The sequence below is a fragment of the Eptesicus fuscus genome, chromosome 12 (assembly GCF_027574615.1).
Source record: "Eptesicus fuscus isolate TK198812 chromosome 12, DD_ASM_mEF_20220401, whole genome shotgun sequence".
Lineage (NCBI taxonomy): Eukaryota > Metazoa > Chordata > Mammalia > Chiroptera > Vespertilionidae > Eptesicus > Eptesicus fuscus.
Window position 1 is genome coordinate 36,271,734 of NC_072484.1, and position 133,737 is coordinate 36,405,470.

At 48.5% G+C, this 133,737-nt stretch overlaps 2 protein-coding genes and 1 pseudogene across 6 annotated transcripts; all 3 read left to right on the forward strand.

Moving 5' to 3' along the window:
* Window positions 1-13,886: 13,886 nt before the first annotated feature.
* On the forward strand, window positions 13,887-89,935 carry DLGAP4 (DLG associated protein 4). Of its 5 annotated transcripts, none has more exons than XM_008149657.3 (11): window positions 13,887-14,885; window positions 17,587-17,828; window positions 20,380-20,494; window positions 23,394-23,444; window positions 26,907-27,147; window positions 70,513-70,874; window positions 73,185-73,264; window positions 74,129-74,547; window positions 86,260-86,351; window positions 87,221-87,376; window positions 88,150-89,935. In XM_008149657.3, the coding sequence occupies exons 1-11, from the start codon at window positions 13,887-13,889 to the stop codon at window positions 88,366-88,368; spliced, it is 2,976 nt and encodes a 991-aa protein (XP_008147879.1). In that variant the 3' UTR covers window positions 88,369-89,935. The 5 variants fall into 5 exon arrangements, with proteins under 5 accessions (XP_008147879.1, XP_008147878.1, XP_054580360.1 ...); XM_008149656.3 differs by lacking the exon at window positions 73,185-73,264 and adding an exon at window positions 73,507-73,595; XM_054724385.1 differs by lacking the exons at window positions 23,394-23,444; window positions 73,185-73,264 and adding an exon at window positions 73,507-73,595.
* Window positions 89,936-93,004: 3,069 nt separating this feature from the next.
* On the forward strand, window positions 93,005-94,835 carry LOC103293414 (28S ribosomal protein S25, mitochondrial-like; annotated as a pseudogene).
* A 7,765-nt stretch (window positions 94,836-102,600) lies between these two features.
* Window positions 102,601-110,228, forward strand: MYL9 (myosin light chain 9). Its single transcript, XM_054724342.1, has 4 exons — window positions 102,601-102,708; window positions 105,839-106,048; window positions 108,559-108,720; window positions 109,547-110,228. The coding sequence occupies exons 2-4, from the start codon at window positions 105,865-105,867 to the stop codon at window positions 109,717-109,719; spliced, it is 519 nt and encodes a 172-aa protein (XP_054580317.1). The 5' UTR covers window positions 102,601-102,708; window positions 105,839-105,864; the 3' UTR covers window positions 109,720-110,228.
* The last annotated feature ends 23,509 nt before the right edge of the window (window positions 110,229-133,737 follow it).

Below are 133,737 nucleotides of genomic sequence, written 5' to 3' on the forward strand. Positions count from 1 at the left end.
TCCAAAAGAGAAAACTGAGATGCGGGAGGTGACTTGCCTGGGGCCACACTCTGAGTCAGCTAGGACTTGGGGTCCCAGCCCCCATGAGCACAACAATGAATATTGCTTTGAAATGGCAGCTGGGGTGGTAACCGAGGTCCCTCCAGACCCTGCAGAAAGAGGACAGGGAGATGAACCCTGCCCCTGCCCCTTTCCCAGCCTTATAGTCATCCCAGTGGTGACCGGGGAGCCGTCCCTGGGGTTGATGGGAGCCCACTCTGCAGCTGTGGCCAGCTGTCCCCCGCCATCACTCCAGGGCAGTTTTTTTTGGCTTTTGTTCATCAGCAAAAAAAATCCTTTCTGTAGACCAGCACCTTCTCCAGGCATGCTGACTGCTGACTGTCCAGTCTGAGCAGCGGGGTGCTGGGGTGCAGCAAGTGCAGAGTCAGGAGACCTGAGCCCCTTGCAGCCTCCACCTGCTGTGTGACCTTGGGCGAGTCCCGGGCCCTGCCTGAGCCCAGTCAGCAAAGCGTAGCATGAGAGGGTTGGACAAGGTATGACAGGTTCAGTGCTGAACAACATTCCACAGTTCATAGGCTTTAGAGAGGTTTCTATGGGGCCTGCAGAGGGCGGAGACCCCTCCCTCTCCCCCTCCAGTCCCAGGCGAGCGTCATGAGCAGCAGCCGCGTGCAGTGATCCAGTTCCAGGCCAGCCCTGTCCCGCAGAGCTGTCTGCGGTGGACATGGTCTGGGCTGCACTGTGCAGCTGGTGGCCACTAGCCAAATGCGGCCACTGCGCCCCGGAAATCCAGCTGGTGCAACTGAGAAACGGAATTGTAATTTTTATATAATTCTGTTTACGTTTAATTAAATGTCTAGAGCAGGTCAAGACAGGTTTGGGGACATGAAGAGGGGAGGACCGCTCAGAAAGTGCCCACAGCCCAGAACACACTCAGCCCTTGTTGGCTGAAGATCTCCAGAGAGCACTGGCCTGGAAGTCTAAGGGCCTGGGTTCACATCTCAGCTGCCATCAACACGCTATGTGATCCAGGCCAAACCCCATTCCCTCACCTGAACTTCTGGGTGGCTAAACAGGGACTGTCTGCCCGTGGGTGGGTCCTGTCGGTGAGGACAGCAACAGCAAACACTTGTAGAACACTCGCTGTGTGCCAGGTGCTGGGCTAAGCCTTCTGTGTTACCTCGTCTAACTCTCCCAACAACCCTTTGAGGAACTGGGCTCAGGGAGGTCCATTAACTGGCTCAAGGTCACACAGCACCAGGATTCAAACTTGAGGAGGCAGGTTCCAGAGCCCACATTCTCAGCCTCCATACTGCACTACCTGCAGGGTCAGGGCTGTATCCACCCTCCCCGGGGCCACCGCAGGAGTGGCTGGAGCAGGCCAGGCCAGCCAGGCCTGGAGGGTAGAGTGGTAGCCCCAGGTGAGGCCTGAAGGTGCAGGGGTGTGAGGAAGTCACCGTCATAACCCTCTCATCCTCCCAACTCAGGCTTTTCCCAGGTGAGGACTGAGGGAGTCCTGGCTTGGGTGTCGGGAGAAGAAGCTCAGATCAGACCTCATTAACTCCATCTCAGCCACAGGCCCCTCTTCCTCTGCCCTGTGTCCCCATGTGCCTTCTAGCATGGGCTGAGCATCGAATTCATCATCTCAATCGTGTCACTTTTCGGCATGAAACAGGCAGTAGCCATCAGGGACAGTAGGTAGAACCTGGGCACACCAGGCCGTCTGTCACCCTCCTCACTCATGAACATGTACAAGTGCCATCTCCGTGCAGGATCCTTGCTTCTGGTTCAGAGGGACACTTGGGGTTGTCTGTGATTCCTGAGGCTGGTAGCTCCCATCACAGGGAACCCAGAGGAGGCCTTACCCCCATTTGCAAGGTCATGGAAGACTTCTTGGAGGAGGGGATATCTCTTCTGAACTTCAAGGATATTAAGCAAGGAAAGAGGCGTGGGACAGTGTTTTCAGGAAGGTTCTGGGGAACAGAAACTCCAGTCCAGCCCATCTGGGACCCAGGCATGGAGAGGAAACAAGAGAGGGGTCTGGGACAACCCAACAACCAACTCCCTTCCCTCCTGTCAGGCAGCTCCAGCCCTCTCCAGCTCCTCGCCCTCCGAGGCTCCGTCTGTCTAACTACCTCACTCATTTAACGACTGCTTATTGAGCACCTGCTATGTGATCACTCAGTGCTTAGTACTGGGGATACAGTGGGAAATGAAACAGGCATGGTCCCCCCCCCCAACTCTTACAGCCCACAGAGCATAGAGAGACAGGTATTGATCAAGTGCACTAGGAACCAAGCAGGTAATGAGAGACCCTGATAGGTGTTTTGAAGGAAATAAAAAAGAGGGTCAGTCCAGCTGGTGTGGCTCAGTTGGTTGAGTGTCAACCTATGAACCAGGAGGTCATGGTTCAATTCCTGGTCAGGGCATGTGCCCGGGATGTGGGCTCAATCCCCAGTAGAGGGTGTTCAGGTATGCAATGATTCTCTCTCACATTGATGTATCTCTCTCTCTCTCTCTCTCTCTCTCTCTCTCTCTCTCTCTCTCTCTCTCTCTCTCTTCTTCACTGAAATCAATAAAAATACTTTTTTTAAAAAAAAAAAAGGGAGAGAGAGAGAGCAGAGTGGGATGGAGGGACCGTCTTAGACATAGGGGTCAGGAAAGGCCTCTGAGGAGGCGATGTTTGAGTAGAGACTGGAATCGACAGAAGCAGCCGGATATGTGATGAGGTAAAAGGAAGAGCGTTCAGGTAGCGGGAACAGCATATGTAAAGACCCTGTGGCAGGAAAGAGCTGGGGTTGCTAGAGAAGTAACAAGCGAGGAGGCTGGCATTTTGCCTGAGGTCAAGGGAAGACCTTGAAGGGGTTTAAGGGATCGGGTGAAGAGATTGTCTTTGGGAATTTTAAGGGATTCCTCTGTAGTCCCTGTGTTCTGAGGTTCTAGGTCCGTGTTTTCTTCAGTCTTTTTGTGTCTGCCACACAAAGATGAGTGCAGGGAAGTGGGAGGTGACCTCTGATGCCTCAGGAGAGGCCAGGCAGGTTTAAATTCGGCATGGTCTCAGAGTCCTGTAAGCAAGCCTGACCCCACCGAGTCCCTCCGCCCCAAATCTGCACCCTTCACCCCAAAGGAACTGCAGCACCCACACCCTGGGCCCTGTGTTTAGAGTTCACAGTCAGGATGGGCGACACCGGAATTGGGCTCCATGTGGAGGAGGGGGCATGAGGTAGGGACAGTGCCGGTCACATGTCCCAAGCAGCCCAATCCAAGGTATCTTGTTGACAGAACAACCAGTTAATTGAATGTCATGCTTTTCAAACAGTTGCTATGGACACAGACTTAGGTTGGAAACAGTTTGGACCTTGATCCATCAGGATAATGGAGCTGTCATAAGTGAAAAGGATCCTAGAACCTCCGCCTGGAGGGCGAGGCTGTGGACTATGGGCTTAGGAGTCAGATTGATCCGCACCAGACTCCACCCACTGCCCGCTGTGGGGCCTGGAGCAGGTGACGTCAGCCATCTGAACTGCTTTTTGTCTTCTAACATGGGTGTATTCGTTACCTACTTCTGCATAAAAATGACACCCAAAGTTGGCAGCACCTTAAAACAATAAACATGTATTATCCCACACAGTTTCTGAGGGTCAGAACTCCAGGAGCAGCCTCTGTGGGGGGGGGGTGGCCCAGGTTGTCAGCCAGGGCTGCAGCCATCTGAGGTCCTCCTTGGGGCTGGAGGATCTGCTTCCAAGGTGGCTGACAGGTTAGTGCTGGCTGTCAGCAGGTGGCTTCCGTTTCCCGCACGTGGTCCTCTCCTTTGGGCTGCTTGAGTGTCCTCACAACATGGCAGCTGACTGTCCCCAGGGCCGGTGAGCCAAGAGAGGAAGGCAGAAGCTGCATGTCTGCTCTGACCTACCTCAGAAGTCACATCGGTCACCTCCACCATTAGTTACACAGTCAGCCCTGCTTGTGTTGGAGGCAGGGCTAGTCACAAGATCACGAATACCAGGAGCCAGGACGTGGGGATCCCCAGAAGGCAGGTTGGTGGCTGGCTACGAGGTGCACTCGCCGTCCCCACCAGGAAGAGCTGCAGTGAGGATTAAATGAGCTCACGTAAGGGAAGCACCTAGTACACAGTAAGTGCTCAATAAAGGATCACTATGATTAGCTTAAACCGAAAACGTACCACCCGGTAACTGCCTCACTTTCTGCATCATTGCCAGGCACCCTCAAGACCTTCTGCCACTCTCTCAGTTAGCAAGAGCCCTATGAGCCTCTACTGAGTCCTTGCCGGGTGCCAGTGACAGAGCAGTGACAAAGGCCCTGTCCCTGCTGTTCTACACGTAAACCCAGGTGACACAGCAGAGAGGGCTGGCAGGGGAGGGGCTGCTTTGGTCGGTCTCTCTGCAGGGGTGGCCTGTGCACCAAGACCTGTATGGAGTGAAGGAGAGTTTGTGTGGTGGGGGCAGAGCGGGGGACAGAGCATTTCAGGCAGATGTATCAGTAAGAGCAAAACCCCAAGATGGGAGTTAACGATCCCTGTTCAAGGAACAGAATGGAAGCCCAAGGGAGCAGGGGCAGGAAATGAGGTCTGGAAAGCAAGAAGTCAGAGGAATAAGAAGATTGACTTTTAGCCTGAGAGCCATGGGAGTCTTGTCATCTGCGTGAGAGACGATGGGGACCTGGCCCCAGCAGGGCTGTGGATGTGGTGAGAAGTGGTGAGGTTCTGGGAAACGTTGAAGGTAGGATTGTTTTTGAAGGATTTGTTGTTGAATAGGATGTGGAGTGAGAGAAGGAGGAGTCAGGGATGATTCCAAAGTTTCTGACCTGAGCAAGCAGGAGGATGACGTCGTCATGAGCTGAGCTGGGAAGTTGTAGGAGGAACAGGTCAGAGTGGGCAGGAGAATAGGTGTTTGATTTTGGACCTGCCAGACACCAGGGCTAGATGTCAAGGAGGCAGTTAGAGAGAGAGAGAGAGGAAGATGTAAATTTAGGAATTGTCAGGTATAGGTGGTGTTTAAGCCATGAGTTTGGATGAGATCAACTGGAAAGAGTGTAGAGAGAAGCCAAGCACACAGTTCATCTAGCGTTTAGAGGTCGGAGGAGAAGCCAGCAAGCAATGGAGCAGGTGTGGCAAGAGATGTGGGAGGAGAATGGGATGGGTACCCAGAGATGAAGTCACACCTGCCCCTCTCTACCTCTACCCCTCCCCCTACCCCAGGCAGCACCAAGGCCCTGGAGGCCCCAGCGAGCCCATCCTTTCCTTTCCACACTTCATTCCTCAGAGGCCTATGCAGTGGCTGTGTCCTCCAGGGACTGCTGTGAACATACTAGAATGTTTGACCATTCCACTCACATCATTTCCAGCCTTTCATCACTCAGCTCACTCTCCCACGCCCCACTCTAGTTGTCTGTCTTTCTCTTAACAACAGCACTCAGCATTGACAGGACTATCCTCTCCCTTCATTTAGACTCTTTATCTCTGTTAATGCAACCATAGATAAAACCAGCCTTTCTAGTAGCACCAACTACAAAAGATATGAGTAGGAAATCGTAAGACATCTGGGCTCATTAAAGGGAGGGGCTGTGCTGCCGAAACTGGTTTGGCTCAGTGGATAGAGCGTCAGCCTGCGGACTGAAAGGTCCCAGGTTCGATTCCGGTCAAGGGCACGTACCTTGGTTGCGGGCACATCCCCAGTAGGGGGTGTGCAGGAGGCAGCTGATCGATGTTTCTCTCTCATCGATGTTTCTAAATCTCTATCTCTCTCCCTTCCTCTCTGTAAGAAATCAATAAAAATATATATATAAAGGGAGGGGCTGTGAAGAAGACAAATGGGATTGGTAATGTCTGAAAAGGAGATTGTGTTCAGTTTGAGGGTCTTGACAGTCATACCAAGGAGTTTGGACTGAGGAGGGAAGAAAATGCACAGGAGATTCTAAATTAGGGAAAGAACACAATCAGACAGGTTTTGGTTCAGGAAGAGCCATGCTGGGTTCTGTCCCTGGCCTTGTCCCTGATTGGCTCTCCCATGCTCACAGGCCAACTCTGGCTCCAGGATGAGCTGGGATAGGGCAAGGAGGCCCCACTGTGCTGATGAGAGTGGCGGCTGCAGACACAGAGGCACCATGGAGCAGCAAGGGCTCCCAGGGAGGCAGCAGCTTCGCTGGTTTCTCCACTTTCCATGAGGGCAATGAGGCTTATATTAATGAGAGGTAATTATGGGCACCCGGATGGGCCTAAGTATAGCTCAGAGACAAAGGGAGCCGAGGCAGCCAGCTGCTTTCCCTGCAAGGCGAAGGCCTGCCTATTTTAAGACCTCCCCAAGGTAAGGTTCCCATCACCCCTGGGTGTTGGGTGGCTGAGGGATGACACCCAGGGTTTCATGAACCCCGACCAAGAAAGCTCAGAGGGAATCAGTGTGATGGGATGTCCAAACGACCTTCACTCAAACGCCTTACTGCTTAGAGATGGACTGTGAGGCCAGAGAGAGGGACCAGTCTGAGGTCACAGCAAGTAAAGAGCAGAGTCGGGATTTGAATCCAGATCCAACCGTGCACACTTTCCACCATGCTGTGCAGGATCCCTACCCTGGAAGCTTTGGCCTGTCCCCAAGAAGCACTGCGAGGTGATGAGGAGAGAGTGACTGATGCTCAGTTACCAAACACCTAAATGGCAGTGGCTTCTACAGGACACCACAGTTAGTCCTTGTCATAACCTCGCAAAGGAAAAGTCATCACCTCCTGTTATAGAAGAGGAAACTGAGGTTTAGAAGGAGTAATTACGTCGCCAAATGTCCCCAGGGCTGTGGTCGGCAAACTGCGGCTCGCGAGCCACATGCGGCTCTTTGGCCCCTTGAGTGTGGCTCTTCCACAAAATACCACGGCCTGGGCGAGTCTGTTTTGAAGAAGTGGCATTAGGAGAAGTTTAAGTTTAAAAAATTTGGCTCTCAAAAGAAATTTCAATCGTTGTACTGTTGATATTTGGCTCTGTTGACTAATGAGTTTGCCGACCACTGTCTCAGGGCAAGGAGGGAAAGAAGTAGAACTCAGTTATGCCCTATTTTCAGGCCAGGAAACACCCTGAGGTTTGCATGGGAAGTCTCTGGGAAACATCTGTGACAGGTGAGGGTTGCAGGATTGGGCAGAGGGAGGAGTTGAAGGGAGATGCACGTACAACAAGGGCCTCAGCTAATCCCATGGGGAGCTCTGGAGCTGGGACAGCCCCTTAGGGTTGTTCTGAATTGGCCAAGACAGCCAGGCCTTGGTGCCCACACATCAACCAGATACTGGACTCAGGCTACCCCTGGGGAAGGAGCAGGACCTTGGTGAGGCATCTGCCTTTGACTGAGAGCAAGTCTTGCTGGTACCCAACTATGCAATATCAGCAGCCAGAGCTCTTGGCAACTGGAGACGTGAGTGCCTCAGTCTGAAGGGGAGACCTGGGCAGCATCCACTGCCTGCCCATCTCCAGATCCTTTCTTATTCCTCTGCCCCTCAGATGAGAAGAACCAGCCCTTTCCCACAAGGAGGTTATGGAAACATGGACTCGTGTTTTTTGTGGAGCTGACAGGCCAGGGGATGCTGGGTGGCTGCATCAGTGCTAATGAGGCCATCAGTGCTAATGAGGAAGGAAAGAGTGAGTAAGCTGCTCTAGAAAAGTTGAAAAACATGACCTATTAAAAGCCTATAGGGACAGAATGGGAGAAAATACTTGCAAATCACGTATCTGATAAGGACTTTATAGAATGTATAAAGAAATCCTACAACATCACCGAAAATGACATACCACCCAATTAAAAATGAATAATGGGCCCTAGCTGGTTTGGCTCAGTGGATAGAGTATCAGCCTGCAGACAGAAGGGTCCCAGGTTCGAGTTCGGATGAGGGCACGGACCTCGGTTGCCTGAGCCCTGGTTGGGGCTCAGGCAGGAGGCAACCAATGGATGTGTTTCTCTCACATCGATATTTCTTTCTGTTTTCCCTCTCTCTTCCACTCTCTCTAAAAATCAATGGAAAAATATCCTCGGGTGAGGATTAAAAAATAAAAAATAATATAATTTTTTAATGACAAAGGACTTAATATACATTTCTCCAAAGGAGGTATACAAATGGCCAATAAGCCCATGAAAAGATGCTTAATATCATTAGTTATCAGGTAAATGCAACTCAAAACCACAGTGAGATACCAGTCCATGCCTACTAGAATGGATATATTTAAAAAAAAGAAGAAGAAAGAACAAGTGTTGGGCCCAGCCGGTGTTGCTCAGTGGTTGAGGGTTAACCATGAACCAAGAGGTCACAGTTTGATTCCCGGTCAGAGCACATGCCCAGTTGCAGGCTTGATCCCCTGTAGGGGACTTGCAGGAGGCAGTTGATTAATGATTCTCTCTCATCACTTATGTTTGTATCTCTCTCTCCCTCTCATTTCCTCTCTTTCTAAAATCAATAAGAACATATTCAAAAACAACAAGTATTGGTGAGTATGTGGAGAAATTGGAACCCCACACATTGTGGGTGGGATATAAAATGGCACAGCCACTGTGGAAAACAGTTTGGCAGTTCCTCAAAAAAATTAAACACAGAATTACCATATGATCCAGCAATTCTACCCCAAGGTATATCACCAAATGAATCAAAAGTAGGGACTCATACAGATACCTATATGCATTGTTCATTATAGCTTTATTCACCTTTATAACTGAAAGGTGGAAACAACCCAAATGCCCATCAGTAGATGAATGGACAAACAAAATGCGGCATATACATACTATGGAATATTATTCAACCATAAAAAGGAATGGATTTCTGATATATATGCTACAATATGGATGAATCTTGAACACAGTGTGCTTAGTGAAATAAGCCAGATACAAAAGGACAAGTGTTCCTGGCCGGGTAACTCAGTTGATTAGAGCATCATCCCTATACGCCAAGATTGCGGGTTCGATCCCCAATCAGGGCACATACAAGAAGAAACCAGTGGGAAAGAAACCAAGATGGTGGCATAGGTAAACACCTAAACTGCTGCCTCGCACAACAATTTCAAAACTACAACTAAAAGACAAAACAGACATCATCCAGAACCACAGGAAGGCTGGCTGAGTGGAAATTCTACAACTAGAAGGAAAGAGAAAAGCACAATGAGACTCAGAGGAACTGCAGAAGGCAGAGGTACCACACGCACACGCGCAGGGAGGGCTGGCAACTGAGTACGTGGCTGGCTTTCTCAATCGGGAGGGAGACAAAAGCTCCCGATGGCTCTGAACTCCAGTTCCAGGCGAGACTCTGAGGACCCAGACTCATTTGGGGAGAAACTGGACTGTATGGCAGTGGGTGAAACTCAAGGGAGGCTTTCTCTCAGAGGTGCTTGCAGCAATTACCGCAGGACACTGAGACCCAGGGTCCTCTTAGGGCAGGGCTGACGGGAAGCCATTGCTGTCTGCTCCGCCCTGAGACTCCACCCCATCCAAGCTGAGCACAGAGGCTTTTACAAGTCTTGTCCCATAAGGCTGTCTCCAGCACAGAAGTTCTCCCAGCGTAGACACAGCTGATCCTCACAGCCAATTGGCCTGGAGGACAATTCCTCCCAGTGATACCAACAACAATCAAGGCTTAACTACAACAAGACTGTGCACACAGCCCACAAAGGGGTGCACCAAGAGTGTCTACCTCAGGTAACTTGGGAGGCTGAGCCACTGGGCCCTATAGGACACCTAGCACACAAAGCCACTCTATCAACTCAGGGGAGCAGCCAAAATGTGGAGACAAAGAAACAGGTCACAAATGAAAGAAATGGAGGAAAGCAAAGGACTGGATATAGAGTTCAAAACCACAGTTATAAGGTTTTTCAAGAATTTTCTAGAAAAGGCCAATAAATTTAGCAAGACCCTCAAGGATATGAAAAAGGACCAACTAGAAATTAAGCATACACTGACTGAAATAAAAAATAATATACAGAGATCCAACAGCAGACTAGAGGATCACAAGAATCAAGTCAAAGATTTGAAACACAAAGTAAAAAACACCCAACCGGAAAAGAAAAAAAGAATCCAAAAATATGAAGCCAGTGTAAGGAGCCTCTGGGACAACTTCAAGTGTACCAATATCCGAATTATGGGGGTGCCAGAAGAAGAGAGACAGCAAGATACTGAAAACCTATTTGAAGAAATAATGACAGAAAACTTCACCCACCTGGTGAAAGAAATAGACTTACAAGTCCAGGAAGCGCACAGAACCCCAAACAAAAGGAATCCAAAGAGGACCACACCAAGACACATCATAATTAAAATGCCACGAGCAAAAGACAAAGAATATTAAAAGCAGCAAGAGAAAAGCAGTTAGTTACCTACAAGGGAGCACCCATACGATTGTCAGCTGATTTCTCAACAGAAACTATGCAGGCCATACAGGAGTGGCAAGAAATATTCAAAGTGATGAATAGCAAGAACCTACAACCAAGATTACTCTACCCAGCAAAATTATCATTCAGAATTGAAGGTCAGCCCTGGCCAATTTGGCTCAGTGGATAGAGCATTGGCCTGTGGACTGAAGGGTCCCAGGTTTGATTCTGGCCAAGGGTGCATGCCTAGGTTGCGGGCTTGATCCCCAGTAGGGGGCATGCAGAAGGCAGCCAATCAATGATTCTCTCTCATCATTGATGTTTCTATCTCTCTATCCCTCTCCCTTCCTCTTTGAAATCAATAAAAATATATATTTTTAAAAAAGAGTTGAAGGTCAGATAAAGAGCTTCACAGATAAGAAAAAGCTAAAGGAGTTCATCACCGCCAAACCAGTATTATATGAAATGCTGAAAGGTATTCTTTAAGAAGAGGAGGAAGAAGAAAAAGGTAAAGATAAAAATTATGAACAACAAATACATATCTATCAACAAGTGAATCTAAAAATCAAGTGAATAAAAAATCTGATGAACAGAATAAACTGGTGAATATAATAGAATCAGGGGCATAGAAAGGGAGTGGACTGATAATTCTCGAGGGGAAAGGAGTGTGGAGGGTGCAGGAAGAGACTGGACAAAAATTGTACACCTATGGATGAGGACAGTGGGGGGCGGGTAAGGGCAGAGAGTGGGGTGGGAACCGGGTGGAGGGGAGCTATGGGGGGAAAAAGGAGGAACAGTTGTAATAATCTGAACAATAAAGATTTATTTTAAAAAAAAGAAGAAGAAGAAGAAACCAGTGAATACATAAATAAGTGGAACAACAAATTCCTCACTCTCTAAATAAATTAATTAATTTTTTAAAAGAAAAATTATTTTTTAAACAAAAGGACAAGTGTTATATGATTCCACTTATGTGATATCTAGACTGGGCAAATTAATTGAGATAGAAAGTAGATTAGAAATCACCAGGGACTCAGGGAGGGCAGAGAATAAGGAGTTGTTGCTTAATGGCTATAAAGTTTCTCTTTGGGCTGATGAACAAAGTTTGGACATTGGTAATAGTGGTAGTTGCACAACATTGTGAATATAATTGATGCCACTGAACTGTACACTTACAGATGGTTAAAGTGGCAACTTTTGTGTTCTGTATTTTATCACAATAAAAATAAGACCCATGGGAAATAGGTAAATCCATAGAAACAGAAAGCAGATTGGTGGTTGCCAGGGGCTGGAAGGAGTAGGAGACAGGGAGTAATTGTTTCCTTGGCATAGCGTTTTCTTTTGGGGTTCAGAACATGTTTTAGAACTAGACACACATCACTGTGGATGTACTAAATGTCACTGAAGTGTACACTTTAATATGCTATGTGAATTTCACCTTAATTCTTTTTTAAGGGAGGGGAAAATGAACTCTGTGGGGAAATGAACTCTATGAGATGCAGCCAAATGGGTACTTGCCTTTCCAATGACACATTTTTTAGGTATAAGAAAGTCAGAAAATAAATTAAGTTTCTAACTCAAAAGATGAACAAGGTATTGGAGAAAAGAAAGGATCCTGGACCCCAGTGTGGGAGTGACAGAAGCAGAGCGAACAGGGAGGGGATGTCATCAGGAAACATAACCAAGGCAGAACCACTGTGACTCAGGGACTGTCATAGTGGGGGTTCTCCAGACGCATGCCCAAGACCAGGATTCAAGTGCAAGTACTTCATTTAGGAGTAGACAGCTCAGCGTGGGAGGGGAACGTAAGGCAGGGAAGGAGAGGCAGCCAATGAAAGGAGCGTTACCGGCCTCGGCCGGGTGGCTCAGGGCACATGCCTGAGTTGCAGACTCGGTTCCCAGTTGGTTGGAGCATCATCCCATACACCAAAAGGTAGCAGGTTCGATTCCTGGTCAGGGCACATATCTAGGTTTCAGGTTTGATCCCCGGTCGGGGTGCACACAGGAGGCAACCGATTGATTTTTCTCTCACATTGATGTTTCCCCTCTCTCTCTCCCTTCCTCTCTCTCTAAAAATCAATTTTTAAAAATCCTCAGGTGAGGATTAAAAAAAAGAGAAGGGAGCATTATCAAGCAAGTGACCACTGTGGGCAGCTGGAGCTCAGCCCCACTGGGAAGCTCCCGGAGACAGTGTTGAGCCCGTCCCTCAGTTGTCCCACCTGAGCGGTGGGGGGGCTTGGGTATTTGTACACCAGCTCCCCCAGAGTCACTGGTTGAGAGCTATAGTCAGGTGGGGGACTGTTATTCTCTGCAGGCCATGGCCACCTGTGAGCGGAGCAGGCTCCAGCTGCCAGAGGAAGCCCCCAATCCCCTCAGGGATGCAGATGCTGGCCGTTGGAAATCAGCCTGTTGGGCACCACAGTGATGAGACCACAGGAGACATGGGTGGGCCACCCACAGCCACTGCTGTAGTGACCAACTGGACATGAGGCCAGTATCAGTTGGGTTCTTGTTGAAAGACACAGAAATCCAATTCAGGCTCAAGCAGAACATCTCTTGACTCTCACATCTGAAACATCAGGCACGATCTTGACAAAGGACTCCAGGCTGACACTCTACCAAGCACAGCAGCCCTCACAGAAAGGAGGGCACCTCTTTTCCAAAAGTTCATCAAGTAATCCCAGGGCCAATTCCCATTGGCTAGTGAGGACCCCGTTTCCATCTCTGAGCCAATCAGTACACAGGGACACAGGGCTCTGATTGGTCAGGGCTAATCATGTGTCTAACCCCTGGGGTTTGGCTCCACCTAAACCACAGGAACTGCGACTGAGGAAGAATTATTTTCCAGGTATAATGTGGGCTGTTACTAGGGGAAGGACATAGAAGGTCAGGAGAGGGAAGATTCAAGGAGATGCCCAGGTGTCTGGCTTGAGTCCCCAGTGAGTAACTGAAGGATTTTACTGATGTGGGGACACCATGGGGTAGCCCAAAGCCCTTGGATGCACCGGCATTTAAGGTGGGATAGAAGGATAGAGATGCAGGGCTGCAGAAGCCAGAGGAAGAGACTCCTTTAACAACAAGGGCCCAGTCAGGGGAGGAAAGCAGTTGGGATGTCACTTGTGGTTATTAGAGTACCTAGTTGGTCTCTGGAGGTCTCCCTCTCCTATAATCCTCCAAGGCAGGTACCTGTGTAACTCCTTCCCCCACAAGCCAGGCAAGGGGCTCACCAGTCAAGACCACCAGGACCAGGGCAGGGTTTGTCTCCCAGGGAACAGCTCCTGCAAGCACTTCCCAGTTCACCAAGCACTTCCCCACACCTTCCATCACTTCCTCCTCCTGGCCCCGATTTGGCAGACTCACAGTCTGAGGCTGGGGGAGGTGGCCAGGGGCCCAGGCTCACACTCACGTGGTCCTCCTAGAGCAACCTTCCCAACACCCTATCCCCTCCAAATCCAGCTGACCCCTTTCTGTCTTCTCTCCCCAGGACAGCTGCTGCCCGGGAGAGGCGACCCGGGCACCCCGCTAGGGTGACGGCCCTGCCCCACGGGCCGAGATCATGAAAGGCCTCGGTGACAGCCGCCCCCGCCACCTCTCCGACAGCCTGGACCCACCGCACGAGCCCCTGTTCGCAGGGCCTGACCGCAACCCCTACCTGCTGTCGCCCACGGAGGCCTTTGCCCGAGAGGCTCGCTTCCCTGGGCAGAATGCTTTGCCAGGGGACAGTCTCTTCCCACTCAACAACCAGCTGCCACCACCCAGCAGTACCTTCCCCCGCATCCACTATAACTCCCACTTCGAGGTGCCAGAAGAGAGCCCTTTCCCCAGCCATGCCCAGGCCACCAAGATCAACCGGCTGCCCGCCAACCTCCTGGACCAGTTTGAGAAGCAGCTGCCCATCCACCGAGATGGCTTCAGCACACTCCAGTTCCCCCGCGGTGAGGCCAAGGCCCGGGGCGAGAGTCCCGGTCGCATCCGCCACCTGGTCCACTCGGTCCAGAGGCTCTTCTTCACCAAGGCACCCTCACTGGAGGGCACGGCAGGCAAGATCGGTGCCAATGGCAGCAAGAAAGGTGGCTTGGAGGACGGCAAGGGCCGGAGGGCCAAGAGCAAGGAGCGGGCCAAGGCTGGGGAGCCCAAACGGCGCAGCCGCTCCAACATCTCGGGCTGGTGGAGCTCCGACGACAACTTGGACGGTGAGGGTGGCGCCTTCCGCAGCAGCGGGCCAGCCTCCGGGCTGATGACGCTAGGCCGCCAGGCAGAGCGCAGCCAGCCTCGTTACTTTATGCACGCCTACAACACCATCAGTGGGCACATGCTCAAAGCCGCCAAGAACAATACCACGGAGCTGACCGCCCCACCACCCCCGTCCGCACCCCCGGCCTCCTGCCCCAGCCTTGGCGTGGGCACCGACACCAACTATGTCAAGCGGGGCTCCTGGTCCACTCTGACCCTCAGCCACGCCCACGAGGTGTGCCAGAAGACCTCAGCCACCTTGGACAAGAGCCTGCTAAAGTCCAAATCCTGCCACCAGGGTCTAGCCTACCACTACCTGCAGGTGAGTCCCTTCAAGGGTCAGAGTGGGGGAGGGATGTGAGGAAGGCACAGTTGTGAGGCCCAACTGGGTCACAGTTTCACTTGGAAAGTTGTTTTAGTCAGGCCTCTGTACTCCCCTAGGAAATGGGCGACCCGTGACACCTGCTCATAAGGGGATTCCTTCCACTGGCCATGATCTCAGCGGACACTGATTAGGTCCCTTCTGAGATCAGCCCTGAGTAGAGACTAGAAATGTCCCTGCCCTGTAGAAGACAGATCTGGAAGCTGTGCCATCTACCCACCTCATAGGAGCAATTGCATGGCGTTCTAATTACCAGCCTCCTGCTTGCTACTCCCACCAGACTGGGGGCTCCTGGAGGACAAGGACCAGATGTGGTGCAGCTGTATGTCCCCAAGGCCCAGGACAGGGTTTGGCGTAGAGGAAGTACTGGGGAAATGTGTAGGAGAGAGGGGTAGATGAACAGAGCTAGAAATAAATAAGACATAGCCCCGATGGTCAGGATGCTTGGAGAGAGACACATGAACAGTCATGTCAATGTGAGCAGGATGTTCTGGGGAGAAGCATGGAGGGCTACAGGGGTGCAGAGGCCCTAACCCAGTTTGGGGGACTAGCTTTATTCTTTCAAACTCGAATGTTTATTGAGGCACTTGTGCACCAACACCACACTCAAGGAGAGTGGCAGAAAGCTCAGACATCTCCGCGGCCACACATCCTCCAGGTTTCTCAAGGGCAGGGAGATGGCAGAGCCCAAGATGTGGGTGGAAGTCAGAGGAAGCAGATTTTAAGTACATGTCAAGATGGAAGGGGCTGCTTCTGTAGGTAATGAGCTGGCATACCTGGAAGGAGGGGAGGGGGGGAAGGGGGCGGTATGCCAGTGCAGGCCTGGCCAGGCTTTGGGAATACATTAGATGCATTTTGAACCAATGAACATCAAAGTCTGACAAAGCCCCGAGTTCTTGTCATTCCATATAAAATTCCAAAGACAGTGAGACTAAGGGGGAGAAAGGCTATTTTTTTAATAGGGAGAAAATGAAATCTAGGTAGTTCTTTATATATTTAAGGCTTTTATGGCTCTCAATCCACTTGCTAGTTTAGAAATATAAGGAAGAGTTTTGGGTGACCTGGCTCCCTCTCAAAATGGTATGGTGGGTCTGATCATGTGAAAATGCTTCCAAAACACCATGAAAGGGTGACCCTGCTGGCCCTGAGGCTGTGCTGCCTGCTTGCCTAAAGGGAGGGAGATGGGTGGGGGCTATGGTTGCAGCACATTTTGAGCAGAAATATACAAGGCCATGTTCCCAGGGGCAGACAGAGGTAGGGAGGCTGGACTGGCAAATGGTGTGGGGGTAAAATGTACAGGCTCTCTTGACTGTCTGGGTAGTCAGCTGGGGAAAGGGGTTTGAGAAGGCTGAAGGGAGCCCCTAGGGTGGGAGTCCCAGACAGGGGCCGTCCCTCCCTCAGCTGGGAATTGGCCACTGGCAATGTGGTATTTATGGTGTCTGTGCAGCCATGCTGATTTGGGGAGGGTGCATTTGTGTACCTCGTGAAGAATGGATATGTTGTGTACACTGGGAAATATGCGTACCTGGGCATCCATGGTGAAGTATAGACCTAGTGAGGGTGTGTCCTATATATGTGTTGAGGAAAAGACATGGTGATCTGGGCACATGTTGAGATGTGTCCATGATGCAATGGTGGCAAGCATGTATGTGAGGTGTGTGAGTATGCTCCGGGTTCACATTATATACATGTTGAGGGGTGTACACATGATGTAGGGGCTACTGGGGTGCATCCCTGGTGAGATGGGTGTGTATGGGAAAGTATGCTTGCTCTCCGATATGTACCCAGGACAAGGCCTAGTTACTCTGTGCTGGCACTGAGGTGCATGTAAGTGTTGAGATATGCATCCTCATTCATCACGAGGTGAACATCCACTGCGTGTACATGTGTGTATTAGGTGAATGAGGGGTGTAGGCTGCGGGTGCGGCCCTGGAGCAGAGCCTGGCCTTAGGAGGGCAGCGGGGTCCCCTCTGTTGGTTTCTGCCCCTGTAACCACTGTGGACTAAGGCTGCCTCACAGCTGTGATCTCACGTGCCCTTATCACAACCCCTTTCCACAGGTGGGATCCCCGAGGTTCAGCAGGTAAAACGGAGCCCCTTTTCCAGCTTACCGAGCGAGCGGCTGCTCCAGCCTGGAAGCCAGCTCTCCAGTACCTCAGTTTACTGGCCTGTGGGATGAGGGATTGTGATTGGCTTGGAGGACGCAACCCCCATACTGATATGCCATCCTTCTCTCCCATCCTGGGGCCAGGCTCTTGGTGTCGGGCCTGGGGACCTCCCTCAGGCCTTGCTGTTCTCATCTGTGCAGTGGGATCCAACGCCATCCTCTGAGACAGCAGGGGAGGTGATGGGAACACTGGCTGCTCAGAAAGGTAGCTGCGGCGGCGGAGGCCTTTGTGTTTTGCTGGGGCACCCGGCCTGGATCCCTGGAGAAATCTGAGGCCGCAGATGGGCAGGGACTTGCTTAGTCCATCGAGAAGCTGTGGCAGAGCCGCCTCCGGAACCCAGCTGTCCTCCCCAGCCCGGGGCTGCTTCAGGGGCAGCGCCCAGCACCAAAGGCCGAACTCTCTGAGGCGGGGGGCCCGGGCTGAGCGGCCGGCGCTCCTCGGGACGTGTGCTGAGGCCTTTCCTCCCATCCCCAGGTGCCCGGCGGTGGCGGCGAGTGGAGCACCGCACTGCTGTCCCCACACGATGCGGACACCGCCGCGGAGGGCCACATCCCCTGCCGACGCATGCGCAGCGGCAGCTACATCAAGGCCATGGGCGACGAGGACAGCGACGACTCCGGCGGCAGCCCCAAGCCCTCACCCAAGACTGCGGCGCGGCGCCAGAGCTACCTGAGGGCCACGCAGCAGTCGCTGGGAGAGCAGAGTAACCCACGCAGGTGAACCCCCTAGAGCCCCGCCCCCCGGCCAGCCCCGCCCCGAGGCCCCGCCCCTGGGAATCCTCTGGTCCGGAACGCCCAGTCGGGCCCCAGGAGATCTCAGCTCTCCCCCGAGCCCCGGCCCGCGGAAGCCCCACCCACAGGGTAACCCGGCTTCCTTGGAGCTCCGCCCCTTCAGGTGAGCCCTGCCTGCAAAGGAATTCTCCCCCTGGGGAAGCCTCATCAGCTTCCTACCAGCCCCGCGCACAGGCCAGCCTTACCACCTAGGTGAGCCCCTCACAGTTATGCCCCATCCCTGGGGACCTCTCCTTCCTCCCTTTCGGCTGCCCCCAGAGAGCCCAGCCCCACAGATGAATCTTGCCTCAGATCCAGGTGAACCCGAGCCCACAGTGATCCAAGCCCCCTAGGGCAGTGGTCGGAAAACTCATTAGTCAACAGAGCCAAATATCAACAGTACAACGATCGAAATTTCTTTTGAGAGCCGAAAACCGACTTCTGCGCATGGGCCACGAAGTTTCAATCGCACTGTACGTGCGCGCCCGCACGTGGTATTTTGTGGAAGAGCCACACTCAAGGGGCCAAAGAGCCGCATGTGGCTCGCGAGCCGCAGTTTGCCGACCACTGCCCTAGGTGAACCCGCCTTCACATTAGCCTCCTTCCTGAGATGCCCGTCCTTAGGTTGGCCCTTGCATTTTGATGAGTTGACTTTGGAAAGCCCCTCCATTTGGTGAACCATCTCATAATATACCCCTCCCCGCCCCCCGCCCCAGTTAAGTTCTGGCCGCAGGTGAGCCTCATCCTTTGGTAAACCAGGAAAGCCTCTCTAGAGTGACTGGCCCAGGTAAACCCTGACCTTAGGAGTCCCATCCCCAGGTGAATTCCACTCTCACAGAGGACCTGCCCCGGGAACACTTGACTTCAAGCTCACCACTTATGTTAGCACTGCCCAGGAAAGGTCAGAGGCCCCTCTGCCCATCCCTCTGTCATTGACCCCTGGGGTGAGCTCCAAGATTGGGAAGGAGGGAGGATCCAGAAGTCAAAGAGAGATAGACAGCTTTCACCTGTCCCAGCACCCTCCTGCAACTCCACTATTCAAGCCTTATCCTGTTGCTTTAAGTCTTAAAGTTTAAGACTTGGAAGAGTTAGTGAAAGTATGAACAAATGAAACATGCACACAGAAAGCAGCAATTGAAACGTTAGAGAGAGAGGTCGCTGCCTTGCTTTCACATGCAGAAGTCGCCATGGGGATTAGGACAGAAAAGAATGAGAGGCAAGTTACGGAAAGTCTGTGGAATGAGTACAAAACAGGTGAAACTTGGTATAGGCCCTATAGGGGATTCCAAGTCCACTGAGGAAGAAAAACAAAAGCAAGTCAGAAACAAACAAAAGAAAGACTTGGAAGAGTTAAAGAAAACAAGCGTAGTCCTAGTTCCCCAACTACTGGGGGCATGAACCGAGGCTTCATGGAGGAGGGAGTTTGGGAGGACTGGTGACAGCGGGACTGAGGCAGTGGGGGAATTCAGGACACTACTGGCCAGTCCCAGGTCAGTGCCTCTCTGAGCCTCATTTTCCCCACCTTTAAGTGAGAGGGCTGAGCTAGATGATCTCTAGGACCCCTTTTAGGCCTGAGACCCCACAATTCTATGACTGACCAATGGCCACTGATGTTGGAGAGGTGGTTAGGACCAGGGCAGAGGCCTTGGATAAGAGGAAATCAATAAGTAATGGTAGCGGTAATAGTACTGAGGACCGTCTGTTAGCACTTGCTGTACTCGGGGGTCTGCTGCCCCAGTGCACTTTAATCTGCATCACTGAATCCTCCCTGTCACAGCCCCCTCAGGCAGGCACAGTGTCATTCCCACTTAATAGGTGAGGAAACTGACGCTTAAACAAGGGTGATGACTTGTCCAGGGGCACCCAGTGAGGAAGCTGGACTCCAAACCCGTCTATATCAAGAGCCTGAGCTGTTGGCTGCTTGGACCTTATCCCCAGAGCAGTGAGGGGGTCGGAGCGGGCAGAAGCAGGGTCAGGTAGATGTGAGAAAGATGGAAGAAACAGGGGCCATGGAGAGAATTGGTGAGTCTTCAGTGACCTGGTGGAGGCCACCTGAACACCCTGCTAAAACTGATGCCCTTTGGGCAGCCCTAGTCTGAGGTCAATGCTGTGGGTCTTGACCCCACCTCCTCTGTCCAGCCCCTGGAACTACCCCAGACCTGCAAGGGAGGGGACTGTAGAATTGAGCTGGTGTGGGCCACCTCGGGTTTGAAACGGTCAAAAGCAAGCTTATGCTGCCACCTCACGGCTGCAGCGGACATGGCAAGTGTGTACCTCCCACACCTTCCAGCCTCTGAAGGCCTCCGAATGCTAGGAGTGCTCCCCTTGCTCACTGCCCAACCATCTCCACCACCACCACCATTACTCGGGCTGGCAGTGACCTCCATTTTTCTCTCTGCCACTCAATGACCTTGGCTAGTCTTTCCCCCTCTGAGCTTCAGTTTCCCAGGCTGAACAGTGGGTGAGCTGAGCCCTGTCTGCTCCCCACCCCCACCAGGAGTCTGGACCGCCTGGATTCCGTGGACATGCTGCTGCCCTCCAAGTGTCCGAGCTGGGAGGAAGACTACAACCCCATCAGCGACAGCCTCAACGACTCCAGCTGCATCAGCCAGGTGAGGGTGGTGGGCAGCCGGGACAGTGTGCTTGGCAGACAGAGCCCACCTCTCACCTCGGGGGACACACGTCAAGGCCCAGCCCCTGCTGAGTGGTCTGCATTGTGCTTCTGTTTAGTCTGTTCTCGAAGCCACCTATGTGTGTCTCTCTGTCGCACTGACTGTCCTGAGGCTGGCGAGCAGTCACGGGGCCTGACATTGCCTGGCCTAAGCTGTGGGTCCTGAGGGAGGGGCCCACACCAGGGCTGCAGACCCAGGAGCCCTGAGGTTAGGGAACTGGAGACCTGGGTTTGGGTCCCAGTCTTGTCACTGACTGTAGGAGCCCAGAACAAGTCGCTTCCTCCCAGAGCCTGTTCCCTGATTTACCACAAGAGGGTGGTAATTTCTATTTCAAAGGAATCAATGAGATAATGAACCTAAAGTGCTCAGCAAAGGGAAGCTACCTTTATGGTGCTTATTGCTATCTTGCTGTGTGACTTCACACAAGTTGCTTCTCCACTCTGGACCACTAACAGCAATAAGCATACGGTGCTGCACTTTTAATTCTCAGCTCCTCGGACCCTCACAGCCACCCCCAGAGGGGGGCATTATTATTCATATCCTCATTTCAAAGATGAGGATACTGAGGCTCAGAGAGGTGAGGTCACACAGCTAGGAGGAGGCAAAGCTGGGTAGGAATCCAGAGCTGTCAGACCCACCTCTGGACCCCAGCCCCTGCCAGGTGTTCAGTACTTTAGAGTTTGCAAAGGTGGGACTAGCCACGGCCTGAAGGCTTCCCCCATGGAGTGGACTTGGAGACAAGGCCCAGAGAGAGCAGACCCCAGCCAATAGTGGTACAGCAAGGCAGCGAGGGCAGCCAGATGCAGACACAGCCTTCTCTCTGTGTGCAGTCCCGTGGCCCAGGCTAATGGACTGCTTAGAATCAGAAGGCTTTGGAACCCCCAGCTCCTCAACACTCCATTATTCCTAGCCTGGCCAAATCTTTCCCAGGCCCCCAACCTCAGCATTGTCATTCCCAGACTCCAAGGAGACTGACGTCAGGTGTGGGGAGAGGTACAGCATCCCAGACATGGGACCCTCTGCCACCCTCATCCTGGCCCCACCAAGTCTCACCTGAATAGTTGTCCTGGCCTCCATGCCTGCCACCTGCAGTGTGGTCTCAGTGGCCAGAGAGAGCTTTTAAAAGACTTAAGTTAGGCCCTGGCCAGGTAACTCAGTTAGTTAAAATGCCATCCCTATATGCCACGGTTTGGGGTTCAATCCCCAGTAAGGGCATATTCAAGAGTCAACCTATGACTGTATCAATAAGTGGAACAACAAATCGATATTTCTCTCTTTCTCTCTCTCTCTCAAATCAATAATTTTTTTAAAATACATATACAGTGGCCCGGCCACCGTGGCTCAGTGGTTGAGTGTTGACCTATGAACCAGGAGATCAAGGTTCGATTGCCAGTCAGGGCACATGCCCAGGTTGTGGGCTCAATCCCCAGTATGGGGCGTGCAGAAGGCAGCCAATCAATGATTCTCTTTTATCATTGGTGTTTTTTATCTCTCTCTCTCCCTCTCCCTTCCTCTCTGAAATCAATAAAAATAATAAAAAATAAATATACAGTGAAAGACTAAAGTAAGATCACACCATACCCCCGCTCAAACCCTCCCATGGCTCCCACCACACCCAGGTGAGAGCCAGAGCCTTTACTGGGTCCTGTGAGGCCCTGCCTCCCTCTGGGACATGATCTCAATTTGCTCTGCCACTCACCCTGCTCCGTCCACACCGGCCTCCTCTCTGCTCCTTACATCTTATCCCTGCTCAGGTCACTGCACTTGCTGTTCCCTCTCCCAGGAGCACTCTCCTCACAAATCTTTGCATGGCTGACTCTTCCCTGCATTTCAGGTCTTGGCTCAAATGTCACCTCCTCGCAGGGGCCTGCCCTCTCGTGTAAAGTGCTTCGTTTTCTTGGCAGCACTTATCACTATCTAGAATTACATTTGTTTACTTATTTACTTAATATCTGTCTCACTCTTAAGACTGAGCACTTCCTACAAGTGAGGACCTTGCTGTCTTGTTCCCCACAGTGTCCCCAGTACGGGGCACAGGGCATGCAGGTGTGTGCTGGATGGACAGCTTCCCTCCCTGTCTCTCCCGTCCTATCAGGTTCTGTTCTCTCAGCTCTCAGTCTTCCTGTCTCCCTCTGTTTTTCTCTCGCCTCATTCACATTTTTCTCTGACTCGAGTGTGTCTCATTTCCATGTTTCTCTCTGGGTCTGTCTGTCTCTCTCTCACACCCATCTTCATCCCCTGCCTGGCCCTGGCACTTTGAACACGTTTGTCCTTTGGCTACACAAAAAGGCACAAGATATTGGGCAGGCTGGGGACCCTAGCAGGTCTCTCCTATTACCCCCTGACTAGCCCCAGCTCTGTCCTAGCCCAGGGTCCTCTGAACCCCAAAAACCTCCACCCCCAGAAGCTTGAGCGACCTGAGCCAAAGTCAGAGATTTGCCAGCTCTAGTTGTGTCTCTGCAGCCTTGATTCCTGTCCGAGAGAGCTTGTCCCACCAGGCATTGGACTGTGCAGGCCCTGACCAGGGAAGAGAAGGCTCTGGGCTCTGTCCCTAAACTATAGTTCCTGGGGGCTGTCTGCCCAGGTAAGAGGCAGCAGACAGGGCATCCATGGTGCCAGGGGCCAGACCAAGAGAAAGATGTGTAAACCGCATAACAAATCCCCTGAAGGAGTGAGCCTCCCATCCCTGGGGGAAGCCAAGTAAGACCTCCTAGCACCTGGGCTTCAGCCAGTCTGAGGAGGAGGTCAGACCAGCCAGCCACAAGTTCTATTGCAGCCGAGCCTGAACAACCAACCTCAGCCTTGGTCTCCCCATCACTCTCCCCTTCTCTTTCTGCAGATTTTTGGACAGTCCTCCCTGATCCCCCAGTTGTTTGGCCATGAGCAGCAGGTCAGTATGTTAACCATTTCTTCGTACCCCAATTCCAGAATCCAGAGCTGGGTCTTAGGCCTGGCATCTGGGTGGTCCTAGCTCCCAGCCTGGACAGGTAAAAGCAGAGCCAGCACCAGGAAAGCCGCCTCCAATGAAGGCGGAGCCTAGGCTCATGTTGGCGCCTTGACCTTCCACTCCTTGGCCCTATTGCTTCACTTCTCTATGCCTGTTTCCTCCTCCCCAAAATAGGAAAGAATGGGCGAGGTTCTATGATAGGCTAAGACAGTGGTCGGCAAACTGCGGCTCGCGAGCCACATGCGGCTCTCAAGCCGCGGTTTGCCGCTCTGTTGACTAATGAGTTTGCCGACCACTGCTAGACTAAAAGTTGCCGTGTAGTTGGGAGCTGTGAGGATTAGGCAACTGTGGCATATTGTGTGCAGAGAGGTAAAGGGTAGTATAGGACAGTGGTAGGCAAACTCATTAGTCAACAGAGCGGCAAACCGCGGCTGTGGCTCGCGAGCCGCAGTTTGCCGACCACTGGGCTAAGCCATAACCCCAGGATAAGGGAAAGCATTCCCTGAGAGTCTTCTGGCTGCCTCCCTCCTCACCTCCCCCAACGCTGGGGAAAAGCCTGGGCAGACTGTTTTATTTGGACAGGCCGGGGACTCGTGGTAATGACCTCAGCCCCGAGATCCCCTAACTTTTCTCCAGATGTTGGGATGTTGGGACTTTCTGAATGCAGAGACTTTTCAGTTTTACAAAAGTTGAAGGAGGTGGGGCCAGTCCGGGTGTAGTGCTTGGTAAGGGTGCTTCCCCCCCGCATGCACACTCACCCTGCCCCTGGAAGTGGCCCTTTCCTCCCTCCAGGCCCCAAGACCAGAAACTAGAGCAGGAAAGATGCCCTGAGCTCAACCCCTCACTGTGTCCAGGAGGAGGCAAGGGGCTTGTCTAAGGCCACATTCTACCGAGGCAAAACTAATAGGACTGGGCCCCCCATTTCCTGATGCCAGACATGGATGCCTTATGTGCCTCCCACCCCCATGTCACATTATCCTCGAAGGTCTTTGGGAGTCCACAGTAGGCCAGGCAACCCACAGGGCAGTTCCCTGCACACAGTGTGTCCTCAGTGATACACATGCCACCAGCACTGACCAGGTGACCCCCCCCCACCCTGCCAGAGTTTGCCCGCATCTTAACCAACACTTACAAATCCTTGCACTCACCCCACACAGCTTCCTATGACACTAGGTACAGGTTAGCAGGTGCTTACTCTCCCAGACACTATTCTAAATCCGTGATATGAATTATATCACTTAATCTTGATAACAATCCTATGAAATTCGGTCTATAACTAGTCCCCATGTTATACCCTTGATCTTAGCCAAAAGGCTGAAAGCAGTATTAGCCTCCATTTTATAGATGGGGAAACTGAAGCACAGAACAGTTCAATGAGTTGCCCACATTCATATTGTGAGGAAATTATGAACCAGGGATTGAAACCCTGGCCATCTAGTTCCAGAGCTGAGCCATTAGTGTGAAATCCCAAAGCAAGACCTCATTGCCCTTGGCAGTATATTTCAGGAGGCAGCGTTGGAAGATAAACACCTATCTCTCGAATATCCCCTGCATTTTGAATATGCCACGCTGCCTTTTAATTTATCAGCACTATCCAATAGAACTTTCTGCAATGATAGAATTGTTCTGTAATCCATGCTGTCCAGTAAGGTAGCATGAGCAAGTGAAGTGTGAATAAGGAAATGAATGTTTTACTTAATTTTAATTAATTTGAACCTAAATAGCCACACATGGTTACTACTGTAACAGCTTTAGACCTTTCCAAATACATGCTTCCCGTTGGGCGATGTCATTTTACTCGATGCAGTCAGACAAGTACACAGGCATTTCATTTCATTTAGATGGAGAAACTCTGACCCAGAGGATAGGGGTGGCCTGAGATCACACGGCCCGGTCCAGAGCAGAGCTGGCCCAGACCCGCCCAGCTCCATCCTTTCCTTCACATGCTGCTCAGTCATGGGCTTCCCTCCGACCTCCATCCAGTGTCCCTTTTTGGCCAGCTGACTCCTCAGCTTATATTCTGTGATCCCCGGTTACCAACGTGATCCAAAACATGAGTCAGGCAGACCCTTCTAGAACGCTTGCAGAGTGTATGTATGGTGAGGACCCTCTGTGCTCACGCCTCCAGCTGCAGATTTGTAGGATCTTCATCAGTCATCTTTGGAGGACCACTGAGAAGCCATCTAGATGAGCTCGAATTAGATGTGAGATGGCAAATAGCAAGCATTCTGGAATTCTCCACACTGCCCATGGCAGGCATCACGAATCCGTCCTCACTGCCACCACCCTGGCCCAGTCTTAAGTCCTCTCACCAGACTATCGCAGCAGTTTCATCTCTGGCCTCTACCTCCATTCCAGACCCCTCCCCAGTATCCACTCTGTATGCCAGGGCTAGATTAATCTTCCTTAAATATACATTTGGAGTGTTTGATTCTGCCACTTACTCACTGGGTTCCTTCCCCTGGTAAGTGTCTTCCTCTCACTGCACGTGGTATGAATTATCTCATTAATCTTGACAGCAATCCTATAAAATTCGGTCTGTAATTAACCCCCATTTTATAGATGGTAAATATCTAGCACACCTATTGGCACCCCTCACTCCAACATCCTGGGCAGACATTAATAATTTACTATAGCCCTAGCTGGTTTGGCTCAGTGGATAGAGCATCAGACTGCAGACTGAAGGGTCCTGGTTTCAATTCCGGTCAAAGGCACATGCCCGGGTTGCGCTCGATCCCCAGTTGGGGCGTGCAGGAGGCAGTGGGTCAATGATTCTCTGTCATCATTGATGTTTCTATCTCTCCCTTTCCCTTCCTCCCTGAAATTAATAAAAATATATTTTTAAAAAATAATTTATTATAGCCGAAACCGGTTTGGCTCAGTGGATAGAGCGTCGGTCTGCGGACTAAAAGGTCCCAGGTTCGATTCCAGTCAAGGGCATGTACCTTGGTTGCGGGCACATCCCCAGTGGGGGATGTGCAGGAGGCAGCTGGTCGATGTATCTCTCTCATCGATGTTTCTAACTCTCTATCCCTCTCCCTTTCTCTCTGTATAAAATCAATAAAATATAAAATAATAATAATAATTTATTATAGCCTTCTTTCCCCCCACTAAGTTTATATGTGGCCGCAAAATCTATCGGTCCATCGGTGTGGACACATAGGTATAATCTCGTTAATATCCTGGAAACGATCCTTAGCCGTTTCTCCTCCGTCGTAGAGAGGGGGAAAGGGAGGCCCGGGGTGAGAAGGGCTGTCTATTTCCATTGGGCTCCTCTGCTCATCCCATTCTGATATGGGAGGGGGAGGAGGGGGTGGGATGGGTTGAGGCCCCACAGCCCAGTGCACAGGAGCCCGTCCCTGGATGAGCTCAGCTGGCCCCTGACGCCTGCCTTTGCCTGGACAGGTACGGGAGGCGGATCTGAGCGACCAGTATGAGGCGGCCTGCGAGTCGGCCTGCAGCGAAGCAGAGTCGACGGCGGCGGAGGCGCTTGACTTGCCGCTGCCGAGCTACTTCCGCTCCCGCAGCCACAGCTACCTGCGCGCCATCCAGGCGGGCTGCTCGCAGGAGGAGGACAGTGTCTCCCTGCAGTCCCTCTCCCCACCACCCAGCACCAGTAGCCTCAGCAACAGTCGCACGCTTCCGAGTGAGTACCGAGTTGAGGGGAAGGGTTTTGTTTTGCTTTGTTTAGGGGAGGGGCAGCCAGTGGGAAATGCTGGGGAGGAATTCGCGGTGGGCTGGCCGGGATTGGAGGGATGATTAGGAGCAAAAGCAGGAGGCCTGGGGGCTGAACTGCTCACCAGCTGGCGAACTGGTGCTCAAATAGGGGTCACAGAGGCAGATGCCCGCACTGGTGGCCGGGGTGAGGGGGCTGGAGAAGGCCCCAGCTAGTGGGAAGTACTTGGTTGCCCGTGGCTGTCAAGACCCTGGCTCAGAGGAGCCACCTACTGGTGGGCTGGGCTCACTGAAGCTCTACGCACCTTTTTGGATTAGTTCAGTTATGCAGCAAACCTGTGGGGAGGACAGGAACCTCCAGAGAAGGCAGAGCCTTCTGGGAGAGGATGGGATCTGCTTTGAGCCTTCTAAAAAGGAGTGAGTTTGCAGGTTTCTGTCATGTTCACAATCAGGGACAAGCTACCCTTCCTGATACTTGTTCTAAATCCTCTGGAGATAACCCATGTAGGGTCAGGGTAAAGAGAACCTGTGTCACAGAGCAAGCCATGAAAATCAGTGAAATCAAGACCAAGGAAAATCATAGCACAATAGCTGGTTCCGTAGAGAGAGCTTTGAGCTTACTCTGGCTAGCTGGTTCTCTCCCTGTTTCCCCATCCGTAAATAAATTGGGGCATAAGCCAGACCCTAGGGGGCTCTTGGGGATATGAAATTAAGACTGGGTGTAAAAAGTGTTTATCAGGGCCTTGCACACACTAGGAGCTGACAAGTGGTAGCTGTTATCTGACTTCACTCTGAGCTTCCTAACAATTGAAGGCAACTGGTGTTGGATTGTTGTCAAAAGAGAGACAGCTGTTTCAAGTTCTTAATTGGTGTTTGATGTTCATAAATGAACCTGAATCCTGTGGATAGTCTACACCCGTGGTCGGCAAACTGAGGCTCGCGAGCCACATGCGGCTCTTTGGCCCCTTGAGTGTGGCTCTTCCACAAAATACCACGGCCTGGGCGAGTCTATTTTGATGAAGTGGAGTTAGAAGAAGTTTAAGTTTAAAAAATTTGGCTCTCAAAAGAAATTTCAATCGTTGTACTGTTGATATTTGGCTCTGTTGACTAATGAGTTTGCCGACCACTGGTCTACACACAGGAAACCAGCTTGTTGGCTGAACGAACTGGTCTTTGCAGGCGGCAGAGCAAGAATCCACTTTGTTTACCTACTGCCTGGGGAGGAATTCGCGGAGGGCTGGCCAGGATTGGAGGGATGATTAGGAGCAAAAGCAAGAGGCCTGGGGGCTGAACTACTCACCAGCTGGCGAATTGGTGCTCAAGTGGGGGTCACAGAGGCAGATGCCAGCACTGGTGGCCGGGTGAGGGAGCTGGAGAAGGCCCCAGCTAGTGGGAAGTACAGCCCGTGGCTGTCAATACCCTGGCTCAGAGGAGCCACCTACTGGTGGGCTGGGCTCACACCTGGGTGATTTATGGGCAGATCCTTGAGCTTTCCAGCCACTTTTAAACCTTAAGGAACAGTCTCATTTTCAGGTATTGAGAGCTCAGTCTGGTCTCATTTCAAACTTGTCTACCTCCACATCTCATGCACCTGCAGCTGGGCGTGGTCGTCAGTGTCTTCTCTGTTCCTTGTTCTGGTCCCTCCAGGTGGGAGGGCGAGGTAGCTAGTGCAGATGCCGTATGCTGGCCCTTTCTCCTATGTGGTGCTTTTGGAGTTTCTCCTATCCTGCAGGGCCACATGGTGCCTTCTTTTCTGACATGAGCGATCTCCCTCCAGCCCACTGTTTCTTATTGCCCCTCAGCTTCTCCATCCAGTGGTCCCCCTCTTCCCCACTCAGCCTCTTTTTGCTACGAGGCCTGGCCCTGCCAGGCAGCCACTTGGGCAGAATTCTCTGAAGACAGCTCCAGCCCTGCTTTCTTTCTTGGTTCCTACATAACCCATGTGAAATGAGGCCTTTGCCTGCAGCACTCTGAAAGTATGGGTTGGTCTGCTACAGCCTTCCTTCTAGAACTGCTGTCACACACAGGTATTCCATTTTAGAGGTCTACAGGCAGGTGTTGAGGCCCAGGTTCTATGGCCTTCAAATCCAGGGGATCCCTGGCAGGCTCCTCCAGTCCTCTACAGTCCCCTTAGGAGCCTCGGGTACATGATCAGATTTCCCACATCATCAGGCCCGTGAGAAATTCTCTAACTACAAAGTGGGCCTGGGGGGACATATAGCACCTTAGCAATTTTCTTCAAAGAAACCCTCATTCACTAATCTCCCCTCACTCCAATCACTCATGAATGATCTGAGGATGGATGATGGGCTACATGTCTCAGAACTATTTGGGTTCCTGTACTAGTTAGCTATTGCTGGAGTAGTACTGTATAACAAACAACCACAAAATCGGTATGATACAACAGTAAACATTTATTTCTTGCTCCCAAGTTTGTGAATTAACTGGGACAGCTCTGCTTCTGGGGCCAATGGGTCCTCCTGGGATCAGTGGCCTACCCCGGCATATTCTCATGGTGATGGCAGGAGCACCAGAGAGCAAGCCTAGCTATACATGCACATTTCAAGGCCCCTGCTTGCATAATATTTGCTAAAATGCTATTGGCTAGAGTAAGTCATATGACTGAGTTCAAAGACAAGGGATGGAGAAGTACTCTCCCACCTTTGTGTCAGAAACTGTATTTAGCCGAAACCGGTTTGGCTCAGTGGATAAAGCATCAGCCTGCGGACTGTAAGAGTCCCAGGTTCGATTCCGGTCAAGGGCATGTACCTTTGTTGCAGGAACATCCCCAGTGTGGGGTGTGCAGGAGGCAGCTGATCGATGTTTCTCTCTCATCGATGTTTCTAGCTCTCTATCCCTCTCTCTTCCTCTCTGTAAAAAATCAATAAAATATATATTTTTTAAAAACTGTATTTACATGGCAAAGGGTTTAGATACGGGGACGAATCAGGGTCAATAATTCAATCTACTACAGTCCAATCTCTTAGCCATATTGACTTGGAAAATACGTTTATCCTCAAGACCACCCCCCACCCACCCCCAAGTGTCATCCAATCATAACATCAAGATCTCATGACTTATGTCAGTTCTGGATGTGACTCCTCTTGACTGAGTGACCTAAAATCTAAAGAGACAGTTGTCCACCTCCTACCCATAATTGTGCACACATCCAGCATACATTGGTGAAATAGAGACAAGATAACTGCAATTCACACTCCTGTTCACAAAAAAGGGAAAAGGAATTCAGAGACTTACTGATCCATGGCAGTTCTGAAGTTCTTCCGGGCAAATGTTGGGCGAATGCTCTGGGATAGGAAATTACCTTGATGAGGCCCAAGCTGTGCCACCGGGGGTTGACTCCCTAACGCACTGTTCTCAGCAGCTCCCGGTTCTGCTCTCTGAAAGCCCTTCCTGTTCTATTTGCCTTTTGGACCACTTCTGAAGAGAACATTGAAAAATGTGCTCTTTGGGCAGCTGAACAACTTTCTTAGCCTGCTTTCTCCCTAACGAGAGTTAGGGACCCAGATGTCTTTTTACACCTAGAATGGTCTCAGTCCCTTCTGCCCAAGCTGATCGTAGTTTTGGCTGCGCACCTACCTCAAACACGTTATGGGTTTCCTATGTATCTGATTCCACTTAACTCCTTGTGCCAAAACCACACCCACAATTATTTTTGAGTCATGCCAGTCTCTCTAGATTCAATTATGACTACTTTGGTACATCAGGCCAACTCCTTTCAGCTTTCTGGAAGCCCTTTTGAGCAGCTGAGAGCATCTACTAGGGCAGTGGTCGGCAAACTGCGGCTCGCAAGCCACATGTGGTTCGTTTGCCGCTCTGTTGACTAATGAGTTTGCCGACCACTGCTAAGGCATTACCCTTACCCAGAAGTTTTGACTTCAGGTTAAAGACATTAGTACATTATTAAAATGTTTTTTAAGTGTTTTTCCCTAGCAGTGGTCGGCAAACTCGTTAGTCAACAGAGCGGCAAACCGCGGCTCGCAAGCAGCATGTGGCTCGCGAGCTGCAGTTTGCCGACCACTGTACTAGGGAATCTTATTATTTTGAAGTATTAATAAAAGATGTTACAACCACAGCCTTGATTTTATCTGGGCCACATGCTGTATCTTAACTGGCCATCACCTTGGTTTGTTCTTTGTCCTTTGCCCTTGGTTTCATTTGTATCTTAACTTGAGAATGACTTACTAGCAGGAGAGGCTGGAGTTAACACATTTCTTTTCCAACTCAGCAAGTTCTGGGCCCTCTATATCCCCTCTAAACACTCCTTAGTCCTTTCATTAATTTTCTTTCTTATACAGCTTTATCAAATGCACCCAAAGGAGCCAGCTTTTGCTTTCAACATTTTGCCTGGAAACTACCTTGCCCAAATCCATGTACTTTCTTCAGGTTACTATAGATTGACAGTTTTACCAAGCATTTCACCCCCACATGATATGGGTTACCTTTTTTCAAGCCTACTGTAACATTTTACCTACTACTTACCACTTGGTCTCAGTGCCAAGGCTACATACTTTTGTTGCTAATACCCCCTACTCCTGGTACCAATTTTTGTATCTGTCAGCTATTATCACAATAATGCTGTGTAACAAATAAGCATGCTTTTTTAGTGGCACACAATAATACACATTTGTTCTCATTCATGAGTGTTCAAGTTGTCTGGTTCTGTTCTGCATGTCCTACATCCTCCTCCCGGAACCAAAGGGTGCCCCTAGAATCACTACCCTAGCCAGGGCATGCTCTTGTCATGGTGGTGGCAGAAGTATAAAAGGGAAAACCCCACTTTGCAAGCATATTTCAACTCTCTTTCACATCTACTCATATTTGGTTGGTTAAAGTAACTCATATGAGTCCAAGGCCAAGGTCCAGGGAAATATATCCCACCTTGTGTGGGAGAAGCTGCAGTTACATAGCAAAAGGTATGAATTCTGGAAAGGATTGGGAATTGAGGCCAAAATTTCAATCAGTCATAGCCTGCCCCCTCAGCACAGCTTTCGTGGATGATTCAGCATCTGGCTTTAAATGTGGGGATATGGAGCTTTGATTATTCTCATTTGGGGCTTTAGTCCAAACCAAAACACTCAAGAAAGTATCATGTAGCAACATCTTACACCTACCCAGACATGTGTGCACATGTGCACCTACATACAGGCATATATAGAGTTTTGTACCCTTAGACCTCTATATGATATAAAAGTGTAAATAAAAACACATGCACACTGATATTCTCACATGTACACATAATATCTACATATCTCTACATTCATCTGCACACACTCACATACATGTGTGTCTCCAAGGCTCATGCCACCTTCTCACCTATGAGGACATCATGCCTCTAGCAGATTTGAGCCACCAAATAATTTCACCGCCCACATTTCCCTGGTCAGCCCTCCCTCCAGGTCTCCACCGTGGCTCCTCTCTCCTCCGCCCTGCAATCCCCTCATGCTCACAAAACTCATCTCCCTCACCAGGAAAACCAAAGCCACCATGTTTTCAGATCTGTGCCCGGAGCTGCAGCTGGTCCATACGGTACCTTTGTGTGCTGGGTTAGGAAAGAGTGCCCCACCACCACCACCACCACCAGACACTTAACTGCCATCTCTTGAAAAATGGTCATGATGTACAGTTTTTTTTCAGAATAAGACCCGTTAATGCCATCTGCTAGAAACTTGTCATAATCAGTATGTAATTTAATTATGTCTTTATTGTGACTGGCACACCCCCTTATGTGTGGCATCCTTAATCAGTGTAAAACTTGCACAGTCCTGCCCATAATCACCTCTCTCCATATGGAAACACACAGGCACACAGGCACCTCCCATTCAGCCACTGTCTCCCCCTCAGAGGCCACATGTCAGAAGGCTGCCCCCTTTCGTTAGCATCTGTCTCCAAGGAGTGAGCAGTCTGGGCCCCACCACCATGCTGAGGGGCATGAAAGCTCTTCGTCACTTTCACATGGGCACATGTGCAGGCGGGCAGGTAGATGTATGTGGGTGGGGGCGGTGTATTGAGACCATGAGAGCCTGGGAGGGGTGGACCCCTGGGAAGTGGCCATGAGCACGACGTGGAGTGCCCACCCACCTCCTCAGAACTGGCCAGCTTCCCAGCTGCCAATGCCACTGCCACCCCTTCTCTCCCTCCCCCTCTCTGACCCAGATTCCACATTCCAAAAATAGCTCTGGCAGGTGACTGGCAGGCTGGGTCAGCTCCAGCTGGGATGGTGGGGAAAGCAGCAGCTTGGCTGCCTGTACATGCCCCTTCCCAGCCAAAGAACCTACCTGGGAGAGGCCACAGGGGTTCATCACCCTCAGTCTGCCTCCTCTCTCTCTGCCTCTGAGAAAAAAAGAACAAAGAAAACCTCCCTCTACTCCTTCCCTTCTCTTCCTCTGCCCATCTTCCATTAGTGCTCATTCTCCCCTCCTCTCTCCCTTTCTCCATCCCTTTCTTCTAGCTTCCCCTCCCATCCCTCTCCCCATCTCTCTCTCCACCACCTCAGCTTTCTGGTCTGTCTCCCTCAGCTCTGTTTCTCCCTGCACCTTCTATTCCTTTCTTCCCTCACAGTTTCTGGCCCTCCTCTCCCACCAGCCTCCCTTTGTGTCTCTCCCACTCCTACTGAATCACAAGGGCGGCTGTGACATCACCCCAAGTGTGGTCATGGTAGGCTGCTGGGTAGCACCCCCAGCTCCTGCCAACTGCATTTTCTGCCCCTTCACGTGTGTACACACACACATACAAATACACACACACACAGATACACACACACGCACACACACACACACACACACACACACACACACTAGGGGTCACTCCCTGGCAGTGTTTGAGGCTGTAGACTGAGCTGGGTGTTCCTGCCCTGGGAAACACCCTTGCTCAGGGGCTGTAAGTTCTAGTTTTAGCTCTGCTGTGTCACTCTGGGCGGGCCCCAGCCCCTCCCTGTGCCTCAAATTCTCCATCTATATTGTGGAGCTTGTGTTTGGGGATCCTTGAATACCTCCTATCCAAGTCACAGAATGTTCTGTCCTCCCTTCTTTGCCCCCCCCCCCCCCCTGTTGAACTCTCCCAGTTTCTTCTCTGATTCACTCCTCCTCCATAGACACAGGAAGGGAGGCTGACCGCATTCCAGGAGCAGTCAACCCTTCCGTCAGCCTTGTCTTCTAGTCCCATCCTAGGTCTACTCCTACCACAATCTCTGTTTATCACACCACAGGCTCCTGTGAGACTGGACACTCCATCTGCCTGAGCATCAGTGCTGAGAGGAACCTCAAAGACCAACTTGTTCAGAGATGCAAAATAGACTTCAACTCATGTCATCTCTGATCCCTGGAGCTCAGGACTGAGATTTAGTTAAGCAGAGAAGTGTGCTGCCATCGATTAGTGATGTCTGCCGTAGCCAGGATAGTTGCGCATAGCTGACATTCCAGATTTAACCCAGTTAACCTCTCACACACACACATGCACATACACATTTGCTGACATTTTGCAAAGAAACTGCAGCCTAGAAAAGGTGGATGTGAAGTCAAGGTCACCCAGTTAGTAGGTCAAGCAGGTGTTTTCCACTGAATGGAGTTTGCTATTATCCTGTGGGGAAGCCGCTCAAGTCCTGGTAAAGGAGGTACAGTGTGTCCACGGAGTTTCAGGGAGAATTATCTGGCAACATGGGCAGGATGGATCAGGAAAACACTAAGTGAATAGTACACGTGCAGCATAGGACAAGTAAACGTATTATTTTCAAAGTCTTAGGACTATGCCTGGCCCAATAACCCCCAGTTGCTTTTGTTATTAATATGCCTTTAAGCAAAAACCAGGACAGTGGTGTCTGAAACACTGTATCGTCTTCAGTATGGTTCTTCTCTCCTTTTTATATGTTTAACCATAAAAATTATATTTTATTTACATAATTTCCTATGAAATAGATTTAATACACTTGTGACTGAAAATTGAAACTGATTTTCCCACAAAATAACTGGTGAATTATCACATTCTTAGTTCTTTCATGATATAGTAACATTAAATCATTTTAGAAAATAAAATGGCACGTTAAAGCTAATTATTAGCGCTTACAAATCTAGTAAATTTATGAAAAATCCTATTATGAGCAAATACATAAAACACCAGTTGACAGTGAAACTTGAGTGGACCATGCTGGAGAAGGGTTCTTTTCAACAGGTTTACTTTATATTCACACTGTGGTTGGCCCAACATGGTTATCACCATTAAAACAGATCCTTCAGCAACCAGAAATGTCATCTTTTTTCAAAATGTCTTCATTGGTTTTTAGAGAGAGGGCAAGGGAGAGGGATAGAGAGAGAGAAACATCGATGAGAGAGGAACATCACTGATCAGCTGCCTCTTGTACTCCCCACTGGGGATCGAGCCTGCAACCTGGGTTTGTGCACTGGCCAGGCATCAAACTGTGACCTCCTGATTCAACCACTGAGCACACTGGCTGAGCTGGGTTATCTTTTTTATTGTTTATTTTTTCCTAGAATAAGAAAGCAGTCTATGAAATATGAAATAAATAAGAATAGTCTGGAAGTCTTATAGGGGCCCAATTTCAGTACAATGGCACTTTCCCATTCCTCTCTTTATTTCATAAAGCACTTCATTTATCCACTTGGAAAAAAATTTTATATATATATATATATTTGAGCCAGAATCAATGTCCCATTTGTGAATTTTCCAACCTGTCCATGCCGTCCACTTGACAAAATACTCGGAGCAGATTTCTTCTATTTGGATTTCCTGCCTTTCTGCCCTTTCCTCTTCTTTTTCTTGAAAATATCTGTGTCCTAGGCCAGTGGTCGGCAAACCGCGGCTCACGAGCCACATGCGGCTCTTTGGCCCCTTGCGTGTTCTAACGCCACTTCTTCAAAATAGACTCGCCCAGGCCGAAAACCGACTTCTGCGCATGGGCCACAAAGTTTCAATCGCACTGTACGTGCGCGCCCACACGTGGTATTTTGTGGAAGAGCCACACTCAAGGGGCCAAAGAGCCGCATGTGGCTCGCGAGCCGCGGTTTGCCGACCACTGTCCTAGGCTATTCTCCTTTCTTCTTCCTTTGCTGCCTTTTTTTCTTTGGTCTGCTCTTACAAAACCTTGTAATTCACATAATTCTTTTTAGGAGGCTGCGCATAAGGGCTCGTTCCAGTTCCAGGACTCTTTTCTTTTCCATAGCCCATGATCCCAAACCTGTGTACCTCCAACTGAACCGTTTCTAAGTTAAATTATTGTATAACCACATCTTTCTTTCTTCTTTTTTCCCACCCCCAGAGGCATTTCTTTTTTCTTCTTCTTTTTATTTCAGAGAGGAAGGGAAAGAGAAAAAAAAAATGATGAGAATCATCAATCTGCTGCCTCCTGCACACCTCCTATTGGGGATTGAACCTGCAACATAGGCATGTCCTGAGTCATGGGTAGATGCCCAACCACCGAGCCACACGGGCCAGGACCGTGTGCTCTTTTTGATCCAGCTTCTGTTTTGTTATTTCTGCTGTGGAATTCCACCACTGCTACTTGTTCTTCAGGGAGGAGTTGATGCTGCAGCACAAGGGACCTGTGGTCCTGCTAGGGCACCAGTGGGGGTCACAGCAAGGGTACACTGCCCTGTTCTCTGAGCTCCTAGTGCAGTGATGGGCAACCTTTTGAGCTTGGTGTGTCAAACTTCGCCAAAAAACTGAGCATAACTCGGGTAGTGTGTCACTTTGAGGAAAAAACATTATTTCGCAGATGTTTCATCCTCAGGAGCAGCAAATGTTTCATCTTCGGCATGCGGCCGCCTCAGCGGCCACGTGTCATCAGAAATGGCTACGCGTGTCAGTGCTGACACGCGTGTCATAGGTTCGCCATCACTGCCCTAGAGGAAGCTTGAAGCCCCTTCCTCTGGTTTCTTACAGGAGAACCAGGAGGGGGAGCTGGCTCTGCCCCTAACGCCATTGAAGTCCCCACATCTCTTCTTGTTTCCCCTTTTCTTTCCGATCCTTTTCTTTGCTTCATCTTCTGTGTCTCCAAAGTTGTAGAGGTTCTGGAGCACAGCACCCAGAGGCGTGTGAGAAGAGGGAAGCGAGGACCCCAGACCCAGCTTCTGTGCCATTGTGGGGTCTGACTCCATGGGACAACGCAAAGCCCGCCTGAATGCCCTTCTTTTCTGTTTTAGATTTGGAACAGAAATGCACAGAGAAGGGAAGGAACTTGCCTAGGTCACCCAGCAAGGCAGGTTGGGAAGCAGGAGCTGGGTCTGTGGACCTTCTTTAAGTGCGGCCTTGAGGGATGAGACCCGCAGATTACTCTGGACCAGGACTGCGAGGAGGGGGCACTGGCTGGGGAGAAGGAACTGGGAGGGCCCTGAGGCTAGAAGAGTGATTACGGATTTAGGCAGTACCTGCTGCACTTGCCCTCCAGGGCACCGTGGGGTGCAGGTTTTATTATGTCAAGCAGGCTCAGGGAGGTGGAACGGACGTTCAAGGTCACACAACCCTCCAGAGGCTGAGCCAGGATTTAAACCCAACCTGGAGGGCTCGGGGTGAGGGCAGCAAAATGAGGATGGAGCAGCGGGGGACAACTATAAACACTTAGGACATAGAGTCGGTTGTACTTGAGGTCTCATTTGACCCCACAGGGGTGAAAAGACCACCTCGGGCGCTTGCTCTGAGCCTCAGTTTCCCCCAGTGGTGCCGAGGTGTCGCAGCGGTAAGCGGGTGCGAACGCTCCCCGCCAGCCTCACGCACAGAGCATGCGTCCCGTTCCAGCTGGAACCGGTTAGGCCGGCGGCGTGAGGGGCGGAGCGCCCCTCCCGCGCCCAGGCCTGCGCGTGCCGACGTGGGCGCGCTCCCTCTCTCGGTGGGTCTGCTTGGGCGGGGTTGAGCGCCCCGCGCGCTTGCGCACCGGCCGAGCCGCGCGTGCGCGCGAGGGGCCCAGTGCCCAGCCGGCTGCGCGCGCTCCCGTCCGCCCGCGACGCGCGCGCGGCTGACGCGGAGGGCGGGGAGAGGCGGGGCCGACGCTGGGCTTTAACCCAGAGGCCCCGCCCCTCGGGCGTACAAAACCGGAGCCTCGGGCCGGGCCGCGTGAGGGAGGAGGGTGAGTGCCCGCCGCTGGCCGCCGCTGTCGCCAGCCGGTCCGTCACTCCGTCCGTCTGTCCGGTCCACGTCGTCGCCGCCGCCTCCTCCGCCCGGACGCCCGGGGCCCGCCCAGAGCCGCCCGGAGCAGCCGCGGCCCCGCGAGGAGACGGGCGCCGCCCCCGCCCGGTCCTGCCCCCGCCCTCCTCCCCGTCTGTCCGTCCGTCCGTCAGTCCACCCGCCCGCTCGCGCTTCCGTCCTTCTGTTCGGCCAGACCTCGGGCCGTCTCCCCGCTCCGCCCGCTTTGTCTCTCCCCGGCCGCTGTCTCTTTGTCTCTGCCCCGCGCTGCCTCAGCCCCTCCTTCGCTCCCCACACTCGGGTCCCCTCGACGCGTTCCTCTCGTCCCTCAGAGCCTCCTATCCTGAACTCCTCCATTCTTCAGGACACCCCCCCCCCCCCCCAGAGCGCCCCACATCTTTGGGTGCTTTTCCTTTAGAACAACCTCCACACCCCCAGGGCTCCCCTGTGGGCTTCCCGCACATCCTTTGGGGGCCTTCCTCCATCTGCACCCCAGATCCCTGGGGTCTTGCCTCCTCTTAGCCCTCATTCCCTCAGGATTTTTCCTTTTTCTGGTGTCCCCCCTATACACTGGGATCTCCGAGATCCCTTGAGGTCTCTCCTTGGAAACCCTCCCCCCCAAAATTCCCCGGCTTCAGCACCCCTCCCTGCCTTCCCTTGGTTTGTCCCCTGTCACTGATTCTCCTTGTTCTCTTTCAGGCCTCTGCTCTCCCCCACACACATTTGTCTGGGTGGGGATCCCCTGCTTTGCCCTCCCTGCCTCTCTCTGTCCCATCTGTCTCCTTGCTCTCACCATTCAGTGTCTCTTGTGCTGAAGGCCCCCTTTTGAACCTGCTCCTTTGCCCAGAGCTCTTGGCCCCCCGTTTCTCTGCCCCAGCCCCCTGTCTCCTCTCCTCTCTGCTCCTCTGCCTCTCCCTCTCCCCTTTTCTGTCTTTGCCGGTCTCTGGGTCTCTGACCCCCCATCCGGCCCTCATGGCTTTGTGTCTGGAGCTCTTGAAGCAATGTGAGTGGTGGGGTGTCTGGGTCGGGCGGAGTCTGCCTGCAGGCTGGCCGTGGCTGAGGCTCCATGGGGTTGGCGCTGGGGCGAGGGCTGGCACTAGGGCTGGACTCTGTGGGCCTCCCAAAAGGGGGCAAGGAGGGGCCAGGCCAGCTGATGGAGCTGGGAGTGGGTGGCCTTCCTGCTCTGAGGCTTCTGCTTTAGTTGCTTGAGTGTGTGAAGGGTGTCATGAGCTGGGTGTCCCTGCCTGCTTGGCCCTGCATGGCCTGGCACTTTGTGATTGCTTGTGGGCAGGCCTGGGCTATTTTGGAGCCGGCAGGATGTGATATCACTTGGGCGTTTATTTAGACCCGGCTGGGGGTGGGGGCTGCGTTCTTGCCAACTTGAGTAATGAAATTGTGCAGGGGGGTGCGGCCTCCTAGGCAGCTGGGCCGTGGGATTCGGTGCCAGTACTTTGCAGGCCACCAGACTGGGCAGGTGAGCAAGGGTCTGTGCTGCGTCTGTCCGAGCCTCTCAGTGAGGGTGAGGCTAGAGAGGAGCTGTTCTTCATCTGAGCATCCGATAGTGTTGGGTTTGGTGGTCTAACACCTCTGGGGCCTTGGTTCTGCCAGCTTCAAGCTGTGTGACCTTGACTGAGACCCTCAACCTCTCTAAGCCTCAGTTTCCCCATCTGTTTGAAGAGAGTAACTGTGCCAGCCTCACAACGTTGTCTCGATGATCAAATGAAACATCTGTAGACGTGCTATGTGAACTCGCACCCTCTTTAAACTGAGCTCCACAGAGGGAAAGCAGCTTGCCTGGACTACATAGCTAGTTTATGGTGTAGCTGGAACAGGGAACAGGGCCCAGGAATCCCCATCCAGAGTTCTTTACCCTCCTCTCCATTACTACCTGATTATTCAGGAATACACCTGCCCCTGTGATAGGGCAGGAAGTACGCCATTCCTTATTCATGCCCTGATCCTGGTTATTCTTTGTCAGTTTGTAAAGATAGGCAGGTATGCCCAGCTGGATGTTTGTGCTGGGAGACAGTTGGATTTTCCATGTTCCATCCCATTGTTGTTTAAGGGATTTTTTCCTTGTTTGGCCAGTGGCATTTGGGAATTGTCACTTGTGGTTGTAAGCCCTAGCTGCTTTTCCTGCTTCCCTGTAGAGTGATGGAACAAAGTCCCCAGCTGAGAAAGGGTCCATATTCAGCCGGGGTCTGCTGTCAGGGAGCCTAGGATGTCCCAGAACTTTGGAGGAGATGAGATCAGCAGTGGTAGCCCCCTTATCTTATAGAAGAGGCCCAGAAAGACAAGGGACCCACAGATGGTCAAACCATAACTCCTGGGTACTGTTCCATGGCATTGCCTCTGAGGAGGTCACTGTCAGGCTGGTGTCACCTGCCCACTGGCATATAATGACAATTTCTTACACCCATTGACCTTTTACTATAGGCCTATGCTCGGCACACTACGCAGACTACTTGCAGTGGGGAGAAGAAGGGGCTTGGTTCCCGTCTAGAAGTGAGAAATCAGGGTTCTAGTCCCACATCTCACCCATTCTCAGGGAGGCATCTTTCCCTTGGGCTTCAGCTTCCTTATCTGTAAAATGGGAATCATAATCCTTTTCCTAAGACTGGTTTTGAAGTCATGGAATCCCTAAAAAAATTCTGTGAGGCAGAATGCCAAGGTTCTATTCCTGCCTCTGATGCAGTGTGACTTCAAACAGGAGTCCTCTATGTATTTTTCCTTCTGAAAAAATGAGGGAGTTGGGCCTGTTCTCTTAGGTGCTTTCAGCTCTGACATTTGAGGATCCTAAGGTAATTCAAAGGTCACCTATTTGTATCTACATCTCATCTTACCTGTTAAAAGTGTGCTTGATCACAGAATAAGAGGGAGGATAGATTGAATGCTGTCAGATGTGTGCTGATGATGTGCTGTGGGGTTTTGTAGGAGAGAAACAAAGGGAGAGAAAGGAGTCCAGGAGAAGGCAGTACTTGAGCTGGGTGGGCCTCTATACCAGGCATGTTCTGCCTTTTAAACAAGCATATCTCAGAGATATTGCAGACCACCACAATAAAGCGGGTTATCATCTTTTTCCTGTTGGAGGATCTTGCCTTCAATTTGTGTAAATTGATACATCTGCCCCTGTGATAGGGCAGGAAGTACGCCATTCCCTATTTATGCCCTGATCCTGGTTATTTGTCACAGATGTTGTGTAAAAACACAACATCTGTAAAGTGCAATAAAATGAGATATACCTGTACACAATTTCCCAGAGGGTAGGAAATAGTGTGGATTTTAGAGCCACAAACACCTGGTTTTAATCAGTCTCTATCACTCACTGCCTATGTAATCTTGGTCAAGTTACTTTCTTTGAGTTTCAGTATCCTCATCTGGACTCAACCATATTTACGAAGTAGGATTATAGTGGGGATTAAGTGAGAGTATATATAAAAAACACCCAGTACATAGTAGGCACTTAATACATGTCAGCTTTCACCTCCCGATAATATCTGGATCACTTTTTTGTGTGTGACATCAAGAAAGATGCCCAGCCTCTCCCCATACTCCCTATGGTTGGGGTTCTGGTAAAAGGAAAGCACCTTCTGGCTGTTGTAATAAATAATAAGAGTAATCCTCTAATCTCTCACTTGCTGTGTGAGGCTTTGTGTAATCTGCCGGCTCTTTTCTGACCATTGTTCCTCACATCAGTCCTAGGAGGAAGTCGGAAGTGAAAGGAGTTCTCCATTTCACAAATGAATAAAGGGCCCAAGAAGAACAGGTAGCTTCGCAGGGTACCTCAGCATGGCTTTGTTGGGGCAGGCTAGCCCAGACTGGACTTGGCCCACAGCTTTGCTCCAAATTGATTGCTTCTGCCTGATAGCCTACCCTCTCAGGCCACCTTCTCTGGTCTGGCATCTGTTCTGCAAGAAGGGTTTGCTTGACATTTCCCCAGCCTCTGAGCTCATCTCAGATTTAAATGGGACTAACTGGAGGCTGGATGGGGGACTGAGTCACCACCTTCCCTGGTTTTCTCATCCTGAGCAGTAAGTAACCAGACACACCCAGAGGGCCACTGAGTGAGTGAGACCTACTGGTTGTAGACACCACACGGGACAGACTTTCCTCCCTGAGCTTCTACTATGGTGGCTCCATGTTTTTCTTTACTCCCCAGAGATCTGGAAGCACAAGCCACATTGAGCAGTTACTGGCTTGGCCTTTCCTGCTCCCAGCCTTTATTTATGCTTACCCTTCCTCTATGGGGCTCTCCCCTTTGAGGGCCACGGTGTCAAATGCACCTCCTCCAGGAAGTCTGCTGACTCTGGGTCAGACTGTGAATCAGTCCCGGGTTCATACTTGCTGAAAGTATGACCTTGGCGGGTCACTTTACCTCTGTGCCTCAGTTTCCTCATATATAAAATTTAGATTCCTCATCTTTATAAAATGCAGATTCCTGAGTTCCATTCCCAAAGATTCTCATTTGACAGGCTTGGGGCAGGAATCAGGTTTTTAAACCAACCTTCTGGAAGAGTCCGATGCTGAGAGTCTGTGGGCTACAGTTCTATAGTTTGGGAAAAGCTGAACTGAGAGTTTCCTGTGTTTGTATCACAGTTTGGCTTGTCCCTACTGTGTGACCTTAGATTGATCAACTTTTGTACCTTTCTTTTCTTCCCTGTCAAATTGGGATAGAAATACCTAGCTCACAAGTTGCTGTGAGGATGAGAACTCATGCAGTAAAAGCCCTTCAAGAAATGGGAATTTGTCTGCTACACTGCTGTTCACTGGGTGTCAGGGTCTGTGCTAAGCAGTTTATGGCATTATCTTACTGCATTATTGCAGCAATCCTATGATATGGGTACCAATGTTATCCCCATTTTACAGGTGAGGAAACTGGCCCTTCGTTATCATCTTTGTTTGGGGCAGGATTGGTTGTTCTAGAACCAAGTTACCCTTCCGATGCTTAACCCTGGCAGCAGACACTCAGGCCTAGCCAGGGTGAAGTCTGTGGAATTGAACACCTGGGGAAAAATGCAACCCAGTTGTCAGAGGAATTTAGTGAGGTTGATGAGGTGTGCAGTATGAGTGCCTCTCAGGTTCCAGGTTTTCCAGTCCTGGCTGTGGCTGCCTCTTTTCCCTTTACCTCTGTTGAAATTAGCTGGTTCCTCACCCACCACTTCCTGGGAACCAAGGCTACCTTAGAGACAAATAAAATTCATATTCTAGAACTAAAAGATTATTGTTTCTTGTTCACAATAAGGAAGCAGGGAGGTGGCAGATAAGGACATGCCTAGGGTCCCAGATCAAGACGATGCTAAGGCCAGGCAAGAGCTATAGCCCTGCCTCTCCACCCAGGTCTCCCTCATTTCTGTAAATCACTGGTCCAGTGGAAAATGAGCACTGAGGTGTGGTTTGGCTAGTGAACAGTTTACTCTTGGGACAAGAGCAAGAGAAGTGAGCCCAGCCCTGGCCAGTGTGGCTCAGTTGGTTGAGCGTCATCCCATGCACTAAAAGGTTGCCGGTTCCCTTCCTAGTCAGGGCACATGCCCAGGGTATGGGCTTGATCCCCAGGAGGAGAAGGTATGCAGGAGGCAGCCAATCGATGTTTCTCTCTTTCCCTGTCCCTTCGTAGCTCTCTAAAATCAATAAAAGCATTTTTATTTTATTTTTTAAGAGAAAGAGAAGTGATCTCAAGTGGTCAGAGGTAAACTTGACTCAGTCTGGAGCTGAATTGGGTTTGGAAGCCTTTTCTAATCAGGGGCCTCCTCTCCCAGCCCTGGGCCAGGCTCTTTGGTGATGGGAAAGAACAGATGCCCTCTGCCCTTGGGAACTAACTTATGGTCTGACAAGAGAGACAAGGCTACAATTACAAGAGACTGTGTGACAGGCTATATAATTAAGTGTCTGGTAAAGAAAAGCATTGTCTGAGAAGGAAGAAGTGAGTGTGAGCCAGAGGAAACGAACGGGGCTAGATTCTAAGAGACAGAGGGTAGGGCTGACATTCTGGAGAATGGTTTGTACAAAGTTAGAGGTACAGGTGCTGGAAGGTAAACAGTGAGTAAATTAGTTCTGATGCATCACGGCTCTGGATTAAAAACTCTGGGCGAGACCAGGAGCTTGTAGGCAATGTTGAGCTTCAGCTGAAAAGCAGAAGCTTTGGGGAGCCGTAGAAAGTTTTAGAGCAGGGATAGTACAACTGAACGGTTTTCTTCAAGATGAATCAGGCTGGAATTAGAGTGAAGCTTTGCAGGCATCCAGATGACAGAAGAGGACGAGGTTCTGGTGGAGCCCTTGGGAGTGAAGAGCCAGTTGGGATAGCAGAGGATGTTGTGCTCCTCCCTGAGGAAAGCTCAGCTGGGGGCCTAATGGACTAAAAGGAAAGATATTGGGTATTGCTGCTTTGGGGCAGGAAATAACAGTCTAAGCACATTGCTTGTATACCTGCTCTATGCCAGGCTCTATGCCAGGGCCTCCGGATGTTCTCATGAAATCCTTACAATAAGCCTGAGGCAGGTGGACTTATCACCTCTGTTTTACAGATAAGGAAAATGAGGTTCAGACCCAAGGCTGGCTGTCTGCAAACCCTGAATCTTCCCACAGTTCAGCTTTGCTTCTTGGAAAGGAAACTCCTACTCTTAGGGTCCCAGGAATCAATAAGCCTTCTTGCCTCTTGATTAGGGGATATGCAAATATATCCCCTTAAGTCCATAAACCCTGCTTTCTAAAGATCCAGAAGGTTGGGGCTGGGTGCCAGCCTAAAATTTCTTCAAGGTGGGAGAGTCAGGGAAGTGAAGGGCCTTTATATCAGCAATATTACTCACCAGGCATCCTATTTAGTTGGGCCTTATATATGTCTGGTCCAACAGTGGACAAGTCCATGACTGGACTCATTGGGATTCTCAACTAGCCCCTCAGGTAGGAAAGGACCTGTCCCAAGGTGCCCCTCAGGACAGAAGAGCGAGGTGAGGGAACCCAGTTCCCATTTCCTAGGCTGCAGCCAGCGATATCCATTGGGCAGAGGGAAGGGGAAGGGGACTGGTACATACTGAGTGGTCCCATGGGAGGTAGCAATAATTGGTCCACTGTGCAGCTAGAACATTGAAGATGGCCAGTCATTCTCTGTGTGCCCCCTAAGCTGGGCCTCATCCTCGGGCAGTGAGGCAGAGCAACACATAGTAGTCATAGCCTCCATGCTCGCCTCTCCGCACTCCTCCCTGCCTCCAGTAAACCCCCAGATCCATATGCCAGTCTTCTTTGGCAAATACTCTCTAAGCCCAGCTGTGTTCAGGGTAAGATTGTAACTGCACCCCTGTTTTTCATCCCAAAATCTGGACAAAGGTTTTGATGAGGGATTTTTGTGTTCCTTTGGAATAGACCCAGTCTGAGAGATATCATTCAGACATTGTAACAATGGACTAGAGCAACCTGTGCTACCCCTTTCATTTGATTAATTTTACTATTTGCCAAATGCTTTCTCATAAACTTGATCATTCTCCTGTATATTCATTCTTTTGTTTTCAGAATATTGATTGTGGATACTTAATATTTGTTTAGCTTATTTGCAGAGCACTTTTATCCACCTTATTCCAGTAGATCCTTATACAACCCTAGGAGATCATTACTATTCTATCATCCTCATTTTCCAGAGTGACTTGACCAAGGTCACTCTGGGATTCATTGGCTGAACTACTCACTTATTCAGCGAATATTTGTTACGTGCCTGCAGTGTACTAGGTGATGAGCTGGCCCGGGAGATACAGTGGCAAGCAGAGCTGTCTTAGAGACTTAATTTCTGACTTCCCAGAGTCCACAGTATCACAGAGGCCTAGCCAGGATCCACCCCAGTGCTCCTGAGCTCTCCACCCTGGCTTTCTCCCACTGCAGACCTCTGTACTTTGGGTCTGTGGCTTAGATCTAGACTGTTGTAACCAGTGATCCCTCAGCCTAGGGCATCATGGTAAAGCAAGCCAAAGCAGCAGGTCTCTGCAAACTGAACTTCAAAAGTGACAAAAGAAGTCTTCAGTAATGACTTAATTATTAACAAGAAGGTGAGGAAGCATTTCAACAAAAGGCCATCTGCTCTTTCTCCCCCAAGGGAAGTTGCCCAAGGTCTGCTGTACCTAAGATCCTGGCCTGAATTTTCCACAGCCCCCAAATATTTGATTACAGTGTGCACAGGTGTGGAGCCCTGTGGCCATGTGCTGAGCTGGGGACCATCCCTGCTTACTTTAATATTAAATGAGTTAATAGAGGCAGATTCTAGGATATCAGGTACTACAGAGGACTCTAGCCCAGCCCCCTCACTTCCCAAAAGTAGGAATCAAGAGTAGGAGAGGCCCAGCCGGGTGTGGCTCAGTGGTTGAGTCTCGACCTAGGAACCAAGAGGTCACCGGTTTGATTCCTGGTCAGGGCACATGCCTGGGTTGCAGGCTCAATCCCCAGTAGGGGGCGTGCAGGAGGCAGCGGATCAATGATTTCCTCTGTGAAACCAATAAAAAAAATATTTAAAAAGTAGGAGTGGAAGGGACTTATCAGTATCACACACAGGGATATTCCTTACCTTTCATCCATCTTATTAGCCTATCTTTCCCCAGTCCTTCAAATAGAAACCCTCTCCTCTCAGCTGTACCTGTTCCATGTTCAAAGCCCTTTTCAAATCCTTCCCATGCCTTAAGGTCAAGTTTTTCCTAAGTTTTCCCTGACATTTCTTCCATGCCCAGAACCCTACAGTGTCTAGTCTGTGAGGGATGGGGAGCAGGGACATACTCTCAGAGGCTGACCACCTATTCTACAAGTCTGGGCCAGCCAGTCTTTGAGGAGATGTCAAAATCCAGGGGCCTGGGCTCTGGCCCCAGGGAGTCTGATGCTTGAGACCTAGAGGAAGGCTTCTCTGGGTTCATTTTGCTGGAGTTATTTTTGTGTATAAAAATTATATTTTTAGTCTGACCAGTGTGGCTCAGTGGTTGAGCGTCGACCTATGAACCAGGAGGTCATGGTAATTCTCTGTGGATACACAGGTCCATGACCTCCTTGTCCATGACTGTGTGACAGTCCATTTGTGGATAGACCACTAGTTATTCAGTCCTCTACTCAGGTTCATTTAGGTTGTCCTTGTTGCTATGAGCAGTGCTCCAGCAAACACCCTTCCCCCCATGTCTATGTGTGTGCGTGCATACTTGTGGGAGCCATTCCTGCAAGTGAAATTGTTTGGAGGAGTCTTTGCACCTCAAATTTTGTTAGATATTTTCTGATTGCCTTCTTTTGCGTTCTGAAAACATATATTTAAAAGTACCTTGCCTCGACCCCTGGATTCAAATTCATTTCCTTGGTTAAGAATCACTATTCTCACCCAGACCAGAGAGGGGAAGGAGGTTGGCTAGTGTCACTCAGCAGTCCTCAGCCACTGAGGTGTCCCAAGTAAGATGCAGATGGGAAGAAGTGAGGAATGAAAGAAAGAAATGGGCTGAAAGGGCGGCAGGAGTGGATCCAGGATTGGGGGGAGGGAACTCTGTTCCGGGTACCTTGGGACCTGTTTGTGACTTGGTCTCCAGGGAGAGGTGTCCCCCCTCCCATGCTGCATCCTCCTTCCTGAAGTTCTCTGGTTTGTGCTGCACCTGCTTGGCAACAGCTGGGCTATGAGCTCTTTCATACAGCAAATATTTACTGAGTTCCTGAATCCTAAGGCTGGCTTGGCCACAGTTTTCCTGCCCTTCTCTGAGCCTCAGTTTTCCTCATCTGAAAGTTGGGGAGGTTCATCCCTGCCGTTCTCATGTCACCAGGCTAGGAAGACTTGGTAAACCAGCCATTAGTAAAACACCATAAAACAGATTACAGTGGTCTTAACTAAACACTGTGCCAGGCACATAGGGTTAGCAGAGTCTGAAGTTTGGACCAGTCCTGGGAGGGCTGCTGTCAGTCTTAGCAGATGGCTTGGTCAGCCCTCAGGCTGAAATTTTTGGGCAGCTGTTGGTGTCTCCTCTTGCTGTGCCAAGATAGGGTCAGGCTGATACCTACAGGCTTCCTGAATTTACTCTTCCTCATGTTGCTGGGACTCCTGGTCTGTTAGGATAAAGGATGTTCAGATGACAAGTGAGAGAGGTAGTCAGGGAGACCAGGAGGGTCTCCACACTGCAGCCAGAGTTTTGCCTCCTCCAAGACACCAAGAAGGCCCTTTGGGGTCCCCCATGGGTCATTTTTACAGTTCCTTTTCAGTCCTTAGTGGTGGCAGGAATGAGAAAGGGGAAGTTCTATCATTTTTCAAGTTTACAGTGACATTTAAAATCACCAGCCTATCAATGGGGAAACAGGCCTGGAGTTGAGGGCCTCCTCCCAAATTTCCCTTATTGGAATTAAAAGCCAGGTGTTCAGGGCCTTAACTCTCAGCATCTTTCCCTTGTTGTCCCAATCTTTAGTTTCACTTTGGGGTTAACAACCAAAGTGAAAGAAAAAGGCAAAGCAGGAAGCAGCTGCTTCAGACCCAGCCCAGGCCGGGGCGGGCACCAGGATTCCCAGGCCGAGCTAGCCTCGCTAGTAGGGGGCAGCCTCACGAGAGAGGCCCCAGGCTGCAGCCAGGCAGTGGCGTTCTGACCTGGCCCAGTGCTGTCTGGGAGACAGCCAGTCCAACGGGTTCCTGGTGAAGTCAGCTTCACCGGGGTGTGGCCTCAGGTGGGAAGCTACTGCCTTTTAAACTCCCGTCCTTCCGTCCTTCCGGGGCCGGGCTGAGCTGTAGCTGGGCCTGTGTTGGTCTGGAAAAGAAATCCTGGCCTTCTGAATCCAGCTTTCACAGGACAGTTCCACTCTCCCTGAAGGTAAGAACTGGTGCCCTGCTCCACCATGAAGACTTTAAAACTTTCAGTCTCTGTGGGCACTTACCTCAACCCCTGGTGGTTTTCTCTTAAGGACCCAGATAGCTTGAAAGTCTTTTTGCCCTTTCCAGTCCCAGTCTTAGAGAACACAGGGAGAGCAGGAGCCGTGGCTTCCTGCTGTGTTGATAGGTGCCCTCAGGCAAGACCCTTTCCTACTCTAGACCTCAGATCCCCGATTGTCTCTTGGCAGAAGGGAGTTCCTTCTAGCTCTGCTATTCGGTGGAATTGATTTGGTCCCTTGGAAGCTAGTGAGAGAGTATCATAAACCTGGTTTACTAGTAGTTGACCTGAGTATTTCAAAGATTAGCTGTTATCTAACAAGCTGGGGTCTTAAGTTCCTGTTTCTCTGTGCTTTTTCTAAGGCAATTCTCAGACTTGCCAAAGCAGATATGGTATCAGTGTTGTTGCTTCAACAAGTATGATTTTTATGTACTACTTTTCTCCTCGCCACAATCACAAGGTCCCCAAACACAGAGCCAAATTGGTTCAAGTCCACTCCCTGAGGGCACATGCTTGAGCACACAGTGGGTAATCTGGAAGTTGTTGTTGAATGACTGTATTAATGATACAAAGCTGGCATCCTAATAAGTATAAAGAGCAAGGTGGCGTCACTACCGAATGGGTGACCAGTCACCATGAAGTGCATGGAGCACCTCCCCATCCCCCCTCTCCCCCAGCCCCCGAGCCACTCACCATGAGGGGGCCTGGGGGCGGGGCAGGACTGGGGACTGTTGAGCGGCGGCGGTGGCGGGCTGCTTCGCGGGGTAGCTGTGAGCTTAGCGGAGCAATCACCCAGGCAGCAGTGAGTTTCTCGAAGCAGTTGCAGGGCGGGCGAGTTTTGTGGAGCAGTGGCGGGGTGGGGGTAGTTTCGCGGAGCATCCAGCAGGGAGCTTCACGGGGCAGGCGGGGGGGGGGGGGGGGGGGGGGGTCACCGGTTTGGCAACAGCCTTTCGCGGAGCGTCCCAGGGCGGGGAGCTTCACAAAGCGTTTCAGGGCAGCAGAGGCCATGCGATGGAGGCCAGGCTAGGCCTAGGGACCCTAACCGCACACGATTTCATGCGTGCTGGGCCTCTAGTTTAATTTATAAAGCCCAAGGATGTACAGTTGAGCCAGCACAGCGAAGATAAGCCCATACCCCAAAGGTCATGCAGACCTGTAGTTAAGAGCAGAGCTCTAGAGTCATACTGCTGGGGTTCAGATCTTGAGCTGCTACCTAGAGCTGTGAGACCTTGGGCAAGTTGCTTAACCTCTCTGGGTCTCAGTTGATAGAGATGATAGTATTACCTGACATTAGTCTCAGCATAAAGACGAGAGAGAATGTGTGTAAAGCACTGAGCACAGTGCCAACTGCTATTATTGATATCCACAGGAGAAAGAAGAATTGAAATAACTGAAGACTGTCCATGTCCCAAGCCTGTAAAGATGTAGGTGGGCTGGGTGCGGTGTCTGGAGGGGAGTTGGTCATTTGATGGCTGTTTGCTGAGGGCAGGACTCTGATTTCAAATATGGAATGAATCTAGGTAGGCTTTAGAGAGGAGGTGACCTTCAGAACCTCAAAATCTGGGTAGGCTCCAGGTGGACGGAGATTTTGAGGGACAGACACTCTGGGTAAGGGAAAGGAGGATGCTCAGGATGAGGGAGGGATGGCAGGAGTTGGCTGTCCAGAAGCCAGGAGAGCTGAGATCAAACTATAGAGGCCTGCCCAGGCCGTTAGAGTCAGCCAGGCACTCAGAGCTCGGGTTGTTCTCTTCAGGGTCATCACTAGGCCAGTTTCCTGCTGAGGCCTTGATGAGGAGCCCATTGTTGAGTATGTTGGGCATAGATTTGATAGTTCAGCCTCTTCTGGAACTTCTTGTCTTCCCCAGCTTCCCACGCTTCACGATGCTGCTCAAGGGTGTGGTAGCAGTGCAGGCTGGGGTAGAGTAGGAGGAGTGGGGCTTGTCTGACAGCACCTATAAAGGCAGGGCCACTGCTATTGCTGCCCCAGCACGTTCCTCAAAGGGGCAGGTGAAGCAGTGTGTGGGAGCAGTCCTGAGGAAGAGGATTTGGTTCATCCCAGTCAGCTCCTCCCTCCTCGTTACCTCACCTCCACTTCTTCCAATAATCAGCCATTCATGTGCTCAGGTGCCAAGTGCTGAGCCAGGGAGAGAGTAGGGAACAAGATAGACTTTCCTCCCTAAGCTTCCATCCAGCTTGGAATCCCCATCCAAGCAGGTAACAAAATACTATCAAATTGAGATAAGATCCCTGAAGGAAACAAATAGTTGCTGAGAGGGACTATTCAGAAAGGATAGGGAAGGCATCTCAGGGAAGGTGAAGCGGAGAGCAGGAAAGAGGCAGTCAGGGCAGGCTGGGAACAGGATTCAGGACCCTGAGGTGGAAAGTGGTATATTGAAGGAATTAGGAGAGGTACTGGTACATCTGGAGCAGTCTGCAAGGTCAAGCAAGACCTAGTTAGAACTGAGGCAAACAGCTTTGCTCACCCTATAGGAGCCAAAAGAATTAAGAGATGTGATAATGAAAGTGCTGCAAGTGATTTTGTTTTAAAATTAACACCAGAACTGCCCGACTGGCGTGGTTCAGTGGTTGAGCATTGACCTATGAACCAGGAGGTCACAGTTCGATTCCTGGTCAGGGCACATGCTCGGGTTGCAGGCTTGATCCCAGGGTGGGCATGCAGGAAGCAGCCAATCAGTGATTCTCTCGAATCATTGGTGTTTCTACCTCTCTCTCCCTCTCCTTTCCTCTCTGAAATCAATAAAAAAATATATTTTTAAAAATTAACAGCAGAACTCCCAAATACTTCTTACTGGTTTTCATAGTGATCATAAGTCAGCACTCCCAATTTATTGTTAACTTCCTTTCACATACTACCTCATGGTTTGCAAAGCCCTGTTGCTTCTGTTGCTGAGAGAGGCAGGTTGCAGTTTTATCACTATTGCTGTTCTTAGAGATAATGTAACAGAGAGGCGATGTGACTTGTCCAAAGTCAGCTTAATCAAGAGTTGCAGTCCTAATTCATTGTGTTTTTTTCTATTCCACAATACTGCCGCTGTGTAAGAAAGCCAAAGGAGCCCTCGCCGGTTGCTCAGTGGTAAGAGCATCAGCCCTCGGACTAAAGGGTCATGGGTTCAATTCCAGTCAAGGGCACATACCTTTGGTTGCAGGCTCAATCCCCAGCCCCAGTTGGGATGTGTGCAGGAGGCAACCAGTTGATGTGTCTTTCCCACATTCATGTTTCTTTCTCTCTGTCTCTCCCCCTTCCTTCTACTCTCTCATAAAGTCACCAGAAAAAAATATCCTCAGATGAGGATTAACAAAAAAATAAATAAATGAAAGAAAGCCAAAGGAGAATTTTCTATTTCTTTTTAGCAACTCTGCCATTCCAAAATGATTACAGTTTAAAAGTTTGGGTATAGCATGATATAATAGTAATTGCATTGGGGCAGAGGGATTAAAATGACTTTTTTTTTTATTTTCTATAATATTATACAATATATTACAATTATTTTCTTAAGTTTTAATATTTTTATCTCCACACAACTCTCATCTAGCTTCTTTCCAATGTTCTGTGATACTGACACATTTATCACTGCCCTTGTAGACCTCCAGTCTTTTTTATTTTCTGTTTGAATTCTCTTTTTCTTTTACTTCTGTTTCCTGAATCTTAGGAAAGAGATTGTAGGCAGGTTATAAATTAGCCCCTGCTCACAAATATATTTAACTCAAATCAATTAAATATATATATATATATATACACACACACACACACACTAGAGGCCCAGTGCATGATTGAATCATGCACGTGTAGGGTCCCCTACACGCTTTCGCTTTTCGATCACGGGGGAGCTGGGTGCCTGTCCGCTGGTGCACTGGGCCTTTCAGAAGCCTCCGGCACGGCGGAGGCTTCTGAAAGGCCTAGTGCCTGAGCGGACAGGCACCCAGCTCCCCCGCTTTTGATGGTCCGCGGTGGGACATGAGCTCGCTGCCCCAGAGGCCCCTTTTGTGCCACAGCACAGCCATGGCGCAGACACTGAGCTCGAGCCGCCGCTGGCAACGTAAGCTCAGCATCCCGCCAGCCCAATCGGCCACCCCGAGTCCCGCCCCCCCCCCCGCGCCTCCTGGCCAATCGCGGGCATAGCGAAGGTACGGTCAATTTGCATATTTGTCTATTATTAGGTAGGATATATTCAGAGAGGAAGGAGGAAGGGGGAGAGAGAGAGAGAGAAAACATCAATGATGAGAGAGAAGCACTGATTGGCTGCCTCCTGCATGCCCCCTACTGGGGATGAGCCTGCAATCTGGGCATGTGCCCTGACTGGAATCAAACTGTGACCTCCTGGTTCATAGGTCAATGCTCAACCACTGAGCCAGTCTGGCCGGGCTCAAATAAAATTTTTTAAATTAATACTTAAAGTAGTTTTAAATATTTTATTTTGTGACTCTTGGGTTTGGGGCTCATTTTGTAGGAACTCTTCAGTGGAGTCCTCAGCCCATTTTTTTTTAATTGTGGTAAAATGCACATAACCAATTTTTACCATTTTAACTCTTTTTCAGTGTACAGTTCAGTGGCATTAATTACATTGACATTATTTTACAATTCGCCACCATCCATCTCCAGAACTCTTTTCATCTTGCAAAACTGAAACTCTATTCTCATTAAACAACTCTCTGTTCTTCTCTTCCCTGACCGTGGGGCAACCACTGTTCTACTTTCTGTCTATATGAATTTGAGTACTCTAGGTATCTCATTCATTAGCCCATTTTAAGGAGGTATCTTAGAAAGGGGGAGTAGCCTGGCCGGTGTTGCTCAGTGGTTGGACATCGACCTGTGAGCCAGGAGGTCATGGGTCAATTTCTGATTAGGGCACATTCCAGGCTCAATTCCCAGTAGGGGGTGTGTAGGAGACAGCTGATCAATGATTCTCTCTCATCATTGATGTTTTTCTCTCTCTCCCTCTCCCTTCCTCTCTGAAATCAATAAAAATATATTTTTAAAAGGGGGGGGGTGAGTAGGTGGATATCTCTGAATAATTAACTCTTTCAGTGGCGATCAATTCTCTAAGTTAATGTACACTGCAAATCTAAGCTTTATGTGACAGATTCCCAGAGTTGTTAAAATACATCTCCTGGGAAGTCTTTCTCTATAGAGACAGTCTAGGTCTCAAAGCCCAGGGTGGCTTTGCATGGAGCCTGACCACAGCCCCGCTGTGGAAGTGGAGTAATGGAATGGGGAGGACTGTGGACTTAATCGTAGGACCTAGGCATAATTCTTAGCAGCTTACTTGCTGTGGGGCCAAGTCCCTCCATCTCTCTCAGCCTCAGCTTCCTCCTCTGAGAAATGGGACAATATTTCCTGGCATGTGTACATCCCAAAATCAGTAAGACAGATAATGGACTTCCTTTACAGTCTTTAGAACCCTAGCACAGTGTTCAAATGCAGTTAAATGCAAAGGAAAATGGGGCTCCTAGTTCCCATTTCACAGAAGCATTAGAGACTTGGAAGTGACTTGCCCAAGGTCATTTAGCACTTGTGGTAAAATTGGTTGAAACCCAGCCTCTCTCTCAGTCTACAAATTGCAGCTATGTAGGGTTCCTTGTTGGTCAGTATTTCTAAGGACAGTATACTATGAAACAGATGGTCACTTTCCCATGTTACTGGATTTAAAATATTGCTCAAGAAGCTCTGATGTCAGTGGGCCTGCAAGAGAGGACTAGGGGTAAAAGTTTTGGTGGGGGATCTCAAGGATAGTGATTCTGTATTACAGGTACAGAGTCCTAAAACATTTCTTTGGTGATGCCCAGGGAGAACAGATACCTTGCACTTGGCAGTTACTTCCAATATTAGGCCCACAGCAGGTAGCACCAATCACAACTCTCTCCCTGAGCCTGAACACGGCTTCAGGACCCTTCTTAACAAAGGCACAACCCGTCAACCAGAAGTAGCACACCCTGTGGAACCTGTGCCATCCCCAGCCTTGTACTAGTACAATCCCCAGCTTTTTTTTTTTTTAAGACAATTTTTAAAAAATATGTTTTTATTGATTTCAGAGAGGAAGGAAGAGGGAGAGATAGAAACATCAATGATGAGAGAATCATTGATCGGCTGCCTCCAGCACGCCCCCCCACTGGGGATTGAGCCCACAACCCAGGCATGTTCCCTTGACCGGAATTGAACCTGGGACCCTTCAGTCCGCATGCCGACCTCTATCCACTGAGCCAAACTGGCTAGGGCCAATCCCCAGCTTTTACAGGATTGGGAGGGGAAGGGACTGTTTGAGGGGTGATGTCACAAGTCTCTTTGTGAGAGAGGAAGAGATTGTCAGGATAGCCCAAAGCTGGAGAGGTGATTAATGCTTGCAAAAATATCAGGGCAGCCCTCAGAGAGGTACAAGTTATCAAGGTAATGCCCACTTTCATCAGGTGCCCTTTAGGATGCTGGCTTGGGCTTGAGGTCTTAGTGAAAGTGCATTCTAGCCAGATTCCTCCAGCAGAAAGGAGAGACCAGACTTCTCTTTCACAGTGGCTTCTAAGCTTTGTAGGAATGTGTGTGTTGGTCTTGCTTGTCAGTAAGCTTGTATTTTTGTTTCTTGTGAGACTAGATGCTGTGAAAGTTGAATTCTAGATATTGAAACCTATAGGGGTTGCTCTCACTTAGCAAATAGAACATGACTTGCTCTGTGATGCTGAGCAAATCCCTCAGTCTCTCTGAGACTGTTTCCTCAATAGCACAAGAGGAGATGGTGAAAACATCTTGTGGGGGTCAAATACAAGACTCAGTATAAGGACCTTGGACAGTGTGATTGGGCTACTGTAGTAGCCACCAATTCCTGAGCAAACACGAACATCAAATAGCTATGACTATTAGCTACTAATATGTTCATTTATTTTTTTTTTTAGGGAGGGAAGGAGGGAGGGAAAAACATAGATGTGAGAGGGAAACATAGATCAGTTGTCTCCTGTATTGCACCCTGATAGGGGATCGAACCCTCAATCTAGGTATATTCCTTGACCGGGAATCAAACCCGCAACCTTTTGGTGTAAAGAGAGGTAGGGGATGTGAGAGAGAAGCCTGTACTCATGACTTGTCCCAGCACCTGTCTTCTGCTTGCCAAGTTGCTTCTTACAGACTTCTCTGCTTGCTGCATCCTTAGGGTATTCCAGGGGAAAGGCCCTGCAGGATTGTACCTCTTTTGGGGCAAAGTCAAAGATAGGGTCCTATCTCATGTCAGCAGGCATTTGCCTGGGTACCTCTTCTGGGCCAGTATGGAAACCATGTGGATCCTTTCTTCATGGGCTCAGATCTAAAGGGAGAGAGGCCTGCCCTAGCCGGTTTGGCTCAGTGGATAGAGTGTTGGCCTGCGGACTGAAGGGTTCAATTCCTGTCAAGAGCATGTATTTCAGTTGCAGGCTCCTGGCCCTAGTTGGAGGCATGCAGGAGGTAACCAATCACTGTGTCTCTCTCACATTGGTGTTGCTTTCTGTCTCTCCCTCTCCCTTCCATTCTTTCTAAAAATCAATTGAAAAAATATACTTGGGTGAGGATTAAAAAATAATAATAAATAAAAAGGGAGAGGCCTATAAAACAGTATGATGGCAAGAGCCTGTGGTACATCTAAACATGGGGTATTGACCCAATGAGGGGAACCAAGGCAGGGGCCAGTCAGGAAAGGCTTTTTTAAATTTTTTAATACATTTTTATTTGTTCCGGAGAGGAAGAGAGAGGGAGAGATAGAAACATCAATGATGAGAGATAATCATTGATCAGCTGTCTCCTGCATGTCCCCTACTGGGGATCGAGCCTGCAACCCGGGCATGTGCCCTGACTGGAATTGAACTCTGACCTCCTGGTTCATATGTCGATGCTCAACCACTGAGCCATGCTGGCTGGGCAGGAAAGGCTTTTTTTTTTTTTTTAATATATTTTATTGATTTTTTACAGAGAGGAAGGGAGAGGGATAGAGAGTTAGAAACATCGATGAGAGAGAAACATCGATCAGCTGCCTCCTGCACACCCCCTACTGGGGATGTGCCCGCAACCAAGGTACATGCCCTTGACCAGAATCGAACCTGGGACCCTTCAGTCCACAGGCCGATGCTCTCTATCCACTGAGCCAAACCCGTCATGGCGAAAGGCTTTTTTTGAGAGAATAATGCTGGACCTGAGACATGAAGGAGGAGGCAGAATTAGGGAGGTAGTAAAGGCAGAAAGCAGCCAGTGCAAAAGCCTAGAAGCTGAGATCCTGGTGTGTTGGCATGAAGAGGGTAGTGGAGATAAGTTAGAGGGATGCCTAGCAAGACAGGCATGTCAGTAGTCAACACCCTAAAATATTAGAATTGTGATGCAAGAATGGCATGGAGCGGGTGGACGGCTATGGGTCCTCAGGCCAGCCCCGTAGAGGGATATGATCCCTTACTTCTTCCCCAGCCGGGAACCCACAGTCTGGTCTGTGGAGTCTCTTTAGGGCTGGGATTGGGCAGTTGCTCTGTGGGCCCCTTGCTAAGGAGATGTGTGGGCCTCTCAAGTGATTGTAATCACATTTCCTCACCTGCCAAGGCCTTTCCCACCTGCGTACTCAAGTGATTCACAGCAGTTCTAGGGCAATGGACAGGGCAAGCTAGTATTGTTCACATTTTATAGATGAGAGAAATTGAGGCCCAGGGATCCTAAGGCATACAATGAGTACAGGAACTAGTGCTTATGCTCAAGGACTCCTAACTTACTGGCCATGCCTGTAAGTCAGCAGCAGGTATTGGGGGGAAGCAAGTAGCAGCTGAGCACATATTCTGAGGATTGGTGTATCATCTCAGGTGGGGGTGCTCTGGGTTGCCAGACTTCCCAGAGAAAGGTGATTAAGCCCTTACTGTGCTGTCTGAGGCCCTGGTGTTAGTCCTCACATCATTTCCGGTGTAGCTAGGCTGTGTGAACAATTTTCTATCTTTTCTGCCTGTTGATAATTCTTTGGAGGAAAAAACAAAAGCTTGAATTATGAATGTCACATACACAAAAATGATGTCTGATGTTACATCCAGAACTGGGTGTGAAGTTGGAGGGCAGAGAAAGAACAAACGTTTCAGGCCTGGAAGAAGTCTTCAAGATCACACCCATGGGTGTTTTGTTTGAGTCCATCTCTAGCATCTCCAACATGCTTGTGTCTAGCCTCATCTCCTAGGCAGCTCTGCTTCTTAGAAAGTGCCTCCTAATGATAAAGCAAAATCTGCTTCCCCTTAACAACCTCCACCTTCCCGTCCCCCCTCTGGTTGTAGTGTGACAATCTATACTATGTGTATATGTGATTGTCTTCTGGGTATTTGAGGACAATAGCCATGCCTTTCTGAAGTGCCTCTCTCTTCCAGACCACTAGTCCAGTCTCTCTAATCCACCCTCGTGTAAGACTAGGTGTGACTCACAGTGCACGTGTGTCACACCCCATTTGTAGCAAATCCGTAACAGACATCACTAATCGGTCACAGTTCTCTTGTTCAGTCAGTCCCAGGCTTTCTCATGCAATGCTGCTCCATGTGGCTACACCCAGTTAGTAGAGGAGGCATTTCATTGTGGCTTCTGTACTTTATTGTGAGTTTCTTGAGGACAAGAAACTCACCCTGTGTCCTTAGTGCCTGCCCAGTGCCCAATGTATGGTGTCTCCTCTGTAAATAAGCACTTGTCATAATGGGATGGATTTCAAACTTCTCCCCATGTGGATTGCCCGCTTCTCGTCAGGCTCCAATTTGGCAATGTCCCTTTTCCAGAATCACCAACAGTACCCACATTATCCAGAGTTTAGTGGAGGCTGCCCCCTCCCTGACCTGCACCTTTTTCTGTAGCGCGGTCTCAGACCATGCGTCTGTGGTCAGCGAGAGTTGCAAAGGCATTTTTCCACACATGCTGCCTTCTTTTGTAATTGTCTTACTTAGGGTTCCAAACCCAGGATCTTAGTATAAGCTCTGAGGATGAGACCCTGTCCCTCCCTATGTATCTGTTCCCAGCCCTGGCACCAAGGCACTCAACATTGCCTGTGTTGACCTGAACTGAACTCATGGTTTTCCCCATTCAATTCTGTACTGTTCATTTCATCCCATCTCTGCCCAGGGTTCTTGGCTCCTGATTCTGTCACCCGATATGCCACCTGTCACTCTAGACCCAGTGAATGAGCCTGTTAACACCATCTTTCTATTCTGGGATACGCTTGGTCATTCAGAATGATGAAAGGAGCCAGCAATCAGGGTGTGCGGGATCTGGCAGTGTCTGGCTTTGCACACTGGACACAGGGGCCTGTGACAGCTTGTAAAAAGCCAGGCTTTTGTGATCCATCACCAGGGTTTGACACCAGCCCTCCAGAAGTGAGGGTGGTTTTATGAGGCTCTTCTAAGTAGTACTTCCCAAGCTAGGCTCCTGGAACCATAGGGCTTTTGAAAGGCAGCAACAAGGTCCACATGTTAGAACCAGCATTTTAAAAGCCAAATAGTATTTTTAAAGCCAGATCTTGCATTCTCACCCCCCAACCCCCTTCCCACTACCTCACTAGTTCAGACAGGGGCTGTATACGTCAAGTTTTGCATTAGACTGGAGCCATAGCAGCCAGTAGTAACTCTGGCCGTCTTCTCCAATTCATCAGCACCCACTACTAGTAGTTATAGCTGTAATGTATGAGAAAAATCATGATTCAATAACCACAGCTTAGAAACTGCCATCTCTTAAGCTTGGACCCCCAGGGTTGGTGTTAATAAGGTGTCCTGAGGGGTAGGGCAGGGGCCCCTGAGCAGATGGGTCTCTAAGGATAAATAAGACAATGGTTATGGCAGATTCCAACACAAAATGGGCCAAGTGTAAATGTTGCCTGGCAGGTTGTAGTAGTGATTTTTGAGAAACAGAATGCTATTTGGGGACTTCTGGTCAGGAGCTAGAGAGGGCAGGGCTCTCAAGGGCCTTCCTGACCTCTGAAGTCAGGCTAGGAACCTGACAGCAACTTCCTTCCTCATTTGGGGGCGGGGCACAGGGCGCAGACCGGGAACATACCCACACTCAGAACCCCAGGCAAGGGTCCCCGCTCTGCCACCTGATCCTCGGGGATTTGCCTTTCAGATCCTCGGTTTTCTTGTTTGTACTATGAGGAGGTCAAATTAATCTAGTAGATCTCAGAATATCATGTAGTAATTCTGTTTGGATTTAAAAAGGAAAATGGAGCTGCTCCCAGGGATCTGGAGTAGGTGGGAGTTAAAAATCCTTCCCGGGCCCTTTGAGGGCTTCCAGAACGTGGCTCGAAAATCACTGGAATTACAATCTCCTAGGACCACTCCTCTAGCCCTGGAATTCGGAAGCTCCACATACTTACTTTGATCTCAGATGCCTGGTCTCTTGTAGATTTAAAGTGTGACATCCTTCCAAGGCCAACTATGTGACCTGGGAAAAGTGCCTCACCTCTCTGAACTTTACTTAGAGGTTGTAGTGAGACTTCTCCAAGCTGGGGATGTCCTAGGTGACTGGGAAACCCATGTCAGGGGTTTTGGTGTTTCTGGTGAGAAGATGTCTGGGACCACACATCTGAAGAAGGGCCTGAGGAAGGGGCAGTGGGCAGCCAAGGTCACAGGCAGGACCGGGCACCTTTCTCTTCCATGTGCTCAGGTTCTGGTCCAGGGGGTACCAGGCCTCTGCCCCCATGGCCAGCAGAGACAGAGGCTTCCATCATCTAACTCATTCAGAGAAAGTCATCAAACCCAGGGATAGGGGTCCATAGTAGCCCTGACTAGAGAACTGGCCTGGCCACGAGTTCAACCAGATCCTGCTAGGTAGCACCTAACTCTAGCCCTGGGCAGTGTGATGAAGTAGTAGCTAACAGCAGCTGGCTCTGAATCAGAAAGACTGAGCTCAAATCCTTTTTTGTGACCTTAGGCTAGTCACTTCTCTTTGAGCCCCACTTTTCTCCTCTTTGAAATGGAAGTGATAAGCCTGGTGAAGAGTTGGTGAGCTAATATAATTAAAGCACTTAATGCAAGGTCAGTTCATTAATTAAAGCACTTAATTCAAGGTCAGTTCATGGCCAGTCCTCAGTCAGGAATAATGCTCTGAAGCTTGTGAAGTCTTTTGATGAGCAGCTCCCCATCCTCTTGAGAACCACCTGACCTGAACCATAGGGTTCATGTGGGGAGCATTGTTTAATCCCTTCCTATAGCCCCTCTGGCTTGAACATGTCAGGACAAAAACCCTCACCCCCTTGACCCCAACTGGGGTGTGAACCATGCTTCTGAAGAGCAGCTGTCTCTAGAGGGTCAGAGAATGTGGCCCTGGCAAACTAGCAAGTCCCTCTTGGGCAGCTGCTCCAGGCCCCTGGGGGACGGTCATCTGTGCTCCAGATGGGGCTCTCCTGCCACCTATGTCCGAGTGCCAAGAGCCTGAAACCAGGCCTGGCCTGCCAACCAGAGGGGCTTTCTCTGCTTTCACCCGACTGGACTTGGACACCACCAGAAGCGCCTCCTGACTGCCTCCATTTCAAGGTTCCCAAGGGCCTCCTGCCTTTCCAAGGAAGAGGCTCTTATAGACAGGCTTTCTGGGAGCAGGGCGAGAGGGGCTAGAGCCTCAGAAGGAGCAAGAAGGTCTGAGGGCAGCTGCTCTAGCAGTCACATGTTGTGTGCCACAGGCCATGGTAGGTGACAAGCATGGACCTGCACAATATTTTTTAAAACTTTGAATTAACTAACTCCATTTTAAAATTCAGAGGTTTATTTTTGTAAGTCCAAAATTCTGCCTTTTTGCACACATTTGGTAGCTCTAACAATGCTGGACCCACATCTCTACATGGCAGCTTTGGGCCAGAAGGGGTTAGATGCCTGGTCTCCTGTAGACATTTAAACTGTGACCTCCATCCAAGGGCATTCCACTTAGCTTACAGCTGGGGGAACTAAGGCTCAGAAAGGATCCGGCTCTGTGTCAGGTAGTCAGATACACAGCCCACGATGGCCAGTGTTGAGTTTAGAACCTTGCAGTGTGGCCTCACAAAGCAGAGCTTTTGTACACTGCCACTCATCTATAAAACATCAGTGATAAATATCTCCCCTGCTAGGCCTGTGTCTGGAGTAAAGTAGCACCTGGCCCAGGACTCAGTAATGATGCTTTTAAATCTGTTCATATGATAAGCCTTGCCTAGAAAATGTTGCTGGACGCACTGCTTACTTTCTCTTTCTGCCACCTTTCAGAAATGGTTATTTTTCAAACAACTTCTGATGCTCAGTGGTTAGGATTTGTTCGCCGGGGCTGCAGACTCTGAGCGACGGATGAATGATTACTGTGACACAGGTTTGCTGTGAAAGAGAGGGCTAAAGGACTGCCTGACTAGAGGAACCAGAAAGCCCCCTTCACCTGCCTCTTCAGGCTTTTATTGTAACAGCAGTTTGGGATAAAATTTATCTTTTAGATACAATCCGTAGGGTAAGTAATCTTGGGAGGACACATGTGTCTGCACTGTCCTTTAAGCAAGGACGTCTAAAGATTAAGCATAAAGATTCCAGTAAACTCCCAAGGGTCTGTCCGCACGTATACAGACTTATTTGGAAAGGCCAAGGAATAATTAGGGGCAGTCACCTTCAGCCAACTTCCCTTGGTTGGAATTTCCTCCTTACAAACTTTCCAACCAAGTCTCGTGCTTCTCTACATTTGTTGAGTTCTCATTCTCACAGTCTCACTGACCAACTTTAAGCAGCATTGCTCAAGGCTCTACCTCCCACCAGATTGAGCCCAGCAATATATTGGGCCTGGTGCTAAGAAGGCATCCTAATTTTATGTGATGGTTAAGGTCTCCAAGGGTGGGGACCTGTATTAAGATACACAGGATCCCTATCTAGTAGGCAAGAGAGGCAAAAGACAAGTGAACCAATCAGTAGATGAGTACTTGAGTAAAACAAACAGGATTCTCAGAGAAAGCATAACAGTTTTAGATATGGTGGTCAGCGAGCCCCTGATTTGAGTACATGACATCTGAGCTGAGACTTGAAATCAGGATGAGAATAAGCAACATAGAGACAGAAACACACATGCACTCTGGTAGGAGGAAGAGTTGAGCAACTCTACTTAAAGTTGGGCATGAGATCATAAGAATGAGAGCTCAACAAACCCTAAGCACTGAGCATCATAAGTTGTTTGAAAAATAACCATTTCTGAAAGGTGGCAGAGAGAAAATAAGCATGCAATGATGGGGGGGCGGGGGGAGTAATTACTACAAACAGAGAAGAACAGGTACAAAGGTCCTTAGGTAGGTGCCTGTTTGGAGTGTTTGAGGAATAGCAAGAGGCTGGTGAGGCTGGAATGGAATGAGTGAAGGGAAAGTGCAGGACCTGATGCTGGAGAAGGAGGGCAGGTGTCAGTTCCTATTATAGGCCGAGGTAGGCAATATGGAGTCTCTTCTTCGTGAAGTAGAGAGCCTCTGAAAAGCTTTAGAAAGGGGAGGAAGCAATTCAATTTGTATTTTAAAAAATTCCTCTGACTGCTGTTTGGAGAGTGATTATGGGTGGGTTGGGCCACAAGCAAAGCAAAGAGGCCAGGAGGTAGAAAGTGGAAGCCTAGACCAGTCTGGTGGGGATGATGTACTCTTGTCTGGGAGGAGGAGGAAGAGGGAGTGCGAATTCCCAGGGTTCTGGAGTATGTAACTGAATGCACGGTGTCCCTCTTGGAGAGCAAGGCCAAGGCGGGGGAGGAGAGGATTCAGATTCATGCTGGACATGCTCGGCTTGCCATGGCCTTAGTACTTCATCCAGAGCTGCCTAGTGCACTGGGCTATTGAAATAGGAAGTGATACACCCTCCCAGCTACTGTCAGGTCTGCATGCTGTAAAATCCTCTTGACTGCAGGCTAGTTTAGGGGGGACTTTATGAGGGATTCTGGGTGCAGAAGGGAGATGCCTTTGTTTTCATTGCCCAGATGGCTCCAGGAAGCCACAGGCCTCGTCTGAGAGGAGGCAACCCTCTCAGGCCTCTTTGCCTCTGTCCCTATCTTCCCTTCACCAGCTTTGCCAAGCTGTGCCCTGCTCAAATCTGTCTTCCTCCATCTTGGGCTATGCTGCCCTGCTCCTTTGCTTAGAGAGGATCCCCTTGCCTGAAAGCACTGCCTTTCCTTGTCACTCAGTGTCTCTCCTTCCAGACCTAGTCAACTTTAATGTCTTCCAAAAAGGCTGTCCCAAGGAGTGATCATTCTTTCCTTCATCCAGTAACCATGGTAACAGGAGTTACAGGGAACCACCCCATGATTACAAAGCATCATCATCATCATCATCCTATCTGTTATCTCCTTGGCTCCTACTCACTCACAGCATATTGGATATCTCACCCCATTTGCTGAGTGAAACAGCATACCCAAGGCTGCTGCCTCCATGTGACCCTCACTTGAGTTAATGCAATGGATGGGGTATAAGGTAGTGGTCAGCCTTCAGGCAACCTGGGTTCAAGCCCCAGCCCCAATACTGCCAAGGCTGGGAGATGAGCCAGGGCGAGTTGCTCCACTTCTCTGAACCTCACCTTAAAGTGGGGTAATGACAGACCTACCTCTCACATATACCCATTTGGAGGATTTACTTGGCCAAAGTACAGTCAATTCTCATTATTCATGGTAGTTATGTTCATAAAGTCTCAGAAACAGAGATAGCAAACATTGAACCATTGCTCCTAGGGGAAATGTAAGGACCTGAAAGCCTTGATTGATTTTCACCCACCAATCAACATGTAACCTTGTTTTGTGTGTGTTTCTGTTTAAAGGCATTTGTTTAACGTATTGTTGATTTATTAACATTAAACTCAGCCAACAGCACTATAACTCATGCCTGAACAAAGCTTATCTACTACACATGTTTTCTCCATAATGCACATCACAGCCTTCTACTTAGGAACACTAGACAGCACTTCAGCACTACACTTGGGGGATGGGGGCATTTTAAACAGAAATCACCAAAAAAAAAAAAAAAAGCACAAAAATGTGAAAAACACAGCACTAAAGAGACAAGAAAAAGAACACTTGCTTATAACTTTAAGCTAAGCTAACTGTTAAGGCACAGTGAGGGATGTAACTTCCAGACTGACACAGTGGGAAAGTGAGGGTCCCATGGGCTGCCAACAGGAAAGTGGCTCTGAGAAGGCAGTCTGTCCCTGATCCTGACCTAGCTAATTGAATTCTCTCCCAGCTTCCCCTGCTTTGGGGGAAGAAGCAAAGGGGAAGAGGGAGGAATTTGAGGATAGGTGGGAGTCTTCAGTTCTGTTTGTACCACATACAAATGAGTTGCTGGATTTAGCTGTGTGGTTTGACAGGTTATGCAGTGAGAGAGGGCATGGGATCTTATAGGTCCTCAGCCTTCCTCTGAAAAGCCTATTCCTAAGGTTGGCAGAGGCAGCAAAAAGAATTTAGGGCGTTCTGGCTCTGAGTCTAGCTCTGTCCCTTCATGTGGGGCCTTGAGTGAATCCCATTGCCTCTTCTGTAAAGCCTGCTGTCATGGCTCCCACAGTCTGTGGTCCCCTGCATCTGTTCCTATTCTAGACCTCTTATTCAATCCCCTGCCCAGCTTGGCCCCCTGGGAACCAGCAAGCACAAGGGCTATGCTGGGCCTCAGGACTACTAGTAAGTCCATCTTGGCCTCCAAGGCACGTGCAGGGGACTAGCTTCCTGGGTTTGCTGTGTCCTCCAGATTTCTCAAGAGATGGAGTCATAGCCACTCTTCGGAAAGTCTGAAGCTCTGTTTAGCCATCTTATACACCTTAACATTAAAAAACAAAATGCAGAAACAAATTTATTCAGATATAATAAATAGGGTTTGCTGGATAAAATATTGGGGCAGAGGCAGAAATGAGACAAAAGGACTCATTAGAAGAAGCAAGGACTTGTACAATGTGGGGCAGGGAGTCTGGGCTGGATGTCTATAGCCAGGACAGGCTGCATGGAGGAGGCGTCACACACTGGCTTCTATCTGAACCTTGGCATGGGGGATTGGCATGGCCACGATGGGGGCAGGGAAGCATGTGGCTCCTGGGAGTGGTGGTTCATTGTACACATGCTGCTGTGGCTCAGCAATGCTTCATTCAGGATCTTTGAAAATATGCACAAGGACCAGCTGGAGGAGATGGTCACACTGGAAGGATGCTCACCTCTAGGCTTCCAAGGCAAATCTGAAAGTCTTCCAGAGTGAATGGACAAAGAGTTGGACCTATGTGCCACGGGGTTAATTGTGGCACATACAGTGTCTCCCTAGGGCAGGAAGGGCCACAGTCACAATCTGGCCAAGTCCAACATCTTGGGTCTCTGGGGCACTTGCTTCCCTCTAAAGCTTAATTGGCAAATGTTGGTTGTGCACTTTCTGGGCTGGACACTGGTCCACTGACACACACAGGACACACACTCTGTTGGAATCATGGCCACAGCCTTGAGTGCTCCAGCTGATCCACAAAGAGAGGAAAGACGCAGACTCTGCCTGAGCCAGGAAGAACTGAGGGTGAAGAACTGGTTGAAGTATGAGAATCAGGGAGGACATGAAAAGGAATTCTGGCAGAAACAAGTGCATGTGCAAAGGCTTGGGTGCATGAAGAGTGAGGTGTGTTTGGGAAAGTGCATTTGGCTCTCTGATGCTGCAAGAAGCATGCTGGGGGAGTGGGAGGACAGGAGATGAAACTGCACAGATAGGTGAGTAGGACCAAACCAAAATGGTCCAAATTTGGGAGGGGGTTAGAACCTTGGATACTAAAGTGTTGGGAGCTTTCACTACGACTAAATAACTATGACTTTTGGGACCCGGATACGGGGTTTGTATCAATGATGAGATTAATGTTATTATCCAACAAATATATATTGAGAGCATTCTGTACTTGAAGTATTACCCTTGGCCTGAGATAAGACCTGCTGTGCCAAGACAGACAAGAGTTCCCCCAACCGTTCCAGGCCTATAACCATCAAGCAGATCCCTAAATGAGCCAAGACAAATGTGATAGGTGCACTGATGGAGATCCTGAGTGATATGAAAGTATAGGGCAATCAAAGGAGGCCTCTCTGAGGATGTGACATTTGAAACATGAGGAGGTGAGAGCAGCTTTCCAGGCAGAAAGAACAACAGGTATAAAGTTGGGAGGAAGTGTAATGGGTATGAGAAACAGAGTGGCTGGAGTGTGATGTTGGAAGGGGCTGGGGAGGCGATGGCCTGTGTAACTAACATTTCACACATGTGAAATGAGAGGTGTCCTATGCAGTCAGGTCCCTTCCCCCTGCCCTGGGGAGGAGAGTGCTCAGAGCAAAGGGATGTCTACCACCCAGGGAGTCCATGAGGCCCCGAAATCCTCTGTTAGTCACACTGCCTATCTGGCTGGGACCTGTGCCCCAGGAGACAAGAATCTAGATAAGTTCACTTTTCCTCTTATCACATCTGGCCATCTGGCCTGGCCTCTCTTCTGTCTGGGTGGCTGCCTCAGCCAGGGCTCAGGGCCTCTGAGAATACGTCAGAAGGACTCTGGGCCTAGATAACCCTGAGAGTGAGATTAAAACGTTAGTCCTCATTCAGTCCAGACCCCAGACTGGGGGCAACCCCATTGTCTCCTGGGATGGGAGGGTTACCTCTTCCACAGATCCCTAAACACAAATCAATTCCTAAAATCCTCAGTGAGTCCTGGCTTCAGCACTCTGCTCTCAATGTCCAGCTCTTAGGGGAAACTGCCCCTCAGCTGATCAGAGAACCATCCCATCCTCCCTACCAGTGGCTGGGGAGTGGTAAAATTTTGGCTCCCACCCCTATAGTAGAAACCAGTAGGAGCCATGCCAGCCCTGGGCCTGTCTGAGCCTTAACCCCTGTGATACAGCCTGTGTAATCACTGCGCATATATTTAGTCTTGTAATTTCATCACATGTGCAAGTTCATGTATCCACAGTCAAGATACAACTGTTCCATCAATTAACACACACAAGGATTCCTCTTGTCACCTTCTTATAACCACACTTACATCCCTACCTCTTGTCCATCACCCTCTCCCCCTAGCCTCCCCACCACCACCAATTCGTTCCCCAACTATATAATTAGGTGATTTTAAGAATTTTTTAAATATGCTTTTATTGATTTCAGAGAGGAAGGGAGAGGGAAAGAGAGATGGAAACATCAATGATGAGAAAGAATCATTAATCGGCTGCCTTCTGCACGCCCCACACTGGGGATCGAGCCTGCAACACAGGCATGTTCCCTGACTGGGAGTCGAACCGTGACCTCCTGGTTCATAGGTTGATACTCAGCCACTGAGCCAGGCGATTTCAAGAATTTTTTAAATAAAAGTATACAGTATGTAACTTTCTGAGATTGCTTTTTTCACTCGGCATTATTCACTTGTTGCTTATATCAATAGTTCATTTATTTTTAATGCTGAGTAGTATTCCATAGTCTGGATGTACCAGTTTCTTACTGTTATTCACCCACTGAAGGACATCTAGGTTGTTTCCAGTTTTTGGTGATTACAAATAAAGCTGCCATGAACATTTAGGTTTTTGTGAACACTTTATCATTTCTATGGAATAAATGCCCAAGAGTAAATTGCTGAGTTGTACGGTAATTGCATGCTTAGTTTTAAAAGAAACTGCCAAACCATTTTCCAGGGTGATTATATCATTTTACATTTCCACTAGCAGTATGTGTGATTCAGTTTCTCTGCATCGTCGCAAGCATTTGGTGTTGTCACTGTTTATTTTAGCCATTCTGTTAGATTTGTTTAGTGATCATCCATAGTGACAGATGGAGAGATTTTGTGTCTTGTCCATAGCCCCTGTGGCACCTACGCCTCGTTTTGTAGGTTTCCATTGGGCCTTCGCCCTCATTAATTGGTAGCTCCTTGAAGTTAGGCTTAACCTCACTCATCTGGCTCCTGCTCCCAGCCTGGCCTGGACCCATGGAGAGGCTTGTTCCAGTCCTCATGGGAAAAAGGCAGTTGGAGTTAAGATGCTGAGAAAAACCACTGGATCTGACTCAGCCCCTCACAGCAAGTAGCTCCTGCTGTTTGAAAAGCATCTTCCAGCCCGGCCAGTCTGGCTCAGTGGCTGAGTGTCATGTCGACCCCTGAACCAAGAGGTCACCCATGCTATTCCTGATTAGGGCACATGCTCAGGTTACAGGTTCGATCCCCAGTAGGGGGCGTGCAGGAGGCAGCTGATTGATGTTTCTCATAGGTGCTTCAATCTCTCTATCCCTCTCCCTCTCTCAAAAAAAAAAAAACAAACACAAAAAACACACATTTAAAAAGAAGAAAAGCACCTTTCATTTCAGGCAAAAGTTCAGCATTAAGAAGCCATCTCTAGGCCTTTGGTGTTTTGTGCCCCTGCTGTGAGCCAGCCCTAGGACACACTGGGAATGGGATTCAAAGATTACATCAACTCCCACTCATGGCAGGTCCTGCTTCCCTGAATCTTGGTGGAGAACGGGGAGTCAGACCAGATGTGATGGTGTCTTGAAGGGAGGCAGACTGGTGTATAGGTTTTCACATAAGAAGAGGAGGTGGGATGGGAATGGCAAGATGGGAAAAGGGTTAGCTGGTCCCTGAGGGATGTGTTGGTCTTTGCTCAGGCATAGATGGGGCATCCAAGTAGAGAGAACAGGGGTAGAGGGAAGGTAGAGTAGAAGGAAAGGAGCAGTAGCAGGGAGCAGTAGGTCTCTCAGTGAGCCTGAGGAAAGCAAGGTTAACCATTCCTTAGCTGTCCTGACCTTCACTCTGTTGTCACTGCCTCCCCTGTCAGGCTCTGTCACAGCCTCTGGCACCATGAATTTCACCTCCTAGCCCAGTGGTCAGCAAACCGCGGCTCGCAAGCCACATGAGGCTCGTGAGCCATGGTTTGCCGCTCTGTTGACTAATGAGTTTGCCGAACACTGCGTAAGGCATTACCCTTACCCAGAACTTTTGACTTCAGGTTAAAGACATTAGTACATTATTAAAATGTTTAAGTGTTTTTCCCTAAGGCAATGGTCGGCAAACTCATTAGTCAACAGAGCGGCAAACAGCTGCTCTCGAGCCGCATGTGGCTCTCTAGCCGCAGTTTGCTAACCACTGTCCTAGCCCATTCCACAGCTAGATAATACCGTTGTGTGTGACTGTGAGGTGGAGGGTGTCTTTGGTCCACGTTGGCTTCCCCCACTAGACTTGGCCTTGGCGCCCAGCATGAGGGTGGCCAGGGCCTATGTCTGTCTTGGTCATTGCTGTGTCTAATCCTCATTCTCCTGCTCCAGAAATCCTTGCTGAGGGAACTGCTGAGGCCAGGGCTAGGGCCAGGTCAGGCAGGGCTTCAGACTTGAAAGGGGCTTAAGAGAGTTGCGGGGCCTCACCTTTTCCCTTGCCCTCCTCTCATCCATCTGCAGGTTCATCATGCCTAGTAGCGTATAAGAAGACCCCACCACCGGTCCCTCCACGTACCACATCAAAGCCGTTCATCTCAGTCACGGTCCAGAGCAGTACTGAGTCCGCCCAGGATACCTACCTGGACAGCCAGGACCACAAGAGTGAGGTGACGAGCCAGTCGGGCCTGAGCAACTCGTCGGACAGCCTGGACAGCAGTACTCGACCACCCAGTGTGACACGGGGTGGAATCACCTCAGCCTCTGAGGCCCCAGAACCACCCCCAAAATATGCAGCTCTGAAGAGTGAACAAGGGACACTGACCAGCTCCGAATCCCATCCTGAGGCCATCCCCAAAAGGAAACTGTCATCTATAGGAATACAAGTAGGGGCCCCTTTTGCACTCTGTGTCCTTAACTCGCTCTGTGCACCTGTCTGTGTGTAATTACATCTGGTGAAGACCCACTATCTGTCCTGGGTGAAAGTGGTTTATCTGTGTATTTGGGGGGATCTAGTCACAAGTGGCCAAATCAAATTCCACCCTTAGCCATACCTTCCTTGAGTTTGCCCACACGTGCTGCAAAGTCTGCAACCGTGGGTACCTGTCCTTGCTCCTCCAATGGGTCATCCCAGTGAATGTAGTTACACTCAGCCAGTCATCTCCTGTCCACTGTCTGTCCACTCCACCTTTTGCCCTGCCAGCCAATGCGTGGGAGGCGGGACTGGCCTAACAGTTCTCTAATCCAAGGTCAACTCGGGTGCGGAGGCCACAGTCCCACTTGGCAGTGGGAGCAGCGTGGAGCGTAGACACAGATGGGCCAGGGGCCCAGGACCCAGGGCCCTTGAGCCACAGGGGTTACTCAAGGGGCACTTTGCCCAGAGCCCTCTTGGACCTTGGGGACAGGTAGGTGGCTCAAGGCACCAGACCCACGTCAGATTGAGCAGTGTGATGCCGTTCTAGATGCCTCCATCCATGGGAAAGGATCCAGGGATATAGCTTTCTAGGACCAAGTGGCCAGAGCCAGGTCTGCTCACTGGCTCACTGGTCTGCTCACTAGAAGCCCAACTCACTGTGCACCCTTGGCCACAGCAGGGCAGGGTGCACTAGCTTCCCCTCCACTGCTTCACTGCAGCTCCTGCATGCACCTAGTACCAGTAATCTGTTTCTGTTAGCAGAGCTGGGAAAAGTTGGGCCCTGCCTTGCAGTTTTCAAGAGTTGCTCTAAATCCAGATTGAGAGGGTTCTCCTTGCCCTGGCTAGACCTCCAGACTAAAGTGGAGCACACTCGGCAGAAAAGGCAGGCAGATACAGTGGGCCAAGAGCTTGAGGAGGTGCAACTCCCCCCGCAACCCCAGGGGGCAGTTCATCAAGAAGATGAAGGTGGTGTGCATTGTGGCTTAGGGTTGGAAGGGATCTCCATTTTCCCAGCCGCCCCTGAGCAGGGACATGGCCAAGTAAAAGACAAAGCACTAGAATGCCAAAGGAACGTGGTACACAAGGGGGACTGAATGGACCAAACAAGGCTCACTGAGCAATTTCTTGCACTTGCCTGAAATTTTTCCCCCAAGAGGCAGCTCTGGACTTCAGTTTCTCCGCATATATAAGGAGAGAGTTGGCCAGGAGACACTCCTGTTTTCTGGGCTCCTTCATGAGGGATCCAGCCCCTGCCCTGTACAGTGCTCCAGCAGGGATTCCCAGGAACACAGAAAGTAGCCTCATCTCTGACCATTAGTCCCGACTGCCCAGAGTCTTTGGGTAGCCCCGCCCTCTCCTGGCCAAACCAGATGCTCTCACCTTTCTGGAAGGTCTGAAGGAGAATTAGGCTCATCCTTGATTCCTTTATCCAGAAGTACACACAGGGATAAGGACTGTAGTTCTTGGGCCCATCCTGGGCTTCCCCTTCCCGGATTCACCTCTATCCCCATTCCATGCTCTTGTCCATGATGCTGCATTTCCTGAGCTTGCTTTTGCTGAAGGAGAAATGCGGCCACATCCCCATGGTGAGAAGGAGCCTGGTACTCAATCCCCTGCCCCAGAAAGCCTCCCTGGCCCCTGCTTCTTCCATAAAGGCAAGAGACTGGAGAGTCCCCAATTTCCCAGGATAGCCTGGCAACCCTTGTCCCACTCCTTTTGTGCCTCAAGCCCTGGGTCAAGTGTGGGTTCTCCCTCCTTCATGACAATCATGGAAGGGCTGGCCTGGCTACTCCATGGCCACACACCTTTGTCCCAGAAAAGAAAGGCAGGCCTAGGGCATCATCGTTGCTGTGTCTCCTTCTACTTTACAGGAGTATAGACAAAGAGTGCTAGCTTTGCACTTGGCCCTGGCCCTTCCTACTGCTTCCCAAGCAGACAGTGCTGAAGGTAACCTCAGCCAAGTATGAGTGAGGCCCAGGAATGGCATCTCATAGAGTCCAGGGACCTTGCCATCTTTCCCATTGGTGGCTATTTTCAAACCCAGAACTGCTGTCCAAGGTTTGCCCCTAGTACAGGTACCTCCAGCCTGTCCTTCAGCTGCAGGGTTGGGGAACTGAACACTGTTGCCTCGAGACAGCCCCATCTTCAACTACACCAGATAACGGCTGTGGCTTTGTGTGTGTGTGTGTGTGTGTGTGTGTGTGTGTGTGTGTGTGTGTGTGTGTTTTCTTTCTCTTTCGTCGTCCTTTTTTTTTTCTCTCTCTCTCTGATGCGTGTAAAGGAGAGGACTAGAAGGAACGGTTCCCACCTCTCGGAGGACAACGGACCCAAAGCGATCGATGTGATGGCACCCTCCTCAGAGTAGGGAAAGCCAGTCATCTCCACCCCATCCCACCTCCTGCCCGCCTCCGCACGAATGAGCAGTGCCCGGCTTAACCTGGTCCGGCCTTGGGCCCACGTGCAGTGTCCGCATGCCTCGTGTTCGTCTGTCCAGATGTCCGTTTGCGTCGTCCCACTAATGTGAATTTCAGCATCAAGTGTGGTGTTTGTTTTTTATTTTTGTCTTTGTCTCCGTGCCGTTGCTGTCCTTGTCCTTCAATAAGGTTGACTGCATTCAGCCAGTGCCAAAAGAGGAGCCCAGTCTCGCTACCAAATTCCAGTCCATCGGGGTTCAGGTAGAGGACGACTGGCGGTAAGTCGTATGGAGGTGGTGGCTGCTTCTCCCCTCTCCTCTTCCTCCCTCTGCTCTCACCTGCCCTGTGCCTTCTCCTGCTCTCCCTAAACCACTTCTCCTTGCTGAATTTCTAATAACCAAGCTGGGTTTGGGGTGTGGGCTGTGGCCCAGGAATGGGAGGCCGGGCAGGCAGGTGGGTGGGCAAATGAGCAGTTGCTCTGTGAGATGAATCAGCCCGCAGGGGGCCACGGCTGGGCTGAGATGTGAGCTACCCTAATGTTGGTGGTCTTCCTGGCCCCACTGCAGCAAACAGACAACCTTATGACCTTGTCCGTGTGTGTATATGCGTGTGGGTGTGGGTGTGGGCGGGGCCAGGGCTGAGCAGAGAATGAGACGGGGGCTGTGGGACCCGCTTCAGGCGCATGGTGAGCAGATGATGCATCCGTTTCTCTGTCTCCCTTGTGTCCGGGTTGGGGTGGCCTCTCATCTCTGGTCCTCTTGGTGACTCTCATCTCTTCCTGTCCCCACCCCACTCCACCCCCCACCCACAGAAGCAGCGCCCCCTCTCACAGCATGTCCTCCCGACGGGACACCGACTCAGATACCCAGGATGCCAATGACTCGAGCTGTAAGTCATCTGAGAGAAGCCTCCCAGACTGTACCCCACACCCCAACTCAAACTCCATCAACATCGATGCCGGCCCTCGGCAGGCCCCCAAGATTGCCCAGATCAAGCGCAACCTCTCCTATGGAGACAACAGCGACCCTGCCCTAGAGGCATCGTCACTTCCCCCACCCGACCCCTGGCTTGAGACCTCCTCCAGCTCCCCGGCAGAGCCAACACAGTCAGGGGCCTGCCGCCGAGATGGCTACTGGTTCTTGAAGCTACTGCAGGCAGAAACAGAGCGGCTGGAAGGCTGGTGCTGTCAGATGGACAAGGAGACCAAAGAGAACAACCTCTCTGAAGAAGGTAGGTGCTACAAGGACATTGTCCTGCGGTGAGGGGAGAAGGGATGGACAGCTAGTTCTCCAGCTTCCGACCAGACGGCCTCAAGCCTCCTCGTGGGAAGGGTCCTTCAGGTTCTCTTGCATCAGTTGTGAACTCATCTCTTATTTTCATTTTTTTTGCCCATCTCTCCATCTACCTAGCCAGATCTTTTTCCAGAAAAGACTTATGGCCGTAGCTGCCAGTTTAGTAGGCTGTGGAGTCAGCCACACCTGGGTTTGAATCCTAGCTCTTTCCTTACTAGTGAAGTGAACCTTGTTCAGGTTACTCTGAGCCTCGGTTTCCTTGTGTTATGTAGAGCTAATCCTACTCTCTAGCTGTATAAGCACATTGTGAGGATTGAATGTAAAGGACCCAACAGAGTGCTACTATACCATAATTATGCCTTCCGCAGGTCTTTATTGAGCACCTACTGTGTGCCAAGCACAAAGGATCTGTGGGCCTCAACAGGGTTCGAGGAACTATGAATCAGTGAGACAGAAGTCATGTACTTTTCCACATATGTTTCTATCTATACCATGCCTATTTCAAAATATTCCCCTGAGAAATTAGTTCAGGAAAACAAGAAATATGTAGGGAGCCTAAATTCACAGGTGGTTGATATATAGGAGAGTGGTGGTTTGGAGGCAGGCTCCTGTGGGAAGCTCCAGGCCACAGTGCCAGGAACCACACCTGTATTGGCCTGGTTCAGCCAAGGCTCCAGTCCTCCGCTAGCCCCTTCCGCAGAAAGTCCAAGAAGACCAGGTCTGCAGAGTATCCAGAGGGTCGGAGCCAGCATCTCACTGACCCCTGATGGGATGGGGCCTGAAGAAGCACGCTCTGATGACTCAGGAGTGCTTCAGAGTCACGGTTTTCACTGTCCTCTAGGCCAGTTCCCATCTTTTTTTTTTTTTTTAATAAAGCATTAGCATTCTTTAATGTTTGTATTGATTTTTAGAAAGAGAGGTAGGGAGAGAGATAAAAACATAGATGAGAGAGAAACATCGATCGGCTGCCACCAGCATGCCCCCCAACTGGGAGTCCAGCCCGCAAGTCGGGCATGTGAATTGACTGGGAATTGAACCAATGACCTCTTGGTTGAGCCACATCAGCTGGGCCAGTTCCCCCACTGTGTGTGTGCAGGGAACTGTTGTGAGATATATACCTATTACTTTTTACAATAGTATTTTAAAAATTGGAACGGAGGCAAGGATCAGTGAGAGCACTAAAAGGCTAACAAGCCATCCAACCCACTGCCCTACCTTAGCCTTATCCACTCTCAGCCTCATCAGCTGCATATTCTGTATTTATATTTACCTTCACAATTATTTTTTAATGGGATTACCTTTTATTTCAACTCTAAAATTCACTATCATTATATATTGATTTCCTGCTATAATAGATGAGTATTTAGCTCTGTCACCTCCACCTCCTGTCCTACCCTCCATATATTACATCAGAGTTTTGGGTTAAATAACAACCAATATTTCTGTTTACTATAAGCATGTAAATATTGTTCACTGCAGAGCCAAATAATAGATTATGGCTTATTTTCTGTTTTTAAATTTTTTTAAATATATTTATTGATTTTAGAGAGGAAGGGAGAGATAGAAACATCAATGATGAGAGAGAATCATTGATCGGCTGCCTCCTGCATGCCCCACACTGGGGATCGAGCCCACAACCCAGGCATGTGCCCTTGGCTGGAATCGAACTTGGGACCCTTCAGTCCGCAGACCGATGCTCTATCCTCTGAGCCAAACCGGCTAGGGCTATTTGTTTCTTATACATTTTGTTTTTCCTAGAATGAATAGTTGCCCCATCTTTCTTATGTACTTTATTTTCTAAACTTTTATTTGTAATTTTTTCACATGCTCCACCAGATCTGCCAACCCTCCAGATGTGCACACATGATTTCCTGTTTTCCCTGCTGCCCTCTTCTATCCTCTGCTCTGATCTGGCCAGGCTGCTTTCTGGGACTGCTGCCTAGCTGCTGTCCAGTGACTTCCCTTTTGGTCTTGGGACTGCCCTTGGCCACTTTCCCATGATGGACACCATGCTTTTTGGACCACATGTTCTTTTGCTTTCTTGGCATCAATCAGTCCCTCATCTTACTAGAGCACACCTTCAACTGGAGGTAAATTTTTGGAAACTGCCATGTCTTTAATTCAGACCTCACACAGTTTGCTGGGTGTAGAGTTGAAAGTAATAAAAATTATACATAAATGTACTTATCTATATGTATATAAAATTTATATATATATAAATAAAGTAGAAAATAGTTTTCCCTCAGAATCTTAAGGGCTGTATGTAATGTGTTAGCTTTCATTATTTGTAATGAAAAGTTTGGTGCCACTCCAATTCTCAGTCCTTTGTATTTTTTTATCTTGGAAACTATTAGGATCTTCACTTTATTTATCTTGTGAAACTTCTCAATGATGTTCTATGGAATGGGTCTTTGTGCCAGTAACAAGTAGGCCATTTCTATGTGGGAACTCAGGTCTTCCATTTCTGAGAATAGTCTTTCATTAATTTTAAAAAATAATTTCCATTTGTTTTGTTTTCTCTCTGTGAAATTCCTGTCATTCAGATATTGGACCTGCTGGATTGATCTTCAGTCTCTGATCTTTTTCTCCTCGTATCTACTTCTTTGTTCTCTTTCTAGAAAGCTTTTTATGTTTTCCCCCACACTATAATGACTTGAGCTATGCCATAAAATTCACTCTTTTAACGTGTACAATTCACTCTCAGTGTTGTGCAACCATCACTGTGAAAAGAAACCCCATAACTATAATACATGGTAATTGTGTCTGGCTTCTTTTGCTTTGCATAGTGTTTTCAAGGTTTATCCACATTGTAGCATATGTCAGTACTTCATTCCTTATAGCTGAGTAACATTCCATTTTATGGATATACTACATTTTATTTATACAGCCACCTGTTGATGAACATTGGTTATTTCCATTTTGGGGCTACTATGAATAATGCTGCTCTATGAACATTTGTGTACAAGTTTTATATAGGTATATTTTTATTTCCTAGGAGTGGAAATGCTGGTAACTCTATATTTAACTTGAGGAACCTGCAAAACTGTTATCCACAGAGGCTATACCATTTAACATTCCCATGTGAGGGTTCTAATTTCTCCACATCCTAACCAACTCTTAACAGTATTGGTCTTTTTGATTATAGCCATCTGAGTGGATATAAAGTAGTATCTCATTGTGGTTTTGATTTGCATTTTCCTGATGGCTAATAATGTTGATCATCTGTGCATGAATAGAGGAATCTATTGAGGTTGGGAATTTTTCTTTATCTCCAAACTCTGTCCATCAAATATTCACTATGGCCATCTAAATAAGAGCTCTTTCTTATTCTGTTCCTTTTTCATAACATTTTTATCCTTATTTTATGGATAGAGCATACACACACACACACACACACACACACACACTAGTATATGTCTATATATGTATATACTAGAGGCCCAGTGCATGAAATTCGTGCACTTGGTCGGGGGGTCCCCCTCAGCCTGGTCTGCGCCCTCTTGTGGCTCAGGAGCCCTCGGGGGATGTCCGACTGACGGCTTAGGCCCGCTCCCCGCGGGTAGTGAGGCTAAGCCAGCAGTTGAGCATCCTTAGTGCTGCTGCAGAGGTGGGAGAGGCTCCCGCCACCTCCGCTGTGCTCACCTGCTGTGAGCCTGGCTTCTGGCTGAGCAGTGCTCCCCCTGTGGGAGCACACTGACCACCTGGGGGCAGTCCCTGGTGGTCAGTGAGCATCATAGCAACTGGTCGATCTGTTGTTCAGTCGCTTAGACTTTTATATATATACTAGAGGCCCAGTGCATGAAATTTGTGCACGGGGCAGGGTATGTCCCTTAGCCCAGCCTGCACCCTCTCCAATCTGGGACCCCTCGAGGGATGTCCGACTGCCCGTTTAGGCCCGATCCTCGCCTGCCTGCCTTCCTGATTGCCCCTAACCACTTCTGCCTGCCAGCCTGATCACCCCCTAACCACTCCCCTGCCAGCCTGATTGATGCCTAACTGCTCCCCTGCCAGCCTGATTGCCCCTAACTGCCCTCCCCTGCAGGCCTGGTCTCCCACAACTGCTCTCCCCTGCAGGCCTGGGTCTCCCCCAACTGCCCTTCCCTGCAGGCCCGGTCGCCCCCAACTTCCCTCTTCTGCCAGCCTGGTCACCCCTAACTGCCCTCCCCTGCAGGCCTGGTCCCCCACAACTGCTCTTCCCTGCAGGCCTGGGTCTCCTCCCAACTGCCCTCCCCGCTGGCCATCTTGTGGCGGTAGCCATCTTGTGTGTGGGAGTGATGATCAATTTGCATATTACTCTTTTATAAGATAGGAGGATAGATACACACACACACACACACACACACACACGTATATGATTTACATAGACATTTTTAACTTTTCATTTGACCCTGTATTGTCTCTATTTCCTTTAGGATTCTTTTTCTATTTGTCTTTTGGGTTAGAGGCTTTTCTGGAATGTCCAGTGATCTTTGATTATTTACTCATATTTAAAAGTGAGGAATTGACTCAGGAGTAAGAAGGGAAGAAGCAGGAGATTGCTGCTTTTGTTGTAAACCTAGTGGTTCCACTTGTTTTTTACTTTCATGATTTAAGTTAAAATAAAACTTAATTTTAGAGTTTCTAAAAGCTAACTATATAAAACAATAAAAAGAGCAAAAGTCATGGTAATATGCTGTTAATGTTAGTAATATATGGTAATAATGTCAAAGATGAAGAATTCATTATTTAAGCATCAGGATCAAAACTCTTTAATGGCAGGATAAAAGCTATTATGAATAATGTTGTTATGATCAATTCATTTGAATATATAACTAGGTAGTAATATCCTGACTTTCATTTCTGATGTTAGTAATTTGTATATTCTCTTTTTCTCTTAGTCTGCTTAGCTAAAGGTTTGTCAGTTTTGTTGATCTTTTTGAAGAAACAACTTTTTGTTTCATTGATTTCCCTATTTTCTATTCTTTATTTCATTTATCTCTGCTCTAATTTTTATTATCTATTATTCCTTCTTCTACTTTTGGATTTAGTTTATTCTTTTTATAATTTCTTAAGTGTAAGGCTAGGTTGTTGATTTGAAATCTTTTTTTTTTAAAATATATTTTTATTGGTATCAGAGAAGAAGGGAGAGGGAGAGAGCGAAACATCAATGATAAGAAAGAATCATCCAGCCCTGGCCAGTTTTGCTCAGTGGATAGAGCGTCAGCCTGTGGACTCAAGGGTCCCAGGTTTGATTCTGGTCAAGGGCACATGCCTGGGTTGCGGGCTTGGTCCCCAGGGTGGGGCGTGCAGGAGGCAGCCAATTAATGATTCGCTTTCATCATTGATGTTTCTATCTCTCTCCTCTCCCTTCCTCTGAAATCAATAAAAATATATTAAAAAAAAAAAAAAAAAGAATCATCCATCGGCCACCTCCTGCCCGCCCCCCACTGGGGATGGAGCTGCAACCCAGGCATGTGCCCTTGACCAGAATTGAACCCAGGACCATTCAGTCCAAAGGCTGACGCTCTATCCACTGAGCCAAACCAGACAGGGCTATTTTTTTTTTTTTAATGTAAGCATTAATAGCTATATGTTATCCCCCTTAGCACCACTTTTGCTGTATCATGTAGGTTTGGTATGTTGTGTTTTCATTTTCATTTCTCTCTTAAGTATTTTCTAATTTCCCTTGTGATTTCTTCCTTGATCCATTGGTTGTTTAAATGTGTGTTGCTTAATTTCCACAATTTTGTGAATTTTCCAGTTTTCCTTTTGTTATTAATTTCTAAGTTCATCCCATTTGATAAGAGAAGATACTGTTATCTTTTTTAAAAATCTTTTGTGTCTTAATTTGTGGCCTGGAAAATGTCCCATGTACACTTGAGAAGAATGTGTATTCTATTGTTGTTGGGTAGAGTGTTCCGTATACGTCTGTTAGATCTAGTTGCTTTGTTGTGTTGCTTGAAGTCCTCTATTCCCTTACCATCTAGTTGTTCTATCCATTATTGTGAATGGGGTATTTAAGTATCTATTATTGTAGAACTGTCTATTTCTCCCTTCAGTCTGTCAGTTTTTCCTTCATACATTTGGATGGTCTGTCATTAGGTGCATATGTTTGTAATTCTTAGATTTTCTTGCTGTCTTGAATGCATCTTTGATTCTTAAAAACACCTTCTGTATTCCAATAGCATAGAGATTTTCTTCATGGTTTCAAAGTTTGTTTTTTGTTGTTTATTTTGTTATTGTTGCTGTTTTTCATTGACTTCAGAGAGAGGGAGAGGGAAAGATAGAAACATCAATGATGAGAATCATTGATCAGCTGCCTCCTGCATGCCCCCTATGGGAAATTGAGCCCACAACCTGGGCATGTGCCCTGAGAATCAAACTGTGTCTTCCTGGTTCTTAGGTCGACACTCAACTGAGCCACACTGGCCAGGCCAAAGTTTGGGTTTTTATTGATTTTTTTCTATGTAGGTGTTTAATCCATCTGCAGTTTGTATTTGTGTATTCTAGGATCTCATTTTTTTCATATGGAAAGCCAGCTGTCACAACACTAGTTATTAAAGTCTCTACTTTTCTCACTGGTTAGTAATACTAGGTCAGTCACAACCTCTGCCAAATTTTACATATGCAGGGGTGTGTTTCCGGGCTCCATTCTGCTCTTCTGCTCTTTTGTCCTTTTCTGTGTTAATACAACTTCAGTTGCCATAGGTTTGTAACATGACTTTGTATCTAGTAAGGTGACTCCTCCTTCCTTATTCTTTTTGTCCAAAAAAGAAAACTTAAATTACATCTTCACTCATCTAAGACTAATTTTAGAATTAGTATGTCAAGTTCCTCAAAAAAACTTATTTATGTTTAATATCTCTATGAAAGTCTTAATATGTTTTATTAGATTTATTCCTTGATACTTTCTAGTTTTTTTTTGACAGTAAAATGAAATTTTTTAAATCTTCATCCACGGATATGTTTTTTTATTGATTTTTTTAGAGGGAGAGGAAAGGGGGGGAGAGAGAAACATTGATCAGTTAACGCCCCATACACACTCCAACCAAGGATCAAACCCACACCTAGATATGAGCCCTGACCAGGAATGGAAACTGCAACCTTTTGGTGCACAGGATGACGCTCCGGCCAACTGAGCCACCCTGCCAGGGCTCGTCCTATATAATAAAAGCCTAATATGCAAATTGTCCCCTTGGGCGGTCACTCAGCCAGAGTTCGACCGCTCACTATGACGTGTGCTAACCACCAGGGGGCGGTGTGGAATATGGCAGTACTGGCAGTAGGTGCACTGCTGGCCCTGACTAGAGCGGGACCACAGCGGGATGATGGAACAGGTGAGTGGGGCAGCGCCAGGCCAAGGCAGGTACCAGCAGGGGCCTGACCGATCACCCCACAGACAGCGACCAGCGGCGGCTGCAGGGGGCAGAGCCCCCGCCAGCTCCCAGGCGCTGAGGGAGCTAGGCAGGGGGCCTGGCCCTGATCAATCGCCCCACAGGCGGGATGGTGGAGCAGGTGAGGGGGCAGTACCAGGCCAAGGCGGGGTGCCAGGCGGGGCTGTGAGGCTGGGGCACGAGCTGGGGCCCAATCTCCGCAGGCCACCCAAGGGACCCCACCCGTGCACGAATTTGTGTACCAGGCCTCTAGTTTTTAAATCTTATGTATTCCAATTTGTTATTGCTAGTAGATAGAAATGATGTTTGATCCGTGTATGTTGATCTTGTGTCAAGCAGCTTTGAATAACTCTCAGTTCTCTTGGATTCACATCATAAATGATCATAGTGTTTGTTAAAATGGCAATTTCGTGGGTCTCTAATCTTACTGTGTCTCATGCATAGCTTTTCTAACTGCAAGAACTTAAGAACATTGTGAAATAGTAGGGAGAAGTAGCTTCCCTCCTCTGGTCCTAACCTTCATTTATTGAACAGTTTACTGAATACCTACCATATGCCAGGCACTGTTCTAGTTTTGGGGGTTTAGTAGTGAACAAAATAAAGTACTGCCCTCATAGAGCTTGCATGGGCAAAGCAATGTTGCTGTCCTATTTAGGGAGGTCGGAGAAGGCCTCCCTGGTAAGGTGATTGGAGCAGAAACCTGAAGGGAGTAAGAGGTCTTAGAGATCTGAAGATCAGATGTAACTGCAGGGGCAGAGAACTATTGTGGGCAAATGATGGACATGTTCCAAGCCTAAGGAAGGTGGTCATTGTGGCTGCAGCAGTGAGCAGGAGTGACCAGTGAGGTGGAAAAAGACAATTAGAACCCAACTGAAACAAATCAACAAACGACAAGTGCTGGAGAGGATGCCGAGAAAAAGGAACCCTCCTGCACTGCTGGTGGGAATGCAGACTGGTGCAGCCACTGTGGAAAACAGTATGGCGTTTCCTCAAAAAATTAAAAATGGAACTGCCATTTGACCCAGTAATCCCACTTCTAGGAATATATCCCAAGAAATCAAAAACACCAATCAGAAAAGATATATGTATCCCTATGTTCATAGCAGCACAATTTACAATAGCTAAGATTTGGAAACAGCCTAAATGCCCAACAGCAAATGAATGGATTAGAAAACTGTGGTACATCTACACAATAGAATACTACGCTCTTATAAAAAAGAAGGAATTCTTACCATTTGCAACAGCATGGATGGAACAGGAGAGCATTATGCTAAGTGAAATAAGCCAGTCAATGAAAGAAAAATATCACATAATCTCACTCATTTATGGATAATAAAGAACATTATAAACTGATGAACAAAAATAGATACAGAGGCAAAGCAGCATCGAACAGACTACCAAACTACAGCGGGAAGGCTGGGGAGAGTTGAGGGGGTGGCGGAGGAGGTAAGAGATCAATCGAAGGACTTGTATACATGCATATAAGCATAACCAATGGACACAAGATACTGGGGTAGGGGAGGCCAGGGGAAGGTCAATGAGGAAAAAAATGAGACATGTACTACTCTTTGTAATACTTTAAGCAATAAAATAAAATTTTAAAAAAGTCACAGAGATATCAACACTGACCTCACTATGCTGTTGAATGGATGCCCACTACCACCTACCTCTTGTTACACAAGAAAAACACCATAATTGTTTAAACCACTATTTTATGTTAACCCATAGCTCAATTTAATTCTTAAACTGACATAGGAGCTTAAAGAACAAGATGAGATAAATTTGAGTCAATGGACTCCCATGTGTCTTCCGGCAAATTAGGTTTAGAGTAACTATTAGGGAGGACTTCTAGGTGTCAAGATAATGGTGGGGACATCAGTCTGAATCTCGCAACATATCCCTCCCCCCCCCCCCAACAAACAATGTTGGCAACAACAACAAATCAAATACAACTCCATCAAACCCATGTCTTCAGCATGAAAACAGAGAATGTCCAAATTTCACATTAACTGGGAATAGAAAACCACTCAACCCCAGCCAGTGGCCTCCCGTACTGTGACGCAAGCCTCCAGGGAAATGGGTGAGGGAAACTGCAGAGTAGAGAGAAGGGGGAGCTGGTGATGAACTTAAGAAGATGGATTTCAAATCACTAACAGAAAGAGAAAGTCCACCCCAAGTTGTGACCCATAAAAACTGAGATAATAAATCTGTTCTTTTAATAAAAATAAAAAAGAACCCAATTGAATGAGGGTTTTAAGAAGGTCAGCTGTGTGCTGCTGATGCTGAGGGCATCACTGCAGAGTGAGAAGGTGGGCGGAGGTTTAGGAGGAGTGAGGAGAGTGCAGGGCACTGAGGGAAGGTTGCAGAGGGAGAACTGGAGTGGGGCAGGGTTAAAACTGGAAAGATTAATCTTTCCTTTCCCTTTGACTGCTTTTTAAGAGTTCCTCTTTGTCTTTGGTTTTACTGTAAATAAGTGTGGATTTGCTTTGGATTCATTTGACTTCCTGACTGGTGTCAGCCATTTCTGGAAAATTCTAAATCATGATCTCTCTGAATATTTTTCCTCCATTCTCTCTCTTTTCTTCTTTTAGAATGCTGATATTCTCCCTCTCTCTTCCATACCTCTCAATCACTTTCTTTTTTATAGTTTCTCTTGAAAACATGTAACTTTTATTTCTTAGAAAATAAGGTGCCCAAGTGCAGTCTTATGGTTGGGAATTCAAGACTCTCCTTTAGACCAAGCCAGGCACATCCTGCTGTCTACGGCAAGGGGGAGGGGGATTCGTTTTATTTTCAGCAGCTTAGCTATTCGTTTAATCAAGCAGTTTACGTGTTTGGCACTTGTTTACCTTGGCCTGCCTGGTTTTCCCAGCGCAGCCCTTCTTTCTGTGGTGACCTGATTTTCTCCTGCACTAGTTCCCGGGCTCATGTTTTCTCTCTATCGTCTTGCATCTGTTGGGAGCACCTCAATCTCTGCTTTGAACTACTGTTTTCACATACTTACAACTAAACGTCATGCTTTTCATCTACTCCCTGGCTACAATTTTCTGGTGAATGTTCATTTGCCACTTGCTGTTCCTATAATACCTCTGTTTAGCTCCAGTATTGGTTCCTTTTCAGTTACTAATTTCTTAATGAGCTCTTGTCATTAGCTCATTATGGGAGGGCTGCTTACCATGCAAAGACCTCCCCTCCCTGGGTGCTGAACCAGGTTCAGGAAAGCCCTGCTACAGTCCGCATCCCCTTTCATTTTAAAGAAGAGATTATTGGCCTCCTCTCAAGGTGTGCTTTTAGAGAACTCAAAACTGTCACCTACATCTGAGACCTTCAACCCCAAGACCTGTCCGTGTGGCTACCAGTGCGTGGTCACGTGGCAGCAGTTCACACTCTGCTCCGGGTTCTGTCGGATATGATTTGCATTCCCACTTCTTGTTTACTCTGTTTTGCTTTTCAGGGATTTCTGAGAGGAATGGGAGGTAGTATTTCTCTATGCCACCACTTTAAAACTAAAGTCACACTAAAAGATCAACCTGTGTTCCTGGCTAGCTCTTCGTTTGGGAGTCTGTTTGCTTATATCTTATTTAAGACTTTTACATGTGTGTACCTAATGAAAGTGATCTGTTCTTGGCATGTCCTATCTGCTGTCAGGGCTCCTGAAACCCGTTGTGTCATTTTCTGTCTTTACTTACTCTTTGGAAGAGTTTGAATATAAGACAGGGATTACTGTTCCTTGAAGGTTGTGTAAAACCTCATCTGTGAAACTACATAGGCCTGGTTTCTTTTCCTGGAAAGATTAAGTTCCGCTTTACTGCTTTTTTGCTTCACTTTTTAAAAACAGTTATTGACCTAATCAGATTTTCTATTTCTTCTTGAGTCTATGAGAGTGATTTACATTTTTCTGGAAAAATTTTCCACTTAAACTGTTTTCAAATTTATTGCCATAAAATAGAGTTCATTTATATGTATTGTTTGCATTTTTGACAATCAGAATGGATTAATATATAAAATAAACAACTGTCATCTATAATAATAAAAGCATAAAAAATTAAAAGTTAAAAAAAATAAAAGCATAATATGCTAATTAGACTGGATGACTTTCCAGATGAAGCCGAGGGCCAAGCCCCTTGCACGAATTTCATGCATCGGGCCTCTAGTCACTTAATAATGACTGGTATTCCAAGGTGGGGAAGGGAGATGGAAGCCATGACCCTGATCTGCCTTCCACCCAGGAAACCTGTGCTTGGCTCAGTCGGTCTATTCCACCTTCTCTTTCTCAGTCTTAGGAAAAGTCCTCAGTGCTGTGGGCAGTGCCCAGCTACTGATGTCCCAGAAATTCCAGCAGTTCCGGGGCCTCTGCGAGCAAAACTTGGTGAGTGTGATTCTTCTTTCTCCACAGCAGGGCTGCTAGCCTTTGGCAGCCTGCCAGCTCCCTCAGCTGAATTAACCCCTCTAAGCCTCTCTGACGTCCTTGTGGCAATGGAAAGGTGATGACAATACCTGGCGCAAGAAAGGGGCCAGGAGTGGTCCTTTCAGATCGCTAAACCTTTTGAAACAGAAAACTGATATAAAAATAGCCAATGAAAGTTAAAGATCAATTATCACTGATTTATTTATATTAGACATATTCTATATCTAAGAAAACAGTCAAGGTAAGAAATTTTAAAATATCACCACTAGGCTTAACGGGTTTTCCTCTCCCTCACCCATTCCTGCTAGGAGTGTGAAAACCTCTCTCCAACTCGCCAAGGGGGCTGTACTCCTAGGGGTGGAGGGCAATGGCAGAGTGTTCGTCTCCAGGACTTGTAAGGGTTTGGCTTGGACAGTCATGATGAGGAACATGATGTCAGAGAACAAAATGATGGGAGGGATCCTGGCTTCTCCCCACCCGACTGTGAGACCGTGCCAGGAACTCCTGTTTTCTCCCTGTAAAATGAGAACTGTTGTTGGCCTGGCGTGCACTAGGGGCATGAGGGCCGTCCTCACTGCAGCCCACAGCGGTGGCAAAGGCCTCCGTCTCCCATGTATGTGCAGAGCCTACTCATGATAGGACTCTCTCTCTCTCCCGGAGATCTCCACCATCAGGGCTGGGAGTGACCAGGAACTAGCTTAATTCACTCATGCAGATACTGACCCTGGGAATAGGAGAGCAAGACTAGGCCCCAAGAGACCCCAACCATGGCCGGGGAGCAGGACGAGCCTCTGCCTTGCTTGTCCCACTGATACCGCTCTGCCCCACAGAACCCTGACGCCAACCCACGTCCAACAGCCCAGGACCTGGCAGGGTTCTGGGACCTGCTACAGCTGTCCATCGAGGACATCAGCATGAAGTTTGATGAACTCTACCATCTCAAGGCCAACAGCTGGCAGCTGGTGGAGACGCCCGAGAAGAGGAAGGTGAGCATGGAGCAGTGCGGAGGGGAAGTCCAGGGACAAATTCCTGGTCGGCAATAACGCTGCCCACATCGGTCAGTGCTGCTTGGCTCCCTTCTCCATGTGTCGTCTTTGAGCTGGGGGCTCACGTCCATCCATGCGTGGGGTCCATGCTCAGCACTCGTCCAGCATGCTGCTCTCTCTCTGTGCCCTCTGAAGTATGCCACCCTGTCCTGCATGTTCAGAAAATGGGGCTCCTTGGAGACGTGCCCACAGCCTTGAACACTAGAATAGGCTGTTGAAACTCCTGGGGCTACGCAGGAGTATACCAGAGCCAGCCTCTTCCCTGAGGCCCAGGTTTCTCCTGTAAACCAGCAGCACCCAATGACCACTACGGTTACTGGACTGTGGGCCTTGTAAGTTCTGATCCCCTAGAATATCATGTGGCCTGAGAGTTGGATGCCTTGAATTTAATCCCATCTCTGGCTGTGACTCAGATCATTCCTGCCTGAGTCTCAGGATCCCAATGGTTCAGAGCAGGGGCGGAAAAAGGTCACCTGTCCATCCCTTCCTGCTGGAACGTTCTAGGATTCTAAGCTTGCTTTTTGCTCCTATGCCTGTGCTATTCCCACTATCATTGCTTCTTGTGGCTTCCTGATTCCAAATGTGTGTTGCTTGTGCCCGATGCGGGGAGGCTGGGTGGAGACTACAGCTGCCAGCATATAGGGAGTGGGAGTGCCACACCAAAGGTGGCACCTTTATTTTATTTTTCTTCCCTCCTCACTGTCTCACTAAAGGAAGAAAAGAAACCACCCCCTCCGGTCCCAAAGAAGCCAGCCAAATCCAAGCCGGCAGTGAGCCGCGACAAGGCCTCCGACACCGGGGACAAGCAGCGTCAGGAGGCGCGCAAGAGACTCCTGGCAGCCAAGCGGGCAGCTTCCGTGAGGCAGAACTCAGCCACAGAGAGTGCGGACAGCATCGAGATCTATGTCCCTGAGGCCCAGACCCGGCTCTGAGACCAGGAAGCAGGAAGCAAACAATTTTCAATCATTTTAAAAAAAACACAAACTAAATACGAATGGAACAGAAAATTCTCAGCCTTTAGTATGGTTATTCTGTCTAGAGACCCTGAGCCAACTTTCAAATTGATGCATACAAGGGCTCACAATTTGGCTTTTTTGGGTCCCTCCCAGCTTTAGGTTATGAAGACTTCACACACACAAAAAGTCAAAAACACAAACCTATAAAACTTGTTTCCTCTTGCTGGCCGTGGTGGACTAGATAGATGGACTTCAGCAACCTCCCCGGCCCGGCCTGCAGATTGCAGTCTTTTTACTTGTTCTATCTAATGAGAACTTAAACTAGCTTGTTTACAAGACGACAGTCCAAGGGCAGCCTTGGGCACCTGCCATGTCCTTCCTTCCTTTTCCCAGCTACCCTCGCGCTGACCTCGGAGTTTTCATTCTTACGTTTCTCTTTCCCTTCAGAGCTCACACAGGGGTCACCATCCCGGCTGGTGGCTTTCTGGGTCTCGGCCCTCTTTGCGGGGGAGAGCCCAGAGGACAGAGAGATGGACACGCGTTCCCTCCCCACCAAGTGCTCACACACAGTCACACATGTGCACACACACAGATGTAGGTTCCTCTCAGCAGAAGCAACCCCCACCCTGTGATCTGCCAGCCCTCAAGCAGGCGATGCATCCCCCTGAAAAGATGAGGAGGGTTTAAGTCTTTGGGAGGGAAATGAGATAAAATCTACAGTATCACATTCCAGACTCCTGCCTTTTTCTTCTCTCCAGCCCTTCTTCTTCCAGCAGAATGTATGGCTCAGTGACTCACAGAGGACACTTGAGAGAGGGACCCCATTTGTCTGTCCCTGGCCAAGCCTGTGTACAGTACCGGGGGCAGGCGGCTGTGTCTGTAGTATGTGTACATATGCACATAGACCTTAGAGTGTATATTTAACAAACGCCCATCTGCTCACCCATGCCCACCAGCGCCACCGCTGGCTCTTGGGGCACCTGGCAGGAGGCAGGTGTGTGAATAGCATATATTTTTACATGTACTATATCTAGGTGTGTGTACAAGTGTGTGTAAAAATATATACTTTGTGTGTAAGCAGCCCTTTTTTTGTTTTTCGTCTCCCACCTGCCCAGCCTCTAAGTTTTCTGTTCTGTTCTATTTTTTTACCCCATCCACCCTTCTTTCTCCCCTGCCCCCTAGCCCCACTCCCAGGGTGTCATGAGCCCTGAGCTGCAATGGCCCGGGTCTGTGGGGCGGGGTGGGGAGGGCAGGAGGAGGGGAGGGCGAGGCCAGCCTGCAGCAAGCTCAGTGCACGAGGGCTGCTCTCTACCGGGTGTAGGCTACAGCACTGGAGACATCCTCGTGTCCAGCACTTGCTGCAGGGGCCCCGGGTGAACTGAGGGCCTGTTCTGGGACCCCATCCCAGCTTGGCCACCGTCTGTGACCTTGGGCAAGTCACTTGACCTCTGTGTGCCTCAACTTCCTCCTCTGTAAAATGGGGACAGTCCCTGCCCCTCCCTACCTCACAGGCATGTTGTGAGAATAAATGAGGTAATGTGTACCAAGGGCTCATGGTGTTATTGCGGTGGGTGGGCCGGGCTGGGAGAAGGCGGGGGGAGTAGACCCCCCCAGAAGACTGAGCCAGACCCCCTCCCAATCGGCAGCTCCACAAAGACAGCGGGCTTGGGCACAGGCCGTGATTCCCGCTGTCATTCACCAGCTCCATGATCCTGGGCAAGAAAACCCAAGTTCTCGATTTCCTCACCTGGAAAACGTACAGCATCTACCTTACCGCTTCCTCTGAGAAGTAAATGCGTAACAGCTGCTGTATGGGCACCAAGATGGGCTGCCCTCCCTAACGATGTGCAGCCCATCTCCACAGACCCAACTCTGCATGTGTCCTGGGACGGGGACTCGATGCCTCCACCCCCACAGCTGCCTCCACCCCGACAGCCACGTGCACTGAACGAGCTTCCCGAGGAGTCCCTCTACCAAGCCCGGTGCCCAGTTCATTCAGAGCTCACGCTGTGGGGAGACAGACCCTGCACCCGAAGCCAAGTCTACAGCAGGCGGTAGAAAAGACGGCGCAATGTCCTGTGCGGACCCGCGACGGCACCGCCGAGCCCGGCCATGCCAAGAGCACTCTGGGCAGCTGGCAGGACGTGGGTGTTCACGAACTTCTGCGGATGGGGTTCCAGGCAGAGGCACGGGAGGTTCCGATGCCCTGTGGTGAGCACGTGCCTTTTAGAAAGGCCTGGGGCCGGGCTAGGTTGCAGACACCTGGTCTCCCCGTGACCCAGGCCCAGAGGATGCACAGAACGACCCTCCCAGGAGCTTTACTCAGGCTGCCACCCCTCCCCAGTGGGGCCTCTCAGAGCTCACCCCAATCCTGTGGGCTAGAGCCCCGTGCTCGGAGTGCGTGCTCTCATCTCTGGACCGTTAGTGGCGCTGAGCAGTGACCATGGGTAGCTCCGATCAACTAGAACTGGAGCCTTCATGGGCCCACACCTACCCTGAGAGGCGGCTGGGGTGACTTAAAGGGTAAGTGAAGGGGTTTCTTGGGCACAGCCAGACGCTCGGGGTGTGAGTGAATGCAGGAGACAGCCAGGCTGGACTTCAGGGCAGCCATCCAGCTAGCCGCACAGCTCTCCCCGTGGCGGGCCCGTGGGACCAGGGTGGACTGTTATCCTTCCGGGCACGAGTGTTTCTGCTGCGGCAGGGGAAGGGCCTTGGCCTCTTGGTCAGGGTCGTAGGGAAGGACGCTGCACTCCCGTATCAGCCCAGTGGGGAGGGAGAAGCGTCGGGTGTGCGGGATCTGGGCCCCCTCTCTGCCCCTGGCACAGCAGGGGAGGAACCCCCTGCCCTGATTTGAAAGAACAGTATAATGAACACCACACCATGTCCTTGACCCCAAATCACCAATTGTCAACATTTTGCCATATTTGCATTATCCCTCTCAGGTACATACACACATTTATCTTGCAGCCATTTGAAAGTAAGCAGCATACGCCACGCTCCTTCACTCCTATACAAACACCACGCAACTCCTAAGAACAAGGACATCCCTGCGTGACCACAATTCCTCTACCACCCTCTAATGGAACAAGCGGTTCCCGAGCACCGCCCTACTCAGGAGGACACCGAGGGCCCGACGTGAACACCAGCGAAGCACAGCCACTCTGCCCAGGCCCTTACGTCCTCCATGGCTTTTCCCTGGTGTCCATCCAGGATCCAATGAAGGACCATTCATTACTTTCCGTTACCATGTCTGCTTGGTCTCACGGAATGAAAACAGTTTCTCCACTTTTTGTTTTGTTTTTCATGACACATTTTTTTAAGTGTCCAAGCATCTTTTCGCATGTTGCATAATTTGGATTTAGGTTTTCTTATGACTAGATTCAGACTGAACAGTTCGGAGGAGAATATGACTGAGATGAAGTCCCATCTCCTATACTCTGTTCTATCAGGAAGGCAGCTGCCACTTCAGGGAAAGGCTGACAGCAGCTTCTCAGAGAAACTGGGAATGAATCCTTGGCTTCTGTTTCAGGACAGAGTGAGACAGGAAGCACCCTCCTGAAAGCGGCAGGGTGCTGGGAGGAGGCAGAGGGAGCAGGAGGCTGAACGCTGCCCCTGGGTCCCTGGGAACCACCCACAGGGCTGGGGTCCGACAGCGGGAAAGACCAGGTTCACTTTCTAGACCCCCTGCTCCCCAGGGTCGTGATTCCCCATGCTTTGCGGAAAACCCATGGATTAGAGACCTAAATTTAAGAGCTAAAACTCTTAGAATAAAACATAGATGTAAATCTTCATTAGATGAGGCAGTGGTTTCTTGGATATAATACCAAAAGTATAAGAAACCAAAGAAAAAAATAAACATCAAAGTTAAAAACTTCCACTTCTAGCCCTGACCGGTTTGGCTCAGTGGACAGAGCATTGGCCTGAGGACTGAAAGGTCCCGGGTTCGATTCCGGTCAAGGGCATGTACCTTGGTTGCGGGCACATCCCCAGTAGGGGGTGTGCAGGAGGCAGCTGATCAATGTTTCTCTCTCATCGATGTTTCTAACTTTCTATCCCTCTCCCTTCCTCTCTGTAAAAAATCAATAAAATATGTATTTTTTAAAAACAGACACACAAAAAACTTCCACTTCTAAAACTACCAAGAAAATGAAACAATCCACAGTATGAGAAACAATGTTTGCAAGTCATATGTCTGGTAAGGGTGCAATAGTATATATAAAGCACCTTTGCAACCCAACAAAACAAAAAAACAAATTTCAAAATGGGCAAATCATCTGAATTATCATTTCTCCAAAGAAGATAAATAAATGTCCAATAAGCACATGAAAAGACGTTCAACAACAACAAAATATGTTCAAAATAACTAGTCACCAGGGAAATTCTAATCAAAACCACACTGAGCCCTGGCCAGTGTGCTCCGTGGCCAGGCTGTTGGCCTGTGCACCGAAGGGTCAGGGATTTGATTCCTGGTAAAAGGCACATACCTGGGTTGCAGGTTCACTCCCTGCCCTTGGTCCAGGCACCATTAGTTATTAGGGAAATGCAAATTGAAACCACAATGAGATACCACTTCACCTCCAGGAGGATGACTAGAAGAAAAGTGTTAGTAAGGATGTGGAGAAATCAGAACCCTCACATGTTACTGGTGAGAATGTAAAATGGTGCAGCATTGTGAAAAACAGTTTGGAAGTTCCTAAAATATTTAAACAGAAATACCAAATGAAGCAGCAATTCCACTCTTAGATAAATATCCAAAAAAAGTGAAAACATTCACATATAAACTTGTATACCAATGTTCATAGCAGCAGCATTCATAATGGCCAAAAGGTGGAAACCACCCAAATGTTCACCAACTGATGAAAACAAGCAAAATGTGGCATGTCAAGAGAGTGGAATACTATTCAGCAATAAAAAGAATGAGGTATCAACACATGCTACACCATGGATGAACCCTGACAACATGCTAAATGAAATAAGCCCATCAGAAAAGGCCACATATTTTGTGATTCCATTTACATTAAATTTCCAGAGTAAACAAATTCAGTGACAGAAGTTAAATCAGTATTTGCCAAGGGATGGGAGGAAAATGGGGTGGGGAGAGTGACTGCTGATAAGTTCAAAGTTTCTTCTGGGGGTGGTGAAAAATGTTCTGGAATTTCATAGTGGTGATGGTTGTATAACTTTTTACACTTAAAAAGTGAATTATATAATTGTTATACATTTTTAAACAGAGAATCCCACAGAATGGGAGAAAATTTTTGCAAATCATATACCTGATAAGGAATATCTGAAATATATAAAGAACTCTTACAACTCAACAACAAAACAAAACAAAAACTTGACTTTAAATGAGCGAAGAATTTCAACAGACATTTCTCTAAAGTATACAAATAAATGGCCAATAAGCACATGAAAAGATACAGTTATTAGGGAAATGAAAATCAAAACCACAATGAGATACCACTTCACACCCATTAGGATATTATTAAAAAATTAAGAAGGAAAACTAAGTGTTGGCAAAGATGTGGAGAAATTGGAAGCCTTGTGCACTGTTGGTGGGAATTTAAATGGTACAGCTTCTGTGGAAAACACTATGGCGGTTCCTCAAAAGAATTAAAAATAGAATTAACAAATGATCAAGCAATTTCACTAGTGGGTATATACCCCAAAAAATCAAAAGCAGGGTCTCAAAAGGTATTTGTAGGGTCCAGTCAAGATGGCAGCATAGTAAACATGGTACTCAGAACCTCCCACCACCACATTTAAAAAAATTACAGCTACATTACAGCACAACCATCATTCAGAACCACCTGAAATCTAGCTGAACAGAGGTCCTACAACTAAGGATATAAAGAAGAAGCCACATTGAGACTGGTAGCAGGGGTAGAACTGGGCGACTCCCACACCCACGTGTGGCAGTTAAAAATCAGGAGAGGCCAGGGGGGCGTGGTGTCCAAGGACTTGGTGAAGGTCATGACGGTAAATTACAACAGGCACGGGAAGCTGGGCGAAGGCGCCAGGAAATCTGAGTTTTTCAACATACCCCAGACCCAATACAAAAACCCTTGGGTGCAGATCATGATGTTTAAGAACATGACACCATCACCCTTCCTTCAAGTCTATTCAGATACTGGTGAGCAGGTTCTCGTGGATGTTGAGACCAAGAGCAATAAAGAGATCATGGAGCACATCAAAAAAATCCTGGGGAAGAATGAGGAAACCCTCACGCAAGAAGAGCAGGAGAAAGAGCAGCTTTCTCACCCAGCCCACTTTGGACCTTGAAAGCATTACCTGCGGGAGAGCATCTGTGAGGAGGAAGGGCAGGTGCCCCGCCCGGCCCGGGGCCGTTACCCAAGGAGATAATAGGGAAGTTACAAAGCAACTCTGAAAGCCAGTGCCCAGGACTAAGGCCCCAGGCCTGTGGGCTAGGGTTACCCTGGCCACAGAGAAGATCCTGGTTCTGTCCCCAGAGAGACTCTGCAAATAAAATGCTACTTAATAAAATAAAATAAAAATTGGGAGGAATAGCTCACCTTCCCAATTTAGGTGTCAAAAACTATAAAACAGCCCTAGCTGGTTTGGCTCAGTGGCTAGAGGATCAGCCCACAGACTGAAGGGTACTGGGTTCAATTCTGGTCAAGAGCACATACCTCGGAGAGGAACCAAGATGGCAGCATAGGTAAACACCTGTACTTTCTGCCTCCTACAACCACATCAAAATTACAACTAAAATACAGAACAACTATCATCCAGAACCGCGGGAAAGCTGGCTGAGTGGAAGTACTACAACTAGAGAGGTAAAGAAGGAAGCACACTGAGACTGGTAGGAGGTGCAGAGGCATGGAATGGGCTGGTCCGGCACCTGGGTGTGCCGCTTTTTTAATCCAGAGGGAGATCACCTCTGAGGAGGCCGCCTGGAGGAGCGAGGAGTCCCAGCCCCACACCAGAGCCCCAGCCCAGGGTCCCAGAGCTGGGGAAAGAAGTCCCTATGGGCAGTAAGAACTATGGGCTGTAAAAACCAATGCGAATTGGGGCTGAGTGACACACAGGCTGCTGGAGACCCAGCTGCTCCTGTTAAAAGGCGGCACCGCAAACTGAATTTACAAGCTCCCGCTTGCTCTGAGCTCCAGTGCCGGGCAAGGCTCTGGGGGACCCAGACAGATATGGGGAGAAACTGGACTGTCTGGCATCAGGGCAGGAACTCTGGGACGGCTTTCTTCCAGATGGAGGTTCTCACAGCAGTCATTGTTCCTGTGCTGGGACCTCCTGAGTGCAGGGCTGACTGGCAGACATTTCTGTTCGCTCCACCCTGGAGATTCCCTGAGACCCCGCCCCACCCAATTTACAACCCCACCCAAGCTGTGCGCAGTGGCTTTTGCATATGAATGGCCTGTCCTTTCTCAGCTTAACCCTGTCAAACAAGCTGCAGCTGGGTCAGGGAGTCCCAAAGCTATCAATAAAAGGCCCAAGGCTGGCACCAACACCAGCCTGCCTTGCTTCATAGCTAAGCCTCCTCTGGGTACTTCCAAACCCGATACAAAGAGGAGGAATCTGAAGATCTCTCTGTAGCTCCTGCTGGGTGGCCCCAGGCAGTGGCTGACTTTGCACCTCCTTGGAGATCCAAGAGCCAGTGTACCCAGTGGTCAGAGTGAGACCATCCAGATTACAACTCTTCACATCTATAAGTGACACACTCAAGGGGCAGACTCAGTGAGCACCAAAACCCCACTGAAGCAAGTCTTGCTCCATAAGGGTGTCTCCTGCACAGCAGCTCTCCCACTGCAGTCGCAGCTGGTCCCCACAGCCAATTAGCCTGGAGGTCAATTCCTCCCAGTAATACCAACAGCAATCAAGGCTCAACTACAACAAGACTGTGCACACAGCCCACAAAGGGGTGCACCAAGAGTGTCCACCTCAGGTGATTGGGGAGGCTGAGCCACTGGGCCCTATAGGACACCTACTACACAGGGCCACTCTATCAACTCAAGGAGACTTAGGAGCTACCCAATACATAAAAACAAATACAGGGAAGCAGCCAAAATGTGAAGACAAAGAAACTTGTCACAGATGAAAGAAATGGAAGAAAGCAAAATACTGAATATAGAGTTCAAAACCACAGTTATAAGGTTACTCAAGAATCTTCTAGAAACCTCCGAGGAACTTAGACCTTCAAGGATCTTAGTGAGAATGCCAAAAAAATGGAAAAGGACCAGTCAGAAATTAAGCATACACTAACTGAAATAAAGAATAATATACAAGGATTCAACAGTAGACTAGAGGATCCCAAAAATCAAGTCAATGATTTGAAATACAAAGAAGCAAAAAACACCCAACTGGAAGAGCAAAAAGAAAAAAGAATAAAAAAACATGAAGATAGTGTAAGGAACCTCTGGGACAACTTCAAGCGTACCAACATCCGAATTATGGGGGTGCCAGAAGAAGAGAGACAACAAGATATTGAAAACCTATTTGAAGAAATAATGACAGAAAACTTCCCCTACCTGGTGAAAGAAATAGACTTACAAGTCCAGGAAGTACAGAGAACCCCAAACAAGAGGAATCCAAAGAGAACCACACCAAGACACATCATAATTAAAATGCCAAGGGCAAAAGAAAGAGAGAATCTTAAAAGCAGCAAGAGAAAAACAGTTGGTTACCTACAAGGGAGCACCAATACGATTGTCAGCTGATTTCTCAACAGAAACTATGCAGGCCAGAAGGGAGTGGCAAGAAATATTCAAAGTGATGAATAGCAAGAACCTACAACCAAGAATACTTTACCCAGCAAAGCTATCATTCAGAATTGAAGATCAGATAAAGAGCTTCACAGATAAGAAAAAGCTAAAGGAGTTCATCACCACCAAACCAGTATTATATGAAACTAGAGGCCCGGTGCACGAAATTCATGCACGGGAGGTGGGGGAGTGTCCCTCAGCCCAGCCTGCACCCTCTCCAATCTGGGACCCCTCGAGGGATGTCCAACAGGATTGGGCCTAAACGTGTAGTCGGACATCCCTCTCACAATTCAGGACTGCTGGGTCCCAACTGCTCGCCTGCCTGCCTTCCTGATAGCCCCTAACTACTGCTGCCTGCCAGCCTGATCACCCCCTAACCACTCCCCTGCCAGTCTGATTGATGCCTAACTGCGCCCCTGCCAGCCTGTTTGCCCCTAACTGCCCTCCCCTGCAGACCTGGTCACCCCTAACTGCCCTCCTCTGCAGGCCTGGTCACCCCTAACTGCTCTCCCCTGCAGGCCTGGGTCCCCCCAACTGCCCTTCCCTGAAGGCCCAGTCACCCTCAACTTCCCTCTACTGCCGGCCTGGTCACCCCTAACTGCCCTCCCCTGCAGGCTTGATTGCCACCAACTGCTCTCCCTTGCAGGCCTGGTCCCTCCCAACTACCCTCCCCTGCTGGCCATCTTGTGGTGGCCATCTTGTGTCCACATGGGGACAGCCATCTTGTGTGTTGGAGTGATGGTCAATTTGCATATTACTCTTTTATTAGATAGGATGCTGAAGGGTATTAAGAAGAGGAAGAAGAAGAAAAAGGTAAAAAATTATGAACAACAAAGTGACAACAAATACATATCTATCAACAAGTGAATCTAAAAATCAAATGAATAAAAAATCTGATGAACAGAATAAACTGGTGAATGGAATAGAATGAAAATGGAACAGACTGACGATTCTCAAGTGTGGGGGGGGGAGATTAGACAAAGATCTTATATGCATGTATGCAGTACCTATGGACACAGACAATAGTGTGGCCAGGGCCTGGGGTGGGGTGGGAACTGGGTGGAGGGGAGCAATGGGGGGAAAAAAGAGGGACATCTGTAATAATCTCAACAATAAAGAAAAAAAAAAAGAGCACAGACCTCTGTTGCAGACTCAGGTGATCAGGAAGGCTGCACCACTGGGCCCTACAGAACACCTACTACATAAGGCCACTCTATCAAGTATGGGAGATGTAGCAGCTCTACCTAATACAGGGAACCCCATTTCTCTAACTTAATTCGTTCTGGAAGGCTGTTCGAAAATCAAATCATTTTTTCCCATTAGAAATAATTTAAATTTAATTAATCCATTCCAGACCCCCAAACGATTCCATCTTTTAACCTTTCTTATACATGGTATATGTATAATGTACTGTTTATAAATAAGCACTTCTTATCTTAAATTATTAAACACCCCCTACTAGCTTTAAACAATTTTTTAAACAATTTTTTTATATATCACTGCCTCAGAAATGCTATCACCAGCTAACTGCTTTTCATTTATCCAATCAAAACAGTTTTTCTACCTATTCAATTGCCTGTAATTGTTGTTTTATGAGCACATTCACACCCTTTGCAACATTAGCACTCTTGATGGCGTCTTTATGTTTTAAGATTGTGCTAATCATTGATTTTCCCAGCAACAAAAGCATTCTCTCCTTTGTTTGTTGCCTGAGACACTATTTGTCATGCTGAGGTATCAGCATGAAAGGGTTGGCAAGTTGAAAACCAACTGAAGTTTTGGTTCGACAACCAAGACATTTTTTCTGTGAACAACTTGGTTGACAACTGAATTGTTCGAGATGGGAGAGGTTTGAGAAACAAGGTTTGACTGTACATAAAAACACACACGGGAAAGCAGACAAAATGAGGAGACAAAGAAACATGTCCCAAATGAAACAATAGGAGAAATCTCTAGAAAAAGAACTAAATGAAATAGAGTCAAGCAAATTACCAGATACAGCCCTGGCTGGTGTGCTCAATGGTTACAGCGCCAGCCTGCACAGAAAGGTCACAGGTTCAACTCCTAGTCCAGGGCACGTACCTGGGTTGCAGATTCAATCCCTGGCCCCAGTCAGGGCATATGCAGGAGGCAACCAATCAATGAGTCTCTCTCACATCTCTCTCTCTCTCTCTCTCTTTCTCCTTTCCTTTCTCCCTCCCTCCCGCCCTTGCACTTTCTAAAAAATCAATGGGAAAAATATCCTCAGGTGAGGATTAACAAAAAATAATATTTTTAATGGGTAAAGGATTTTTTAAAATATATATTTATTTCAGAGAGGGAGAGAGAGATAGAAACATCAATGGTGAGAGAGAATCACTGACTGGCTACCTCCTGCACATCCCCTACTGAGGATCGAGCCCGCAACCCAGGCATGTACCCTTGACCTGAATCGAACCTGGGACCCTTCAGTCCACAGGCCTACATTCTATCCACTGAGCCAACCGGCTAGGGCCAAAAAAATGTTTTTTAATTAAAATTACCAGGTACAAAATTCAAAACAGTGGTTATAAGGATGCTCAAGGAACTCAGTGTGAACTTGAATAGCATAACAAAGGACATGGGAACCATAAAAAAGAACCAGTCAGACATGAAGGATACACTAACTGAAATGAAATATATATTACAGGGAATCAAGAGTGGAGTAGATAAAGCAGAGAATCAAATCAGTGATATGGAAGATAAGGAAGCAGGGGAAAAAAAAAAAAAACAACACCCAACAGAAAAGCAAAAAGAAAAAAGATTCCAGAAAAATGAGGATAGTATAAGGAGCCTCTGGTACAACTTCAAACCTGCCAACATTCACATCATGGGAGTGCTGGAAGGAGAAGAGAGAGAGCAAGAAATTGAAAACCTATTTGAAAAAATAATGACAGAAAACTTCCATAATCTGGGAAACAAAATAGACATACAAGTCCAGGAAGTGCAGAGGGTCCAAACAAGAGGAATCCAAAGATGCCCATACCAAGACACATCATAATTAAAATGCCAAGGGTTAAAGACAAAGAGAGACTCTTAAAAGCAGCGAGAGAAAAGCAGTTACCTACAAGGGAGCTCCCATAAGACTATCAGAAGAAACTTTGCAAGCCAGAGGTACTGACTAATAATATCAAAGTGCCCTGGCTAGTGTGGCTAAGTTGGTTGAGTGTCATCCCATGCACTGAGAGGTCACCAGTTCAATTCCCTGGTCAGGGCACATCCTCAGATTGCAGGCTTGAGCCCCAGTAGAGAGCGTGCAGGAGGCAGCCAATCGATGGTTCTCTCTCATCAACGTTTCTCTCTCTCTCTCTCACCCTCTTCCTTCTGCTCTCTAAAAAAAAACAATTTAAAAACACACATATATTTTTTAAAAATTCACTCCCTCTCCCCCACCTCAGTGTTTGCTATGTCCCTTTATTTAAAAAAGAGAAGGAAAAAGAAAAGAAATATTCAAAATGATGCAAAGCAAGGACCTAGAACCATGATTACTCTACCCACAAAAACTATCATTCAGGACAGATAAAGAACTTCCCAGACAATAAAAAGCTAAAGGAGTTCATCTCCACCAAAGCAGTATTATAAGAAATGTTCAAGGGTCTCCTTTAAAAAGAAGTAAAAGAGGCATGAACTCCCCTCCCAGGAGTAAGCCCAAGCCTTTCCTTCCCCCCTCTTCCCTCTCAGTCATGCATCTCCTAAACTCTAAGGGATCCTATAAGATTTGCAACCAGGCTAACCCCAGCTCATCCCAGGCTAACCTCCTGAACCTGTCTCCAAGCCCCACTTTTTCTCTCTCTTCTTAGTGAGCCAAAGCTGCACCATCTAGGCTCTCTCTCTCCTGTTGTTTCTTCTATTTGAGCCCTTCCTTGCTTCACTGTTCCCAGCTTTAATAAACATGCTCTCAAAATAAAAATATGAACAAAATGGCCAAAAATATATATGTATCAACAATTACTTTAAATGCAAATGGACTAAATGTTCCAATCAAAAGGCATAGAGTGACTGTATGGATAAGAAAACAAGACCCTTACATATGCTGTTTACAAGAGGCTCACTTCAGATGGAAAGACACACAGAGACTGAAAGTAAAGGGATAGAGAAAGATAGTTCATGAAAATGGAAACAGAAAAACAAAGAAGCTGGAGTAGCAATACTTATACCAGAGAAGACTGTAAAACAAAGATTGTAACAAGAGACAAAGAAGGACCCAGCAACTCCACTTCTGGGTATTTATCCAAAGAAACCCGAAACACTAAATTGAAAAGACATATAGACATCCCTATGTTTACTGCAGTATTATTCACAATAGCAGGATAAGGAAGCAACCTAAGTGTCCATCCACAGATGAATGGATAAAGAAGTGGTATATACAACGGAATATGACTCAACCATAAGAAAGAATGAAATCTTGCAATTTGCAACAACATGGATGGGCCTAGAGAGTATTATGTTAAGTGAAATAAGTCAGACAGAGAAAGACAAATGCCAGATGATTTCACTTATATATGGAATCGAAAAAACAAAATCAACAGCCCTGGGCGGGTAGCTCAGTTGGTTACATCACCATCCTGCTATGCCCAGGCTGCGGGTTTGATCCATGGAGAGGACTCACTCAATGAGCCTAGCCAGTGTGGCTCAGTGGTTGAGCATCAACCCATGCACCAAGAGGTCATCCGGTTTGATTAGCAGTCAGTTCAGGGCACATGCCCAGATTTGGGGCTCGATCCCCAGTGTGGGGCATGCAGGAGAGAAACATCAGCGTTTGAGAGACACCTTGACTGGTTGCCTCCCGCACGAACCCACAAGGGAGGTACGTGCCCTTGACCAGGAATGGAACCTGCGGCCCTTCGGTGGGCAGGCTGACGCTGTGACCACTGAGCCCACTGGTCAGGGCTGGACAGGTTACAAGACTCTTTCAGCCACTCTGCCCCTGAATCCTCATCACCGCCCCCCATTGTACAGGAGGTGGGCTGTCACCAGCTTAGTCCTGCCTGACCCCCACCTGCGCCCCTCACCGCAGGGGCCTGACTGGTGGCCTCGGCGTGAGGACAGCGGCGGCTCCTCTCTGACGCCTCCTCTCCGGGCCTGGAAAACAGCCACACTGGGTCTGGCGGAAGGAAGGCCTCCCCCAGGGACGGCGCCGGGCAGTGGGGCCTTGGGGGAAAGCTGGGGGTACGCTCTGAGAGCTGGAGGTCCCTGGATGTCTGGCTGGCCTCGCTGCAGAAGGGACGGCCCAGCTAAACCCCCCTCCGCAGGCTGCGGGGACGAGGGAGGGGGGGCACTCAGCCCATCACCTCCCCCGTCTCCAAGAAGCGGGGAGGCCCTAGTCGCAGGAAGGGGGGTGTGAGGATCACCCGCAGCGCCCCCGCCTTCCAGCCCAAGGGTGGAGGCCAAATAAGGGCCGGATTGGCTGCCCAGGCCCCGCCCCCCCGGGCGCACATTCTTCTGCCTTGTAAGGCCCGGCAGCCCGCCCCCACTCGGCCCGGCGCCTCCCCGACCCGACGGCGGCTCCGCACCCGGCTCCGCACCAGCTCTGCGCACCGAGAGGGAACCTTCTCCGCACCAGGTGGGCGCCTCCCGGGTGGGATGTCGGGGCGTCTCTGGGCAGGGACAGCCGTTGTGGGTTTGGGGCTGCGACGTGGCTCGGGTCCCACAGGGATTCTGGCGGGGACCGGGCAGCAGGGGACTGTTCGGGGCTCTGGGAACCAGTGGTCCTTTGGCAAAGGAAGACTGTCCCAAGCCCAGAGCTCCGGTGCCGGGAATCGGGCAGGGGGCCGTGTCCCCTGCCCTGATGGACAGTCCCATGTCAGGTGTGTCTCGGACAGAAAACAGCCCTGTCAGGCCCCATGAGATCCCTCCAGAACATATTTGTCCTGGCGCAGGGGAGAGGGATGGATGGGGTAACCCCACCCCGAACGCACCCAAGCTGTGTGCCAGGCATCTGCCCATTTGTGCCTGTTGCCTGGGGAAGGTCTGCCAAGGGCCCTGTGGGCTCACCCCTGGGGGGCTCAGCCCTCGGGGCCGGACCAGAGACTCTGGCCCTGCTCTTCCCCAGGCCTCCAGCTACTCTGGCTGCTCAGAGTCAGGTAACAGCCTCAGACGAGGTGGGCTCACTAGGAGGCATCTGGCACTGCCGGCCTCAGGGACCATGAGGTAATGGGGAGCGGAGGCCTTGTCTTTGCTGTTATGGGGGGAGGTGGCACCTAGTGACAGCCAAGTACCAACTCTCTGATCCCTGGTGTCCAGGACCCCAAGTCGGGGCAGGTGATGACCCCAGGGCTAAGGGCCCAGCCTCTCTCTGACCCCAGTCCCTCAACCAAGCCTAGAAAGTGCCACTGGTCACACAGAGCCCTCAGCTGCCACATGCGCCTCTTAGGATATACGTTTCCTCAGTGCTCAGGCCTGGAGGGCACCAAGGGCCATTTGCCACCATTGACCCAAGCCCAGCCCCGGGGTCCTGGCTCCCAGTTGAACTCCACCCCTCTCATGGGCATTCCACTTCCCTTCTTAAGTCTCAGTTCTTTTAACTGCACATTGGGGCACCCCCCCCCCCTCCTTCCCCAAGATTGCTGGAATGGACAAACTGTAAAGTTCTGTGCTCTCAGTCATGAAGGCAGAGGGGCCCATCCGGTACCAGAGCTGTGGTGAGCTCCTGGTCATTCCTGCCTCTGGCCGTGGCTCCCTCCTCCTGGCCACGTCCGCCCTGGAGCTTTGCAGATGGGAATGAGGATGACCATCACAGCCTCTGCTGGGTACAGCGGACTTCTCCTTGGCTGCCTCCTGTGGGTGCCATCAGTCCAAGTGCCCCAAGGGCACCTGCTCAGGGAAGGATGGGGCCCCTGAAAGCACTAAACCACAGGAGGGCACAGCACTCCCTGCTGAGGGCACCGTCCCACGCATGGGTGCGGAGGGCTCCTGCCTTCCTGCCTGGAGCATGCGAGGGCCAGGCGAGTCGGCCGAGTGGGACTCAGCAGCCAGTGTCTCTGACTACAGGCATCTGTGGCCCTGGGTAAGGGCTGGGGTGGCCAGGCTCCCATCTCAGGAAATAAGATCTCCAAGGCCAAAACCCGACAATGACTTGAACATGATCATAGGACAGAGGCCTGGAGATGGCTCGAGGAGCACTCACAGCCACACAATTTGGGGTTAAAAAGAGAGAGAGAGAGAGAGAGAGAGAGAGGGAGAGGGGCAGAGAGGCAGAAAAGGCTTTCTGGAGGCCCTGGACCAAGGGGTACAGCACAGAGGAAAGAGGAGGCAGCAGCCTGGAGCTTGGCCAGGCCCAGACTGCCCCGGCCGAGAGCCATACAAGCACTTGGCCGTTAGGGGCAGCCCCCACAACCATGACAAGGGTTCAGGGGAAAAGCCCTTTGCTGGGCCTTCGTTTCCCCGTCTGTACAGAAGGGACAGTAGACCAGCCACAGTTGCCCTCACCGTCATCTGACAAACAAGCATCTATGAGCCCCGCTGTGGGCTTCGGTGGACACTGGGATTTACGACAGCCTGACTGAGGGTGAGGGAGAGGCCTTTACATGCTGATTGTCAAAGCAAAGGTGCGGAACTGCTCCCCAAGGGGTGTCTCAAGAACTGGGCTGGAGAAGAAGCACATCCCAGGGGGAGAGTCCAAGAAGGAAAGTCTGGGGGTACCTAGGGTACAGCTTACCCTAAAGGCCAAGTGCTTGTATGGCTCTCGGCCGGGGCAGTCTGGGCTTGGCCAAGCTCCAGGCTGCTGCCTCCTCTTTCCTCTGTGCTGAACCCTTGGTCCAGGGCCTCCAGAAAGCCTTTTCTGCCTCTTTTTTTTTTTAACCCCAAATTGTGTGGCTGTGAGTGCTCCTCGAGCTGACCGGCAGGACCACAGGGCAGGAGGGACAGTGAGGGTCCCGGGGTCAGCCAGAGAGAAGGGCCTTGAATACCAGGCTGAGGGGCCAGACTTGCTCTGGGTGGTGCAGGAACCTTTGAGGGCTTGAAGGTGAAGTGACAGGTGCAGGTCTCAGTCTGTATGGATGGGAGAGACTGGCTAGAGGCTAAAAGACCAGGTCTAAAGAAGGGGGACAAGAAGCTGGCTTCTCAGCCTGAGGGGGCCTCACGCCCCTATAAGCACCGAGGAATGAGAATAAGCAGTAGGACCACCCACCTAGGGGCTGGTCAAGTGTGGGCAGCTGTGGGGAAGGAAACTGCCCAGAGCCTGGCCTTCCAGAACCTCCAGAGCAGGGAGCCCAGAGGGATGGGGAGGAGGAATGTCAGGAATGCAGGGCCACAGATCCAGCTCCTTCCTGCTGGGGGGTGGCAGGGAGCCCCACCTTGTCATTTGAGAGATGAACAGCTTGTAAATGCTATTAGGGATTAAAAGCGATAAGCATGAAAATGGCTGGCAAATGGCTGGCATTGAACCCAATCCTAAGCGTTTTACCCAAAGAGTCACAGCAAAAATAATGCACTCCACGCCTGGCACCGATCCAGGGCCTTCTTGAGCACTAAGTCAATCAATCACTCCTTCTGGGCCCTCCTCATGTCCCCAGTCCCAGATGAGGAAATTCACTCAGAGAGACAGCGGAAGTTAAAGGGCCTTGCATGTCTGCTTTGGGGTGAGCTGAGTGGCAGGAGCCCCAAGCCTGCGGGAGGCCTTGACTGCCAGGCACAGGCATTGACAGTCGCTCTGGCTGAGTCACAGGCTCTCCCCCCACATGCACTTCCTGCAGGGCAGCCCCACCCACCTGAAGCCAAGATGTCCAGCAAGCGAGCCAAGGCCAAGACCACCAAGAAGCGGCCACAGCGGGCCACATCCAATGTCTTCGCGATGTTTGACCAGTCCCAGATCCAGGAGTTCAAGGAGGCCTTCAACATGATCGACCAGAACCGAGATGGCTTCATTGACAAGGAGGACTTGCATGACATGCTGGCCTCCCTGGGTGAGTAGGGACAGGCGTGGGTGGGGTCTACGTGGGCCCGGGAAGGTTCTGCACCTGGAGTAGGCTGTAGGCCGCTCATCACTATGGAGCACTTCCTGTGTAGTGACGTGGTACCCACCCTGAGAGTAAGTGCCATTACTTTCCCCATTTAACAGATAGGGAAACTGAGGCACGGCAGTTCGGCAGACAGGCTCACCCCAGGGCAGAACTGCCTCCGGCAGATGTGTGGATTGGGCTGCCTTATACCATTTCATTTAAAGCAAGGGTGGAGAGCCTTTTTTCTGCCAACAGCCATTTGGATATTTATAACATCATTCACTAAATACACTGAGTGGCCAGATTATTATGATCTCTGAACGCATAATAATCTGACCACTCAGAGTGTGTGTGTGTGTGTGTGTGTGTGTGTGTGTGTGTATGAGGCCCGGTGCATGAATTCGTGCATGGGTGGGGTCTGGCCAGCCTGGCCACGGGGAGGGGACATGGGCAGTTGGCCGGCCTGCCTGCTGGTCGAACTCCTGGTCGAGGGGACAATTTGCATATTAGCCTTTTATTATATAGGATATACACTGAGTGGCCAGATTATTATGCGTTCAGAGATCATAATAATCTGGCTGCTCAGTGTATAATTTAATATAAATTTATGTTGCTATGAAAAAGCTCCTAGATTTATTGAATTTCAAGTCCCGCCTGTGGTTGCCTTGGCAGGACCAGACCAAATGATTTCATGAGCCTTATAAGGCCCGCGGGCTGGACCTTCCCCACCTGATTTAAAGAAAGGAGTCAGCGACTGAAAGAAAATCTGAACTGCATACTTTCCATTGTACAGATGGGGAAACTGAGGCTTAGAGAGAGGCCAGAGCACCTCTGCTCCTTCAGAGGTCACCTGTGCCAGGCTCTCAGAGCCTCTCTGACTCCCGTGACTTCCCCAGAATCAGAATCTTAGAGCTGAAAGGGCTCGGGAATCTAGTTTCACCATTGCTCAGATGGGGAAACTGAGCCCAGAGGCCAGGCCTCCAGACACCACCACCCCAGCCTGTGGCCCTGCCCCACAACCCTCCTCACATGCAGGCCAGACAACCACCCTCAGCCCCAGTTCCAGGCGCCCCCTGTTTCCAGATGGGGGCATCTGGGCCAAACACTGGCTGGGGAAGAGGGAGCCTCTGGCAGCGGAGAAGGCAGCCTGTGGTATTCAAGCCCCGAAGCTCTGGGGCCACATGGGCCTGTCATTCCCTGGCACTGCTCCTCACCGCTGGGTGGCCCCACTCGGTGCCTGTGGCCCTCATGCACCCACGGTGTTGTCTGGTGGGAGGACTGGGCAACCCTGAGTGGGAAGGGTGACATCAGACACTGCCCCCCACCCTGGGCGCCAAACCTCTCCCAGCTTCCGGCCAGACTTACTTGAAGGTTCCCTCCCCAAGGAGGTCGCCTGCAGGGAGGAGGACTGAGGCCTGATGAGGGGAGGGGCTGTGGGTCCTGCTGTCAAAGCTCCTCCCAGGCCTCAGCCATCCCTGGGGACACAGCAGGGTGAGTGAGGCTCAGAGGAAACAGGGACACGAAGCTTCCTTCCCACTTATGAGAAGGGCCCTGAGCCCCCGAGACTTGCTGACAGCCCTGGGTGTCCGCACAGAAAAACCCACTCCTGTTTGCAGCTCCGGTCAGCGGGTCCCCTGACCAGTCACCGCCTTCTGGTTAAGAACATTGCCCTCAGGTTAAAAAAACAAGAGCAGCAAATTAAATAAAATAAGAAGCAGCAGCTCTGCAGGTATCAGAGTGTCAATTTCAAAGCAATTCTACTGAGTAGATGTGACCGTCATTCCCACAGAAGCTCAGAGGGGTTTAAGTAATTTGCCCACGGTCACACAGCTTCTAAGTGGTAGAGCTGGGATTTGAACTCAGCAGTTGATGCGAGTCCATAGGACTGTGCTAATTATTATGTGCATTTACAACCACTGCCTTCCTCATCTTCTTAATTCTCCTAAGAGGCAGGGGAAACCGAGGCACGGAGCCTTCGTGACACCAAACCTCACTGTTTTAACCACTTTTGAAACAGTGCCTAGAATCTGGGGTCTGGCTGCCGGGGTCCGAATGCCGGCTCCACTCTTTCCTTGCCGTGTGACCAAAGTCACCTCGCCTCTGTGCCTCAGGTTCCACACACGTGAAGTGGGTGTGGGAATACTGACCGTACAGGGTGGTGCCCAGGTAGATGCAATAAGGCAGGGGAAGCCCCGGACACAGTGAGCAGGCAGCAGATGGTAGCTCTGACACGTTCGAGAGCATTCCCGATCTCAGGTATCCAGCCCAGAGGAGGAGACTCATCAAGGCCCCCATGAGAACCCCAAAGAGAGAGCAGTCAGACAGCTGGCTGCCCAGCAAGATGCCTTCCAGTTTATATATAAAACTTCCCATCACCTGTCTGCAGGACTCACACTCTGGGCCACGAAGAGAGGGCCAGGGAGGCGGGAGGGGACGGGCGATGACAACAGGCGTGAATGCCTCACCCGCCACAGGGAAGAACCCCACAGATGAGTACTTGGAGGGCATGATGAGCGAGGCCCCTGGACCCATCAACTTCACCATGTTCCTGACCATGTTTGGGGAGAAGCTGAACGGCACGGACCCCGAGGACGTGATCCGCAATGCCTTTGCCTGCTTCGACGAAGAGGCCTCAGGTGGGCAGCCTCCCGGGGGCCTGGGCAGGGCTGGGGCCGCTGCCCCCCCCAGAGAACAGAAATCGCCCCTCTGCTGGTTTTGGCACCAGAACTCTAAAAGACACGGTGTTCCCTCTCCAAATGCTAAACCCAAACAGCCCACATCCACCAAGGCTTCCCACTTCTTAGTTCACCTGCTGGCCCAACACACTCTGTCTCTGCTGTAGATCTTTCCAGAAACCAAACGATTGCAGGCCCTTTTGGCCAACAAGGTACAGACACCAGCCCACATCCTCAAATCTTCAGAAGGACTTCCTGTCCCACAGCTAGCTTTGCCCAGGGACAAGCCAGAGTGAGGCTGGCGGTGGTAGTTTCAGCAGTTTCTCGGGGACACAGGCCTAAGGGTGCTCAGAACATTTTCCTGACAGCCTTCACAGCACTGTTTTCACCCCCATTCTCCAGTTCAAACAGGCACAGCAGAGCGGGTAAGTAACTTGCCCCAAGTCACACAGCTAGGAAGAAGGGGGATCAGCATTCAAATTCGGTTAGCAGAACTCTGGGGCTCATGCTCTAAAAGCAGGACATAACCCAGTCGCCCACTCAGAGCCCCACGTTCCCCCCAGAAACACCTCCCAGACAACCCCGCTGCAGAACTCGACCTTCGGGGGCCCTGGCGAGCTCAAACTGACCAGAGGCCAGGGCTGTCATTTCCTGCACCCCCCTCCGCCCCAATCGGCGACAAGGGCTACAGGAGTCGGGGCGGGGGGGGGGGTTGCTGAGGGGTGGGGGATGTTGGCGGTGTCCCAGCCGGAGTCCCTGGATCTCTGTACCTTGGCCCCACCCCCAGGTTTTATCCATGAGGACCATCTCCGGGAGCTGCTCACCACCATGGGTGACCGCTTCACCGACGAGGAAGTGGACGAGATGTACCGCGAGGCACCCATTGACAAGAAGGGCAACTTCAACTACGTGGAGTTCACCCGCATCCTCAAACACGGCGCCAAGGACAAAGACGACTAGGCCTCCCAAGCCCCCCGTGTGCAGGCCCCCGTCCCCGTCACCCGCTCCACACACACACAGTCTGCACCCGCTCACGCCCAGGGGACCCGCTCAGGGGAGGCTCGCTCTGAGGGGTGAGGGCCCAGAGAGGCAGTGCCAGGCAAGGACCACACAGCCACTGTGAGGCCGGGGTGCCCACTGTGACCCTCCAAGGAAGGGTCATCCAGGGAGCTGGGCCAGAGGGCTGGGCCCGAAGGTGCCAAGGGAAGGCCCCGAAGGAGAGCCCAGGCCCAGCTGCTGCCTGCCCGTCCCCGGGCTGTCCCCACAGGAAGGGCCTGCTCCACTTCAAGGGCCCCCCATGCGGGGCATGAAGCCCTTTCCCAGACACTGCCACTAACTCACGAACCTCACCACACACGGTCCTCCAGAGGACAGGGTGACAGGGCCCCCCTCTGCCCTGCCCCAGAACACCCCGCCCACGGGGAGTGGGCTCCTCCGAGAGGCGGAGTCTAATAGAAGGCTGAACACTGCTTTGGTCCGTGTGTCTGTGGTCTGTGAAATTAAGGGCCCAAGAGACTCCAAACACCCTCCCACCCTCTCCTCCCATCCCCAATGGCTGCCCATTCCTCCCCCTCCACCCCCCACTCCCAAGGTCCAGCTGCGACCAGAGGAGCATCGACCAGACGAGCATCGGGGAGTGGATAGAGGTGCTGAGGGAAACAGCCTCCTGGGAGGTAGAGGGCAGAGTGGGGAGGAACTACAGGAATCGCCATAGCAAATCCCAGTGGAGGTTCTGGGCCCCTGCCCTGCGGGGTCAGGGGTAAAGGTCATATGGCCTTTAGGACTAGAGCCTGCATCTCCCCAGTCACCTCAGTGTTCCTGGAAAAACAAAGTCTTTGGAAACTGAGAGGGGCACAGTGGCTCAGGGATGGAGGTGGGAATGAGCTGGTTTCACAGATTGCTGAGGTCAGCTCCAGGCAGTCACCAGGGGTACTCTGTACTGCACCCACCATGGCTGGAGGGTCCTTTCAGTCACGTGACTAGCAATCCAGCTGGCACAGCTTTTTGCACCTGCGGTGAGTCTGGCAGAGCTGGGATCCCTCTTGATTTGAATGATGGGGACACTGACAACAGTGCCTGGGGCTTAGGAGGAACGGAAATATTGCCAGAATGAACCAAGAACTAAGAAGGGCAGGGACTGCCTAAGGTCACCTAGTGTAAGTGGGGCACAGGGAGGGCTTGACCCCACCTTCGGGACCCTCCAGGAGGCTCAGGCCAGGACTGGACATATCCCACCTGACCCCAGCAAAGCTCAGGGAGCAGGTGAGGGCCTGCCTGGCTTAGTCCTGCTGCCTTCCCTGAGGGTCACCCAGAGCCATTCAGCCACAGCACACAGTCAAGGCTGGAGATCAGCACCAAGGAGACCCCACCCTGGCCCAGGAGGCCCTAACCTCCTACAGCCTCTGCTCTACCTCAGCACCAGGCCCTAGTCTGAACCCCATGAAACCCCTCCTGCCTCCAAATTGAGCCCCATGACTCCCTGACCTCAACTCCACACAGAGCCAGCTCCAATCAAGTTCCAATTGGGCCCCAAGTACTGGCCCAGGTTCAGTCCCAGCCACACCCTTGACCCTGGCCCTAGACTGTGTGCCCTGAGTGACCCTCAGCTCAACCCAGTGCTGAGCCTGACTACCCACTCACTGCAGCCGGCCCTGAGGGAGTCCCAGATCACTGGCCACACAGGCCTGACACCAGGGTCACGGGTCATTCTGCAGAGCCACTGTGGAAACCAAAGGCTTTCCTGGAAGAAGGTAGGGACATGCGGTTCCCTAACCACATTGGTGGAGGGATAGACAAATGTATCAATGGAATGGGGAGTCCAGAAACAGACACACACATTTGTGGAACTTGTTATATGACAAAGGTGACAGATCAGTGGGGAAAGGAGGGACTCACTAAATGGAGCTGACACCCACTGAAGGGGCTACAGTGAAAACATTCCCAATACCAAGTGCTGGTGAGGGTGAGAATGGGAACACCTAGGATTCTCACATACTACAGAAGGGGTACAAACAGGTACAGCCACTTTGGAAAACTTTGGCTAAAGCTGAACAGACATCTATCCTGGGATTCAGCAATTCCTCTCCTAAGTATGTACATACCCAACAGAAATGTGGACACATGCTCACCAAAAGGCAGGTGCAAAATGCTCACAGCAGCACCACTATAGTAGCCCTAGCCTAGAAACAGCCCAATCTGCCCAACAGAATGGACAAAGGAATGACAATGAACCACAGCTCCGTGCATCGGCACGGGGATACATCTCACCAACGTGTCAAGTAAAAACAGCAGGCACAGGATTCAATCAAGAGAGAGAAACCACACTGGTTATTTCAACAGAAAGTACTTAATATAGATAACTGGTAACTAGGTATCAAGTTTAAGTTAAGTAACAAAGGGTAAAAAGAGAACACAACACAAGCCTTTTGAAAACATGGGTGGAAGTACAAGACACAACAAAATCTGAATAGAGTGATCCACACAAAGAAAGTGAAAGTAAAATATTTGCAAATCATGTATCTCATAGACACTTGTATATAAATCACTCACAAACTCAGTAAAGAGAAATAACCCAATTTAAAAAGAGCAAAGACATTTCTCCAACGAAGGTATGCAAATGGCCAATAAGCAAACAAACACAAAGATGCTCAACATCGTTAGGCATTGGGAAACGGATGGCAATAACAACAACAACAACAACAGGAAGTAACCAGTGTTGGGGAGGGCGTGAGGAAATCAGACCCTCCACACCGCTGGAAGAAATGTAAAATGGTACAGGTGCTTTGGAAAATAGTCTGACAGTTAGTTCCTCAAAAGGTTCAACAGAGACTTACCCCACGACTCAGCAATTCCACTCCTAGGTATATAACCAAGAAAAGAAAACCATACATCCACACAAAAACTGGTGCACACCAATGTTTATAGAAGCATTATTCAAAATAGTTCCCCCCCCAAAAAAAAAAAAAATAGAAACAACCAGATGTCCAGCAACCGATGAATGGATAAGTAAATATGGTAGTGCCACACACTGGAATATTATTCAGCAGCTAAAAGAATGAAGTACTGCCGAAACCGGTTTGGCTCAGTGGATAGAGCGTCAGCCTGCGGACTGAAAGGTCCCAGGTTCGATTCCGGTCAAGGGCATGTACCTTGGTTGCGGGCACATCCCCAGTAGGGGGTGTGCAAGAGGCAGCTGATCGATGTTTCTCTCTCATCGATGTTTCTAACTCTATTCCCTCTCCCTTCCTCTCTGTAAAAAACAATAAAATATATTTAAAATATGCTTGAATTTATAAAAAAAAAAAAAAATGAAGTCCTGATTCACACTACTACATCATATACCTCGAAACATCATGCTATGTGATAAAAGCCCATAACAAAAGACTGCGTGCAGCGTGGGGCAAAAGTAGGTTTACAGTTGTTTATGGAAGATAATACAATAATTAACAATCATATAAGAACAAACCTGTGTTTCCAGCACTCACAACTGTAAACCTACTTTGCCCCACCCTGTATTGCATGATTCTATTGATATGACATGTCCAAAACAGGCAAATCTATGAAGAATAAGGGAGACTAGCGTTGGCCTATGGCTAGGGTAGGGAAGGCGCAGAGGGCCAGTAAAATTCGATTGTGCTGATGGTTAGGCAACTCTTTAAATACGCTAAAGTTAACTGAACTGCACACTTTAAAGGGGTGAATTTTATGGTATGTAAATTACATATCAACAAAACTGTCAGAACAAATAGTAACTAGTCCTAAATAAATACATGAACGAATCCCTCCTAAGCTGACGTCTTTTGTGAGGGTTTTTTTTCCTCCTCAGAGGCTAGTACATTTGTACTCTTAGAGCGTCAGTGTCAGAGGAATGTCAGTGAGCGCGGTGAGCAGCGCAGCGGAGGGGCCTTCTCCTCCAGGCCCTCCGCCCCGGCCCCCGGGGACGGGCAGCAGGAGAGCCCTCCCCGCGGGTGCCCACTGCCCAGGTCCAAGCTCGGAAACAGCAGGAGCCTCTGTCCCACCCCCACCTCCATCTCCGCCACCTGATGGCGGGGGCCTCCCCCAGGCGCATCCTGTGGACCAGGGTCTCCAGGCCTAACCCTCCGGGGCCTAAGCGGAGCCCCCGCCAAGCCTCCGTGAACAGCCCCAGGACGAGACCAGCCCCCAGGACAAGAGGAGCCCCCGGGATGAGAGGAGCCCCCCATGCAAAGAGGGAGGCCGTTAGGGCCTAGGAGGACACAGCTGGCCCACCCTCAGGGCTGGGCACCTGGTGGGCGCCTGGGGTGACTCCTCCGTCCCAGTTGGAGGAGACCTCACCTCGTCCTGACCACGATGGACAAAGGCCTGAAGGGACCGAAGGTGAGCGGAGCCCCACCCGTGGCGGGTGGAGCGGTTAGCGGGCCTTCGGGCGGTTGGTCTTCGTTATATAAACCTTGATTTCGGAAGAGAAATGGCAGAAGGACATGCCACATCTGGCTACTAGGAAGTGCCCACCACCCTTTGCGAAGATTTACTGGCCCTTTATAGGCGCCTGTGTATATAATATGGAAAAGCTGCTCTCAACTTCCCCCCTAACCTTTCAAGAGAACTTTGCTACATCTAGGCCTTCTAACGTAGGATAAAGTAGAGTTAGGAAATCACACGTCTGGCAAATGCCCATTTTTTAAAAGAAATGTCTTCTGGAAATGACTCTGAGATGGAATTGTCAGACTACCTCTAGACACGGCCTGCGGCATCAGGAGCGACACACATCCACGTGTGCCCCGTGGGTTAGAAGACCTGGAGAGAAGACCTTGAGGAGGAAGAAAAGAAGGTTCTATGCCAGACCGGTCATATTTAGAAGACATTTTCATATTATAACCATTGTTTTATGTGTGCATTTTATTCCTCACTATTGTATAATAGTTGACAATGCCAAGTACTTCTTTGAAATATGTATCTTTCTACATGTTCTCAAAAGCCTGATAAAAGCAAAGGTAGTAAGTCCTCCCTGGCCAGTGTGGCTAAGTGGTTAGAGCATCCGCCCATGCACTGAAGGGTCACGGGTTCGATTTCCAGTCAAGGGCACCTACCTGGGTTGCAGGTTCAGTCCCTGCCCTATCAATGTTTCTCTCTCTCCCCCTGCCCCACCCCCCGCTTCCCACTCTCTCTGAAAAGCAATGGAGAAAATATCCTTGGGTAAGGATTTAAAAAAAAAAAAAGCAGAGGTAGTGATAAGACACTTTAGAAAATATCTTGCTAAAAAAAAAAAAAAAAAAAAACTGTGGTACACACGATGGAATACTACTCCGCCATAAAAAATGAAGGAAATCTTACCCTTTGCGACAGCATGGATGGACCAGGAGAGCATTATGTTAAGTGAAGCCAGTCAGAGAGAGACAAGTACCATATGATTTCACTCATATGTGGAATCTAATGAACAGAATAAACAAATAGAAAACAGACTCATAGCTGTCAGAGGAGGGAGGGAAGGAGGAAGTAAAAAAGGTGAAGGGATTAAGAAAAAAAAAACACCAAAATTCATACACAGAGACAGCAGTATGGTAATTACCAGAGGGAAAAGGGATGTGGGGAGATAGAAGATGGTAAAAAGGGGATAAATGGCGATGGTAGGAGACTTGCTTAGAGTGGTGAGCGCACTATACCATATACAGACGATGTATTATAGAATTGTGTTGGAAGCCGCCCATTGTCCTCACTAGCAGAGAGGTGTGGACAAGGAACCCCGAAGGCTGGTCAACCTTGAAGCTCTGAAAGGTCAGAGCCAAGCACTCATTGTTTAGTTGAGACAATGGTAGCTGAAGCAGCCTCCACCTGTTAGTCTTATGTAAATCCTTGCTGATTGGCTATTATTGGAATTGCCTGCCTAAAGGCTCTGGGCATATCCCATAGTCTTAATAAAAGGGATGATAGCAAGGCCAGAGCGGGGTGAAGTCCTTCCCCTTGAGTTGGGCTCCTGCCTGGCCCCCAATGTTTCCAAATTAATATTTTCTAGTCTCTTTCAAAATTAATATTTTCTAGTCTCTTTCATTTGCGTATGGCCTCCTCCAGAGCCCAAAACCTGAACCTGAACCCTGAACCACGCGGGACTTGGGGGGGACACTCGCAACTGGCAGCCCAACTATAGGGTACACGCAGAATTGTATACCAGAAACCTATATAATTTTATTAACCAATGTCACACCTCAATAAATTCAATAAAAATTAAAAAAGGAACTTCCATGTCTTTATTTTCTGGAAATTTTTATATTTCCTTATATTTATGTAAGCCCCATTAGCTCCAATAAACCAAACAAACTTCTTTAAATTTAAGAGATGTTATAATTTCACTGACTAATTAGCATACTATGGAGGTAGGAATATTTCAGACTCATACAAACACAATGAAAACTTTCAGCTTCAGCTCTACAACCTCAGCCTGTGCCAAAGTAAACCAAGAAACACAAAAACTCACTGGCCCAAATCTCTGCAGGCTGTTCCCCTTTCAATGCTTCCTAATTCTATTTCTCTCAATATTTTCTTAATTGATTTGAGCTTACAAGTAGACAAACTATCAAAAAAAAAAACCCACTAACATCCGATTCTCATCTCCCAACTGATAGAAAATAGATGCCCCACGGTCCCTGACAGACATCAACAAATAGACCATAAAACCAATTGTCAACCATCGCTGCCAGCACTGGGAAATAGCAAGGATAACACCAGCACAGAGTCAGAAAATGGGAGGGAGGGAGATGGCACGGGGCGAGAAACAGTCAGTGAGGGTAAAATTTTATTGATGCTTAAAATTCACTCCATGGGCCAGAAAAAGGTGTGCCTCCAACAGCCCATGAGACCCCTCCACAGACAGCCCTTCCCCTGGCTCTGGCAGGTCAGTCCACTGAGCATCACCGGGGGATTTCCTCCAAAGCTCCAAGTACAATGCTCAAGAAGTTAGACACGCCTCGGGCATTCCACAAAATGCCCAACCAGTACGCTCAAAACTGTCAAGGTCATAAAAAAAAAAAAAGTGGAAAAAAGGCAAATATCCTTCAAACAGTAAATGGATAAGCCAAGGTAAGCCAACTGTGGTACATTCATCCTCCATCAATAAAAAGTAACCACTGCCTAGAGGTATTTAACAGAGTGAACAAACCACAAAGACATTATGCTAACAGAAGCGGAATCGAAAGGCTATACTCTATGATTCCATTTACATGAAATGGATATGGCAAAAGTATAGGACATCAGAGATGCCGAGGAAGGGAATCTCTGATGTCCACTGCATAATGGGAGACAGACGCCAGGCAGGACAGCATCGGAACGCACCTGTGAATGAGTGAATCCCTCCTGACTTGGCCCGTCTACTGTAAGCATGGCCTGGAGGGGCAGGACAGCATGTTCACGCAGCGGCACTGATGGCAGCAGGGCGTTGGAGGAACCTAAGAGACTGTGGCCAGGGAATAAATAAGTGAAATGTGATCATGTGATGGATGCTTGCTGTGGAAGACCATGTGGCACTCTGATGCAATGAACTGAACATTCAATGGTTAGATATTAAAAACAATGTATGTGTGTGTGTAAATAAATCTGAGAAAAGAAATGTAAACAACTCATAATTCTTCATATGACACCCCATTTTACAGAAGAGGCTTTGGGGGCCCATGGTCACCTTGAAGAGGTACTGGTGTTCAAACCCAAGTTAAGTGGTGTTAAGTTCTGCTAATAGTATCATACTTGCCCTGGCTGGTGTTGCTCAGTGGTTAGAGTGTCAGCCTGCAGACCCAAGGGTTGTGGGTTCAATTCCTGGTCAAGGGTACATACCTGGGTTGCGGGTTTGTTCCCCAGCCCGCTCAGGGCATGTGCGGGAGGCAACGAATCGATGTGTCTCTCTCACATTGATGTTTCTCTCTCTCTTCCTCTCCCTCCTCCTCCCTTCCACTCTCTCTTAATGGAAAAAAATATCGTTGGGTGAGGATTAACAACAACAACAAATATATATATAGTATCATATTTATTGGTTTATGAGTAAGATATACAAATACATAAAATGCACCCCAATATTACATGGAAAGTTCTGGGGAAATAATTTTGAGATCAGAAGTAACACAACGGAAGAATTAAGAGAACAAAATTAGGCTGCAATACTAGTTCTGCCATTTATTAGCTCTATGAATTTGAGCTCACTACTTATTGTCTTTGAGGCCCAGTTTCTCATTTATAGATGGGAATAATAACATCCACCACACAGAGCTGTTATAAGGATTAAATAAGTTTATAGTTATAAAATACATAGAACAGTGCCTGGTACACAGAAAGGGCTACTTTTTAAAAAGTTATTACATAAAATGAAATCTAAAATACACATATCAAATGTAATCTTAAAGTGGTTTTATAAGAGAGGAACACTTTTGTTACGTAAATACAGTTTAGAGGATTCTAATAGAAATTCGCAAGCTCTGGAAAGGACAAAAATCCCAAAAGCTAAGAAAAAATTGTATCAGTGAATAGTAACACATTGTAAGTAACAAGACACACTGGACTTGCCGGTAAATGAAGCCCATTTCATGCACACAATTATATAAAAGAAAAATGCCAAGACTGCATCCAAATTAATAAAAAGCATGTCACAATGCAAAAATATACTGAAGGAATGTTTATGTGGTACCTGCAGCAAAGGACCAGCTGAAAACCCATCCTTGCCAGGATGGTGTGTTATTACACTTCCCCACTAGGGGTCGCCCAAGGTCACCCAGAGAATTTGGAAGGAAGAATTCAATGCCCAGCCCTGTCTACTTTCCTGGACACCAGCTGCCTCTAGGACCTGCAAGATGCCTTCTGCTCCAAGATGCTAAAGGATACTCTGATTCCTCTTCAGACCACATAAAACTTTCGCCTTTTACCAAGATGCTCAAGGGACCAGTGGACCCAGACCCATGGAGTCCTCAAGCACTTAAATGAAGGGAATCTTCAGTCTGGAGTGCCTAAGAGCCACACTTTGCACCATCCCCTTCCATCCACAATGTAGGCACATAGCAAGGTAACAGGGAAATAACTAACTGCATTTTTTAGGAAGAGAGAAAAGGAGCAAAAGTCACATGTGGGCAAAAAGAATATGATACCCATTTTACAAAGTAAAGAAATTGAGGCTCGTCATAATTACAATGGCAAATGTTAATGACAAAGAATCTTAAAGGCTGCAAGAGAGACAGAGTTACCTACAAAGGATCCCCCAACAGATTATCAAATGATTTCTCAACAGAAACACATCAAGCTAGAAGGAAATAGAAGGAGATATATAAAGTGATGCAAAGCAAGGGACTGAATCCAAGAATACTCTATCCAGCAAGACTATCAATCAAAATTGAAGGGAGCTTCACAGACAAAAAAAGGCTAAGGGAGTGTATCACTGCCAAGCCAGCAATGCAAGAAATGCTAAAGGGAATGCTATAAAAGAAGAAATAAAAAGGTAAGAAGAAATAAAAAGGTAAGAAGGAACACAGGCACAAAGAATAGAAATGGCTACAAACAAGTACCTTTCAATAATAACTTTAAACATAAATGGACTATATGCTCCAATCAAAAGACATTGAGTGGCTGAATGGATTAAAAAAAAAATGACTCATATATATGCTGTCTACAAGAGACCCACCTCAGAACAAGGACTCACACAGACTGATGGTAAAGGAAAGGAAAAAGGTTTTTCAGGCAAATGGAAATGAAAAAAATAAAGCTGGGGTAGCAATACTTATATCTGACAAAATAGACCTCAAAGTGAAGGCCATAACAAGAGATAAGGAAAGCCACTTCATAATACTAAAGGGATCGATACAATAAGAGGATGTAACCCTGATAAACATATATGCACCCAATGCAGGAGCATCCAAATACATTAAAAAAAAATTCCTGGAATTTATCAAGGGAGATCGACAACAATACAATCATAGTAGAGGACTTTAATACTCCACTGACATCACTGGATAAATCCTCTAGACAAAAAATCAGCAAAGAAACAGCAATCCTAAAAGACTCATTAGCTCAGATGGACTTAATTGACATCTTCAGAACATTTCACCCCAAAGCTGCAGAATATACGTTCTTCTCAAGTGCACATGGGACTTTTTCAAAAATATACCACATATTGGGTCACAAGCAAAGTCTCCCCAAATTCAAAAAGATTGAAATCATACCAAGCATCTTCTCAGACCACAATGGCATAATATTAGAAATAAACTACAATAAAAACAATCCAAAAAACTCAAACACTTGGAAGCTGAATAGCATGCTATTAAATGATTGGGTTACCAAAGAGATCAAAGAAGAAATTTAAAACATCCTGGAAACTAATGACAATAAAAACACAACAATCCAAAATCTATGGGACACAATGAAAGCAGTCCTGAGAGGGAAGTTTATAGCTCTATAGGCCTACCTCAAAAAACAAGAAAAAATGGTAGTAAATCATCTAACTCTACAACTCAAAGAATTAGAAAGAGAGCAACAAGAAAAGCTCAGAGTGAGCAGAAGGAAGGAGATAATCAAGATCAGAGCAGAAATAAATGACATAGAGACCAAAAAAACAATACAAAAGATTAATGAAACCAAGAGCTTGTTCTTTGAAAGGATAAACAAGATTGATGAACCTCTAGCCAGGCTCACCAAGAAGCAAAGAGAGAGGACCCAAATAAACAAAATCAGAAATGAAAGAGGCAAAATAACAACAGACCCTACAGAAATACAAAGGATTGTTAAAAAATACTATGAACAACTCTATTCCAACAAACTAGACAACCTGAAGGAAATGGACATATTCCTAGAAAAATACAACCTTCCAAAACTCAATCAGGAAGATTCTAAAAATCTCAATAGGCTGATAGCTATGGAAGAAATTGAAGCAGTTATCAAAAAGCTTCCAGCAAACAAAAGCCCAGGGCCAGACAGCTTCACAGGGGAGTTTTACCAAACATTCAAGGAAGAACTAAAACCTATCCTCCTCAGACTATTCCAAAAATTCAAGAGGAAGGAACACTTCCAAGCTCATTCTATGAAGCCAGCATCACCCTAATACCAAAACCAGATAAAGACAACACAATGAAAGAGAATTATAGGCCAATATCCCTCATGAACATAGATGCCAAAATCCTCAACAAAATTCTAGCAAATTGGATCCAGTAGTACATCAGAAAGATCATACACCATGACCAAGCAGGATTTATCCCGGAGATGCAAGGATGGTGCAATATCTGCAAATCAATAAACGTGATACACCACATAAACAAATTGAGTGATAAAAATCACAGTCATATCAATTGATGCAGAAAAAGCATTTGACAACAATCCAATACCCTTTCTTGATAAAAACTCTCAGCAAGGTGGGAATAGAAGGATCATACCTCAACATAATAAAAGCCATATATGACAAACCCACAGCCAACATCATACTCAATGGACAAAAACTAAAACCATTTCCCCTAAGAACAGGAACAAGACAGAGATGCCCACTCTCACCACTCCTATTCAACATAGTACTGGAAGTGCTAGACATAGCGTTCAGACAAGAACAAGAAATAAAGGCATCCAAACTGGAAAAAAAGAAGTAAAACTGTCCTTATTCGCAGATGACATGATACTGTACATAGAAAACCCTAAAAGACCCCATCAAAAAATTATTAGACTTAATAAATTAATTTGGCAATGTAGCAGGATACAAAATCAACGCCAAGAAATCTATGGCATTTCTATACACCAATAGTGAACTTACAGAAAGAGAGACTAAAAAAGCAAACCCATTTACCATCGCACCAAAAAAATTAAGATACCTAGGAATAAACTTAACTAAGGAGGTAAAAGACCTACATGCAAAACACTACAGGACACTGAAAAAAAGAGATAGAGGAAGACATAAAAGGAAGACATAGAAGAAGAACATACCGTGTTCATGGATTGGTAGAATCAACATCATCAAAATGTCCATACTACCCAAAACAATCTATAGATTCAATGAAATCCCCATTAAAATACCAACGGCATATTTCACAGACCTAGAACAAACTTTCCAAAAATTTATTTGGAATAAAAAAAGACCTCGAATAGCTGTAGCAATCCTGAGAAAGAAGAACAAAGTAGGTGGGATCTCAATACCAGATATCAAGCTGTATTACAAAGCCACTGTTCTCAAAACAGCCTGATACTGACTGGCACAAGAACAGACATATAGATCAATAGAACAGAATAGAGAACACAGAAATCGACCCAAACCACTATGCCCAATTAATATTCGACAAAGGAGGCAAGAACATACAATGGAGTCAAGACAGTCTCTTCAATAAATGGTGGTGGGAAAATTGGACAGATACGTACAAAAAAAATGAAACTAAACCACCAACTTACACCATACACAAAAATAAACTCAAAATGGATACAGGACTTAAACATAAGACGGGAAACCATAAAAATACTAGAGGAATCCACAAGCAGCAAAATCTCAGACATATACCAAACGAATTTCTTCACTGATAATGATCCTAGGGCAATGGAAACTAAAGAGAAAATAAACAAATGGGACTGCATCAAAATAAAAAGTTTTTGTACAGCAAAGCAAACTATCAACAAAACAACAAGAAAGCCCACTGCATGGGAGAACATACCGTATTTTCTGGCATATAAGACAACTTTTTAACCCAGGAAAATCTTCTCAAAAGTCGGGGGTCTTATACGCCAGAAAATACGGTATTTGCCAATGTTATCACTGATAAGGGTTTAATCTCCAACATTTACAGGGAACTCACACAACAACAAAAGGAAGATAAACAATTCAGAAAATGGGCAACAGACCTAAATAGAAACTTTTTGAAAGAAGACAGAAGGAAGGCCAAGAGACATATGAAAACATGCTCAAAAGTCACTAATTTTCCAAGAGATGCAAATCAAAACGACAATGCGGAACCATCTCACACCTGTCAGAATGGCTATCATCAACAAATCAACAAATGACAAGTGCTGGCGAGGATGTGGAGAAAAAGGAACCCTTGTGCACTGCTGGTGGGAATGCAGACTGGTGCAGCCACTGTGGAGAACAGTATGGAGTTTCCTCAAAAAATTAAAAATGAAATTCCCATTTGACCCAGTGATCCCACTTCTAGGAATACATCATATCCTAAGAAGCTAGAAACACCAATCAGAAAGGATATATGCACCCCTATTTTCATAGCAGCACAATTCACCATAGCTAAGATTTGGAAACAGCCTAAGTGCCCATCAGCAGATGAGTGGATTAAAAAATTGTGATTCATCTACACAATGGAATCCTATGCTGCGGTAAAAAAGAAGGAATTCTTATCATTTGCAACAGCATGGATGGAACTGGAGAGCATTATGCTAAGTGAAATAAGCCAGTCAGAAAAAGATAAATATCACATGATCTCACTCATTTATGGACTATAATGAACAACATAAACTGATGAACAAAAACAGATCCAGAGACAGAGAAGCATCGATCAGACTGTCAAACCTCAGAGGGAAGGCAGGGGAGGGTGGGGGTAAGAGGGAGAGATCAACCAAAGGACTTGTATGCATGCACATAAGCCTAACCAATGGACACAGACAACAGGGGGGTGAGGGCATGAGTGAGGGGGGGGGTTAGGGGGGTAATGGGGGGATGAGGACACATATAAAATACCTTAATCAATAAAGAAATTTTAAAAAAATATAAGAAAAAAAATCATCTGGGGAAAAAAAAAAAAGAAATACCATATGAGCCATTTCTCTTAATGGTGTATAAAAAAAAAAAAGAAGAAAAAGAAATTGAGGCTCAGAAAGGTTAAGCAGCCTGTCCAGGATCACACTGCTAGGAACTTCAGAATCAGAATTCACACCAGGTGGGTCAGACCCTTGTCACTTGGTCACTAATGCCCCCTCTCAGGTCTGGGAGAAGAGACAGGCAGGTAAGGAGAGTGTACGTAGGAGGAGTCATGAAGGGATGGCTACTTCCTCTCCCAGGGTTCTCCGTGCCATCCCTAACTGTCCCCTCAAGAAGGCTGTTCCCTCTCCCCACTGAGCCATGACGCATGCAGACAGGGGGCTGGCCTTTTCTTGGCTCCTCATCCCAGCAGAATCCCTGAGCTACAGAATCAGTTTCTGCACTCAACCAGGGCCCCTGAGGCTCACTCATAAATGCTCATCTTCAGTGCTCAAATGTGAGCTGATTTCCTCCCTACCTGGCCTGGTCCCTGCTCTTCCCCCAAAGTCTCCTCTCAGTTTCCCAGTCTCTCCTCAAACCTTGTCAGTTCTACAACCAGAATCCCACTCAAATCTAGACTTATCCCACTGCTCCCAGCTTGGCCTGGAGCCCCATCCTCTGGCCTCTGGGCTTCATGTGCATCGAGGAGATAGTCTTATATTCTCATATTAAAAACCTATCCTTATTAACTAATCACCCCAATACATTTTTATAAATAAAAATATATATATTTAAAAAAAAAGAAACATCAACAATGTTCAGTTGCCTCATGCACACCCTCTTCCCCCCCCCCCCCCCCCCCACCAGGGACCAACCCCATAACTAGGGCATGTGCCTGGACCAGGAATTTTATTGATTTCAGAGAGGAAGGGAGAGGGAGAGAGAGATAGAAACATCAATGATGAGAGAGGATCATTGATCGGCTGCCTCCTGCACACACCCCACTGGGGATCGAGCCTGCACCTGGGCATGTGTCCTTGACTGGAATCGGGCCCAGGACCCTTCAATCTGCAGACTGATGCTCTATCCGCTGAGCCAAACCAGCTAGGGCTACTTTTTCTTTTTCAATCCTCAACTAAGGAGTGAGGGTATTTTTTCCATTGAGTTTTCGAGGGGAATGGGGAAGAGAGAGAAACACTGATGTGACAGAGATACATCAATTGGTAGCCTCCCATAGAGAGCCCAAGATGGGACAGGGATCAGACTTGCAACCCAGGCACATGCCCTGGACCAGGAATTGAACCTGAGACTCTCCGGTGTGCAAGCCCACGCTCTAACCACTGAGGATGCTGGTCAGGTCTAATTGCTTATTTTTTTTTAAATATATTTTATTGATTTTTATAGAGAGGAAGGGAGAGAGATAGAGTTAGAAACATCGACAAGAGAGAAATATCGATCAGCTGCCTCCTCCACATCCCCTACTGGGGATCAAGCCTGCAACCAAGGTACATGCCCTTGACCGGAATCGAACCTGGGACCCTTGAGTCCGCAGGCCGACGCTCTATCCACTGAGCCAAACCGGTTTCGGCCAAGGTTAGGTTTTTGAAAAGACTTTTTTTTTTAGAATTGACAAGCCCTTAGCTAGCCGGACCAAGACAAAAAGGGAGAAGACTCAGAACTACCAGAATCAGAACTGGGAGAGGGGACATTACCACTGACCTTGGTAGTGTAGGTAGCTAGATGTTAACTTAAGGAGGAAGCAAAGGGAATCAGATACTATTAAACATAATGAAACTGGGGAGCAGGAGGCTGTTGACTTCACCATGAAGCTACCGCTTCCCCTCCCCTCCTGGGCTCACAGCACTCTGTCCAATGGGCTAGCATCCCTCCTTCCCCAGCCTCAGCACCAGATGGGGAGGGGCAGGAGGAGGGGCGCACGTGTGCAATAGAAGTAAAACATGCAGGGAGAGTGCTTGACCACAGAGGCCTGTCAGTCCAGCCTGGGGAAACAATGGATATAGGTCAGGGGGTGAATCCATCAGAAGCCCGGAAAAGCTTGGGAAGGTGATTGGTTGTTTTGAGGAAGCTCTTGGTCCTCCCCAAATCCAAGAAGATATAATCCCCAAGGACACAAAGAAGAGTTCTCTCGCCCACCCAGTAACGCACCGGCACTGGCCGTTTGTTCACGCTTTCTCTCTGGCCCGGGAACACGCAACCACGCTGGTCTAGCAGCCACCCGGGGCCCACAGCAGACTGCGCAGGCTCCGAAGGACTAAGCTTTAACAGGAAACAGAAACTCCTGACACTGGTCTTTGTTTTGGTCCTGCTGAAGACAAGATTAGGCGGAGACTGGACACTGAGAACTCGGGGGCAGCCTTCCAGAATAAACCTTGCCACACCACAATCTCCCCTGCATGGGTCCCTGAAATGCTTTTCTCACGGGCCGGTGAAAGAGCATCATTTCCGCCAGCAGCGAACCTACAGAAATAAAACCTTACCTCCTCCAATGACCAGGTCACCTGCCTCCATTTCCTCTACTCTTCAAAAGGCATTTTTCTCAAATGGTTATGAAGAATAAACAAAATAATTTATGTCAAGTATCTAGTCGAGATCAATTAATCATTGCCACTCCTCCAGTTGCTTTTCCTCACCCAGTCCTTCAGCCATCTGTTTTGTTGGCTCTGCCTTCAACATAGAACCGACTGCTTCTTCCCCTCGCCTACCTCACCCCAAGTTAGTCCAAGTCACCATTCTCTCTCCCTGCATTAGGGCCTTCCAATTGCCTCCTCCAATTGTCTGTTCTCTACAAAACCACCCCTGCCATGCTTTTAAAACCTGGTGATGCTGTGTCTCCACTCCCCTGTTCTCAACTCTGCAGTGATGTCCCACTGTTTGTGGAATAGAAGGCGCTCTTTGCCACGGCCTCCCAGCCCTGGTATCTGGCCCCATGCAGCACGCTCCCTTGGCCTGCAGGATCCAGCCACACTGCTCTTGTTATTTCTCAAACTCGCCCAACTTGTGTTCATCTCAGGGTCTTGGCTCTTCGTATCCTCTGCCTGAACACCCCCCCCCCCCCGCCTCTAAAGATCTACGCATGGCGGGAGTTTCCAGTTCATTGGAGAGTCTACTCAACGTCACCTCCCAAGATAGTGCTCCTCTGGCCAACTTCCCTCCAGTAGCTCAGACGCTCACAGTCCATGCCAGACTCTGCTTTCCATTTCTTCCCAGTACTTACCACTACCTGACGTTATCTGCTTACTGCCCGTCTCCTTTCGCTAGAATGTGCTCTCCGTGAGGCGCGGCCTTGGCTTTACATGGTGCTTTTACCTCCAATGCCCAGGTCAGACCCTGGCACATGGAATGGACTCGATAGATATCTACTGAAACAGAAGTGGAAGCTCAGCAGTAGGACACACAGAAAAATGGGATTTGTATTTGGTGTAGGATAAAGCTGGCATTGCACACCAGCGGGAGAAAGGCAGACAAGTCAACACAGGTGTTGGGACCACTGGGAAGCCATGTTGGGGGGGGCGGCAGGGGACGGGGATTTATCACAGGCATGTAATTTGGTTCCCTCTTGAAATGCTACTTTCAAAATGCATAAACCCACAAGAAAGAGGAGAAGGGAAGAGGGGATGACAACAAAATTTTTGAGGGTAGACAGTAAATGGACAAGTACTAACTATCAGACAACAAAGCCAAGCAGGCAACTAGGGAAAATTTAACCTGATTTATACCTGAATCTTTAAAAAGCTCAGAGATTTTAGAAGAGGGCTGAAGGTGAGTGAAGGGGAAGCTGCTATAGGAAGGAAGATTAGAAGAGGATTTAAAGCCGAAACCGGTTTGGCTCAGTGGATAGAGCGTCGGCCTGCAGACTCAAGGGTCCCGGGTTCGATTCTGGTCAAGGGCGTGTGCCTTGGTTGCGGGCGCATCCCCGGTAGGGGGTGTGCAAGAGGCAGCTGATCGATGTTTCTAACTCTCTATCCCTCTCTCTTCCTCTCTGTAAAAAAATCAATAAAATATATATTAAAAAAAAAAGAAGAGAATTTAAAAAGCTTACAAAATAAAAACAGTAGAATCCTAGATCTCCCCCACCCCTCACCATACCCCCGCATCCCCATGATTGCAACCCAGAACCTGGCAGATCAGAAATTCACTTTTAGGAGAGGGCAGAAGGAGGTCCCTAGACAGGTGGACACTAGACACAGGAGACAGAGAAGATACCAACAATAGAGGCATTTTACCAAAGTTCATGTACTAACTGTTGAGGATGTCCGGACCCTCAACCCTCTTCCACCGTTCAGCTCTGGGAACATTGCCAGAGAGGCACAGAGCTCATAATACTAAACGGTGAACCTCCCCCCCACCCTAGGCTTTCATCCTCAACTTGGCTCCCAGAACTCCCAGCACAATGGGAAAAAAACAGACTCCTATCAGGGCATACTATCAAGAAATTCCAGCCCAACTGGTTTGGCTCAGTGGATAGAGTGTTGGCCTGCGGACTGAAGGGTCCCAAGTTCGATTCCAGTCAAGGGCATATGCCCCAGTTGTGGGCTCAATCCCCAGTAGGGGGTGATTCTCTCTCATCATTGATGTTTCTGTCTCTCTCTCCCTTCCTCTCTGAAATCAATAAAATAAAAAAGAAATTCCAGTTCACGAAATATAACAGGAGATTCTAGAAAGTCCTAGAGAAGAAAAATTAGCTCATATATGAAGTATCAGAATTCAGAATGACTCGAGAGTTCCCAACTGCAATACTGGAAGCTGAGGGACAGCAGAATAATGCCTACAAAAGCGCATGAGATTCTCTCTTATCATTGATGTGCCTTTCCTTAAAAAAAAAAAAAAAAAAATTACTGATTTCAGAGAGGAAGCCAGAGGGAGAGAGATAGAGAGAGAGAGATGGGAATGGGACCATGACCTCCTGGTTCATAGGTCAATGTTCAACCACTGAGCCAAACAGGCTTGGCTATATATTTGTCTACAATTTTTTTTTTTAATTTTCTGAAAAAAATATTCTAACCTAAACTTTTTCCATACATGCACAGGAGTGCCAACTGAGAGGTTCTCCTACAATTGTACTCATGTGAAATTATATATGTACTAGAGGCCTGGTGCACAAAATTCATGCATAGGTAGGGTCCCTAGGCCTGGCCAGCGATCAAGGCTGATTGGGGCCTTCTGGCTGCCAGCCGGGGCCTTCCTTCATTCCATGCCACTCCCTGGTGGTCAGCGTGCATCATAGTGAGCAATCAAACTCCCGCCAGCCGGGGCCTTCCTTCATTCCATGCCACTCCCTGGTGGTCAGCGTGCATCATAGTGAGCAATCAAACTCCCCGTTGAAGTCCGGAGGGGACACTGCATATTAGCCTTTTATATATATAGATGAGGTGATTAAAACTGTTTGTGATAGCAACACTGAAATCAACCCAAATGGCAATCCACAGGACAGCAGCAAGATACAATAAGAGATAATTGCTGAAAAGAATGAGGAAGCTCTTCATGTATGAAGATAAAAAGATCTTTAAGATATATTCATAAGTGAAAAAGGCAAGGTAAAAAACAGTGCCTAAAGTATCATTTACTTAGTGACTCCTTTAAAAGTGTCAAAATCAGCCAGGCTGGCATAGCTCAGTGACTGAATGTCAACCTATGAACCAGGAAGTCACAGCTTGATTCCTATTCAGGGCACATGCCTGGGTTGCAGGCTCCACCCCCAGTGTGTGTGTGCAGGAGGCAGCTGATCAATGATTGTCTCTCATCATTGATGTTTCTCTCTCTCTCCCTCTCCCTTTCTCTCTGAAATTGAAGCATGGTGGCAATCATCTTGGGTAGAAACTGCAGTTTAACTTTAACTTTAACCCTGCTGTTTTGGCTTCTGTACGTATTTGCTTGCTAAAAAAATTAAAGAGTTATTTTGATTTTCTGAACTTATGTATGCTATCCCAATTGATTGAATACTCCATTGATGGTGGTTTGAATATCCCATTGATTGTGATCTCACTGGTTATCGAAGCACATTCTTCTGTACCTGGAGACCAGGACAGCGCAATTACCCTAAATTGCCTCAGTGGCTCCAGATAATGTGTTTCGGTCGACTCAGTGGTCCCAAGACCCAAAACTATAATTAATCCTTGTAGATAACTAACTTGCTCAATTTTGCTTCTGTGACTGCTTTGTGCAAACCAGGTTCCTCATTCCAAACCCGAAGATGTTATCGACACCTTTGTGATATTCTGCCTATATAAGCATTTCGGGGTTGCAAGATTTGGAGTGCTTTTGCCCCCTCGTAACTGCCAGCTTTTGAATAAATGATTCCATAATTGTGAGATCGTGGTTATACTACAACAAAATCAATTTTAAAAAAAATACATTTTTTAAAAGTGTCAAAATCAGGGTAAAGGGCAAGAAGTTTCTTTGTCTAAGAGGCCAGGGGGACAAATTATAAGCAGATCTTCTGAACGAATAAGGCTTAACCTTTGCCAAGATACTTATCCTAAGGGTTGAAGGCAGATCCAGGTTTTGTGGAACCTGAAACCTATAATTTGGGAGGCCTTCATTAAGAAAAAGAATGGCCCTGGTTGGAGCAATTGGTGGTGTCCCGTACACCAAAAAGACTGCAGGGTCAATTTGGGGCACATTCGAAGGGCAACCAATTTATGTTTCTCTCACATTGATGTCTCTCTCTCTCTCTCTCTCTCTCTCTCTCTCTCTCTCTCTCTCTCTCTCTCTCAATAATCCTCACTCAAAATAAAAAAGCATAGGGAAAAAAAGAGAGTGTGTAGGTGAATAGGCTTTGATCACTGGTATTCTTTCTGAGGCTAAAAGCAATAAACATCACAAAGATTGACATTTAACCAAGTGAAAAGTTTAAACATTTAAAAAAACAGCTTAGAAAGATGTGAGGCACACAGTACTAATAATCTTGGTGGGGGGAAAGCAGCTACCCTAAACAACGATGACAAACAGGGGTTAATTAAGCAGTCTCACTACTAAAAAGGGCTTGCAAGGCAATGGGGGAAGGGAAGGGTGGTTGGAGCAAATCTTCCTGGCCATTCAGATTATTTCAGGCTGAAAAAAATTAAACCCCAACAAACCCAGGCAGAGTTTGGCACGTTCCCCCTTTCCTGCCTAAAGACATTCAGATGGCAGGGAATCTTAGCATATTCACCTTATGGCGCATATGAATGAAGTGTGGCAGACAGGGAGGAGCCACACAAACATCTGTACCATCGATTCCCCTCTGTGCCATTGTTTCTGGGTGGCTTTGCAGGAATTTGTTTGCCAAGTGTTTGCTTTCTCATCTGCCTATGAATTGCCTGCCTCCCCCCCCTCAGGCCAAAATGACATTTATACCTCATTTAGCCTCACTCTCTCTGGAACTTTCAAGCTTCTATCAATTCCCCATGAAAATAAATTAAAATTTGATTTTCTCCTGTTACTCTGCTATATGTCATTTGAATTATTCTACCAGTCAGAAGAACTAAAGGGGTAGGGAAAGGTTCCCCTGGCTGGACATCAAAAAAAAAATCGTGACTAGCTGGGTGTGGGATCAGTGGCAGAATCCCGACCTAGGAACCAAGAGGTCACGGGTTTGATTTCTGGTCAGGGCACATGCCCAGGTTGTGGGCTCAATCCCCAGTGTAGGGTGTGCAGGAGGCAGCCGATCAATGATTCTCTCTCATCATTGATGTTTCTATCTCTTCTCCCTCTCCCTTCCTCTCTGAAACCAATAAAAAATATTTTTTAAAAAAACTCATGAGGACTTCAAAAGATATGAAGATAATTCAGGTGACAAATATCCAATAATAATTAAATTTTAAAATATTCAATCTCACTCTGAAAGGCATGCTCAGTGGTTAGAGCACCAACCCGTGAACCAGACTGTCTTGCGTTCAATTCCCAGTCAAGGGCACGTGCCTGGGTTGCACATCAAAGTTTTACTCTCTCTTCTCCATCTCTTCCTTCCTTCCTCCCTCCCTCCCTCTTTTCCTCTCTCTCTCCCTCTCTCCCTTCTCTCTCTCTGTCCCCTCCCTTCCACTCTCTCTAAAAAAAAATCTAAGGAAAAAATATCCTCAGCTGCCTCCTGCACGCCCCCTACTGGGGATGTGCCCACAACCAAGGTACATGCCCTTGACCGGAATCGAACCCGGGACCCTTCAGTCCGCAGGCCGACGCTCTATCCACTGAGCCAAACCGGTTTCGGCTTAGTGATAATTTTAAAAATTCAAATTAAAAATAAACCAAGGCCCTGGCCAGCTGCTCAGTTGGTTAGAGATTGGTCCCAATATGCCAAGGTTGCAGGTTCGATCTCCAGTCAGGACACACACAAGAATCAGTGAATGCATAAATAAGTAGAACACGAAATCAATGTTTCTCGCTCCCTCCCTCTCTCTAAAAATCAATTTAAAAAAAAAAAACATTTTAAAAAGAACCACCGGAAACTCTTCAACCACCAAATAAGCAAAGATTAACTCAAACTTGTACCACTTGATGAATGAGACAGGCACTAGAACTCTACAAATGCTGTCATGGAGAGCACTTCAGTAATATGCCTTTAAATTATTCACTCTTTGCCCAGTAATTTCATTGTAGAGAATCTATTTCAGGAGAGTGTCAGAATTGCAAAGATATTTATGTAGAAAATATTAATTGCAGCCCTGACGAAAACTCGGGAAGAATGTAAATAAGAGGAAGGAGAGAAAACTCTCAGGCTGCGTGTATATTTGCATGTGTGCACATGAACACGGAGAAAGGTGAGAAAGAACATATACCTGTTATCACGGCTAATGCTGGAACATGGGAGTGAGCAAAGGGGTATTTGTTCTTTATATACTTCTGCATTGTTTCATTTGCCATAATTAACATGGTGTATTTGCTTTTGTAATTAAAAAATACTCCAGAGATAAGAGAATTCTCACATAGAAAAAAGGTGAAACCATTCCAAAGGGAATTTCAGCCCCATCTATCTTATCACCCAGACTCTAATAAAAACAAGGACTTAAAATACAGTCATTAAGTCTCCCAGCGAAATAGGCAACTCTGACCAGCTGGTTTCTATAGCTGCTTGAGTAGCTGTAACTAGAAGTGCCAGTACCCAGTGGCTTATGGGCAGGAGAGCAGAATGCCAGAAGCTCAAAACGGATTTTTTAAATCCTCAAATTAAAAGCACAGTATTCTCTATTTAACCTATGGCTAGAAGCCAGAAGACATGAAGAAAAGCAACTGTGTATAGAGTTTCCTCAAAAAACTAAAAATGGAACTTCTATTTGACCCAGTAATCCCACTTCTAAGAATATATCCCAAGAAATCAAAACACCTATTAGAAAGGATATATGCACCCCTATGTTCAAAGCAGCACAATCTATAATAGCTAAGATTTGGAAACAGCTTAAGTGCCCATCAGCAGATGAATGGATTAGAATACTGTGGTACATCTACACAATGGAATACTATGCTGCTGTAAAAAAGGAATTCTTACCATTCACAGCAGTCTGGATGAGCCTGGAGAGCATTATGCTAAGTGAAATAAGCCAATCAGAGAAAGATAAATATCACATGATCTCACTCATTTGTAGAATCTAATAAACAACATAAACTAATGAACAAAAATAAATCCAGAGACAGAGAAGCATCGAACAGACCGTCAAACTTCAGTGGGAAGGCAAGGAGGAGGAGGCGTAAGAGATCAACCAAAGGACTTGTATGCACGCATATAAGCATAACCAATGGACACAGACACTAGGGTAGTGCGGGCTTGTGCTAAGGGGGTGGGGGGAAAGGGTGGCCGGGGAGAGGTCAATGGGGGAAAAGGAGACATATGTAATACTATATATAATACTTTAAACAATAAAGAATTTTTAAAAAAAGAGTGACTGTGGCATCCCTACCTGCGGGTCACTACCACATCCCTGCCACACCGACACCCCTGAGTTAGTATGCCATAACTCAGGCCCACATGAAATATACTTTTCATTAAAACTGTTTACACAGGAAGAAAATTTGATTATTAAGCATAACTAGACCACAGCTTAGCCTGGCTGTTTAAGAGAGTCATGCAGAGCAGACATATATAACTTTTAGGTAATATTCCTCACCATTTAAACCAGCAAAGATAAAATAAAGATAAATACTAGTATTGCTTAAGCTGTGAGCAAACAGGCATTTATGTTTATATACGACTAATGGCCCAGTGCACAAATTCGTGCACAAAAGTAAATTAATTAGAAGAAATATTTTAATATCACGATTAGCCCTTTCTCTATAAGAGAAGTATCAACCAAATTCATGATCAACAATGACAGATCAAAACACACATGGGCGAA

What these genes read in the sequence shown, in the direction of transcription:
- DLGAP4 (XM_008149656.3), top strand. Translation starts at nt 13,887, where the DNA reads ATGAAAGGCCTCGGTGACAGCCGCCCCCGCCACCTCTCCGACAGCCTG. An exon ending in ACTCCAGCTGCATCAGCCAG is followed by an intron (nt 20,495 to 23,393) that starts GTGAGGGTGGTG and finishes CTCTTTCTGCAG; the next exon opens with ATTTTTGGACAGTCCTCCCT. An exon ending in CAGGTAGAGGACGACTGGCG is followed by an intron (nt 73,596 to 74,128) that starts GTAAGTCGTATG and finishes CCCCACCCACAG; the next exon opens with AAGCAGCGCCCCCTCTCACA.
- MYL9 (XM_054724342.1), top strand. Translation starts at nt 105,865, where the DNA reads ATGTCCAGCAAGCGAGCCAAGGCCAAGACCACCAAGAAGCGGCCACAG. An exon ending in TGACATGCTGGCCTCCCTGG is followed by an intron (nt 106,049 to 108,558) that starts GTGAGTAGGGAC and finishes CACCCGCCACAG; the next exon opens with GGAAGAACCCCACAGATGAG. An exon ending in CTTCGACGAAGAGGCCTCAG is followed by an intron (nt 108,721 to 109,546) that starts GTGGGCAGCCTC and finishes CCCCACCCCCAG; the next exon opens with GTTTTATCCATGAGGACCAT.